Genomic DNA, 121,896 nt, shown 5'->3' with positions numbered 1-121,896 from the left:
CATACATACATACATAATACATACATACATACATAACTTTTTCAAGCAGAAGAACATTCTTAGGTGTTCTTGGTGGAGAGAATTCATTCTGATCACCAGTGTAAAGGGACTTTTGTGAGTAGACTTATGCATATAAATTACTTAGAAATCTGGAATATCTGGAATTCTTTTTTCTTTCTTATGGAAGCAATAATCGATTCACATACAGATTGTCCCTGGTTTAGACAGTGGGTGGGTAGAAATCAGATTGTTTTGACTGTTTTCAGATGTATTTGGACATTTACAAATAAAGCATGTTTGCAAGCTTGCCGGCCTATAAAATTTGTGAAGAACAACCCAATCAGTTCTTGCCTATCTGAACACCAGCTGAGCACAAGGAACTGTAAATCAAGCAACATTGGCTTAAAAGGCCTGTAACTCTGTGCTTCTTCCTCCTTTTCACAAAAATAAAGATGACTATATTGCTGGTTCTTCCCCTTGTTTTTCATACTTCCTCTGAGAGGTCTTTGTAATTTGATATTTCTTGACTTCAGGAAGAGAATGGAGAACAATTGTGAGGAAGTGGTTGGATTAGCAGTAGAGACCCAACTTCTGGTCTACCCACAGCCACAGAAGTTGTCTGGGGGGACCTCACAGGGATAGTTGTGGGAAAATTAGGAGGAGGAAAGATTTTTGTTGCCCAGAGTTGCTTATAACAACAACAACAACAACAACAATAACAATAACAATAATAATAATAATAATAATAAAGATGAAATATAACTAACTACTATACTCTCTTAAGACTCTGTAAGAGAGGTGAGATATAAATGTAAAAAAAAAGTTTTTACTTTATAGGTTACTTGATTATTTATTGTTACACTGATTCCTGCAGTTGCTGCTGAACTTCTTTTAGAGTTGTTGGCTGAAGTAGTTTATACATTCATAAGTAAATCAATAATATACTCCCTTTTTACAACCCTGTAGTCCCTAAGTAAATCAATAATATGTACTATAATTGCTTTTAGCTGCAAGCCCGTGATCATGATGCCCTATGATCAGGAGGGGGAGCTTGTCTTGCAAGAATATAAGGCTGTGACTTGCCTGAAAGACCCCTCATATGCATTCTGATACATCTGAACAAGATCCTCTCTGAATTTCTTATATCTTACAAAACTATTTAGGTATTACCTTCAAGCCAATCTCTATGGTTGTTTTGTTTTGCTGTTTACATTTTCCCAGCTTGTGGTAAGCAAATAAAGTGATTCATTCACCACAAGCAGAAAGTGCCAATTCTGTACACCACACCCAAAACAAATGGAAGTGGTGCACATGCAAAAGCAGCCACTTTGTGGTGGCTCACATGACTTGATCCTTATGACACAAACATACTATACTTATTAGATTTAGGGGAAAGAATACAATATTCCCTAATCAAACCTTTTTGATAAGTGGGTCGGCTCTTTTTCCATGTCGTACTATACAGCTTAGGAACAGTATGTTAACAATATATTAAACAGCAAGCAGCTAAGAGCTGAAGTTGCCTCAGGTTGTCATGAATAAGTGAATTTACTAAAGGAAACCTAAAATTATAGGACTAAAAATCTTGCAATGCCAAGACAATATAAGTACATCAGTATATCAAGAGATTAAAGAACTGCAGGATTTATCTCCTTCATGAGTTTTTGATCATGTTTACAGACAATTTGTCATGGCCCCATCAGATCCTGGTTTGGAGGAACCAGAAATATCCTATGGGATGGCACAACTCCCCTCAGAGGAGGTCTTGCTTTTGAATAGTCCCAGAAATAGTTTTATCAAATAAAATTGCCTGTCTAAATCAGCTACTCAAACCACAAATCTAAATAAAATTGAAACATTAATTTGAACTGAATTACAAATTGAACTCAAATCAATAATTCAAATTGAATGAAAATCTGAATTGAGGGAGAGAGTATGCCCACAGATGGACAACAGAGGCATCACAAAGACAGTTTTAGAGATCTTGGACTTGATTCATATGCAAAACTTGGACCATGAGAAGAAGGAAAACACTAATCCAAAATTGAAGTGCATTTTCTCTGTAGTAAACTAAGGATGGGATGAAGGTGACATCCTGAGGACATGACCTATAAAGTAGAAACAGGTAAACCTCTTCTTTTTATAATTAGAAGAATATGGAGATGAGCCCACAAATTACTTCCATGTCGCCATTATTTTCAGTTCTTCAGAATTAATGTGAAGATTTTTTAAATTTTTGCTAACACATAAATATTGAACAAGGAGTTTTGAGTAGACTGAACTGAAGGTAGTAACTGATAGCTTAATTGATCAACCTATTTTTTTTATTACTTCGGACTCCTGAGAGGCAGATGCAAAGTAAATAAAATAGCATCCCACAGAAACTAGAATTACTGGATGCAGGGCTAGATAAGAATTCCTTCCAGTAAGAACCTGTTACAAACAATATATGCCACTGTTATTAAAATTATTAGTTCTGTTCCAATAATGACTTGTATTGGATATAATAAAATGTATATGTAGAAATACATATTCAGAGAACTTGAAGACCTGCCTACATTTCAACTGTTAGATTTAAGATAAAACAATTATTATAATCCGGTTATAATGGTCTCCAGAGATTTCAGCAATAAGACAGCAAGAAATGGATTGTGTTACAATTATTAATAAAAGAGAAGAGCTTCTGGGCAAGGGAAGGGACACTTCTAATTCATAGGTTCCCAGGACTTTTTCTTGGATGGTTATTTTCTTAGGCTTTCTGTGTCTGGTTGCTTAATTTTTGCTCTGGTTGGTCTGTGCTTAACTTGGTTTCAAATAAACTAGACTAAAGGCTTAATTTTGATTCATCTTCTTAATAATATTGAAGTATGAATTATTTAACAATGATCTGTTTTTCTTTTGCCTAACAGTCATTCAAACAGTGAGAAACATTATTTTAATAAAACAACCTGAAATTATTTGCAAATGATGAAAAACATGAAATTTGTGCCTAGGAGTCACTTGCACAAAGACGTCATGATGTGCGTGGTGTCACTGTAACTTCTAATGCCTAGAAAATGTAGTTTTGGGATACAAGATATTATGGCATAGATAAGTGTACCATGAAGTATCACAACATGAACATGTCTGTGACATTGCAAGTCTTCCCTGCAAGCACACAAAGATCTTCCAAGGTAGTGGAACTCTTGAGTAAGTACTGGCATCACTGAAATGTTTCATCACCCAGAACTGTGATGCCACATGAGTAACATTTCATAATCTGTACCACCCCAGAGCATGTGAATTTATGTGCTACTTAATTCAGAGTATTAAAGTTAAGTATTTTATTAATTTCTTGCTCATGAAATCATAACAGGAGGCATGTAGTCAAATAACAATACAGGAAAAAATTAAAACTACATCTGTTTATCCTAAGGATTTTTCTAATAATAGAAGGTGCTAGGAAACCACTGCTACAAAAATACAGCTCATTCTGTTGTGGGTTGGCTTTGTGCAGAATTAAAGGTTCTTTAATAACACGATTAGTATTGCCCTGTGGTGTAGGAATGTTCTAATGCAAAACTTGAATAAGTTTCAGTAAAACATAATCTTAATTCAATTTTTAAAGGGCCATATTGGCTCACCATAATAGCCTCTGGTAGATCATAACTACCTGGAACTGCTAAGAAACATATGTCCTTCTTTTGAGGGCCAAATACTACAGGTAATCTTCATTTAGCAAATGCTTTGTTAAGTGACCTTTCACAGTTGCAATAGTGATGAAAAAGTCATATTTTGATCAATCCTCATATTTACAACATTCATGACATAGCCAAGAAAAGTTGAAGTAAGTTATAAGCACAGTTCAGTTCCTCTTAGCTACCACTTCACTTAGCACCCCAATGGTTCATGCAAATGATGGTCACTAAATGAGGAGTGCCTATATTTGAATGTCAAATTATTTGCATGTTCCAGTATTATTTATATAATCAGGCTATCAGAGGCCAATATAATTGGTTTGAAGTATTCAAAACTTGAATATAATAATAAATAACTATAATACTGTAAATTTGATTGCTTACGGATCTCTGAAGTGGATCTTAACAGCTAGGGTCCTGATGACAATGGAAAGAGGGAGGGAGGGAAGGAGGGAAGGAGGGAAGGAGAAAGAACAGGAAAAAAAAGACCTGCCTTTGCTACTTTCTGAGATCGTTTTATTTATTTACTGTATTTAATTAATTAAATTTGTATGCCACCCACTGCCATGGGACCCTGGGCAGCTTGTTGTAGTCTGTTTTGAAGCTTAGTGATTTCTCATTCAAGTACTGATCAGACATAAGCCATTACCACTTGCTTAAAAGGGCATATGTGAAATTTTTGCATACCGATGTATACCATGATGTGCTATGAAAAACTATCTTGTGTTAAGGATCACACAATCCATTGGGCCTATGTTTAAAGGGACAGATGAAACTTTTTTTAAAAATCACAGGGCTGATCCCATCATTGGTCAGAAGGAAACAGATACTCCTGTAATGAATGCTGGAGTGGATCTGGAGAAGGTAGCAGCCAAGTGGAGCAGTGGAGAAAGAATAACATAATGTATAATGTCTACTCATCCCTTACTCCTGAAGCAAATTTGTTCTTTATTGTGGTAGACTAGATCTTCTCATTGAGGGATAAAATTCATTCAGGTAACTAGCATATTCCCTGAGTGACAGTAAGGACAAATTTATTTGCCATATAAGATGGTTTTCGCTGGTCCTATAGGAAGCATGTGTCTATATTTTTGTTTTTACACGTTCTCAGAAATGCTTATTGAGTGCCATAAGCTTATTGAAAAGAAAGTTGCAAGTGAGAGAAAAATGATATTCCAGTTCAAGAATTTTTAAAGTTTTTCACTCACAAAACCTTCTAGCTAATAATAATGATATATAGGTCCTTGGGAATAATTCAATAGGTGGATAAAAATGCCAAATCCAGCCTAAACATTTGGCTAACTGTACGATGAACCATAATAATAATAATATTTACTTGCAAGCAAGAACTGGTGGGACCAGAAAATAGATAAATAGAAAATCTAAAGTGTTCTGGGAATTCAAAACACCTGTCACATAACATGGTAGAGTTAACAATTATCAATAAGAAAGACAGAAAAAAATCTGGATAGAACTTGGGAGACAGTAGAAGAGAAGAGAAAGAGCTGGAGAAAATCACAAAATACAAAGACATGCAAATAAAAATAGAACAAAGATAGTACCAATAGTTCTAGGTGCCTTGGGTGCAGGCCCAAAACATCTGGAACACCATTTGAAGACTATTGGCATTGATGCAATCTCCATTAGTCAATTGCAAAAAGGCAGTTTTGCTTGTAATAGCTTACATTCTGTGGACAATATGTTTAACACCATTAAACTACATCTGTCTATCCAAGATTCTTGGGAAGGAGCTGATAGTTGGATAAAAAAATGTCAAATCCAGTGTAAATATTTGGCTGACTGTCCGACAAATCATAGTAATAATAATCCAGAATTCTTAATCAAGAGACAAAGTTTTAGAGAAAGAAAATTGGCTTTGTACATTTCCTTGAGTTCTTGCAGAAAATAGAAATATAACTAATGAAAGATGGAATAAAAATGCAACTAATAAATAAAATTTTAATCTAATGATTTAATTTAATAATAATAATTTAATATTATTAATAATATGTATTATTACACTGGATTTCCAAAGTTCAAGTGCAATACTGTAATGATAACACAGATTTTTTCCCTTGTGTGAAATTTTTAGTTTGTAAGCTCTAATAGCATTGCCCTGCCTTCTTGTGTTAGATGTGTGTCTTGCAGCCTATTGGGAGAAAGCTGGATAAACATAAATAACATAGCAAAAAATAGAAAATCATCACAAAGTAAAGTATAACATAACTCTATGTTAACCAATCAGTTGTCAAATTCTATTTCATGATACTTTGCAAATGTTGTAGGATCACAAATTATCACATTTACGTAAAAGAAAGACTTTCCCCCCCTGATTATTTACCTTCAGATAATAGGGTCAACTTACAATTGTAAGCTTGTGTTTACAATATAGTAATTCTTGGAAAATGTTTTCTGGCTAATCTTCCCTAGAGTAGCAACTTCTTTTAAAAGAGATTTTCCTTTTTGGTAAACACAATATTGCATGGCATTCCACTTGAATATTTATACTGCTGACAGAAGGTGGCAGTACCTACATCTTTAAAAGCTAATCAGGATTGGAGTAGACTAGTAACCTGAAGTGACAACTATGAAGTGACAAATCTCTGGGCTGCAGGCCAGACTTGGAAGATTTTTTAACTGAAAAAAGACAGTGGCAACCATTTCTATACCGCTGCCAAGAATTACCTTTTTACAAATTTCTGGAAGGGTCTTACCAAAAGCCCAGCTGGATGAGTAATACTCTCAGCATGGTTACAACTGAAGTGACATCAGAATTCCAGTGTAGATTAGATTACATTTCCAGAAATCCCAGGTGACCTGGACAGCAAGTAAAAGATTTAAGGAGAGAACCTTGACATTCTCTATCAATCTGGAATCCAAGATAATTGGGAAGCAACATGGCATTCTCCATCTCTTGAATGTCTTCTCTTTTTAGCAACATGAACATGAACATGGAGTCAGAGTCTGTCTCACTTTTGTAATTGATGTGAGTTGCTTTGGGAGGCAAAGTATCTGAAAATAGAGAATAAAATCTACAATAAATTAATAATAAATAAAATAGGCATCCTGACTGGAAATTCTTTACATGCACCAGATAAGGGAACATAGGTTTAGAAACTACAATATATAAAAATGCCACTGCCACTTTCCAGATTGCATTAGGATACAAAATATGTCAACACCTTGACTATTCCACAGGGTAAGTTCTCTTGTCCTGCTTTCCAGTCCTCAACTATAATAGGTTGTGCTAATTTTTCAAAAGAACAAATTATTCAGGTTTTTCAGTGTTGGTAGTTTGAAACAATTTAATTGGTTTTAATGCATTAGAGAAGGAATTTCAAAGCTCTTTCAACTAAACATTTGGTAAACTTTAATCCTGCTTTTAATTCTCCTTTCCCAAGAATAGCCAAATCGTTCATTTTCTCTGTCTCTTATCATCTTGTCCTATTGTAGAATAATTACTATTAAGAAATATAATAAGGAAAATGCCACAGTGGCACACTGGATTCTCAATTATGGCTTTTCTGAAACAGTTCTTCACTGAATTTTACAAGGACTGGTAAGTTTGCAGTCCACTGCCTATGAGAAGAAGCCATCAGAAAAATCATTTTTCTTATTTCATGTTCACTTTCTCCAAGTGAAGTTCTAATTTATCCTACTTAACCTTCTTCTTGAGTACTGTTGTTTGGAAGCAAATATATACAGAGGCCAACTAAAGTTATATGATAAATTATAGCAGCCATTATTTAAAACTTTTCTGAAGATCTGCAGTGAGAATCTAGGATGGTCACAATCATTCCAAAAGGAAAAGTGTGCTATGGTACTTCTTTGGGGGCTTTCCTGGACTCAGAGCAGGACTGAAGAAAAAGCAATATTATTTTCTTTAGGGAGAACTTCAGTTATGTTGCAGAAATTCTTCTAAAAGTTCATTTTCATGCCCCAGTTCTCCAAAGGACCTCACATTATGCTATTCATATTGCAAAAGCACATACTTTAGATGCAGTTCCAAATCTTGGGGGCTGCCCTGCTCACAGTGAAGTATCCAGAGGAATTGAGGACAAGGGTTAGTTCACAGCATAGGTACACAGTTGCGCAGGGTGAAATAAAAACTATGGCATACACTTGACAATTGCATTACTTCAAAAACAAACAAAAGATGGCACACAGACGCCTACATCGAAGACTACAGGTAATGATGGATTCATTTTTTAAAAATAATCAACATAATTATGTTTCCAAGAGAGATAAAATACAGAATAACCAAAAGGAAAAAATTGGGGAAGGGGAATAAAATGGGTTAAAAAAAGATTATTTTGTTGTATAATTTAAATGTTATTTTGATTATATATTTTTATATGATGTTTTTGTGATTTTGTTTTAATTTCAAGTAATAGGTACTTGAATATATTTTTATCTGTATTGAAGAAATTTAGAAATTAATTTATTTTCTTGTCACTTTTTAACTTTCCCCCAGTTTAGGAAGTGAAGGATTCATATAAATAATTCATATAAATATGAATTATTATTGGTAATTTTAACATTTATCCTGCTTTGGTGTATAATTTGATGTCTGATTGTGCAACTGTCCCTAGCAAAGTGCTTTCTAGATGTATTAAATTTACTAGCAGTGAATGATGTGACTTGTAGTAGTCCAGTATATTTGAAGTTCTGATTAAGGTGGTTATATTACTCTGTATTTTTTATTTGAGAGTATGTAATAATTTTCCTGTTTTTGTTGTCCTCCTCTCTCCTTTTTTTTTTTTGCTTTCATAAAAAAATAATATGAACCTCTAATGCAAGGTAAAAGCAAAAGTATACAACAAAAGCTAATCAACATAAAACAATTGCTTAACAATAATTTGAATATATCCAAGATTTTTAAAAGGGAAATAATATAAATTGGGTATATTTTGCTTTTCTCCACACCACTAATTAACGCTGAATATATTTCATCACGGACTTTGTGTCAGCTATCAAAATGTTTTTTGTATTTTTAATGTTTTCCTCTAACTCAGAGTTCCTCAATTTTTCTGACTTTGCAGACCAGCAGAGGGGATGGGTTGTGCACAAGCAATAGGCAGACACGTGCATGTACATAGCTCCATTTGCGTGAATGCACTCATTTGCCTCTTCTGCAGTCCAGTTCCGAGAGGCTCAAGGACCGGTACTCGGCTGCAGCCTGTGGGTTAGGAACCTCTGCTCTAACTTGCCTCAATAATTGTTGCAAAGCAAGTTATATTCACGCAAACATACACACACACACACACACACACACACACACAAATTGCCTTTTCATCTGGGAGGTTAAGGCAATTTATATTAATAACAGAAATAATAGATTTAGCAATTAAAAATATTGCTTTCAGAATAATTAAGAATAAAGGCAAAAAATGTAGCAGGTTATTAAGCTGATTCAATAGGAAAAACATTAAAAAAAATAAAAATCACAAGCTGACTACAATAGCATAATAAATCTTAATCATTGATGATGAAACCCTGTCCAATATTTTCCATATAGCCAAAGATACTGTTTTCCTAAATTCATATGGCAGTAACAATACTGAGAATAAAATGTTTCTTGCTTTCCTCCTCCAGCCACTGCAAAATTTCACCTTCTATGAAAAGAATTTGAAAAACACATCCTACTCTTAAGAAAATTACTAATCCCTTCACCATTGCAAATGTCAACATATCAGCTGTTTTATTGTCACATTTCGATCCAGTCCAGGATTTCTTTCCATCACTGTTGGCCTAAAGCCATATTTCTTGAGTGTATTTCCAAGAAAGCAATTGACAACCTTGGCACAGCTATTCCTGGAAATGTTCAATAGGTCATCTTCTGGAAAAGCGTGTTGACTGACAGATCAGAACAGATCTTGTTCCTCATTCCACCCAATGCTTACAACTTCTGTCTAAATTGTCCTGATTTAGAGACATAATAATCTTAAACTACAGATGATCTATAGCATTCGGCCTGTGCAGAAGAGTAAGCCTCAAGGTCTCCTTCCCTTTTGGCAGCACAGCAGCAGTAGCAACTTGCTTTGTTGTTGCCAACATACATTAAGTGAATTACCTAGAGCTAAGATCATAAACACATCTAGTAAATAATTGATGTTTAAGTTCAGAATACAATAATGTAAACGGCTGTATTTAGCAAGGAAGGAAGGATGGTTAAATTGAAAGCACATAAAGCTAATATCTTGGCCTGGTTTGTCAACTTTCCTCTCATGGTGTCATTCCGCTCATGGTTGACTCGCTATGCAGCCTCACTTGCAACCAGACAACTGTAACGGGAGGGGGGAGGGAAGGCATTGGAATATAAGGGAAGTTTGGGAGGGAAATTTGGAATGCAAGTGTGCCGACTGGAGGTCTGAGACAGAACCAACATCTCAAGGTTGCCAGCTGGGGAAGTCTGAGGCAGACAGATCATTCCCAAAACAAAGAGAGTGTAAAAGATTGGTGGACAAGGGACAATGGGAGGTCCAGGTGGAAAAATGAAAGTTTCCCTATGTTGTTACCCTTGGAATCTTATACTCCTGGTAAAAAAACATCTCCCAGGAGTTTATTTTGCTGTCTAACCTAGTCAGATGGTTGACACATGGCTAATTTGAGCATCTCCCATCTTTTTTTTTAAAAGGAAGTGAAATAAATACAGAAAGATGCCAGTACCAGAATAGTCTAGACGTTGCAGACAGACACTACAATGTTCATAAAACAGGCTACTTAATGCAGAAGTGGGTAGGTGAACTTGAATAGCTGCTGAGTAATCAGGTATTTTTCTCTAGAGGAAAGGATTGAAACTGAGAAATGTAGGAACTGAGAAACTGGCAAACAAGAACAAAAGTTCAACATACTTTTCTGCACACTGTGCTGTGGAAAACACTTTGTGACTACTATGAACGCTGTTGGAATAAGAGGAAAACACTTCTTTTATAGCTAGTGGTGCTACTTAAAGCTTACCAAGGATGAAGTAAGAAGAAAGTGGTGGAGCGAAGGGGGAAAAAGAATATTATTGTCAGAGTAGGATTGTGCCAAGTAAATTGCAAGAGGGAAACCATTTTTCAAATAGCCCTTCAAATATCCTCAATGCCTCTGTCACATCAATAGTGAGAACTTCTCAGCCTTTTCTCCACTGACCAATCAGAAGGCATAAAAATGGCATCAAGTCAATGTCTTGGCCATTTCCTTGTTCTTAGGAATTCAGTTTGTTTTTGCAGAAAATTTAAAATCTGGGCACCTGCTGGGTGGGGCATTTTAAAAATTGTCCTTCTGTTCATGACCAAAAGAACACTGAACGATCAGAAACCATGAGGCACGGTGAGAAGGGAACTTTACTAATGGGAAGTTGCCCTCAGTTAAATGCTGGAAATGCCACCAGATACCTGGGTCATATTACCATATGTGGTGGACTTGCCCAAAAGCAAAACAATACTGCACAAAAATAGATATGTGGTTGGAAAAAATGATAAAACAGCATAATGATTTAAAGCCAGAAATATTTCTATTGGGAGTTCTACCTGAAAAATACAGTAAGGCAAATGCATATTTAGTGATTCATATATTAACTGCCGCTAGAATTGTATTTGCATAAAGTTGGAAGAGTGAAGAGATACCTACAGATGAGAATGTGATTAGGAATATATTAGAATGTGCAGAAATGAATAGATTAATGTTGGCAATTAAGGAGAAAGAAAACTAAATATTATATGATCTATCTTATCAATGGTTAAATAACAAAAAAATGGAAGTTAGAAACAGGGAAACAAAATAAAGAAGATATGTTAAAAGAGATAAGTAAATATTATGACTATTACGTTGAATATTACTATTTTAATATTGTTGAATTAATATCAATGTAACGAATGATGTTGCAAATTTTTATTATTATTCAACAAAGATATTTACACCCAGACAACACACTGTTTAATTGAAGATGGAATTTTAGAAAACATTTAAATTATTAAAAAAGGAAGTAGCCCTCTCTGAAGTCCCAGCTGCCTTTTAATAATTTGTTCACAATGGAAGTTAATCATTTCAAAAACAATAGTATGAAAAGATAGGGGCCGATCCTGATATTAGGGTCTGAGGGGAAGAGTTCTGTAAAACAGCCCCCTGCTGCTTCACAGAAAAAAATAAATTTCTTGTATAATTTCCACCTTAACTTTATTATTTTATTATTTTTCTCTTTATTATTTTAATTTAGTTTATATGATTTTATATCCTTGTAAGCCACCTTGAGCTGCCATGTGCAAGTAGGTGACAATATAAATGTCCTACATAAAAAAATTTCCCATGTGGAATATATGTATCCCATCCTCTTATAGTGATTCTGTTTTATTGAGCCTGCAGGCTTATATATATTTGTTTGGAAGCAAATCTCTTTAAATGTGTACGTGTACATGGCATTGCTATAATAAGAGTATGTGAACTGTACTGCAAAGCATTCAACTTATTTCATACAAAAGTCTCCAGATAATAAATCTGTAATTGGTTATATGGTATCAAGTTGTGCACAATGATGCTGGCAAATGCTCACCATTTTAATTTATGTTTAGAAATAAGTTAAAGTTCATCCACGACATTTGGTGACCTATTTGATTCCAATCAACCATTTTGTCTACATATTTCTTCTACTTCCCCTTTTTCCCCCTAGTGCATCATATGTTTGTCTCAGATGAACATAGAGTAGTCCACGGGTATTAAATCAAGACCCAGTTTAGGCCAATTTTATATTTTTTAACATCTCCTCTCACCTCTCTCCTTTTCTTCATAACATGTTTGCTTTTTCAGATGTCTAGCAATATCTTATTGATTCAGATTCAGATTTAGGTTCTATGATGACCCGGGGCGTGGCACAAAGGCAACACACTCACATAAGTAAGAAGAGTCTCTTTAATACCTCCAACTTTCCCCCAATGTCTTTGGCTGGAGAAAAAAATTCTCCCAAGAACAGTCTTTAAATGGAGGAAATCCAGTCCAAAAACAAAGTACATACAAACTGTAAATAAAAAAAGCCACACAAACCACGCTGCGGTAATTAACTTGACAGGGCAGGATAAGGAACTGCAGACTTGAAAGGCCAACAAAGCACACACAGTTGGGAAGATGTCAGAACCCCAGATAAGCCTTGACAATACCAGATAACTCACAATTTGCTCTCGACAGTTGGTTGTGTGCAACTCCCCTTTTTAAACACTGTGTTCCCAACTGCAGCTAATGAAGGGAATCATCGTTGCTCCCTTCTCCATTCCTCCCTGCATGCCCTAGGATGAAGAGGGGTTGGCCTGAATCTTCCTCCGAATTCCCTCTGCCTTGCTCTACCTCTCTCCTGCTCTGCCCAGCTGGACTTTGCCCTTCCCCAGTTTCTTCCACAGCCAACGGACCCACACTCCCACTCCCTGTCAGCTGCTCAGCTCCCCATCGGAATCAAATTCCGATTGGGGCATGACAGGTTCTCTCCTTTCTTTGGATGCTTATTATATTGAAGTTTCTGAAGTTTTTTTTTAAGTGTGAGAGTGTTTTCAAATGTTTTTGCCTTAATCTAAATCTTAAATATAAAGTATAGGAAGCAGTTTAACCAAGGTTATCCCTGCTTCTATGTCTTTGCAGCTCCTCATGCTTTATTTTTGCTCTAATCCTGTGACTCTCCCCCTTGTATTGCACAAACACAATTTCTTGCAAATTCTAGAATATTTTCAGTATGAATAAGCATCTTCAATTATTGGGATCAAAAGGAATAAAAAAGGTAAATCCTTAATTTTCTTCTAATAGTCTAGCACTGACGATGTTACCTAGTTTGGGTAATGAAACATTTGTAAGAAAACAACCAAGCTCAGAGAGTACCAAGGACCTCCCCTCAACAGCAATAGCATTTAAACGTATATATCACTTCACAGTGCTTTACAGCCCTTTCTAAGCAGTTTACAGAGTCAGCATGTTGCCTCTAACAATCTGGGTCCTTATTTTACTGACCTTGGAAAGATGGAAGGCTGAATCAATCTTGAACCAGTGAGAATTGAACTGCCAAACTGCTGGCAAGCGGCAGTCAGCAGAAGTAGCCTGTAGTACTGCATTCTAACCACTGCACCACCATAGCTCCTATTTTCTATCTATGCTTAGTGCTTCCTTGTGGTCCCTAGATAACGAGGCAATGAAGAATTATGTGACTGCATCTTCAGTGCACAGCCCTTCTGATTTAATTTGAATATACTAGTTTTCTAACCCTATGCCATTGGACCAGTCTGAATAGCAGTTGCTTTTGGAACAGGTTTAGTAAGAATTAGTCCCTATACCCAAAGAAAAAATAGGTGTATCATACTGTTGTCCCATTCACTCTTTTTTCTTACTGATAAAACTATAGTCATGCATTTCCTGGAATGCCACCTCTTACATTAAAAATGTACACTAGAAGCCGACAGTCTAATAAAAATTAAAAAGCAAATTTCCAACATAAATGAATGCTGTTGAAACTGCTACTCTCAGAAATAGGCATTAGGAAAGCTGCTTTTGACCAGTGAACAACACATAGTCTAAAAAGTTCTTCAGAATGGTATCAATATGCCTTTTTACAATTAATGTTATAAATAGCAGTGATACCTTCATTCTTCTAAGCACTCACACTGAATACTAACTTAATGAATGATAATGAATGAATACTAATTCCTTCATTTAATTGCCTCTTTATTAGCATTCACTGAATTTTCAGCCATGCTGAGCTAAAAATAATTCTGTAAAACGATCTTCCACAACTTGATGCCTTCTAAATACACTGGAATTTCTGCCATGTTGCCATCTCTTATATCTCAGCATCAGTTGATATGTAACTACCAATATTAAAATAACACATTGGTTCAGAAATTGCCCTGTGTAGGTATATCAACATCTTCCTTTGGTTTTTGCAGCTGCTGCCTCATGTTTCAATCTTCAGTGCATGCAGCACCTCAAGAAACATTGACGCACATAGTGCACCAAAATATTCATACCATTCCCTGCTGTTCTAAGAATATAAACAAGGGAGAACAGATGCTTGACTTTACCAGCTCAGTTCACTGCCCATTTTGTGCAGTGACATTTTATCAAAACAGCAATGAGGAAATTAAAAGCTAATGCTAATTTTAGAGAAGCCTTCTCTTATTTTTTTTTTCTGGCTCCAGGACACATGATCTATACTTTGCATGGCAGCAATAACATTTGCATAACCTTCCCATTTGCACAACAGAAACCACAAGCTTTGGTAGCACCCAAAGGAAGTGGTCTACCGTCTACTCTTTCTTCCATTTCCCCAATAATCAGTGGTGGGTTTCAAATAAACCCACCACCAGTTCGCCAAAAATATGAGAGAGAGTGCATGCCCATGTGCACGATTTCCACACATGCACAGCTTTCACCCTGTGGCAAGGCTCAATAAAGCAGTGTTTCGGGGCCTGCTCTGCTCCATCTCTGCTCTCCGGCACTACAGCATAGACAGCACTACAGTACAGAGAAGCAGCAGCTATGTTGAATGCTGTTTCTCTCAGCTGCAGTGCTTTCCGAATGGGACTTAGAGGACTCAAAGTGGCGGCTGACAGCTGCTAAATTGCAGTCTGCTCTCACAGCAAGAGCAGCAGCAGAGAGAAGCAGCTGCCAACCTGGAGAGCACATGGAGCGTCTCCACGAGCGAAGCCTTGGCGGCAAGTGATGGGAGAAGTGGCTGCAAGATCTCCGCTGCAGTGCTTTCCAGATGGATCTTCTTAAAGGTAAGAAGAACCGTCCGGTCCATTCCCAAACTGCTTTGGCTCTCCTGCACCCATGTCACCCCCCCATAGCCCTTCGGCCTAGCACAAGCTGAATAAATTACTTTGGCCCATGGGGCCATAGTTTGAAGCCAGAGGTGGGGGGTAGGCATGCGAGCGGACGCCTGGGGCAAGTCTGGAGCCAGGGAATGGTGCATTCCCTGACCCAGCCAAGGCGAACAGCGAGCAGGTGGCATGCATTGCTTACCTTTGGTGAGCAGAGGCGGCGAGGCACGGAGGCGAGGCACAGAGATTAGCTGGGCCATGTGGCAAAGGCAAGATATATAGAGCAGGGCAGGGTGGAGTGAAATGGGCGGGGAAGGTTGGACAGGGCCAGTTGGTGTTGTGATTGGTTCTATGAGAGCGTGCTTTTTGGAGGTGCAGCGCAGCACTCAAAGACCGCCCTTGGTGTCAGTGCTGATGAGCTCAGCTGAGGCATGGCAATATGCTCTGCCGCGCAAATCACCTGAGCTAAAACAGAAGGGAATTTGGCCTTATTTAGGGCAGGAAAAGACAAGGGTGGGGGCAGGTGGGCAGGGGCCATGCAGAAGTGGTATAAATAATCAGAAAGTTAACACTGAAATGCAACATACCATAGCATGTTTTATAAAATGCAAGTACTTTGGCAAATGTTCATTGTGATAAACATGCCATAGAATCTAGTCATCACCATTATAGATACTAATGATGCAATCAATATTTGTACAGTAACTTGCTTTCTGATATTATTTCTTTGAATGAATTGCATTAAAATTCACTTCAAAGGAAAAACGTCATAAAAACCACACATTCATAGAATGGTATTATTCCAGCCTACCAATTCAATGTTGTTTTGAGCCTGCATAGTACTTTATAGTGTTTATTACAATCCTTTTATAGAAAGCTTATACAACGTCCCATATTTAATCTGCAAGTATGTATTAGTTTACAAATAGTTATCATGCAGATTTTAAAATGTTTTTCCTAGTTTTATATGCTGCCCACAGTCCACTGGAAATGGCCAACCCTCCCCTCCCCCCCGAATAAATACCCTTGTACCTCTGTTGTTGTACCTGAATGTTTTGAAGACAAGATTCCTTTAAAGAGTCCTTGCTCGTGTCCTTGTGACCTCTTATCTGGATTACTACAAAGTGTTCTGCATGGGGCTGTCCTTAAAAAGCATTCCAAAGTTTCAAAGAGTGTTGAATGCAATTGCACAAGTAGAAAAAGGGTATTGGGTATTTAGCATGTTAACGCATGCTTGGAGAGCTGCATTGGTTGCCAATATTTTCAGGAGTGATTCAAGGTGCTGGTTATCATCTTTAGAGCCCTTCCTATCTTGAAGCTGGGTTACCTAAGGGACCATCTTCTCAGAGTTGTTTCTACCTGTTCAATTTAGTCAGGCAGGTTGGGCACCTGCAGGCCTTGTCAACCAAGGAATGTCAGAACCAGAAGATGTGTCTTCTCTGCCCTAGTCCTTGCCCTCAGTGGTGGGCTGCAACCAGTTTAATAACTGCTTCTAAGAGCATGCGCTTCGCGTATGCATGCAGGACTCAAAATACAACAATTTCAAGTACTACAGATTACCTTCTAGGGCAGCTCCGGTAAGTAAAACAGCTGAGGCACGGGAATCCATTGTGCCACGTGAATCAACCGAGTTTTAAAAATGCGGAAATATAGGACAGGACAGGACAAGACAGGGTGGGACCAGCTGATTGTCGGAGCTACCGGTTCGCTAGAACTGGTCCAAACTGGCAGCATCCCACCACTCCTTGCCCTCTGAAATACTCACCTTCCAGATATCAGGACACCAACCCTTTTGCAAGCTGTGAAGACTTGGTTGTGTGCTCAAATCCCATTTCCTGACTGTATTAATGAACTGTTGTAAGTCAAGGACTACCTGTACTGCGTTTCTTCTGGAGTAGCAGTTCAACGTAAGAAGCAAATCACAAGTTTTAAGAGTGTATGGATTTGCTAATCTTGAAAAGGGCCTGGAAAGGACTGTCATTTACAGGAATCAGCACCTGAATCACCTCTTCAGAGGAAAATAAAGAAGGCAGGAAAGACAAACAGTATCGTAATGTAGAGATATGTAATGCACTATAGGTTTTTGAATTAAATAATTTATTGTAGGAACTATTTTGTATTAACTATTACTGAGCCATATATGGTTGAAGAACTCTCCAGAGGATGTGCAATAAAATGATGTAAAAAGAATGATGAAATATTGCATATTCATCGCAGAGTGAGGGGACAGAAGGGAAAGGTGCAATTGTTATTTTCGTAACTCTCACCTGCAAGGCTCCCACAAATCCTGCTTTGCTGCCTCATCATGGTGAGCAGGTGGGTTTTTTTGAAAAGATGAACCAAGGATGCTGGAGATGATGCTAAGGATATATAATTCTAAAATGGTCACTCAAAAGATGAAGATTAACTCAGGTGCCCTGTGCTGTCCAGACAGTATATAGGTAGTTGGGGACCTAGTGTTGCTGTGGAGAAAGGCTGAAATTGAAGATTGAACCTCAAGCTTTGCATGCTTTGCTTTGTTTGATGCTATATTATTGTTTACTGTTTATCTTGAAAGTCTGCTGCAGGGAAAAGGGCATCAATTTATTTATATTTATTCTCCATAGCATCTGAGGGTAGGACAAGAAGCACTAGGTGAAAGTTCATCTGGGAGAGATCCATAATAGAAAATGTAAAATTTTAAACATAGATTAAAATGGTTTTGTATAAAGGAAAAAAGTTCTTAAAATGAATGATTCAAACTTCTCCTTGAATGTGGAAGAGCTGATTGTTAGAGTTTGACGTACTAATTTAAAAGATTAAATAACTGGAGGGTTTTTTTTTCTTCCACAGAAATCAGCACAAGGCCAGGTTAGGTAATCAAAATCAGAAAATATCATACTGCTGTTCAAATGAAGTTTCTCAAACCTCAAAAATAACACTATTAAGGCAAATAAGATTGGCATAAAGTTTACCCTAATTTGAAGGCTAACTTATTGAACACTTACTTTTAACTTCCTTTTCTTTTTACAGAAGGGGAGTATGGCATCAGAGCATTTAAAAAAAAACAGTTTCCTTTTCCTTGTCTTTTTTGGCCCCACTATTGCAAATCTGTTCTTGATGATATTTGTGAAACATTGGTGAAATATCTTTTGGGATGAACGGATTCAAAACAGTTTTGAGGCATTGAAAGGGAACTGGGTTTCATACCCCTCTGTATTCTGAATAAATATTTTTCTAAATTATTAGACATAAAATCAAAGGGAGAGTGAAATGAGAGATTTTAAAATCTACCAAAATATAATAAATCTTCAAATCAGGTAAGAGTGGGATAGTCAGGATAGTAATGAACAATTAAAATTTACACAAATTATGATAAGAATCTTCCAGAAGGCAGAGGAAAAAAGTTACCTGATCAGATGATCCTTCGGTGGTAAATGATTTAAAGAGGTATGAAAGCTGACAGCAATCAAATATGAAAACTGGCTTTTAGGAATATCTACAAAGTTAAATCCAATAAATAGAAAACACTTGGCAATATTACTGAATCACAAATGAACATATCTGGAGGAACATGACACAAATAGGTTGGAAAGAGTATGCTTTTCGCCAATACTTGCCACGTGCAGGGGACCACAAATGAATGTCGGGTGATGGGACTCATGCTGGAACAAGACTCAGGAAGGCAAGCCAGCTGCAGTTGGTCAGAAGCCATCCGGGCCTGAAGAGTGCTTGCTGGACCTGGGCCACAAAAAGTACTTGCTGGAGCCAGCCGGGAGCAACCAGGAACAGGAGGGCAGAGCGTGCTGTGCCCATATAGCCAGCTGGCTAGCAGAGGCCAGCAATGCTGACTAGAAACATTTTTACTTGCGTTGTTCACCACGTGCCAAGCTGGGAGACTCTAGGAAGGAGACCTGTTCTGCTCACAGTGTGGCCTCTTCTTCTGCTGGCTTGGTTTGAAACCGTGACATCTTTATATACAAAGTATAGAATACAGAGTACGGCCACTCTAGTGCACACCATCAAGAATTAAGTAACTTACACAATAAGTACTCAGAATTCATATAACAAAATGTAGCCGCTTTGGACTGTTATTTTTTATGGTTGTAGTATGCATTCTTTAAAAATAAACAGGACATTATAACATTCCTAGACATTAACATTAAAAAAAGCAGAGTCACCAACTTGCTGGGTGTATAAACAAAAAGTAGTAACTCCAAGTACCTGTTATGTTTCCTTGCATCTCTAATAGTGAGACTGTTATCTTTGGTAGCTATTCAGTGATGACTGCCCTTTCCTTATGATTTGCTACTGGATCAACTTACTGCTATTAATAAAGGTTACTAAGGCCAAGAGAAGAGTCATTTGGAATTGCAGAAGGCTTGCACAGTATTGGTATGGCTGTCAACACTAATTTCTCATCCACATGATGGGATCTCATGCCATACCAAAATCTCCTCCACAGTATCTGATCTTAAAAGTGGCTTTGCCACTTTGCCATGAAGGCATGGCATCTGGAGACTCCAAAAAGAGAGAGAAAGGGGTTATCAACCCTCATTATGATGGCAATATACCTGCTGCAGCAATCAACATTGGCATGTTAAGGCCAATTGGTAAGCAATGTACCCAGAAAATACTGGGTGGTTGCTATAGTTGTGCCAAGATGTAGACTTTTCATAATTTCTGAGTGAGCACTGTGGGAAGAGAATATTGGATGGGCCTTTGGTTCTATTGAATCCAGTTGTGATGAGGTTTAGAAGCTAACTAAAACAGCTGCTGGATTACTGAAGGATCTACTTCTCCAAATTTCAAACCAGCGCACAGACTCTCTACAGTAGCTTTATTCCCCAAACGTTGCCTCCATAAAATGAAGGCACTCACAATCTGTGATTTTATATTGTATGGGTGGTTGACTTTACAACAGTAGATATCATTTTGGCTCAAGCCAAGAAACAATACAATGCACTCCCATTCAGGTCCAAGTCTCTGAGCAAGTTTGCTAATCTGTTGATCGGTCGGTGATTTCTTCAAAATCTTTTGTGGAAATCTGAGTAGCTGATCATCTAAAACAAAGAAAAGGAAAAAAGCTCAAATACGTTCTTCTGAAAAATGCAGCATTAGTTTCAGAAACAAAACTTAGATCGGTGCTTTATACCAATATAGACAAATTTCTTGTGTGCCTACTTACAATTGGCCAAATAAAGTATTCAAAATAATCATATTTATTATTTAGCATATGGTGAGAACATGACAGAAGAGAAGTAAACATATACACACAATCCACATAATTATATATGAAACTTCTACGGGGATATGGCAGTGGCCTCATAACTGGAGGTCCAATTTAGCTATCCAGGTGATCGCCTCTGGCATTGCTTTGAACAGATCTTCTAGGAAACCAGAAAATGCAGGTCACAGGCAATCTCGCACAATATGTTTACATATCAGCATCACAATCGCAACAAGGGGAATCTTTCCACCCCCGCATATACAGGGCAGAGCACTTCTTCCAATATCATACCTAATTCTGTTCAATTTCATCCAGACAGAGCGAGAGGCAGGTCAAAACCATATGGTTTTGATTCAATATAATGAAACAGGATAGCAACAGTCATAATTTCAATTAAATAATAAAAAGGTTAAAAAAACCTCTTTATATCTGTAATATAAAAGCCAGAACTGATTTGATGTCCAAATTCAATTTGATATGTTATTTCCCATCACATGCATTCTAAAATAGCAATTGTACTTTACAGCAAGGATTCCCAACTCCTAGGCTGTGGCCCACTACTGACAGATGAGTGTGCAAAGCTTCATTTGCTCATGTGCGGGATTTAGGTTGCGTGTGCAAAACCATTTTCCCCCACTGCTAAAACCACTGAAACCACTGCCGCCGGTCCACAAAACCCAAAAAAGTTGGGGACCCCCGCTGTATAGGATGGCTCAGGAAAACTTTTACTTATCAAACTTTACACTCATTCTCCGCTTTGCAGTTTGAGTGATATAGAATTTCTTTAAGGCAGGGTAAGCAATAGAATGCTACTATAGATATGTTGGATTATCTCTAATCAGCACAGTCACATATTATGGGAACAGTTATTAAAAATAACTGCAGAGCCAAAAGCATCCTGCCTCTATTTTACAGTTATTAAGCATCTAGGAAACTTCCAAAGGAAGTATGGTAACTGAAGATGGTTCTGTGAAAGCAGAGCTAACAAACACAGCAAAGACCAAGGAATCAGTAAGTAGAATGGTTCCTTGAACCTCTCTGGGTAAGGAGAGGATGGGAGATTGTTCACATGCCCACATATCCTGGACAGGTGATCCCTGCAAGGAGTTCACAGGACAGTGATTTTCCACAGGTGCTGCGAGACACTAGCCATCTTACTTTCAGATTAATATAGTTGGAAGGGACCTTGTAGGTCATCTAGTCCAACACCCTGCCCAAGCAGGAGACGCAAACATGCAGACGATTAAAGGCCAGTAAGTTCATAAACCTCACTTTCTTATCACTTGCACAAAATGCTCATTAAATAGTTCTAACCTATTCCTTCAACAAGTTTGAAACACTGAGTAAATCTGGCTTCAATCTTAAAGGAAATAAACTTTTAATCATAACCTTAAGAATTTAAAGAATCCAGAATAAACAGCAAAAAACTAAATAAGATTCTTGTCTTAGAAATGTATAAACAGATTAAGGGTCCAAGTAAAATTGAAATATTGAAACTTATTATAAAAGATTTTACAATTATAGGTAGTTCTCAATTTATGACCAAAATTGAGCCCAAAATTTCTGTTGCTAGTTGCTTGTTGAATGAATTTTAAGCGAATTTTAAACATTTGCTAAATGAGCTTTGCCCTATTTTATGATCTTTCTTGCCATAGTTGTTAAGTAAATCATTGCAGTTGTTAAGTGAATCTGGACTCCCCATTGACTTTGCTTGACACTGCAACTATAATAAATATGTGTCAGTTGCCAAGAATCCAAATTCTGATCATGTGACCATGGGGATGCTACAATGGTTGTAAGTTTGAAAAATGGTTATACATCCCTTTTTTCAGTACCAATTGTTGTAAGTCAAGGACTACCTGTAATTATAAAGAACAGCTTCTGGTGGAAAATAGATTCTGTTCTGGTTTTTACAAAATACAACAAAGATAAGCAATTTCATGACATGGACACTAGAGGGGATGAAGGCTTTTAGAAAGAGGAGATAACTCAAAGCCTGTAAAATATTGCAGAACGCTGTAATAATGAAAATAATGGAGACTTTTAAAGAATAGAATAAGAAAATAGTAGCTGTAACATCAATAATGATGTCTGCTTCCAGTGATAAACCATGTCCAAAATATGTTAGGGAAAACTTAACAGATGTAGAACAATTTTTATCTGACAATATAAAGGTATCAAAGTGGGTTTACAATTCATAAGCCAAGAGAATGAATTGGAAAAAAGATTTTTCACTGGATCTACAAAAGAAACTGGCCGAGGTTTTAAAATTTAAAAGGAAACTGCAAATAACAAACTAAAAAAGCGACTTCAATAATTTTGCCCTATTGGATCTATAAAAAAGACTTGTTAAAGCCTTGAAGAACTCTGTGCAAAGGAACAAAGAAATGAAATCAAATCCTGTAACATTTGAATGAGCTAACATAGTCTCAACATTTGAGACTGTTGGAAGTGATACAGAGGAATATAAAGATGGTTTATTTTAATTTCCAGATTTGCAGGCTGGTGGTGGTGGAGGAAAGAGGGGATAGTTCCTCTCTTGCCCACTGCTTCCATGGCCCGGTTCCGAATGGCTCAAGGCACGATAGTGGGCCGTAGCCCGGGGCTGGGAATCTCTGGATTATTTGATTAATGTTGAAACAAGATATTTCTGCGAACCATTTATGGACTTTCTGCTGACACCAGGACTGAAAAAAATGTTTCATAGTTTTGTTTATAGATAAGAAATGTATATGGGATGAAGTAATAAAAGTTTGTAACCTTAGAGGGAGTGTAGAGTCACTAAATTTGTTTATACTTGTGATGGTCAGAAGTTATTCCTTAGTATATTCTTTATTTAATTATTTGCTTACTTCTTTATTGTAGTCTTACTTCTCTTTTTTCTTCCTATTCTTTTATTTTTTAAAATGTAGTTTGTATTAGATTTTACTATTATAATCAAAATTCTTAAAAAGAAAGGTATTAAGCATCTCCAAAATATTCCATTTATCTTTTTCTTTATGGAATTGAGTAGCCATTGTTACTCTGTAAAAGTATTTCAAACAGCACAATACACACCATTCTCATAATGTTAAATGAAGCAAAATGTTTCTATATAAAACCTACCCAGAGCAGCAATGATCAAGTTATGACTCCTTAGAGAACACTCTTTAGAGAGCACTTTGTGACATATGTAAATAAAGCACAGTAGATAGACTACTGAGAACAGACTGGATATGACATTACACGTTGTTCCAAAAGAAACAACTCTTACTTTTATAAGTCATAGAAACACAGCTGAATCAGAGCACTAAAGTACAACCTCCTGCTCAGTAGAAGAATCCAAATTAAAGCGTATAGGTAGTTGTCTGGCACCCTCTTAAACACATCCAATGAAGGGAAATCTACCATTTCTCTGCACATCTCTATTAAGCTCTTCTTGTTGTTAAGAATTTCTTAAACATTCAACCAGGCTGTCTGTCCCAAAGGTGCTTCTTCAGGAGGCAACTGGACATTCTTGTTTTTTCTTTGAAGACGTTTTGCTTCTCATCCAAGAAGCTTCTTCAGTCTGACTGGCTGGTGGGGAATGGAACCTTTCTATGCTCAAAACTGCTGGGGGCTGGGGGTGAGCTGAAAAATAAATGCAGTTAAGTGGGTTATACAGCCTATGAAAAAAAATGGATGGAAACAGAACTGATAAACAGAGAACTAAGCAATAATGCTGAAAGGTGTTGAGATAGTTTGCTTGGCTCCATCTTCTATGCTTTATCTGGGCATTGATTTCTAATTTTGGTTGTGAAAGTAGCACCATCATAAGCCAGGCACATGAATAAAAAGGGAGACTGGTTGAAAAGAGGTTATGCTCACAATAGTAGCCACTATTGGTGCTAACGGAATACAGTGGGAATGTCTCAAATGATTCTTCATAGGCCGTATGTTCCTTGAAACATTGCAGCTATAGCAACCGTTCACCACTTGCTTAGTTTCCAGGAAAGCCCTGTTCTGTTTCTGCTCCCAGCAATTGGTGACATCATAAACTTAATATTGACATCAATGTCATGACTAGTTTCTCAGGGTGAGTACCACTTAAAAATTAACTGGAATTAGGCATGCTAACTGAACATCCTTGCTTTCTAACCTCTTTTAAAGTGGTTTTCAGATTTTCCAGACCAGATCCCTGAAAATTTTAGCTGTTTTGGCTAGCACAGAATAAATAGAAGACAAAAGCAGGGGAAAATATAACATAAATGTTTGCATTTATTTAGAAGATCCCCTTTACTGCATGAAGTTGTTAGCCTAATTATGGTGATAATAATATGCCATCAAGTCAATGACAACTGTTAGAAATGACATATATTTTCTTTTGGAGGAACTGCTCTTAGCCAATGGTCTACCTAATTAGTTGATTAAATGTTTTCCAAGCCTTTGGGAAGGAGAGTACCCATCTTTACCTCAAAATGTAAGCAATTGTCACAGGGACTGTTTGCATGTAATGCATTTATCATTAATGCCATCCATATGGATATATTCATTATATTAAAGCTTCCATCCCAGATATTTTAATGAAAGGCTTTGAATTTTAATCCTCATCTTACTTCTTTTTCTTTTATTTAAAGCCTCTCAAATGTATGAATGGAATATTTGCAAAAGCACAGCAGATCAAAAAGGACTTCTCATTGAGACTCTTTCTAAATAAGGAGATACAGCTTTAAAACACCTGAGGTCATGGACTTTGATTTCCTGTCACAGCTGCTCATTCTAGTAATAAAAATAATTGCCATTTAGTGGAGCTATATAATATATATAATGTAGTTAATCTCCCAGGATTTTGGTATCATAAATGGCAATGTCCCTTTGGGAATCTTTAGCAGAATGCAGATAACTTGTCTTATATTTGCCCCTGACAAAGTTGTCTCTCATATTGGTGTATTAGGCCTGAGCAGAAGAAAACCTTGTGTCATGAGGACTTAAGCCCTCAGTCTAGCAGAGACACATTATATCTTTAAATAAGCACTTTGCTGGTGCAGTATTGTTATTTTTTGTTTATCATCTTTAATTAATAGGAAAGAAATAAGAAGCAAGAGGAAAAATCTGTCTTTACCTTGATTTCTCCCCTCTTAATAGACATATTAACAGGGCCAAGCAGGGGGAAATTTGACCCATTCAAAGGGTAGCTACCTAGGCATACAACACCAGCATTTCCAGACCACAGCTATGCTACAGTATGTTGGGTATGCTCCAAGTTGTGAAATGCTGTCCAAGAAGTCTGTTGCTGACATTGCATAAGCTACCATTCAAAAGAATTTAAATGAATCAATTTATTAATTGGGAACAAGGAATGCCAATATCTACTCTGAATCAATTTTCAATGAAGCATTGGAAAATATCAATGCTGGTCTTAAAGTAAACAGTATTCAGATCAACAATTTAAGATATGCTGTTGACACAGTTCTGCTTGCCAGTATGAAGTATGAAGACCTTCAGTTCCATATCAACAGAGTCACAGAAATATCTGAAAAATGCAGCTTGAAGCTTACCACCTCAAAAACCAAGTTCATGGTTGTCAGCAAACAACCCATTAATTTACCATTGACAACTTCGTAAGGAATACCACTAGAAAAAGTTGAAAGGATCACGTACCTTGGTTCTAATTTACATGAAAGCTAGAACATGACCACTGAAATAAAAATGAGGATAGAGAAAAATTGAACAGCATTCTTCACGATAAAAAAAGGTCTTCTGCAATCACGACATAAGCCTAAGATGGAAAATTAGCCTTGTCAGATGTTACAACTTTCTATCCTGTTCTACGGAATGGAGAGTTGGTCTCTGACAGAAAGTCACTTGAAGAGATTAGAAGCATTTGAAATGTGAATTTACAGGCAGCTGTTACATATAAGTTGGGTTGACAAAATCAGAAATGAGGAGGTGATAAGCTGCCTGGGAAGGCCAAGGGAAATCATCAAAATCATTAAAAAGTGAGTTAGACTATTTTGGACATGTGCTGTGACATCTGGAAAAATACGGTATACTTCACTTAATCCTCCAAGGAAAGATTGAATGCAAACAAGGTCCAGGCAGACGAACAGCATCATGGCTTCAAAATCTAAGGGACTGGTTTGACAAAACTCAACAGCACTTTTTTTGCGGATTTTGATAAAAATAGGATTGCCAACATGATCGCCAAAGTCCAATGATGGATATGACTCAAGAAGAAGAAGAAAGAGAATGCCAAGATGCTATTCTGCTAACTGGAAAAAGACACAGATTTAACAGGATAAACAACACCTAACTGCTGCTCCCACATCTTAATAAATGCATTTATTTTTTCAAATGATTCTCTCAGTCTTCATAACGTTAATGCTTAGTTAAAAGTGGCACTGCTAGGCTATGTACTTCTGCCAAAGATGACACCCAGCTGATAATGGCACAACTCTCATAGCTGACCATCACTGTTTACAATAATTGTCAGGTGCTTTTGGGCTAAACCATTCAGTTCCATTCTTTCTTACATTTAATTGATGCTATTTTATATACTGTCTTTTCTCCTGCTCAGAATGACTGGGGCATAATGAGCCCCATGAAATTTCCTGGAAGCCACACACACTGCTTGCTAATGATGCATGTTCAAAGAGACTGAAATAAGTATGATGTCGTAAAAACAAAGGGCAGTCACGGACTCATGAGTTAGCCAATGAATATAAACATTCTACCAGTCCGAGAAGAAGGATTTGGTGAAAGTGTCACCACTGCAAGGCAGGTATTACTTTCTGATCAAGGATTAAAAATCAGCAAGCAAAGAAACTTACACTAAATTCTAATTACAAGATGATAAGATAGTACGGTGATCTTTTCTGAGGCATATACAAAGAAAAGAGTTAAATATTTGCTTTTTAATAAGGTCCTACAACATCCCATTGTCTAATTTACATACAGCTTGCTAACTATATCTTTTTTGTGGAGTTAAATAAAACATAGTAATCTAACATTGAAAGAAAAGAAATAATATTCGATACATTCAAAAAGAATCCTATGATTTGACCCGCTGGTGAATCCAAAACTTTATTGCCAATTCTACAATTACTGAATGCAATCAGGTTGAAAATGCATAGTAAAACTGGTTTAGCAATAGTTGAAATAAATAACTGCATAAATAAACAAATAACCAAGCTCCTGTCAAATAAAATGTGAGGATATGAATCCTCTAGTGATAGCTAAGACTGAGAAGACAAGAATTCAAATTAACATTTTAGAAGGAGTCAATCCTACTCTCTAGGCCAGGGCTGTCCAACTTGCAGCCCATGGGCCAGATGCATCATGTCCTAGCACGTCCACGCCCAGTTTAGCAAACGAGAAAAAAGTCAAGATATGTCATATGACACCGCCATGACAATGTGCATTTGACACCCTGCTCTAGCCAAATACAGTTTACAGGGGTATATCAATAGCAACTAAAGAAACCACATACATTGGCTTGAACACTGTGGGAAATATATGAATATAAGTGAATAGTAAATATGATTTATGTCTTTTCAGGATCCAATTCCCAATATGACTTTGAGGTCAAATCTTAATTATGACTGTAAATTTTAAAAAGTTTTTAAAATTCTTATAAAGAATGTCACATTACAGTAGCTTTGACATTTTTCTTAAAATTTTTACCATTGTCTCTATAGTCTTTCACTTTAATCTCCCAATTAAAGTATTATGCAGTTACTGATTAAATACATTTTTTTAAAAAAAAATAGCACTTCAATCATTTAACTGCTTTTAAACATAGTAAAATATCTTTTTAAAAGCTCCAAAGGAAGTATCAGAATTTTTTTCTGAACACAAGTGTTTCAGTATTCTGCAGCTCTCTGAATTTCTTGGAGATAGTATTCTAAGAAAAAGGAGGAGGGAACGAAGATATTTTTTTTACAACAGAAATTAACATAGGGATTTTGTAAACTAAAACAGGGGAGATTTGAAAACCATGTTCTCTTACTGTTTCCTGTCTTCCTGGAAAAATCTTACTGTTAAATCAGCTTGGATTACATAAAAGGACTAAGTGACGGTTGTGGGGAAAAAAAACTTTTTAGTAAAGCCACAATCTTTTTCTTTTTAAACATGTTTTGCTTGGACATACGGATATATTTCCATCTTGCACCTATATTATTTTTCTGGATATCTAAAAGATCTGTATTTATATTCCTTCTAATATTTAATAAAGAAAGGATGCACTAATATTGAATTCAAAAGCATATGTTACTCCCACTTATTAAATAGTAAAACAAAAATAAAGCAAATAAAAAAAAATCTACAAACAAGAAAACCAAAAACCATATTGTTAATCTGCCAGACCAAATGCAAGACACAAATGGAGATAAATTAAGCAAGAGGAACCCAGAAAAACGAACAATTAATTCAGCTCAAAAATCCAGGCTTTAGTTTTGCTATTCATAAATACTTTTTGAAAACATTTTGTTTCCTTCTATCATGTTGTCATCTGCTACTATACACTACATAAATGATACACCAATTTAAAAAATCAACATACCAGTAAGGTGTTTAAGTCTGGATGCCTCAATGAGACAGATTCTGCAATAATAAGGTGATATTATATAGGACATTTGCAGCACATGCTCCTCCTTAATGGAAGTGTCCATATTTCCTCATGCTCACGTGGAGAGTGAAGAAGGCTAATCTTGTCCTTTGCACATACTGGGGTCTTGATTCAAATGGGATTAGGGAAGCACAATTGATTTTAATTTAAATTCCAGCTATAATAGGTACTTTTTGTATTATCTTTAATTAGATGCTTAGAAATAGTTTGTAAATAAGCCATGTCACATCACTTATGCTGTTAAACTAAAATTTACCATTTGGAGTAGTAGAGATTAGCACGAAGATCTCAAAACCACTATTCCATGTAATTCTGAAGTATATCCCACAGCCTCAAAAATCTCCACCTGGAATACAGAGTGATAGACAGATATTTGTTTGTCAATCACAGTCTTTTTTTGTGTGTGCACATTTTATGAATTTAAAGCAGAAACGGGACAAAAAGTCAGTTGGGGACAACTTCCATGAATCTTGAATTGTACAATAATATTTCTTGGAAAAAGAGCCACATCATTCTTAGTAGGGATATATGCAGCACCTATCCTAGAATTTCACCATTACTTAAAAACTCTGAAGTTGCTTTTATTAAAACAATTTTCTGCTTCTTAAAAGCTTTATACTATCTTTTTTATCACAAAGCACAGAAATCACAAGTATAGTTTTATAGAATATCTTCTGTAAGTTTCAGTTTGTGTTTATAATGCTGGTAACATTTCAAAAATATTAGTAATGATGGCTATAATTTACAATGGAACAAAAAAGCAGCCTTATTTAACAGGTATTTTCTTCATTGTGATTCTTCGGTACATACTTAAGTACTGTTATTTGTTGATACTGTAAATCAGATGTTACTTAAAATTAAGATTATTTCTGTATTTGCTTCTTTTTTGAAATCTCTCTCTATCTCTGCATGTTTATAGATTAATGGAGAAATATTATATTGTTTTTGAGGAATTGTGTTTACCTCTGCCGTAGAGAATTAATTGCCAAAGTAATTATTTTAAGAATTTGCCAAAAAAAAAGTTTGTTTAAACTCTAGATATTAAGAATTAGATTCAAGAGATATGTAATTTATCCATTTCTGAAAATGCAAACTTTTCTATCTAGTTAAAAAATGCATTATATTTCTCTTTGCTATAATTTCATGCTTTATAGCAAAAAAGGATATGGTTATATTCTTCTCCCCCTTTTTCTTTTCTGTTTTGTTTCTTATTATTGGTATCTTTTTTTTCTTGCATTTTTGCATACTCTTTTTTGAAAGTTATAGGAACATATTTTTAAAGGTTAGTGTTATTTCCTAATGATGGTACATAATTCACTGAATTCTGTTGATAAAACACTTACTTGCTTTCTCTAGCACTGTTTGTCTAGCAACAAGCAAAATATGAGATGTAGTTGTTAGAAAGAAAATGAGAAAAATGCACGTGACAAAAACAAATAGCACATCATAAATATGGGATTTGACTGTGCATGGGTTTGAGTTATTTATAAAAGTTTTGCCATTTTCCCTCTGTTTAAAGTATATTAAACTATGTCCAGGATCTCCATTTTCATGAATATAAAGACTGAGTGTATTTGAAAAAAAGCTTATAGCAACTAATTTTGCATGATTATTGAGGGCCCATGTGAAAAATGTAGAATTTGTGATAGCAGAAAAGCAATTATGATTTATAAATTATATGATTTCCCACTCTTCTAGTATCAATGCTTTTTTATCAGTGTGTGATTAAAAATTCAATAAATTTAAACAAAATTGTTATAATTTTTTTCTAATTGCCTTCCAGTATTTCTGAGAATAAAATCAGAATTCAATATTATTTTTTAGTTTTACACTTCTCCAAGGACAGCAGTACATATGATGTTTAATTTGCAATATCAAAAAACAGAATAAATTAAAACTGCTACAAAGTGATGGCACAAAACCATAATGATAAGCACATTTCCTCATCAGTAACAATGGATTGTGTTCCCTTTTTTTAAACAGCTGTTGAAAATAGAGGAAATATGAGGTATGTATGTATGTATTTATTTAGATCCTTATATTAGATCCTTTGTTACTTTTACGAATAACTCAAGGCACTGAACATATAGAATAGAATAGAACACAACAGAATAGAATTCTTTATTGGCCAAGTGTGATTGGAAACACAAGGAATTTGTCTTGGAGCAAGTGCTCTCAGTGTACATAAAAGAAAAGATACATTTGTTTATCCAACACATTTTCTTCCTCCTATTTTCCCCACAACAACAAACCTGTGAGGTGGGTTGGGCTGAGAGGCAGTGACTAGCCCAAAGTCACCCAACTGGTTTTCATGTCCAAGGCTGGACTTGAAGTCAATGTCTCCTGCTTTCTAGCCTGGTGCCATAATCACAAAACCAAATTGAGTCTTATGTGTATATAAACAAATAATTTATAAACACCAGATTTTTACACTCTCCAAATCACATCTCAGGTTTAATTTGCATTAATATTGGAATATAAGGATCTTGAGATTACTTATTTGAAATTAGTATTTAAAAATTGTTTATGCAAGTTATTTATATAATAGAAAAAATATAAAAACATATTTAATGAGGCTAAAAGAGGATAACTAATGAACAATAAAAGTAAAAGACATGAAGAAAACTTTTCAAATTTTACAGAAATTAATTTCTGCCATTCAATTTACTGTTTCATTTTACAAATAGGGTCACAATTAAAATATAAGCTGCTTGAAGACTGAATATCTCCGTTCTTAGTAAAGAAAACTCTTATTATTCAGAATAATCCTTAAAAGCATTAAAAGTATAACAGAATTTGGAAGATAAAGCAATACAGTTGCATGAATTTGCCTAGAATGGTTTTGATTATATTTTCTTAGAAACATTTAAGGAATGTAATTGATACTTTCATTATAGAGTCATATTCTATGTGTGTTTTAGATCTAGAAACTATAATCATAAATTAAGAGTATTTTTGTTTTGTGATCATGTCTCTCCTACCTACCTACTATTTATTAACTAGAATTTTGACTTCCCAGGAGCTACACATACTGAATGTCTTCAAAGTAATTAACATTGTATTATCCTGGATAGTTAAATAAGGCATGAAGATCAGAAACTAGGAGATAATGAATTTTGTCCTGCCTTAGGCAATTGACCTTGGGCAAGTCACTTTAACCTGAGAAAGGCCTACATGAGGACCAAAAACATTGTAGAAAGTGAAATCATGCCTGAGGATTCTTTTTTGCAGGATGCCAGGCTCCCATTCATGTTTTTAAAACTGAAATAATATTTCAAAAATAACTAGAACAGGGAGAATGTTAGGCAACAGGGAATGAGTTGGTGAAAGCAATGGATAACACACTAGGGGCACAGGCAATAAAGATAGCAAAAACTGGGGTAATAGAGACAGCCTATCAATTAAACTCATTTAAAAAAATGAAAATTGCAAACAAAGAAAACTGTCTTCCTCAAGGCCAAATCAGCAATACGGCAGAATTAATTACCATAAAAGCTACTTTAAAAAGCTTTCCCACTCTAAAGCCACTAAAAGATAAATGAAAAAATAAAAAAATAAAATAAAAGAGTCCTTACTGCTCCAATGTTGTTGTTTTTCTTTTGAAAGAGTATGTGTGTGTGGGGGGGGTGAATTTCTCCTTAGCATCTTCAAAGTTGGGACTGACAACAGTGTTAGTAGCAGAGAAAGCCTCAAGTTTCTCTCCTGAATTAGCCTCCTTTTTTTTAGGAGGTTCAAGCTGTACCACAAAGGCTTCCCTTTCTCTTGAGGAAGATTCTTCTGTAACATGAAATTTAGCTTAATTCAAATGAATGATCTTTAGTTAAAGGCAAGTTTTAGAATCATTAACAAGATCCAGAAAGGTCAGAGACTGACAACATAAAGGGGGGAAGGACTGAAATCCTCTATTTATCCAAGTGAAAATGAAAGCAATTGAAAAAATATTTTTTTTCTCACTGTTTCAGAGTTTTGAAAAACAAAACAAAACAAAACAAAATCAGTTTTCATCTAAACACAGCAGGTAAACTAGAAAAGAAAGGTTGTAGAGAACTTCTCCAGAACAAGTAGAAAACAATTACATAAAAAGCTAATATTGCAGTCAAGAGGCAATGAAGAAATATATGGTTTTCCCTTGTAAGGGTGTGACAGGTCAGGATGTGTCATACTCCTCTTCAGCTGCTAAGGACTGAGTCTGTGTAAAAGGTTTATTAGCCTAGCTCCGTCCACTCTGGGTAACTCCTCCCCAGTTCTACTCAGTCCTTGGCTGAAGAAGGGTGTAAACAATTGCCTCTCCTGCCTTTGGAGTTCCTTCCCAAAGACAGACTTGTAAGGAAAACTTTTCTTTTTTCCTTTTTTCTTTAAAAAAAACATCAGACAGAGCCTTCCCCTTTAAAAGTCAGTGGCTCCGCTTCCCAGCAAGTTATGGGGCCACCAAACAGCTGAGGCTGTTTCAAGGACCCGGAGGGCTGCAGAGCCTTCCGGGGTGAAACGGCCAGACTGCCGTTTTTCTTCGAGGATCAAGGTTCGGCCTCTCCCAGGAGCTGCAGGGCTGTTTGGGGCATCCCGCGGTGAAGAAAAAGAAGCTGGACAGCTTTTTGGAAGAGTGGGGGTGGCGACCACACTCTAATTGTGCTTCGGGGCTTATCGAGCAGCCGAAAGGTTAGCGCTGCCTCTCTGAGCTGCCTCTGCCATGAAGAGCAGCGAAGCTGCAGGGAGCCATCTCTCTGGGCTAGAAGATCAAGCCTCGTGGCCAGAAGAGGCCAGATTGAATCAAGCCTCATGGCCAGAAGCAGCCATTTTGAGTCAAGCCTCGTGGCCAGAAACGGACATTTTGAATAGCCTTGTGAGCCAGTGGCCATCTTGAGATCACCAGTGGCCATTTTGAAGAGGCCTGCTTCTTCCCACCACTCCTATGCCTTGCTGTCTCCATCAAGCCCAGTTCTTGCTGCTGCTGAGTGAAGACATCGAAGGGTAGGCGCCTTTTTATTTAAATTTCTGGTGTGGGATTGGTTTCCCTATCCCGAAGTAGAGCCTTCGGGCTTCCAGCCATGCCTGGTCTATATTTAATTGCCCTATTAGGCCCAGGAGGGTATGAGTCCCAGTAGGAAGTGTTAAAACTTCCTACTGAAGTTGCATAGGGCAGAAGAGAGTGATGGTTGGTGTGGGGATGGAGAAGATTTCCCCTGAAGTCCCTTTATAAATCCCTTTGTGTGTTCTCTTCCTTGCACAGGACTTTCAGTCCAGAATAGGCCTTGCTGTTCCAGGATGGCTGAAGCCCCAAGGGAAACCAGAGCTTCCAAAGCTGCCAAGCCTCAAAAGGTGGCTCCTGAAGCTTCTACCAAAGGAAAGCAGCCTGTGAAGAATGCCTCAAAAGCGGAGGAGAAGGATACTTCCAGGCGCCATCAGGCCATAGAGAAGCAGATAGTCAAGGTGCATCAAGCCTCTACTCACTTAATGACTGCAAGAGCTACTTCTCCAGCATCACTCACCAGTGAAGTGGATTTCTTCTAGGCCCAGCATCCAGATTTGGTCCCTTGATGTGTCCAGGAGAGGCGCTTCTCCTATTCTCTCTGAAGGAGGCAGTCAACTTGATGAACTTCAGGGAGAAGCTGTACCTTGGGAAGAGCATGGGTGTAGTAGGCAGGGGATGGAATCCTCCTTTCCTTCTACTGCTGCTGGGACCAGACCAGCTGAACCTTCTGAATCGGATGTCCCTGTCAACTTACAAATTCTGATCAACAAGGCCTTCAGGAAGGGCATCTCAGAAGGCTTGCAGAGAGCAACCCGACATTCTTCTGCAGCTTTTGATTTATCAGAGAGACAATCCTGGATTCGAGAAGCTCTCTTGTCAAAAAGAGGTTCCTTTCTCCAGGATACTGTTTCTGTGTTGGTTGAGGACTATGCTCCTGCTCTCTCAGTGGCTCCATCCTTGGTGGGGGAACCTGACAAGCTGGAATCTGACATGTCCCATCTCCTCAACTGTTCCTGAAGGTTATTGGGAAACAGCTGGAATCTCCTGCCTCAGGACCCAGTCCCCTGGCTTCCAATTGCAGGTTTTTCACCATGAGGCCTGAGCTCACAAAAACACTCCAAGTTCCCACAGTGGATGCTCCTATGGCATCTTTGGCTTCCTCATCTTCTGCCCCATCTGATCCGGAGGAGATCCTCAAGTCAGAGGAAAAGCGTGTGGAACAATTGCTCCAGAGATCCCACCTGGCGGCTGCCTGGGTGGTCAAGGCATCTTCTGTAGCGTCATTCTTCACCAGGACATCGGTCAAGTGGCTGAAGCAGTTGAGAGATAGAATTCCTACATCAGATGTCCGAGCCCACCAGGACATCAATAATATGGCGGCCACGGAATTCACAGCTGATGCCACTCTGCATGGGACCATGTTTGCCAGGAAAGCCATTGCTTCCTCAGTGGCAGCCAGGCGCATGTATTGGCTGTGCAACTGGCAGGCAAATGGAAGGAGGAAGTGGAATTCAGCGTCTTCCCCCGTCCAAGGGGATAAGCTCTTTGGCGAAGTCATCGAGTCCTTTTTGAAGAAAAAACAGGATAAGCAGAAGATCCTTCCTTTGCTTCTCAAGAGGGCGGAGTATCGGATGGCTCCTTACTTCAAATGTCCTCAGTTTCGAGGGGAAACCAGTTCCAGCTTCCACTGGCCATCCGACCCCTTACCAATGCCAAGAACCTCCTCCAGATCATTCGGGCAAGGGCAGGCAGCAGTTTACAGCAAAACAGCCCTTTCGAGGAGGAGAAGTCGCCCGTACCGCCGCCAGCGCTAGTGCACAGTCTATTCCCATTGGTGGCTGATTATCTTGGTTTGCGGACCAATGGGAGGGAATTACTTCTGATGCCTGGGTTTTGTCCACAGTTAGATCGGGTCTTTCTCTGGAATTCTACCACACTCCTCCAAGGTACTTTATCTCTTGCCTAGTATCTAGGGTCACAGGGAGAAAGGACCACAGAATTGGCCATCCAGCATTTGTTGGACTTCAGGGCCATTCAGGAGGTCCCCCTTCACCAACAGGGAATCCAGGATTTTCGTTATCCCCAAGGCCTCGGGGGTGTGTGTGATGGAGGACAATTCTTGACCTAAAAAGGCTCAATAAATATGTTGTATACAAGTGTTTTAAGATGCACTCTCTTTCTTCTATTCTAGAGAGTGTTCGGCAGGGGGATTTCCTCACATCCATAGACTTGACGGAAGGTTATTTACATGTTCCCATCTGTTCCACAAAGGCAGTTTTTAAGATTTTGTTACCAGGGGCGGCATTATCAATACAGGGTTCTTCCCTTTGGGTTATCTTCTGCCCCTAGAGTGTTCACCAAAGTTCTGGCTCTCCTCATAGGGCACCTTTGTTCCTTTCCGGTGCGTCTGCTGTGTTATTTAGATGATATTTTAATCATGTCTGCTTCCTTTCAAAGGGCTCAGTGGGATCTGCAGGTCACGATGTCAGTTTTGCGGGACCTGGTGTTTTCCATTAATAGGAAAAAGAGCCATTTCACTCCTTCTACCCATCTTCTTCATTTGGGGGCCATTATTGACACTACAGTGTCACAGGTTTTCCTTTCATAGGAATAGCTGGACAGCCTGCAGGGGATGATTAGGGGCATTCGGAGTAAGCATTCTACCCCTTTAGCCCATTTATCTCAACTTTTGGGTAAAATGGTTTCCTGTATTGGCATTGTCCCTGGGCCAGGCTTCATGCTAGGTCTCTGCAGTGGTTCTTGTTACCTCATCAGAGGTCTGGGTCAAGCCATTCCTTTCGGAAGGTAAAGTTGATTAAGCACGTTTTACTTTACTTTCACTGGTAGCTATTTAGAGCTATGTCCAAGGGCCATTCCTTTAAGGTGGAGACTTGCCTTGTCCTCACGACGGATGCTTCCTTATCTGGTTGGGGGGCTCACCTGGATTCCCTCTGGGCCCAGGGCTTATGGTCTGTGGAGGAACAGGCTCATAGCATCAATTGGTTAGAGCTCAGAGCGGTCTGTTTGGCCCTGAGACAGTTTAGGAATCAGGTCTCCGGGTCGCATGTCCTGGTTATAATGGACAATGTTGCCACTAAAGCCCATATTAACAGACAGGGGGGTACCAGGACCTTATGACAGAAGCAGAAGCCCTGGGTAGATGGGCTGAGCACCATCTTCTATCTGAGCTGATCACATCTCGAGCTTGGATAATGTTCAGGCGGACTGGCTGAGCGGGACCTCAGTTGATCATTCTGAATGGAGTTTACATCCCTCTCTCTTTTGTCAAATTATGCACATATTTGGTCTGCCAGAGGTGGATTTGTTTGCCACCCCCCTTAATGCCCAATTGCCTAGCTTTTTCTCTAGATATTTTGCCCAAGGGGCAAAGGGACCAATGCCTTGCATTGTAGCTGGCCTCCCGGCTTGTTGTATGCCTTTCCTCCATTGCCTCTGCTCTCAGCCGTGATTCGCAAAATCTTATTGGAGAAAGCCAAGGTGATATTAGTGGCTCCCTATTGGCCTCGTAGGTCGTAGTTAGCTGATTTGATGGGTCTCGGCAGATTCCTGATAAGATGTCTCTCTTCTTCAGGGGTCCCTGATTCACCCAGAGGCTACATCTGGCAGTTTGGCGATTGAGTGGGGTGTCTTAAAAAGCTCCCACCTCTCCAACAAGGTGATCAAAACTATTCAGGCCTCCAGGAGACCCCCAACCATCCGTATTTATGAGGCTACATGGCAATCCTTTTCTACTTGGTGTAAAGGCTAACTTTTCACCTCTGCAAGCTTCAGTGGCTACTGTTTTGGAGTTCCTTCAGGCCAGCCTGGATAAGGGTCTTGCCCCCAACATGCTTCACAGGCAGGTGACGGCTATCTCTTCAGTGCTGACTTGTGGGAAATTAGAATCTTTGTCTCAACACCCTACTGTTCGTAGGTTCCTCAGAGGTGTGACCAACCTTTGTCCTCCTATGGTACATAGGTACCCTACTTGGGATTTACCTAAGGTCCTGAAGTCCCTTACCAGACCTCTGTTTGAACCTCTCAGACAGTCCAGCCTGCACCTTCTTACACTGAAAGTGGCATTCTTGGTGGTAGTTACTTCGGCGAGGAGGGTTTCTGAGTTGGTTGACCTCTCAGTTCGTCCTGATCTTTGTCTTTTCCATCCCCACTGGGAGGTTTTACGTTTGGACCCGGCCTTTATTCCTAAGGTAACACCTCCTTCCACAGAGCTCAGGAATTGGTTCTCCTGGATTTTTGTGTCCATCTGGTCCATGAGTTGGAGAAGGCTTGGCACACTTTGGATGTGTGCAGAGCCTTAAAGTTTTATATCAAAAGGACAGCTGAATTCTGCAGGACGGAATCTCTTTTTTGTTCCTTCCAGCCTTCGACATTGGGAGGAAAGGTGACTCCATCCACAGTAAGTAGATGGATCAAGGCATGCATAGCTCAAGCCTATTCCAGTCGGTCCCTTCCGATACCTAGGGGCATCACGGCGCACTCCACTCGCAGTGCTGTGACTACGTGGACGTCCCATTTGCCTTTCATCTGCGACTACAGGCTGGACTCCTTTGCTTCAGCGGATGTGGTGTTTGGAAGATGGGTTCTGCAACAGGTCGTTTCAGACTGTGAAGGCCAGGACCGATCTTAACCCTCCCGAGGACAACCCTGCTTTGGTACGTCCCATCCTGACCTGTCACAGCCTTACAAGGGAAAATGAGCATTGTTTACCTGAATGCCAGTTTTCCTTGTTAGGCAAGACAAGTCAGCCCCATCCTTTGGAGAATGGTCTGGCCAAATGGCCTATGGGGGGGCGTTTCTGATTACGTTCTTGTTCTTTTTCCCCTTTTCTTAGAGGCAATTCAGTCTGTCACAAAGTCTTCGCAGAACTGGGGAGGAGTTACCGCAAGTGGGCTGAGCTAGGCTAATAAGCCTTTTACATAGACTCAGTCCTTAGCAGCTGAAGAGGAGTAACACCTATCCTGATGTGTCTTGCCTAACAAGGAAAACTGGCGTTCAGGTAAACAACGCCCATGTTTGCCCCAGTCATCACTGAGGAAAAGATTTCAAACTATAAAAGAAATATTACTTTAGTATTATAGGTTTTAACAAAAGATTGACATTTCTGGGCAGGAAATCTATTTCTTTATTTTATCAAAAAAATTAACACCAAGGATATCTCTGGAATACATGCAATTGTAGTATAAAAACAATGCCCAAACTGCTGAATCTTACCTAAGTTTTATTTAGACTGTTAAAGAAAGTAGTTGGCATCATACTACAACTTTTATAATGCTGAGTATTCAACCATTTTCTGTAGTAATCCAGTGTGAGAGAACAAAAACAAAGAACTGGCAGCAAATAAGTATAAATCTCTTCCAATTTTCACCAAAAGGACAGCAGATGACTGTATGTCAAATTACATTTTGGCAAAAAATATATTGTTGTGTCTCCAACTGCTTGTGTAAAAACACTAGCAACAAGTGAAAGACAGAAAACCAATTGCAAAGAAAACTAGCATTTTATGGAAACATAGAAATCAAATAAATACAGTATGGAGGAATTAAAAACGTGTTCTTAACATTTTGAGAATGATTTTTATAGTTCTTGGCATAGGTAAAAAACCCTCCTATCTGATCAGACATCACTTGAATTCCAGATTAGAACTCCAGGAACTAAGCTAGTATACCCAGCACATCCCACAGTTGTAGAAACATTTCTACGTCATCCCTGATCCATGGAGGCCACTCAATTCAGAGTTCAAGGTTGGTGACAGCATGTTTGTGTGTGAAGGTTTGAACTTGTTATCAGGAAATACACCCTCTTCCTCAAACATACTCTACTATAAACACACACCCCCTCTCCTCCTCCTTTATATTGGCAGGTTATTATCAGTTCTTATTTTTTTGGCTTAATAATAGGCAGAGTCTTATGTTGCTGGGTTTTTAAAAATGTGATATTTTATATATTTAAATGAAATGTTTAACATATGAAAGGAAATAAGAACAGTCTTTGTTCTCAAAATGAGCTAATAATTTTCAGGTGATCAAACTATAAAAATATTAACTGTTACCATCTACTCTAGTCATTTAAGAAACTACAATAACTAAAATAGGTGATTTTGAAAAGGTTTTTTTAGATATATTTCTGAGGCTGCAATGCAATGCATTGACTTTAAATTCATCCAAAGGTTATGCAAATTAAGAAAATGGCAGGAATGTAGGACTTTGCTTCAGAATCTGCGTTCAAAAGTATAAAGAAATCTTTCAACAGAAACTCTGATTTAGCCTTCTTTCACTGTGCTAGATGGCATTTGGCAATCTATATTTTCAGCATTCCTGTCCAGGAAACTATCTCCTAATCCTAATGTACCACAAATAGGCACTGAAAAACAACTCCATCAACCCAAGATGATTAAAGGTGACAGCTGAGAGGAACAGAGTTATACTTAAAAAGAGGGCTTTAGTATGTGGTCATTATAACTTGCATTTATAGTAAAGCAAAATAATAATAATGCACAGCTCTGGTTCAAAGAGAAATAGGAGCTTCAATGTATGAGATGTGCAATTAGCACACACACACAGACACACAGAGGCTCAAAGAGACTAGCCTTTCACCCAGCACCTGTGCAATCCTTCTGGCATTCAAAAGGTCAAAATATAAAATGTGAAGCCATTTCTATAATCAGAAACTACAGGGAAAACAGTAGTCTCATTCTTTTCCCAGCCTTCCAGCTGAAAGGGTGTAGACTGCCAGCCTGGCATGGGGTTTGGCACTAGGCCATATTCACAACAATTAGATATTAACTTTATTATCTGGTGCATTATGAATCATATGCTCATTCAAATATGGCACAGCTCATGCTTTTGCCACCTAACTCTGAAGAGCAATATCCCAAATCCCCTGACACTAGCCATGCAGCTGTGATTGACAAGAGCAATACTGTAGTGACAAATCTGGAAGATACAAAGTTGCCCACTTCTGATTTAGGATTATCTGCCAAAAGATAAACTGTAAAAATCTGACTGAATACCCTTCACACAAAAATAGCTGCATGAATAAGCTAATCCAAAAATCACAAAACAGGGAAGAATGGGGTAAAACTGCTTTCCTACTCCTATTTTCCAACATGCAATTGATTGTGTATCAGTGTGTGTGTGTAATATGGTTAGTATTTAGGAGCAGAACAAAAGGAGGAAGGGAAGAAGGAGAGAAATAGAAAGAAAACATCCCACAGGAACCTTAACTTCACTCCATAGCACAGCTATCATTTTACAGAAACATACAGTGTGTTATTTTAACTTGCTATTCCTAGAAAGAATTAAACATTTCTGCCAACACCCACAACTTTTCTTAAAAACTGTAAACATTATGCAGAGCCTTTCAGACTATTCTGCCTTTGCCAGTATTCCTCCAAATAAATCCTCAGTTAGGAAGTCATCTTACCACCTGATTGGCTAAAAACTAGGCATGAAACTACTTTTTATAGTGACATGGTAAACATATCCACTAGATGGATCAAACACAGGTGAAATTGCTTAGAAATCTTCTTTTGTTGATAACTGGAGTCTTTCTGAATCTGAAACCTACTTGTTAACCTGAAATCCAGATATTTATGAGCATCACATGTTTTTTCTGCTGCTTTTCTTGTTTAACCAAGTATGCAATGCAGGGAACTACCCAATCTTCTATTTGAAATACTGATGTTTTAATTTACCTAGTTTGGATAATTTAAAGGAATTAAAGTGATTTTGGGGTCATAGGATATAGAAATATGTAACTACTCTTTATGTGTTTTAACAGTTATAATCCAAAAATAGAACAAAAGACAGCTTTAAAATATCTCTTGTGGGATTAAAAAGCTCTTATCTGTTGTGCATGTTCCAATTATTTGCTTACTGGTCCAGGTAGTTGGTGATTTATGACTGTTTGTTTAGTGATGATCTGGAATTATGACAGCCTCAGAAATTGTATCCATTTAAAGATAGGAAGGCTCTGTTCATTCTTATTCATACTCTTGAGACCTCCCATTTGGACTACTGCAATGCATTCTACATGTGGTTGAGGGCCATTCAGGAGCTTCAGCTGGTATAGATTGCAACTGCACAGGTTGTAAATGGTGTTGTCTATTTGATACATGTAACACCATAGTTGAACAAAGAATGAAGGTTACGGTTTTGATAACAGTCTATCATCAATGCTTAAGAAGAACTGATGAAAATGGGAAATGTGGAAACTTTCCTTTAAGTTTTTGAACAGCTCTAGGTCCCCCATGCCCATGCTTTCATTTTTCTCACTACATTGCAAACAAATTTGGTATCTTTTCAGATGCTTCAGCAGTGACTTATCTGAAAATTATTGATACATAAGTAATATACCTTGTAAGCTTGATTCTCAGTAACATAAAATGGGTGCATCCATCTGAAAACACTATTCCAAATTGGATTTGCAATGCTCAACAGAGAATATAGCTAATATGGAGCAATATGTAAATCCAATATAACATTGTAAAGATTTACACTGATCACTAAGTTGTACTGGTGTATATCTGCAACCAGCCAGAAGACTGTATGTATATGTAAGCAATAGGGTTGAATGCATCAGGAAGTGAATCTAACTACAATAGCGGCATTATGTTTCTGCTGAGCAGAATTCTACAAACCACACTTCAAGGTCAGAACATGCAGAACAATGAGCATAAATATAGACAGCATGGCTTATAAAGCCAGAATTCCCCCTACACTGTAAAAACTTAATTACCAAGGACATAAAACTTTTTAAATGTATGGAATCTGAATCTATACAAAAATCTGCCCTCAAGAGTCTCTCATCCTTAATATCTCACCACACTCTTTTATATGTTACTTAAAATGGTCAACTCTGTTATGATCTATTGAGCACCTCATAGTATTTCTTGATACTCTCTCCTAAATCATGAAGATATCCCTGCTTTTTTACCCTGCAGTTCTGTACCATACCTTGCACCTGCAATAACTTCTCTCAAACATAGAGAATCATTATCTACAGTAGAGCTCCTTAAACTTTTTGTGCTTTGAGACTCTGCTGAAACCTACAGACCCATTCTCAGAAAAACCTAACTAAAACAAAATACATCAACTATAGTTATTAGAAACCAATCATGGAAACAATGCTCAAATATAATCACCAAAATAAAAATATGTGAGGTTTTTTATTTAAGCCATGAAATCAATAATAAGATGAGCTAAATTAGTTTAAGCTTAATATTCATATTAAGCTTAAAATATTCTTTTCCCCATACAAGATTACAGATCCCTTGAAATCTCTATAGATTCCAAGTTAAAAACTTCTGTCCTACAATAAGAAGCCTCAAACCCTGGACTGCAGACCAGTAGTGGTCCACAGCCTATTAGGAACCAGGCCACACAAGTCAGCGAAGCTTCAGTTGCACGTGTGTGGAATCTAGATAGCACATGAAATCACCCTCCCCCCACCCAGTCTGTAGAAAAATTAATTTCCTGGAAACTGGTCCCTGGTACAAAAAAGGTTGGGACTGTCCTACAGCATCCATAGGACATCGATCAAGAGAAGAAGAAGGAAGGAATTCATAAATGTAGTCCCTGTATTAATTAATTAAATTAGTTTAATTTCCATTGAAGTAATTAATGGAAAATACATTTGAGAATGCATATGCAGAATCTGCATCACTAAAAAAAAAATCAAGGAATGCTGTTATTTCCTAACCATGTACAAAAATCATCAAGGTTGATGGCCAACAGTGATGCCAAACCACACAAGAGTGAACAAAATGTTGTTAGTATATCTAATCAGCACTATATTAAAATTTTATAGGCTGCAAATTTTCCTTGACAATATGACTATATTGGAGAAAATGTGGGAAACTAGTGTTAAATTAACATTATTTAATATAAATGATATACCAATGGTAAATAACACTGGCTAAACAGTCAAAAATGTATAAAGGGGTATCAAATTAGTGTAGGAAATTTCTTTACCATGCATTGTAAAGAAATTTTGGGTGCAAATTCCATCATAATAAAAAAGGTACTGCAAATTAATATTATAATCAAACCAGAATTATTATTGGATTTTATAAGTGCTGAACTAAAAAGAAATATGGGAAACTATATGATAACAGCAGCAATACAAACAGAGATGAAGAATAATAAAATAATCATAGAAGAAGATTGAATTATAAACTTGACTTAATTTTATAATCGCAAAAATGGCAAAAGTAATTAATTTGGTCAGGGGGAAAAATACTATTTTAAAAGACTAGAAGCCTTACATGGACTTTTTTCTGAAAGAAGAAACAATGGAACTAAAAGAAGAAAAGATAGAACTGATGACTGAGGAATTTGGAGATTAAAAGGATTAAACAGAACAGGGAAAGAGTAAGATGGGAATCACTGAATAGAAAAAACAGCGGAAGTCAAAATTCTGTGCTTTCTTTTTTCTTTTCATGTTTATACTTTTATTGTGTTATAAAATTCTAATTAAAATATTGTTTTAAAAAGCACTGTATTAATAATTTTACTTGTACATCACTATAATGGCAGAAGAAATATCACCACTAACATTTTATGGAAGATATCATTACAACTGTAGGCCTGATGGATCGAATCTCAAAGTATCTGATTGTTGTTGCCCACTGCATCCTGGTCTATGTGGTTGTCAAACACAGGTATGCTCAGCTCAGTTATGGTGTTTTGACTACCCCTTTGGATAAAGACATCATTATTATTAATTCAAAGCCTCTGATTCCTGTCTCTACTGATCCAGAATCTCCTAATATCTCCTGCTATACTTTTCACTCAGAAGACTGGAGTGAACTTAGCACCACTTGAGGGGTTTACTATCAAGGACCTGTACATCAACCAAGACAGATACCAACTCTCACCAACTCATTTTAAACCACCACAACTCTACTAGAAAAGATGTAAATAGCAGTCCACTCAACAGCAACATGAAAAATAAAGTAGATTCATGGCTCCTGAAATTCATCACTCAAACTATGTGCACTCAAGATGAAAATATTTGAAAAGCAGAACTTAAATAAATGACCATAAAACTCTTTTCAGGTCTATTACTGAAAGATGCATAGTTAATATGGATTAAACTAGTACATATTAGAAATATTCAAATTATTTGCATCCAAATCAGGAAAGAAACTTCATATTTGGTGTGGCTATGATCACTGTACCTGTCACAAGATCCTTAAATAAATTATGCACTTTTAAAAAAAACTATCTGTGAGTTCATATGGCATCTGTATGGTCCAAAAAAGTGCATATTTGAATTAAAGTTGCAATGTTACCATCATCTCTCTAACTCAACACACATATATTCCTAGGATCATGAAACTACCACGAGTGTACAAATGACGTGGTTTCTTTAAATAGTTATTGACAGGTACAGCTAACATGGTAATGTTGGATCTTAAGAACATTTTACCAGGAACAAGCTTCATTGCAGACCTGGAACATGTTTTTGGAGTAAGACCCCAGATATTAAATCAGCATTGTTGCTACTTGTGAAGTTTGTTTTAAAAATTAACCTGATATTAATTCTAATGCAATTGTTTTGATAATAAGCACTACATTCTACATTTTTAATAGTAAGAACTATATTCTCAAACTAATTATTTAAACAAATCTTACCTACAGAAGTCATTAGCATAACTTCATTGCGCTTTGATTCAAGTTTTTCTCTCACCCATGGAAACTCTTGTAAGGATTCTAGAAATGCTTCAAATGCCTTGGGGCCTCTTGTTGGGAGGATGTCAAGAAGTACCAAAGTTTTCCGTTGGTTAGTAACTTGGGCCTTTATTTCTTGCACATGATTGTCTGTTAGAATTTCTTCTTGATAAAGATATTGAATGATAAGACCCTCAACCAGCAGCTCTGCACACAGCTCCAGGCGCAAGGAGCGCAGAACCTGCTTGTCTCTGGCATCCATCCTGAGAAAGAAAAAAATATGTGAGTGGCCAACTTTGAAAACATCACTTTGGAACCCTATCAATGTGCATTTGTAAAATATGGCTAATTATTTTTATAAAGGTGATTATGATAAGATTTTTTATAATAGAACAGTTTCATGTTCCTATAGAAAAGATGCCACCAAAATGTGACATTTGTAGCCATATCTTTGGAGACTACAACTTCTACCATTAATGGTGTGTCACCTAGCTTGGATGTTTTTTGAACTGCAGGTTGTGTCCAGGGCATATTTTAAAAGACCCAGAAGACTCTTATTTAATATTTCATGACCATTGATATCTGTTGTAAAGACTAGGACAAATCTAAAATATAGACATCATTGATTATGGTTTATCATTTTAAGCTGGCATGATTTATTCAATTTACGTTAAATTTTAAACATATGTACAACATATACTCTTTCCTGAACCAAAGGAAAGTGACTAGGTTTACAAATTATAAAAAACATGTGGTTTGGTTCTATAATGCTGTACAAGCCTAGTTAATTGTAGTGTACTCAGCAAATAAGTTAAGCTAAATAGAGAAGAAGTTAAGTTAAATAGAGTTTGGCTGTCTGAGGAATTCTGGGAGTGGAAATGTACACATCTTAAAGTTGCTGAGGTTAAGAAACACTGAACTACAGGAATGATGGGAAGCAGTCATATCAGGTTGTTTCCTGATAGATGGCTCATTGGTCTGACCATGCCCATAGAATTATTTGTGGGAGGACCCTTAATATACACAGATTCCAAATGTGCCCATTTGCTCCAAAAGCTTGGGCAGCTTAAGACAGTGCGCAAACCCAATTATTATCTAATGCTCTTCTCTCTTAACCTGTATTGCAACAGGTTCAATATTTCTGAACACAATTTTATCTGAAAAACAGCTAGAAATTCAGCTGATTTAAAATACAACACTATTTTGACTGAAACTAGCTGAACAAGTTTCATCTTCTATTTTGTATGTAGCTTTGTTTTTAAATCCACAGACCAGATGGGTCCAACCTTTTGGCTCGCCTAAGTTGTAGTGAATGAAGAGAAATTGTCTTGGACAGCACATAAAATATATAATATAGCTAATGTATATAAATAGAAAACATCCTTTCTAAATACATTTTTTACAAAATCTTATTAATTACTAGCCATCCAAGGCCATGGATTAGACATGCTTGCTCTAGTTTAAATGTTTGGAATTGGGGAATTTGAAAAGACAATATATCCACATGTGCCTCAGTCTACCTAGATCTTTAGCAGATTCTGTTCAAAGTCCTTCACTGGCAGAAACCTCAATATGTCAACCACTATATTATTGTAGCAACAATCTTTAAAACTGTCTAACTGCGTCTGGAATACCTTATATATCCTAGTGTCTTCTAAGAAAGGTTGATATCTTTTTGGCTGTGACCCCTGATTTTCTCAAAACAGTCAGTTTAATGACACAATGTTAATATTATCCAATTCAGCTTTTTTTTTGCTTTTCCATAGATTGATGTGAACCACTTTAGGAAAACTATTCAAACAAAACCTGCATGATTGTAAAATAAAAGTAAATAGAAGCTCTAAGGGGGCCTTAGAACTACAACCAGAAACATAGCAAGCAATACAAAATATTACAAAAAAACAGCAATCAGAGAATAAATAGCATTTTTTTTCTCTGATTGCTGTTTGAAATGGTCTCGGTAATCGTATAAGTTCAACATGTTTACATTTCTTGTAACAGTTTTTGTTTCTAAATATGTATGTATACTGAATTTTATTTTTATTGAATTGGTTTCTGTTTTGAGCCACAGAGTCACTTAGATGACATGGGAGATCATGCAAATAGAATGAATAAATCATGATTTTATCTTTTTTCATGGACTCCAGAATAACATATAAGGATTTTCCGCACACACCCTTCTATTAATGAAGTGAGAAGAATTCCAGATTTCCTTATTTTGCCTTAAGTATATTTTTAGACCACTGTATCCAGAACCCAATTTAAGAACCAGCCACGCTCAAATCTTTATTTTGTACGGTTTAACTAGCTTTCAGACATTGCTATTCTTCTCTATTTAAAATTATGCATGCAGCAATAACAGTCAACTCACAACGGAAAGCCATTACTTGCAAAATGTAATTCTTTAAAGTAACATTTTTTAAAAAATAAGTAAAAATAGCATTATGTTGTCACAGAAAGAAAAACTGCAGAGAAATGAAGTTGCAGGTTTATATAAAGCCTGAGAAAATAAATCTGATTGCTCTGAAAACGCTCCGTTGGCATACTCAGCACAGTAAAAAGAACAAAAAAGGCTGTTCTTTTAAAGTACTTACAAAATGAAGCGAAAATGTTATTTATTAACTCCAGGCGTAATTGTGAACTGCTCCCTCTGCACCATTTTTCCTGGAGAGAAAATCGCGAAGCAGGAAGTGCTGCTTCCCCACATTTTTTACAAGCAACAGACCTCGATGAAAGGCGGGCGCTTGAACCAAACTTACGCGACGATTCGAGTCGGAAGTTCTTACATCCTTTTGCCGCCATTTTGCCCTTTGCTTACTAGTTTTAGGGGAAAGGGTGCAGCAATCTGAAACTGGAAACGTTGTTTCTGTGATTAGATGCGTGGGTTACTCGTAAAAACTGAAAAGGAACAGAAGTTTATTTCAAAACCATATTACGACCAAAAATGTGCTAAAAGCCTGGCATCTAAATATGTCGAAACTACAAGTCCCAGAATTCCGTTGACTATGCTACGAATTGTAGTTGCGTGATCCTCGGGGAAGCTACAAAATATTTCTATCTTTCTTCAAGTTGGAAGAAGAATCTATGCTTCCGAAATTCTGTACAATTACCATATATCTGAAATGAGCTGCATTTTAACTTTTTGGTATTTACTGATGAAATATACTATATTGCTGAATCAACATTAATATCTGAATAAATCAAAAACTTCGGAAGACTTTAGGGCTGAATAGGCTGCATATATCATTGCGCTGCAACAATTCGGATGACTACTAGATGGCAGTAAAGTGATTTTGCATGCTTTGTTGCCATCTAGTGATTCTCTGGAATTAGGCAGCACCAATATCAAGCCAGTAGTCACTACTAAGATGTGGCCATATCACACATTTGCTGTTTTTCATTAAATTATGTTTTCTTCTAACAGTTACTATAATGAAATGTGAGAAGTATTGTATTTGTGACTCAAAACTGAAGTTTTAGAAGTATTATTGAAGAGTTCTAAATCATTGTGGTTAGAAAGGCTATGAGAACCGAATGGATCATGTTTTGGCCAGGTTCTTAAAACAAGAAATTAACTTCATTGCTAAAGAAAACTCTTTTAAGAAATAAACTATTAATAGAGGATATGATTGTATGATTTATATATTAACAGTATTTTTGAATTGCCCATATCACTAATGTGCAAAAAAATAACATCACAATCCCCACCCGCCAGAATAAAAAGATATCCTTCCAACATATAAAAGACATTCAAGAAGAATCAGTGGCAGAATTAAAGTTTAAACGTTTGCCTACATCAAATAGTTTTCACATCATTGCAAAATACCATTGACAGGAGGTCAGGATCAGCTGTCAGGATAAGATGTTCCAAAGATCAGTGCTACGGAGAAAGTATATTTATGCATGAGGGAGTAGGGCTTTGAATATGGTCTTTCAAGATGTTCTGACATGATAACTGGAAACATTTTGAAGAAGGCACAGGAGGAAGCATTTGCCAACTTGAAGTAGCAAGACAGCATAGATGTTTCTCGAGATGACACTGCTCAATGATGCCCAATTTAAGTGGGCCCAAAGTTTTGAGTCTGCTAGAGAAGATCAGACAAGCTGAAGAACATCAAACCAGACTGAGTACATTTTCTTGATGAGATCAGGAGAGGATTGAATGAGAGATCTGTGGGGGAATCAGGGGAATTTGGCAGGCAGATGAATACTATTATCTGGAAGGTTCCGGGAAAGGAAGGAGTGTGGATTGGATTTGTCAATTGAGGGGCTGTTCTGTAAGTTGTGGAAATAACTGGCCTATTGAAAGGTGTTCAGTAAGTAGCTGAATGAATCTGGGCCACAGAAATGGCTTGCGCATGGTGGCAAAGACTGGTGAAGTATGTGATGGTTGGAACTACTATTGGCCTCTGGAGAAAATGTGAGGGCTCAGTTTAGCACCATGGTGAGGAAGGGAAGCAGAGTGTGGGCAGTATTGGATAGGTATTGCAAAAGATAGTAGGCCTGCATTATTGGTATAGACCAGGTATGTCCAAGCTGCAGCCCATGGACTGCATGCAGCCCCATAAGATCATAAAAAATAAAACTTGATATTTATATACATTATTATATTATATATTTTATATGTGGCCCAAGATAATTCATCTTCACTCAATGTGGCCCAGGCAAGTCAAAAGGTTGGATACCCATAGTATAGACCAGGGGACCCCAAACTTGGCAACTTTAAGACTTGTGGACTTTAACTTCCAGAATTCACCAGCCAGCAGAGCTGGCTGGAGAATTCTGGGGTTTGAAGTCTACAAGTCTTAAAGTTGCCAAGTTTGGAGACCTCTGGTATAGATCCTATTTCTAAGCCATTGACCCAACCCTGGGTATAGGTGGCCAATTTGTTAGGCATTTTGGCTTTCTGGTTTCTAATAAAGCCATGCCTGTGAGCAATAAGACTGCATCAATCTCTGGTTTGGTAGTAGATGAGCATGCACATCTGACACATGGGCAACAGAGAGAAAGCAGAACTGCTTAACTCATTCTTTGCCCCTGTCTTCACGCAAGAAGAAACTATAGTTCAACCCACCAAAAACATAACTGTAAAAGACAGACCAGAAATAAAAGTTAAAACAAGAAAAAAAATAGTTAGAGAACACCTGTCTGATCTTAATGAAAACAAATCACCGGGGTCTGATGGATTACATCCCAGAGTTTTAAAAGAGCTGGCAAAGGTCATCTCAGAACCACTGCACCATATCTTTCGTTAACCCTGGAGCACCGGGGAACTACCAGAGGACTGGAAAAGAGCTGTTCCCATCTTCAAAAAAGGAAAAAAAAACAGACCCAGGAAACTATAGACCAATCAGCCTAACATCAATACCCAGGAAGATACTGGAAAAGATAATAAAAAAACAGATCTGCCAACATCGAGAAACAAGTAAAATAATAACTAGCAGTCAGCACGGGTTTGCTAAAAACAGATCATGGCAAACCAATCTTATTTCATTCTTCAACACAGTGACTAAATTAGTAGACCAGCAAAATACTGTGGACATAATATATTTAGATTTCAGCAAGGCATTCAATATAGTAGATCACAATCTACTTCTTAGTAAGCTAGAAAAAAGTGGAATAGATAGCACCACCACTAGATGATATGCAACTGGCTGGCAAACCATACTCAATGAGTAGTTCTTAATGGGTCTAAGTCTACATGGAGGGAAGTAAGCAGTGGGGTACCACAAGGTTCCATCTTAGGTCCAGTACTCTTCAATATCTTCATTAACGACTTAGATGAGGGAATAGAAGGGGAACTTACCAAATTTGCGGATGATACTAAGCTGGCAGGAATAACTAACACCCAAAAAGATAGCTCAAGATCCAAATGGATCTTGACAGACTAGAACATTGGGCCATATCTAGCAAAATGAAATTCAATGTCAAGAAAAGTAAAGTCCTACACTTAGGCAAGAAAAACCAGAGGTACACATATAGACTGGGTGAAACCAGGCTCAACAGCAGTAACTGTGAGAGGGATCTTGGAGTCTTAGTGGACAACCAGCTAAATATGAGCCAGCAGTGTGCAGCCGCCGCCAAAAAAGCTAATGCAATCCTAAGTTGCATTAACAGAGGGATACAGTCAAGATCAAAGGAAGTACTAATACCACTCTATAAAGCCTTAGTAAGACCACACCTAGAGTACTGCATCCAGTTTTGGTCACCACATTATAAAAAAGATGTTGAGACTCTAGAAAAAGTACAGAGAAGAGCAACCAGGATGATTAGGGGACTGGAGACTAAAACATACAACGAACGGTTGCAGGAACTGGGCTTGGCTAGTCTAGTAAAGAGAAGGACCAGGGGAGACATGATAGCGGTCTTCCAATATTTGAGGGGCTGCCACAGGGAGGAAGGGGTTAAGCTACAAGGAATAATGGATGGAAACTGAACAAGGAGAGATTTAACCTGGAAACAAGGAGAAACTTTCTGACAGTGAGAACAATCAACCAATTGAACAACTTGCCCTTGGAAGTTGTGGGAGCGCCATTACTTGAGACTTTCAAGAAGAGATTGGACTGCCATTTGCCAGAAATGGTATAGGGTCTCCCGCTTGAGCGGGGGTGGGTGGGTGGACTAGATGACCTACAAGGTCCCTTCCCACTCTGATTATCTGTATGACATGGCTGAGCTGTAACTGGAGGGAAGCCCAAGTGAATATATAAGCATTTCAAGTCCTGCAGCAGGGATGGCAAGGCCAAAGAGAACGGATTGCCATGGATATGTACGATACTCTAGCAATGGTGAAAACTGCTTCAGAGGTAACTGTATGAATGTCTTTGCATGGAACTGTTTTACAGAAGCAAGCTAAGGTTGTTGGTTGTACTGTATAGCAGTATTCTTATAGCTCCTGGATGCTGTTAGAGTATCCAGGACCTCAATCTCCATGCCCTGGAGGATGGAACTGCAGTAATTTTTATGAGTAAATGGCCATTGTAGGTTTGTTGCAATTAATTGTGATCCTGTGTATCTAAATAGGTACATGCCACACTACTTGTTACTTCAGAGGAGATGAGACATTTTCTGAAAATGGAAGATCTTTCCTTTGGCTTGGTAAAATCATTGTTGCATATAAATCATGGATGTCTGGACCTCTCCATGGGTAATAGTCTCTAGAATTTTCCAACCCTAGAACCCACTGGATCCAGAAGTTCCAGAGGGTATTTGCTATTTTTTTTTAGTTAGTAGGTATGTTTTGTCTGATTTGATTTATTACAATGATGATTACAAATAATCATACAATGATTATTTCTTGAAGGGATTAATAGAATGCAGGTAACACAGCCAGCTGAGAGTTCAAACACCCCTTTAATGCCAAGTTCCTCCCAAATGCTCCCACCTTCTTGGCAAGCCCCAAAGCAAAGTGTTCTCTCTCTCTCTCTCTCTCTCTCTCTCACACACACACACACACACAGCAGCAGCAGCAGCAGCAGCAGCAGCAGCAGCAGCAGCAGCAGCAGCAGCAGCAGCAGCAGCAGCAGCTCTGGCTTAGAGCAGTCCAGCAAAGCATAGGAACAGGGAAATGAACCCATGAAGCAAGCTAAGACACTGAGTACATGTAGCAAGGAAGAAGGAATGAGTCCATGGAGCAAGGAACAAGGCACTGAGTCCATGAAGCAGGGAACAAGGCACTGAGTCCACAATTCAGCATTTGTTCCTGACAAATGCCCCTCCTCACAGCATCTCCTGAAATCTCAGTCCCCAGGTGTGCCTTGTGAAGAGAAGCAGAACGCTCTCCCCCTGAGTCAGGCCTGTGCTGTTTGCGCTTTCTTTCCTCTCTCCGTGCACAGGGATCAGGAGGGGGAGGTCCTTGTTCATCGTCTGAGCTCTGTTGCTCCTCATTTCTACTGCTTGCCCTCTCTCTGTCATCCTGCCTCTATCCTTCCCTACTAGCAAGCCATCCCAATCCTGAAGGGCCCTGGGCTGCCTCCTCCCTACATTTCTCTGAAGCCAACAAAGCCTTCCTCTTGATCTCCATCAGCTCCAGCTCCGGCTTGTCCTCCTCTGCAGATTCAGTCTCTGACAGGGGCATGACAGGTTGTCAATCCTAGGTAGCAACTTGAAATGTGCCCCCTTTTCCTATTAGATTTTTTGACAGTATTCAGAATCATTGAATGTAGTACCTTCTGGACTGTCTGCCAAGTTGGGAGTTGAAGGCACTCTTCTATAATGAGTGGAACTACTCCTGTATAAGGAGCCAATTCCTGTCAGTAGTTCTAGGACGGCAGCACTCAAGTTAATAGCAAGTCCTTTGTTGTTTAACATCTGTATGAAACTGTTTGGAGAAGTCACCCTTCCGTTGGAGTGAGGAATCAGTATGCCAGCAGCATTCAGCTAAAGATTGCCATCTCAATCCAAGCTAGAAATATTATGGAAACCTGAACCCGTATCTAGAGGTTATATGAGATGAAATGAGATTAAATTAAATCCCAAAAATTAAATTATGGATTTCCTAGTCATTAATAAGCATCTGGACAATAGATTCACATCGGCAAATTCTCTGGATAATATCATGCTTCCTTAAAAGGACTTAGCTTGCAAATTGGGAATCCTTCTGGACTCCTGTTTAAACAATAGATAGAGGCCATGGCTAGTGGAATCAGGTATGAGCCTACTTAGACCAAATGCTCTCAAGATTTGATCACTACAGATTCTTACCCTACAACCACAATTGAGCCCAAAATTTATGTTGTTAAGCGAGAAATTTATTAAGTGAGTTTTGACCCATTTTACGACTTTTCTCACCACACTTGTTAAGTGAATGACTGCAGTTGTTAAATTAATAACATGGTTGTTAAGTGAATCTGGTTTCCCCATTGACTTTGCTTGTCAGAAGGTTGCAAAAGGTAATCACCTGACCCCAGGACACTGCAACCATCATAAATGTCAGTCAGTTGTCAAGCATCCATATGTAAATCATGTGACCATAGAGAAGCTACAACGGTCATAAAATGGTTATAAGTCACTCTTTCCCAGTGCTGTTGTAACTCTGAACAGGCACTAAATGAACTGTTATAAGTCAAGGACTACCCATATATGGCTGGATCTAGACTACTACAGGACACATTATGTGGAGCTGTGCTAGAGGTAACTTGGATCCTGGAAGTAGTCCTAATTATGGCAATCAAAATGCTGATACACAACTCCACCAGTGCAGAATGAACCTATTGTTAAGATTCGATAAATCTGTCATTCTGCTATGAACATGTAAAGATAGTGTGTTAAGCATCTCATCCCTCCTACAAAGAATACTGGGATATGGTTGAGATACCAGGTTTCTTGTCTAGAAAGCTCCATGATTTGGAATATGCCTCCTCAACAGATATATTTGATCTCCTCCCATCTTTTATTTTCTAAAGCTATAAAAGCAGTACATGCTCTGGGTTCTACTTAGTTCTTACTGTTTTTTTAAGAATTATTTTCTTTTTGTTTTATTTGTACTTTTAAAATTGATTGGGGCATTCTGTAAATAATATAAATACCTCCCAGCAGTTTGTCTGCTACATTCTGTACCAGCTGTAGCTTCCCAGTGATCTTCAAAGGCAGCCTTGCACAGAGCTGTACACTTCAATATGTTAAGAATCAACAATACTGTACAGTTAAACTTCCTATTTGAAAAGTAATGATTTATCTTGTTTGCAAATAATCCCTTAAAGAATGCTGTTGATTCACTAAGAACATGGCTTTAAAGGGTTCTTCTTGTCATTTTAAAATAAATGGCAGGTGATATCAGGATGTCAAAAAGTCTTCAGTATTAGCAGGAAAAGGGAGAAGGCAAGAACCAAAGGAGTGAAGCAAGGTGAGAATTCTACTTAGGGAAACCCATTCCAAATCTGAAGAGTCATTGCTGCAGAAGTATCTCTGTAGCTATTCCTTTTGCACTGCTGTGGAGTTCTTTGCATCCTTCCACAAGGTGGAGAGGTGCAAAGATTGTATATGGAGAGCCCTTTCAGTAAGGAATTAAGTTTTGTAGTTTGTTTTGGTTAAATAGTTCTTTAAAGTACAGCAGACATTCCCAAACCTAATCTTTCAGTGATTATTTTGAATATTATTAAAAGTGGCTTATTACAATTCCTTGAAAGAATAAAGCTGAAATCCTAAATGTAATTATCATAGAATGGTTACACACATACATTGCACATATGACTATGATTTGATGAATACACACTGGTTGGTGGCTATTCCAACACACTAAGCCAAAACATATGACAGCTTCAACAATGGATGAATCTAGCTGCTAAGTCTGACACAAGCTTCAGGGGTCTACTTTCAAATAAATATGAAGACTCTTAAAATACTCTAGCCATCTCCCAATTACAAGAGGAAAGAAAATACTGAAAAACTTCAAATACTCAGCCTATCTTGTGATAATTCACCAAGCGCTACCAAATTGGCTAAAAGCCCTTTTTTATGTAAATGAACGTGTGCAGCTGTATCTAGGTCATGCAGATTGCTCTCAGCTATAGCTAAATCTGATCCATCTATCGACTGATAGTATAAAATCAAGAGTCTAATTTTTTTCTAATCAATGTAAAGCTACATTATCTTCTGCTGAATACTGATACATATGCTGCCACCTGGACTGCATTTTGTTACCTTAGTGAAAACAACTCTTGTAGATAGAAGTACTATTGAACTCTATCTCTTTAGATGCAGTTTTCTATGTAAAATACAGAAAAACTGCACACCGTTCATTGTAAGATAGGTGGCTATATAAATGTTTTAAATAAACAAACATACAGAGTAGAAATACATATTATATAAATGTCAGCATTAAGTAATCTATAATTAAAAATCATATACAGTATATCTATATTTCAAAACATGTAAATTTCTGGCCTTATATATTTCTTAAAATAAATTAAAATTTATGCACCTGAAAAAAACTTTAGGGTCTACCAATATGGAAGTACTTAATGTATGTTTTATGTACTCTTTAAAATGAGTAAGAGTACAATATTTTTATTTTCTAGACAAGAACCAAAATTAGACTTGGTAGCAAACCGCTGTTGCTAAGTTGCTAAGAATAAAATAATATATCTTTCACATTTGTATCAAAAGTGTTTTAATATGGTACTTTATATAACAGAACAGGTAAAAGCATTTTTCACAAGAAGTACAGCAATTGAACTAATCAGTATTTATGCATTAACTTGAAATATGTAAAAGTTGATTGAACAATAAGATATATTGCTTCCTGCAATTAAATATAATAATTTTCAGGACACTTTTAATGTAGTTACATTAATAACTAACATTAATGGATATTTACTGAATATCTTAGAATTTAAATAAAATAGATCGAATTCAATGTCGCACTGAGTCACAAGGTAAATTATGTTTTTTGTAATCATAACCATAGTTAAACAAAACCATATTTTAGTGTAATACATGAAGAGATTTATAGATTGATTTTATATATATTGTATGGGAATACATTTTATGGCAGTGAATTATATTTGCTTCATCAGTACATATTTAGAGTTGTTCCCTCAAGTTGGAGGAAAAGTTCTACTGTAACTAATCTATTATCAAAAGATAGTTTAACTATTGGGAATGCCAAAATATTTAATGGTGATCATCTTTAATGTTTCAAATCCTTTTTATTTGATAAAGAAATTATAGTACTAAGCATCCTGAATTCTTTAGATTATAACATAAACTAAATTATGTTGATGCTTAATTTTCAAAAAATATGTACACTAGCATGATCTGTTAGAGCTAAATTTAGATTGCAATTGACATCCATTCACAATTTCAGGCTAAAGGTGACAAAAAAGTGAAGCCATGTTGTCTCTTTAGAAACACATCTAACTTATCCAACACCTTTCAATAGAATCTCTCAATGGTAGTAAAATAAAGATAGTTTCAACGTAATGACACCAAGCTAGTATGGAAATAACCTTAGATACAAATATGAAGCCAGGATAGTTTAAAACACTATTTAATCAGCAGTCTAATCTACATATTGAGCAGGGCTACACATTTTAGTACACCAAAAGCAATCACTTGATTATCATGGCATGACAGTCAGCCCCATGTGTTGGAGTTCACAGTACCTTTGAGTAGCTATTACCAAAGTAAGACTAGAAAATATCTCATCCTAGCATTATAGAAACCAAGGAAGAATATGAGGTGTTATATTCTTCCACTTGTAATTCAACATGCAGTTGAAAAGATTAGGAACAGGAGACTTTTCAATAATGAAATATACATTGCTATATCAATGGACAATCTGAGGCCAGTTGCAATATCCCAGCATCCCATTTGCTATTTCCAGAGGTCCACTGCAGTTCACTGAACCAAATCAAAATGTTTTGATGGGTGGTCCAGAGATGACATGTGTGCTATAGAGACCAACTTCATCTCTCAACTTCTACCTCTCTTCTTCCCTCCCTCTCTTTCTTTCCCTCCCTCTCTCTCAATGGACTAATTTATTTTATTTAGATTCTTTAAGTCTTTGTAAGAAAAAAGGGGGTGAAGAAATTGGTCCCACATTCAGTGTAATAACATCTTAATCCTCCAACATCCACCTACAAGCAACATATAACATGCAGCAACACATGGAATAATTTTAGCATATTTGTTCTGAATATACCAAAAAGGCAATGAGAACAAAGTGGATGTAAAAGAAACATTTTACTGGATACCTCAATTTTTGTTGTTCCCACAGCAACAAATGTATCTATACAACATAATTTTGCAAGTAATCATGTGAACATGGCCTCAATTTCTAGACATGAATATCAGTGTATCTCTAGCCTAAATTTAGCTCCTAATGTGCACCTGGCTCTTTGCATCCCCAGATGGGTTTTTGAATAAACAGAATACCAACTTTAAAATTAAACTTCAAAAAGTTTCTATGACTGCATCCACCAACTGTTGAGAACTTATCTATCTAAAACATAAAGAAAGTGGATATTTTTCTGCCCATATGATTAAAATTCAAGTCCTTCAGGACAGAATAAATGAAATCTTTTTGCACGATGAATTATTATATGGGATTAAGAATAAGATGTTGAGGCTATTAGCTTGAATAGTATTAAGAGTGTTGAAGCCATGTGTAGGAGAGGAATTTTAGAGCTATTTTATTAGTTATCACTAAACTAAATGTCAGTATGAATACACTTGGTGCCATAATTTTTTTTCTTCTGGAAATGACATAAAGTCATAGACAAATATTTCTTGTGTAATTCTGAAAAGTCCATTTGAACACAGAAACACATTATGAGCATAAGGGCACTACAATTTGATTTACTGAGCACTGTCTGAAATAGGAGAGGTATATATGAATAATATTTTTTAAAAGCAAAATTACTTGCATTTCAAGGAAATAAGAACACTAATAAAATTCTACATTGTAGAAGTTAGTCATATTTACTATTGTTTTGGATGGAAACAACTCAAGACTGCAGTCTAGATGTTTATAAAGCCTCATTCAAGGGACCTATTACTGTTATGGATCTAGAAAGAAAACTCTGTGCTAACACATATAATGGTACATTACCTCAATTTATCCAGAGTCCCTGTAAGAGGAATAATATGACCTTTGCTTTGGAATAAGATTTTAATTACATTGCCTTAAATTAGGAATAATTGATTTCACACATCTCTCTCCCACACACCTACTTCATGGACTGTTTCTGGTCTGACATGGTTACTTTCCACATATACCATATTTCTCTTTCTCTTAGATGAAAGTTATCATTTAGGGAGGCTTTGTGGAGACTATACTGAAGGCTTGGGATGGTGTGCCTGCCTGCCATCTTATCTAGAAATCCAGTCCCATTTTGACTGTTCAAATAGACCTTTGCTATAATGCTAAACTTACATTCTGAGTAAAAATGAGGAAAACTATAGCTTTTATAATAGCACCAGAATGATGTAGTGGTTAAGGCATAAGGCTAGAAATCAGGAGATTATAAGTTCTAGTCCCATCTTAGGCAAGAAACCAACTGGTGATCTTCAGTCAGTCTCTCTTTTTCCCAGCTTTAGGAAGCAGACAATGGCAAACTATTTCCCAAAAAATTTGCCAAGAAAACTGCAGGACTTGTCTAAGGTAATTGAGAAGAGTCAACATGGATTTGAAAGCATCTCTCCCCCACCCCCCAAAATATTCATATATTCATAATCAGGAAGAACTGCTAGGTAAGTTTTTAGTGAGAAAACACTCAAGTGCTATAATATTAGAAAATAAAAGCTTGCCATTTGTTAATATGTAAATTATAATTAAGAATGTGCAAAATACAAAATCAGGAGCATTAGACTGATCTAAACTGAGACAGTGAATCTCACCAGCCAGTCTTTTATGCTAGCTGGAAATTTATTGCCCAAAATGTATGTTCCCTTTGTAACTTCACAAAAAGTTTACAGTGACCTAATTGCAGAGTTGTAAGTCATTTGCTACTAAAATCCAGATGCCTATCCTCCCCTTAGCCCTTCTGATATGAGGGGAGCATTCAACTGTAAATGGTCACTAGGAATCTTTCCTAATCTTTCAAAATAGCGATGAATGCAATAGGCTCTCAGAATGAGGACCATAGATTATTTTAAGGTAGCCATGGTATCATTGACTGGTCCATATTATTCAGAAGTTATTTTGAAGGGCAGCCATATCATTTGGATTTGGATTTAGTAATATTTTATAAGATGGGTTTCTTACAAAATGCCTCATTTATTGTAAGAACGAAGTTAGTGCATAGGTATCAAAGAGCAATGAACCATTCTTTTTTAGGCACTTGTTCCCAATGAAACACTTTCCCCCTCAGCTTGTAATTCTAATAGCATCAGGAAGTTTACTGAGCACCAAAGTTTTAAATGCTAAATCCAAGTCCTCTATTAAAGTCCACAAACATACACAATAACATACTATTTTCACAGTGACCTACGCAATACGTTCATGCAGCTGGAGATTTTGATTTCTCACAAATCATATTCAGGACCTGTTTTCTTAAAATGAGGCTGAGTACATGCTTATACCCGATATCGATATTCCTGTAAGAATTCCTTCAATCTTGTTGGTAATGGAAGTTCCTGGATTTTACTTGTGTATCTGTTTATTGCTACTCTACACTGATGCTGTAGAGACAGTGTTGAATGATAGAGAGGTTTATTCAAATAAAGATGGACTGTTCCATTGGAAGGTATTTCGGAGACCATTCTTCTGTCCTTGCACATAAGGACATAATATTCAATTAGGTGAACCACACTGTCAAATTGCTGGAGCCTTGATCGGATGCAGATAACAGAATCCAGACGGAATTTACCACCTTGAAATTCTATTCGTAAATTGGTAGGACCTACTGAGGTTTTGACTGAAATAGTAAGTAAATACTCTGAGTGAGAGCTGTCTCTGACCAAGAAAGTCCCTTCAGATGCATCTTGTAATCTTTCCTTTGCTTCTGCAACACTCATGCTTCCCCAATACCATCCTAATAGAAGAGAAAGCAAAATTAGTTAAGAATCTTCATCATAGTTTTAGACAGAATACCATTGGAAGCAAAGGACAATCCAGTGCCAATAACTATCTGCACTGGAGAATTTTGATAAAAATAAACATAATTGTGCATAAAATCCAACGATTCAAACCCCTTAACATTCTAATACTACTTCCTAAGTGTCCTTGAATAACTAATGCAGTTTCTCACTTTTACTTTCTGCTTTGTGAAACATGAATATGGCCAGAAAACTTTGCAAACAGAATCTGACATGTATTTATTTAATAATAAATACCATTATACTTAATAGGGCTGATAGAGTTGTATTGCAAAAGTGCTGTACGAATATCAATAGGATTTAAGATTGCCCATTTTTCAATAGCCTTATTTTATTAACAGCTCTGCTAAGCAAACAAAACCCATAACACTTCTTTCATCAAATACAGTGCAGATATGTGAAAGATTATATGAGATTAGAACAAGGCAAATTTTAGACCCTAAAGAACTTAAAATCAATACTTTCTCTTAACCCTAAAAAATAATGAGAGAAAATACCTTTCATGTGATAATTGAAGTAGCCTGTCTAACATGGTTGTCCCTCCATGCATTAAAATATAACTCCTAGGATCTCCTGGCAGGATTGGAATCATTTTTTTGCTATCTATAATGCAGTAGTAACAGCTAGAAGTAATAACCTTTGCAGTGTATCCAATTTATTCTCAGAACTAAATACAAGACCAAATAGGAAAACTGTAGTGAAACGACATCTTTTAAAAAAAGTATAATATAAAAATTTAAAATAAAATAAGAATAAGGCTAACAGATTTTACAAAGAAATCTTATTAAAATTTCTGCTCACTATTCTAAACAAATTGATCTTTTTTTATTAACACAGAGATGTTTTCCTAGAAGTCTTATGTAACTCTGGATTTACTCCTAGTTCTGCCCAGCATTTTATTAGTCTCTTAATTCTGAGGTGCTACTACTATAGTGGAAACAAGTTCAGGATTATATAATGTATTTGATAATGTACACCTAATTGTGTTGGCTAATCTGAAATGTGGAAATCCAAGATGAATTGAAGTAATCTGAAATGTGGAAATCCAAGATGAATTGAAGTTGCAGTACAGTGCTCCAACATACAAGTCTGAGAAACAGCAGAACTTGTCTTGTTCCTTCCTTCTTATTCCCCAGATCTTAAGCTATTATTGTATTCCATCAGAGAGGATTTTCTGCCTGCTACCTGAGAGTTACTCAGAATGATCATTAAAGAAAAGTTGAAAACCCACCGCAGTTTCCCAACTCAATAAAGGAACGCGGACTTAAAACTTGCAACATAAAACCCAACTGTAGAAAAGTACCTAGCTAACCCTGCGAAGGTTTCCAGGCAGGTAAACACATTAGTTTGGTGGAATAATTTCGGTTCAACTCATCATCTTTCCACCCTCGAAGCTTTTTCCTCCACTTAAGAGATTCTGCGGGGCGCCTGTTTTTGGGGCTCCACCTCTCAGGAGCTTAATGGCGGGAGTCTTTTTTCAACTCATAACCCACCAGCGTTGGGGATGCTACACAACAGAATTACGAACCCTGCATGCATTTCCACCCCTCCACGGCTCAATCGAACGCCGGGTGCCCACTCCCACGTTCCCCACGCTTGCCTTACCCGCGCATCTCAACTCCCTCATGGCAGAGTCCAGGCGCTCCCCTTCAGCAGGTTCCGCCGAAGCTCCTCCAGCTTCCCACTGGGGCCCAGCCCTGTCGGTGCCATCCGAAGATTCGGCCGAGCGCAGGGTCATTTGGGGGCAGAGACCACGACGTGAGGAGGAAAGTAAGGAACAATGGGTCCTTACCAGACCTCCCGGCGGCTGCCCCAGGCCATCTGACCGCCGCCCGCAGGGACCTGCAGCTCAGCAGGAGAGGAGAACCAGGGCCCGGCGAGAGGCTCCGGCGATATCGGCCGCTCGAATCTTCACTTTCGCAGCATCCCTCGGAAAGGCGATCCGTTCGTCGCTGGGGTGGGCGAAGGGCGCCCGCTTTTCTCTGCCTCCTTCCTATTGTCCTGACTTCCCCACTGCACACGAAGGGCACCGGCACCCGCCGGGAAAGCGCCTCTCCCAGCCGCCACCTGGACGGGGATTTCGAGGATGGCTTACCGGCTGTTTTCAAGGTGCACGCCTTTCTCCTCCTTTCCTTTGCAGCGAGTCTGGCTGCTGTCTAGGAAATAATCGGTGGGCAGCCCCGGGGCGAAGAGTCGTGTGCACTCGGCCAAACTCTTACCTTCGGCCTCGCCAGCAAATGCGGCAAAACCCAGAAGGGCGGGATGCTGGTCTCTTTAGCGCGGCGCTTTTTAAAAGGAGAGGCCGTTGGGAGGCTCGCCACGGCGACCAGCCTTGCTTTTGTTTCAAAAGGAGCAAAAGAGAAAGAGTCCCGCAATATTAGCTGAGAGAGAGGGGGGCGGGCGAGTAGCCGCCGGGCCGGCCAGTTCAGGTTATGCTCTGCAAGAGCTTCTCCTACAACCCGGGGCAGGAAATATTCATGTGACGCGTGGAAGGCAAGTAAACAGGAGCGAGGAGCCGCGGCCGGCGGGCGAGATTTGCTGCCTGGTGCGCGCCGATACCGAAACAACTCAGAAAGTGGGGTGACGCGGTTGCATGTCATGACTGGGATTAATAATGGCGAGGCGAGCGTTGCCCCCGTCTTTCCTCCTGTGCCATTTCAGATAGGCTGAGCTCGGTGCGAGGTTGGGGGGGGGGATTGGAAGAGGCAGGTTTCTTGTGCTTACAGTATGTGGAGCGCCTCCCCTCCCTTATCCACCCCCCCCCGCCGGGTACATTGCAAGCGATCTCGAGGCAACTTCGGGGTGCCTCGCCTGGTGTCCGGCCGTTTTCTCTTCCCGCAGTTATTTTGCTTTGTGTTTTTACCAGCGGAACGATTAAAAATGCAAAGGCCGCTTTCCAAGAACTTTCCAGGAATCGCATCACATGACCACCGGCTCCCGCGCCTCCGCTTGAAATGGAGCTGCCGTGTTGCAGCCGCTCCTTCCTTCCTTCCTCCCTCCCTGCCTTCGCCCACCTCTTTCTTCGCCGCAGGGGGTGGGGGTGGGGTAGCCGGGCTGTGGGCACAAACAAACGGCCGTCGTCCTGGCCGGCCGTCTTCGTCGCCGGAAAACATGGAAAGCAGCCTCCGCCGAGCTCCTTTAACGGAGCGAAGGTGCTGGGTGTACGGACGGCTCCTGCTGCTTTACGGGGCTGCTGAGGAAAGGTCGCTCGGGATCTGTGAGGCTTAAATCCTCCGGGATAGAGAACGTGAGAAGGGCGTGTGCCGCTTCTGGGGTGGGCACAAGAGGGACAAGGGGACCTCTCTTGATAAGTGCCGCCCTACCGTCAGTGCCTGGGAACGGTTTACTGCCTACATCCTCAGCCGCTTCCGGGCCACCTACAATTAATATGTGACCCCGCATTGCTTCTAAGCAAAATATTAGGCCTGAAATAGCCTTGAAGATTGGTCGAACCGAAAATTTAATGTGTCCATGTTTCCAGTAATTCAACATTTAGGCTGAGGTGTAGCTGTGCAACTGGCTTTTTCAGGATTGAATTTGATGCTGACTGGAGACCCTGGCTATTCTTGACCAGAGAAGAGGGTTCATGCATATTGTTATGATAAGGGATTGAAATGGGCAGCATTTTAAATGCTCTCTGTGTTGGATTACTCAATACATATAACATTTTGTTTGGGGGCAAAATTCAAGGTTCTTATTTTTATATAGTAATTCTCTGTTTAAAGAAAAATCACAATCTTCAATAGGGCTGATTGTAATGTATGATTAGTATTGAACATTTAAGGACCTTTATAAAGTGCACTGCAGATATTTACAGGAACCTCTTTCACTTTGTGTAAACATACCTGGTTTTTATGATCTGGCACACATCAACAGTTGTGTGGTTGTCTTGAAGACATGGTTCTTGGAGGCAAATGCCAATTGAGGCTTACCAGATCCGGGTCTGTGGCTCTTTTAAGACATTGAATACTTGTTTATTTAGATACACTTTTTGCGGTAAGCATTTAGTTTTATTGGCTGCTATATTTATCTTTTTGTCTCCAATAATTTTACTAATGTTTTCAACTATATTTTTATGTTATTTTTGTCCTTTGGTGTAAGAATGGTTAATAAGAGGGCAAGCTGTATATTTTCTAAATAAACTATTTTAAAAATATTTCTCAGTAATTTTTTCAATTATTCTGAGAATTTGTTCTGAATTTGAATTTCTATATTCCTGTTAGAAGTTATTGTATTTAAATTCTCTAGCGTGAGATTGTTTAGCTTTAATTATTCCTTCTGCTTTATCCTGGAAAAATAGTAATATTTGATAATATTAAATTGTCCTTATTGAGTATTTGTACATGTGAATGTCTTAGTAAATATTTAGGATGCAGATTTTGTTTGCTCTTACATATATATTTCTCAGAATCCTTTCTTTGACTTTGTTGAAATAAATATTTTCAGCTAGCTGTTGCAGATGTTTATTATTTATTATATTTATATCCAGTTGCAGTCCAATTAAGGACTTCAAATGCTTGAAAGATTTTTTTTCTTTCATTTAATTGTGTCCAATTTTTAGAGACTGCCTGGACTATTCCCATCAGTTTTCTTTGCAAGGTTTTCAGAAGTGGTTTACCATTGCTTTCTTCCTAGAGCTGAGAGAAAGTGGGTGATCCATGGTGATTCATCTGGCTTTGAAGTCACCTGGATTAAACTTCTTTGTCAGTGCATGTGTCATTTGGAAACAGTTGCGTAGATGTTGCATTTATAGGTTTGTGAATGTTTGTTCTAGTTAGGGGTCACTTAAATAGCAAAGCACAAAACAAAGTTGGATCAATCCACATGCACAATTCGCAGTTGGGATTTGGGAGATGTGTATATCAGTTCATCTGTAGCCATCTGCAACCTGCACCTATCCACAAACCCCTTCACACCACAGATATGTGGCAGCGCAGTTGCAGACAACTCTAAATCAAGCTTTAGGCAGAACCAGAGTTCATGGTCTCTTGGTTTGTAGCTTTATATCTTAACCACTACACCAAACAGAACGGACTCTCATTCACAGATTTTATACACATATAAAATCAAAATGACTAATTAAAATAAAACACAATGGAAAAACTATCAAGTAAATGGTATCAATAAGAAATGTTCTACAAAACAGTTCTGTTTTAAACTGCAGAAGGAGCAATGGTGGGAACTAGTCTAATTTCAGCTGGAAAATCTCAAAGGGCCAAAAATATCACTGAGAAGCAGCACTCATTTCCTGGCCTTAGTCACCCACATCTAAAAGTTGTTTCTACACTTCCCTCTGCCCCCCCCCCCCCATTCTATTTATTGGGCCAATTCTAGTTAGAGAATGTGATTCTGAAAGTAACCTGGTGCGAAGTCATAGAAGACTTTATAGATTAAAAGAAGCACTTTAAATTGTACCTGGACAGTTAATGGAAGCCAGTGCACAGCTGTCATGTACTCCCAGTCCCAGTGCCAGGAATTAATGAGCACACAGGCTGTTGCATGCTGGATTATTTTGCAGCTTCTGAGTAGTCCTTAAATACACATTATGGTAGCGAAAATGGGTAGTGACAATAGTAGGAAGATGAGATATTGCAAGAATTTCAAAGCCCTTGACCTGTCAAGGTAAAACTTATACTGAAGGCAGTGAGAAATCCAGATCCCGACAAAGGTAATCTAGAGTGTCTCTTTGTCCCATGCTGGGCCTGAAACATGCCTGAAAAACTTCATAAAATCAATTTTCTCTACAAAGCTTCATTCTTTGTTCCCTACCTCTATCGTTCCTAAAAAGGGAATATTGGAAACAGTAGTAGTTATTTAATAGCTCTGTGTCCAAAGAAGGCCTCCTAAGGAGGAGGCACATCTCACCCTCTTTTAAGGTGCTGATAGTACCCTTTTGCAGTACTGTAAGGTAGTGGTCGCCAACCAGTGGGCTGGGAACCACTGGTGGTCCATGAGAAAATTTTGCTGGTCCGCAGAGAAATGTCACCCCGAAAGCACCCCCAAAGCAATCCAGGCTGCGTGGGAACACAAGGCTTGTGTTGCTTGCATTGTGAACAACATGAAGTAGTGAGGGGAGGGGGGAAGGGCAGAGGGCGGGAACTTGCCCCACATGCCCCACGTGCCTTGCCTGGCCACTGGGTTGCTTCTTTCCACTTCTGCTTTTGGCTGCACGCAAGGAAAGCAGCAAAGGTCTTTCTTTCTCTCCCCCAAACTCCACCAGAAATGAGTCTTTGGGACCCTGCAAGGCATCCTGCTCCAAGAGGTTGCGCCAGCAAAGAGTCATTTCTGGCAGAGTTTGGGGGAGAGAAAGAAAGACTTCTGCTGCTTCTTCTGCTTTCCTTGTACGGAGCCAAAAGTTTCTTTCTCTCTCTCCCTGAGAACAGAGCTGGAGACGGTATTTTGCAATCCCAAATAAAGAATGATTGATCGGTAGGAAAACGGGATGGGGAATTTCCCTGCAACTTTTGGGGGGATTTTCCCAGGGTCTTTGGTCCGCGGGATTTAAAATTATGAGTTTGGTGGTCCCTGAGGTCCAAAAGGTTGGCCACTCCTGCTGTAAGATATTGACTACTTCTTGGATCCAGGTAATTATCTCCCTCTTTCGATGTACACGAGCCAGAAAGGACAAAGATCCAACCCACAAATGGCAGAGGATAGCAGGAAATACCAGCCAAAGGAGTCCCAGATAATACTAGTATGTCAAGAATGCCCCAGTTACTAGCCTACATCCTGGCCATATTAAGTCAATTACTGAGCAAATCTTATTGTAGTGTTATAAAAGGATTCCGAAAGAATTATTTTAAGGTGGCAAGCCATATTTTACTCAAAGTTGTAAGAGAATTGCTATTCCTTGTATTTAATTGTAAAATTATAATGCATCATAATGTTGGATCATTTTGCAACATAATTACATTACACCAATTATAGGGTTAAGCAATGTAAGATAGAGAAAAACAGTGTTACTCCAATATAAATAATTACTGGAAAATCCAGTTCTTGATACTTTGATATACTGAGATTGTGTCAGTTCTGTAAATGTGATCCAGTTTTGTGCAGTTTTACAATTTTAATCTCTCAAACCTTCAGAATTTGATCTTCTGTCTTCTTGTATTGTTATAAACATAGACTCTTCAACAGTAAAGACCTTCTGTTCCATTGGTATGAGTTAATATCACTGACGTCAATTTTTTTGTATTTGGTTCTGAAAGAATAGTAATTCCTCTATTAACTTGAATTTTCCTAAACTAAGTGGTGTCTACAAGCTTTAATGAGCATTATGCTAAATATGTAGCCAACAATTTCATATTGTTGTTGTTAGTTGCAAAGTTGTGTCCGACACATCGCTACCCCATGGACAATAATTCCTCCAGGCCTTCCTATCCTCTACCATCTTCTGGAGTCCATTTAAGCTCACGCCTACTGCTTCAGTGACTCCATCCAGCCACCTCATTCTCTGTTGTTCCCTTCTTCTATTGCCCTCAGTCTTTCCCAGCATTAGGCTCTTTTCCAGAGTCCTTCCTTCTCATTCGGTGGCCAAAATATTCATTTTGGGGATTATATCCCAATATTGCTTTTCCTACTCTTTTATTGACTATGAAGACTACTCCATTTCATCTGAGGAATTCTTGCCCGCAGTAGTATACCTGATGGTCATCTGAATTAAATTCACCGATTCCTGTCCATTTTAGTTCACTGATTCCTAAGATGTCGATGTTCAGTCTTGTCATCTCTTGTTGGACTACATCCAGCTTGCCTTGATTCATGGATCTTACATTCCAGGTTCCTATGGAGAATAGATCTTTACAGCATTGGACTTTATGTTCACTACCAGCTGCATCCACAGCTGAGCGCCCTTTTAGCTTTGGACCAGTCGCTTCACTCTTTCTGGCGTTACTAGTACTAGCCCTCTGCTCTTCCCCAGTAGCAATATATAATTGCTACTATATATATATATATATATATATATATATATATATATATATATATATATATATATATATATATATATATATATATATCTTAATATAAGCCTGCTTCAGTTCAGACCTTACAATCTAGCTCCATACAATCTCATATTAAAGAAAGTAGATATTTTCCTGCCAGCAGGTGATATTGGCAGGAGTGGAAGGAAACATAGTGAGGGGAGTTCATTCTTCATTTTTTTAAAACAAAACTCCAGATGAATACTTTTTACCAGGAGGGGGATATTAAACTCTTGTGCTCTTATTCAGTTATTATTCTAACTGCTGTTATTTATATTTTTAAAAAACAAAATATGAATGTTGAAAACAAATCTGCATTTTATATTTTCTACTTTGGTCATAAGTCTGTCTTATAATTTAATGAATACATGCCAATTACCTTATCTGAAATCCTGTTAAACAACAGTGCATGGGATTTAAACTAGGACTATCTACAAACTGAATATCTGTGTTAGCACTAAACCCTTTAACTGTGCTGAGATGGAGGAAGCATGGGTGTTGGAACAGTTTATGCAGTGCTTGTTCAAGCTGGTTCAATGCCTTCTAAAAAGGAAGTGTGGGATGACACTATTTTCTCAAACAGTACTCAAATTGGTACTTTTCTCAAACACGTGACTGGTACCTGAAAGATTGAGACTGAGATTCATTTCCGTTTTCTCAAACAGGTGATTGGTACTTGCAGGTCCAATTAAAGTTACTTTAGGCAAGAGAAAGACTACCTGTAAACTATGAACGTTCTTGGAGTGATATTAGAAATTTAATGTACTTATTTTGTTATGAAGGTGAAAGAAACTTTGGCTAACAGTTGTGCAAATGTTGTGGATCTTAAATATCTTTATTTATTTGCATCTGGAAATAATTCTAAATATGAACAAGTTACAAAATCAATTGAAACCTCCCAATTTAAAGTCTAATATGTAATATTTGGATAAATTAATGAGTTACTTTTATATTTGCTTTGGTATATATTTCCATAAGGGTTTTATGCATATCTGACAAGTAGATGGAACTTCTTATTTTTTTTTTTTAAAAAAAAATTAGTAATTCTAAGAATTCAGGCAGAAATTGAGCAATTCTGAGAATTCAGGATGTGTATTGCACGCCACTCCCTCCCCATATGAGCCAACATAGTTCTTGAGATCCAAGTTTTACATAATGGCACCCATGCAGTTTGGAATTAGTTTTTATGCTAATTTAAAATATTACAGTGAAGTTGGGTAAGTTAGAAGGAAGACTCCTGATCACCTTGTGAATTCACTGATTTTAGAAATAGATTACAGTAGTAGCAACTAGAAATTTTTCATAAGTAGACCTAAGAGGGGTTGTTTTTTTTAATCTTTTCAGGGATTTTTCCAACCAGAAGGGAATATAAATCAAGTCAGTAGCTGAAATATTTAGCAAATGAAAACTTCAAGAAACTTTGGAAAGTGTTGGGTTTTGCTGATCTTTTTCCCCTAATCCCTTTTATTTTGCATTACGATTTTGCAGTTCTGAACTTATCAGAGTAATAAATGATACTGATGGTGAAAGACACGGGGAAAGAGCCATACTTTGCAATGAGAAAACAAATTCATCCTACCTGAGACATGCACATATCCATGTAATCTTCTTGGTTGTAATGGAAAATGTTTGCCATGGCTTTTTTCCAGGATGCTTTTTGGTTTTGCTTATTTGTTTTTGCCCTCTTAATCTAGCTCTGAGATTACCTAACAGTCGCCAGTTCAAATACTACACTAAGATCTGATTTTGCCTTTTTTGTGGTGGTGGGGGAATAGGACTCAGTGAAGATTAGTGTTGCAATATCACCCAATGATCCGCATCAGATTAGCTATGTACTGCTACCAATTCAGCCATACTGAAGAACTTGTGCAAGCACAATTGGATAAAAGTTCGCAATTCTATTTCAAACAAATGCATACATGGTCTTCAACTAATTATTGTTCACAAATCATTTTGAAAAGCAGCCCTTCACTAGACACATTTTAGTAATCTAATATGTAAATTGTAGCTTATGGTACACCAGCCTACAGTAGCAACTGGCACTTTATGCCTAAGAACAACCTACACATCCTGTGTAATCTTATTTTTTCAGGGAGAATGTAGCACAATCTCTATTGTGTGTTCAGATGAATTATAATACCTGCCAATGGTCCTTGTGGATGTAGTGGTCTGAGTTTCTGATGATTTTTATTTAATCCATGAATAGATTCCATATAGACATACAAATAATGTATAATTGTATCAAGAACTGCATTACTATGTCCAATTCTTCCTAGCTGCTAATTACAGCATAGAAATGATTTCATCTTATTTACATCTTGTCCTCTTCTTAGAATAAACAGTCCTTCCTCTGAATTGAGAAACAGGAAAAACAGGTTTAAGCTTCTTGCAAATTATGGCAAACAATTGTAGATTTGCATCAGAAAATGGAACTGAGAAGGAGATTTGCTAAGCCTTTTACATATTTGTATGCACTCTGGTGTTTGAAGGAAGGCTACTGTTTGTTTCATTTATCTTTGTAATTATTTAATTTGAAAAAAGCTAGTATTTTGGTGCATTCTTAAAAAACCCTTTGATGCCTGTATTATTTCCCCTACTAAAAGACAGAATCCAATTTTATATTTGATTTCTTAAAAAGGAAAGATGGATGAATCAGTGCAATTGGCTCCCAGATAAGTACATAGGAGATTAAAAGTTTTTTTGACCAATCTGCTTCAGGCTTTATCACTTACTGTACATCAATTCAAATAGGAACAAGAGGAGTGAAGCAATTAGACTGCAGCATGGATTGCAGGAAGTTCACACATGCTACTAATAATTATATGCAGGGGTGGGATTCAAAATTTTTAACAACCGCTTCTGTGGGCATGGCCAGGTGAGCATGGCCATGTGACTGGGTGGGTGTGGCTTTTTTTGCAGCACCCTTTTTTTGCCTCCTGGGCCTCAGGAGAGCCTTCTGTGGGTGCGTTTTTGCTCCTAGAAGGCTTCCCTGGGGTCCAGGAAGGCAAAAAAATGGAGCGCAGGGGAGAAGCAGTAAGACAGCGAGGGGGATCCCAGCACAGTTGATCATTGGAACAGCTGATCATCGGAACAGCTGATCATCGGGAGGGAAAAAAATACCTTAAGGAGTGACTGGACGGGAGAGAATGCAGTCAGTGATGTTGCACATGCACGATAAGGATTGACTGGGTGGGGAGGGGAGGGGCGGGCGGATAGGGGCAGGGACAGCCAGGGGCACGATTGTCAGTTCTCTGAACTGCACAGAATCATAATAACCAATTCTATAGAACTGGTCCAAATCAGTAAAATCCCACCCAATTATATACTTAAGCAATGAGTATGTTCATGTAATACATTCTGGTTTAGCAGAATGAGAAAAAACAACCATTGAATAGCCGTGGTTCTTCAGCATTTCGGAGGGATTCTTTCTCATCTCTCATCAGGGGCTACTCTTGGCATCTCTGTTGCATTCAATTACACTCTCTGCCATTGAAGTATGTTTTTAATAACTCCAGCTGCATGGGTTTAGATTTCTCATATTTTCCAGGAAAACCTGTACTAAAGAGTTAGGGTTTTTTCCACAGGGTTTTTTTTTTTTTGTGGCTCACAAAATCAGATTATTCAAAAGCGTCTTCCTGTGTTAGTATAAGAGAGTGCAAATAGCTTTTGGACAGAAAGAGGTTAGCAAAATGTATTTCTTGTGGGTGATGGATGTTCTGCATCCATGACTTTAGCATTTTGTTTTTCTGGCTTTGCTCTCGTTTCCCTGTTGGCACAGGTGTTATGCAAGGATCATCTCTTGTGTTTTGACAAGTTGTTTAGTGTATAAGCTACTTCGAGACCATGGTATCAAATCAGGAGTTAAGAGACAGTCAAGTAAGAAGTTACATAACTGTCTCCCTATATTTTTGCTTAATGAAAAACAGATGTTGGATTGAAAGGTACTTTACTCTTTTCTCACCCTCTTCTTGCTCAGTCACGCTTATAATCAGAGCTTCTTTTCACATGATTCTGTATGATCATGTCAGTAATTCAGTTTTGACTAAGCACATTAGTTTAACCGTTTGTGAGCCTTTTTGAATATGATCTAAAATGACCTGTTCTCATAAATGAACTATTATAATGATTTTGAAGCATTTGCTTACTGTAATTGGGACTCATGTAAAGAACAGATCATGTGTTAGGTAGTATTTATACAGAAATCTTGAAAATTCAAAAGGATTTACAATCTTTTAAGCACCACCATATGTGGTTTGTGAACCATGATTTAATTCTGGAATTTACAACATGACTCTCTGCATGAACTTTCTATATTTTTAATTTTTCTAAAAAGTGGATGTGACATACTGCAAAGTTCATCCCCAATCACTATCATCACCTTTACTTTCAAGAATATCCGAGCCCAAAATCAGCTCATGAGCTTGACTGGAAAGTAAAAATTGATTGCTGCAAGCCAATTTTTGGTTTAGAAATATAAAAACTGCTCTGGAAAAGTCAACTTTGAACTCATGTTATAGATAAAATTACTGCTAGCTGAGGCATTTTAATCAGAATGCTCCTTGTACTCTTTGGATATTCCTGGTATAGTAAATGTCTATGGAGATTCTTAGTCATCCAGATCATGGTTATCCCAAAGGTGCTTTTCAGAAGGCAACTGGACTTTCTTGGGATTTTTTTTTTTTTGCTTTCCCAAGAAGCTTGTTCAGTCCTGGTATAGTATCACATTCACAATCAAAGCGGGAACAGTTGAAATTGGGAGTGGGATCCAGAGTTGTGCACAGCCTTCTTTCATATGAAAATAGATGTCTACCCCAAAGCAAGCTGCAGCAAATTTAATGGAGCAGATGTTTGGATAAGTAGTCCAGAGATCCTGAATTGTGTTTGAAAGTCAGACAATTTCTTTCTCAGAACTAGTTTTGTGATTTCTCCTGCCACCAGATTTCTGGCACTTCTTCCCTACAGACATGAGAAATGCTTGCAAGGCCACTGGAGTTCATGAGTTGTTTGAAGGACGAACATCTCTCTTGCAATTTTCTGTACAAGTAGCCCTCAATTTACAGCAGTTTGTTTAGTGACTGTTCAAAATTACAACTGCTCTGAAAAAAGTGACCATTTTTCACACTTATGACTGTTGCACCATCCTTATGGTCAGTGATCAAAACTGGATGCTTGGCAACTAGTTCACATTTATGATGGTTGCAATGTCCCAGGGTTATGTGATCTTTTGACAAACAAAGTCAATGGGGAAGCCAGATTTACTTAATAAATGTCTTGTTTAGCAATGGAAATTTTGGGCTCAATTGTGGTTACCTGTACATTTAAGGAGCAGCTTTTGGGGCATTTCACATTTTCATAGTATGCTGACACTATGCTGAGCTTAGAAATAAACATGAGCTAAACATCCTAATTCCTCCCAAATAAATCTGCATAGCTGATCTCAAGCTTCTGTGGTTTTACAATCACTAAAACAGTTTGCAGGCCAGTTCCATATAAAAGCAATATAACGCTTTCTCTTTTTCCTTTCCAAAATACATTTATCCAATTCTTGTTAAAAACTACAAAGCTAATACCATTGTTTCCTATGCTTCTAATGTAGTATTTTTAATTCTTTCACCTGACTTTTAGATTGGGTTTATCTCATTTATCCATAGTTTTATTAATTATGGAATAAGCTACAGTTAGGCTCAAATACATTTTCAACTATTAGAAATCTTTATATTAATGATTTTGACAGCATGCAGTGAGTTTCCCTTCAATCCTTAGCAAAAGAAAGTTTTAACTACTAATTTGAGAACTTTAAAAAAATTTTTTAAAAAAATAAGCAGGAAAATGATTAAAATTTGATTTTAGAAAGTTACAAATGGACTAAAGATCCAGATGAATTTGAAATAAGACTTTGGAATTATAAAGAAGTCTTTCTGCAGAAAAATGCCTAATTTTTTAAAAAATAGAGTTAAGATTTTAAAAATTGGACACAAGGGAACTCAAAGAGCTAAGGTGGCACAGTGGTTAGAATGCAGTACTGCAGGCTACTTCTGCTGCCTGCTGGCTGCCTGCAATTTGGCAGATTGAATCTCACCAGGCTAAAGGTTAACTCAGCCTTCCATCCTTCCAAGGTGGGTAAAATGCAGATTGTTTGGGACAATATGCTGACTCTATAAACTGCTTAGTGAGGGTTGTAAAACACTGTGAAGTGGTGTATACAGTACGTTTATGTGCTATTGCTATTATAATGAAGACAAGAAAACATGAACTTGACTATAGAATTACAGAATGGAACAAAATATTCTAACATTGGACATATTGAAGGTATTTTTTGAAAAAAGGATTCTGATGTTAATACTGTCAACAGAGACATCTGCCTCTGTGGAGAGACTGAACCTAAAACATGTTATGAAAGAGGAACAAGTTCTGCCTGACAGAGTTGAAAGTGGATTTATAAATGATGGGGTACAAGAACAACATTTTAAAAGATATTACATTAGACATAAAAGAAACCAGCTGTATAATAGTTATTAAAAGGATATAAAACAATAAACCAAAATAGAAACAATAAACCAATATAGGTAATTTTCCTATATTAAATTTACAAGAGAGAGTTGTTAAAAGTTTTGAAGAATCTCTTTTGAAGGGACAAAAATGGACTTTTGCTAATACCAAGAGTGTAATGATAGTGCTTTATAGATTTGTATGTAAATAAGGATTGGGATATAGAAAGAGATCATTTGTATTTTAAGGGATAATAAGTTTGCAAATTGTTTACACTTGTGATGTCATTTTATTTATTTTTTATTTTTGTATTTTCCCCTTTTCTTTCTTTTCTGCACTTCTACTTTCTATTTTTTTAATTTGTATTAGATTTTACAATGAACAAAATCCTATGCTCATAGCAGACTAAAATTATACTCAATATTTGTTTTTCCGTCATTCTGATTCTGACAATCTTACTGAAGTTTTTGGAATAGAAAATCTGGTCATTATTTTTATAGAGATACAAAATAATTTTCAATTGGGTAAAAAGGTACTTTTTTATAAAGTTTATTATTTGGTTTTTATTTCTGGTTTTGGCTGCAAATTGTTAACATATTCTTCCACATGCCCGCACCCACAGATCTCCCCCTTCCCAAAAAAGTATAGTAAAACTGAATTCTTGTATAGTAGTGCCCTCTGGTGGTTCACATATACCAGTTCAACTTAGTTAGCAATATTTGGGAATGAAACTTCTATTTTGCATATCCTTAGATTTTACAAATTATCTGGAGAAATTGATAAGGATTTAGTTAGAAATGAATACTCCATCTACAGAAAGTTGTTTTCCATGATGATAAAGACAAAATGTAATTTCATCGGTCTTTGGGAGTATTGGTTTTCTTGCGTCTAGTGTGATACCTAAATGAAAAAAAATCCAAAAGATTATATTAAGCTAGTGCCTCAGACACCAAATAATTTCAGGACTTGTTTTTAAAGAGACTAGGAGTGTTATTAATAGTTACATTTGAAAATGTTATCTTTATAAAGGAAAACTGTTAAGACATATTAATCCTATAATTAAACAATTTTTCTGCAGTTCTGCAAATTAAACAATTTTTCTGTAATTGTAACAAATCTTCTATTGTTTGGCTGAAGGGCAAAAGTAAGTTGTAGAAGGATTCCAAATGTTTTTAAAATCTGAACCCTGCTTGGAATATTCATAGGAGTTTACCAAAGCATACCCAGCACTATTCCCACTTTCACTGAAATGTCTGGTGGGAAAAAAGAAACAAGATTTTCTGGAAATCTGTTACCTGTCCTTCTGGTTATGTTGCTAAAGTTAGAATTCCATGTCAATACTGAATTATTTCTTTAAAAAAAAACTGGGAGTCTGGGACCAAATTCAAAAGGAATTGTGGTGGATTTTACCTATCCAGTCTTTCCTATAAGGAAGAGTATGCATTCCAGAGGAGTAAGAGACAACTCAGTTCAGATAATTTGTGTGAGAGAAAGAGAGTGAAGAGAGCCCCTCCCTAATAGTTCCCAAGTATAGGCTTGTATAGTACAGTGCTTTAGTTTGGCAAGATTCTGTCTAGAGGTAGCGAAAAATAAAGAAATCCGCTTGATGAATTACCATGTCTTTCTTAATTCTGAGGGCTTGACAGGAACCTTGCTCATTCTAAGCATAAAAGTACAATATGAGTACATCCAATTCAGTACCTTCTTGAGCTTTCTTGACCATAATAGAAATCAATGACACACCTGAAACTTCCTCAAACTCTCTCTCCTCCAAAACTGTATATTCCTTTAAGAGCAGATGATTGACACCAAAACATTTAGAATGCATCTCATGTGCACATCAACTGGGCTAAAGGCATATCAACTTCCCAAAGAGGTACAGGCCACAATCATGATACTTTTTCACTACTTCCACCGGGAAGCAATTTCACTGAAAGGTATTTATTGGCCAAGTGGTTTATGGAGTAAAATGGTCCACTAAGCAATAAAACAAAAATATTTGTTCTTAGTTTCGGTCTTGAAAAATAGAGATGTAAAACTAAACATACTCCAGAATATATTTCTCACAAAATTTGCTAGTGAAGCCATTCCTAGGCAAGCGAACTCTTAGGAAGAAAAGAAGAACTGCACATTTTCTATGACAGCGGTTGCCCACTAGTGAATGAATGAATCTGTGATTCTGTGAGCAACTCCATCTGCCTGCCTGCTTTGCCTGATTTTGGGTAAAAGTTGCTCTTTTTTATAAAAAAAATCAATATTTATATAAATATTTATAATATTTACGTATAAGCCATGCCCAGCCAGTCACATGACCACCAAGCCATACCCACAAAACCGGTTAGTGGTCCCTGGGATCTAAAATTGTGAGTTTGGTGGTCCCTGAGGTCCAAATGGTTGGCGACCCCTGTTCTATGAGGTTATTACATTCCTAAGAGTTCCAAGATATGAAAAAAATAAATAAAAAGCAAAGTATTTGCACAACACAGTACTCCTACATTTTAGAAAATGCAGAACAATAGCCAGATTTTCTGAATTTAAAAAAACTGCTTTAGTAAAGTCAAATAATTTTGTACCTTAAAAAAAATCCTTCGAGTTAGAAGAAAGAACAATTGATATGGTTTAACTTCTAAAAATAGTTAATTAACTCTTGAATCTAAATGTTAGAAGTACTGCTGATATCAGTGTCTACTCAGCATAACATGTTCCCAAATTTTTCCAGCATTTAGATATTTTCACCCAAGATGCATATGCAGTTATTTTCAGTTTTGGTGCAGTGGTTAAGGTACTGGTCTAAGACCATAGAAATAGTTCAGATTTACTCTCAGCTGTGGAAACTCATCCAACCTCCTTAATCTACCTATAGGGTAATCAGAAGGATAGAAATGTGAGGAACTATGAGTGTATGAATGCTGTGGGTGTTTCAGGCTTACACAGAAAAAAATAAATAAAAAAACTGGCTATCTTAATGAGTAACAGAAATGCTCTGCTCTTGCAAATTCCAAGCACCACTTCTCTATTATTTCCAGAGAATGTATGAACCTAAGGGTTGAATCCTTGAACCCTAATCAGTCAATAAATGCAGACCAAACCTGTGACACATATTCAACTGAGTTATGCACCAGGAAAGAACTTGAAGTATTGTAATTCCATTCCATTTTAATTTTACAATTGATACCTTCAGATATACTTACTGTCCTACAGGATACCAGCGATGTTTGGTTGTGTAAAACATTTTACTAAGTGTCTCAAATGTAGGCTCATTCTCGTAGACTTCCTTTTCATCTAATTTAGATTTCAGGACTTGATCGTGTGTTTCTTCTTTATAGGTCACTGGGTCTAGTTGTGGAATGGGCTGTCAAAGTATATGTCATCCAAATTAAGAAATACAACAAAAGTCTATTTCTCCAAAGAGATTCCATTTGCTAACACTACACATCCAAATGTGCTGGTACTATTTGACCATAGTAAAGCTAAGAGGTGCTAGGAATACAAGACAGCAGAACTCTTAATACTAATATACACCAGGGAAAGTTTTATAAAAAGCCTTTCTAATAAGACCTTATTACAAAGGCTTTTTACAAGGCTTTTCTTAATGTGTATAGTTAGCCTAGCATCCTATTTCCAACAATGGGCAGCCGTATTTCTCCTGGAAGTTTACCTGCAAAGCATACAGACCGTGCTGACTTTCTTACTGTTTCCTTCCTAACCACATATATCCAGCAATATGCTCCCTTTTAAATTTGGAAGACTTGTTTATCCTCTCTGCCTACTCCCTTTAATCTACAAGAGTCAATAATTACATATTTTGTGGCACTGAATTCATATAATTGTGTGTGAAATAAAAGTATTATTCTCTAAATGTTACTCCAATCGATATTAGAATCACTGACTCAAAACTTTAGAGAGGGAGCCAAGTCCCTCTACAGCTTATCATTTATAACTGTACTCAAGATAATCCATACTCAATGAAAGCATTTATACCTTTTAAAATGATCCTGAACAATATTTAAGATTAAAGCCAATATTGTACTTCTTTTAATAGTACTGAGATTATCAGGACACCATTTTCGCACTATATGACCTGAATCTATATCATCTATTTGAAAGTAGCTCAAAGTATCTGAGGTAATTAATGTAATTTTGCTACCTCCCATATTTACCTTTTATGATCTTACCTTGTAAATCACATTCATGGGATAAACACCCAGCACCATATATATGAAGATTACCTAGGACTAATAACAATTTTCAGTAACTTACTTTGGTGTGCTCATATGGGATGTCCACTGAAGGGTGATAGCAAACAATTGTCTTTCCATCTGATGTCATAGCAAGTTCAACTTTGCTAGAAAATGAAATAGACATCAACATTCCTGCCATTTTAAAAAGATGGCATTGGAGATAGTGCTTTAATTAAAACTTACAAAAAAATATACTAAACATAATTATTTTGAATAAGTTATAAAATATTTAACGAAAAAACAGTAACAAGATTAAACGTTGCCAAAATATATTTAATAACAAAGTATTTTAATAAACATAAAAAAACAAACAAGCAAACATGCAATGCATAGGAGCTGAAGGTGGTATTTGTAATCTAAACACAAGAAAATTTTAAACACCCACATTCAATGTGGGTGGGATGGATGAACTGCCTGCATGAAGACATGATAGCCGTGGGCGTATGCCCCGCCAATGCTGCATACCGGCAAAGTGGTGGGTGAAATGCAAAATTGTGTACCCCGCAGTATGATGAAAATAACGCAAAGAACAAGAAGATGATTCAATATTTCTGTTGAAAACTATTAATGAAAGTAACTATTTGGTACTTCTATAGTAATACAGCTAAAAAGGACATCAAACATGTATAAAACATTTGAAAGATTATTCAAGATTTTTTGGCACTCGTGTCAGTTTTCTAGTCAAATTTCCTAGAATTCTGAGTTGTCTCAGAACAATATATATTTCAGTTCAGGAGATATGATAATAATATGCTAACTTACAAACTGGACCATACTGGCTCTATCGGGCCTGCTTATTATTTTGCCCCTAATATATAAACTTGCAGAAAGGCTAGACAATTCTTTTGTGAAACAACTTTTAGAAACCCTGCATATAGCACCTCTCTTCATAATTAAAGAACAATATAAATGCAGAAACAACTGGAAGCAGTTTACAGAATCAAAAAAAACACAAGTGCTTTGTATACTCTTCCACATATTGGAAATAATTCTTCTGCAGGATTTGCTGTCCTAGTGATAGTTATTTCACAGTTTAAATAATCTTTATGAAAAAACTGCTATTATCTGTTTAGAAATTAAAATAATATATATTAATTAATAAAACCTAATCAATGTATCAGGCTGGTTAGTTTAAAACAAAGGCACACACCAGTTTTTGCATCTGTCTTCAACCCACATATAAGACAAGGGAGTTGCAGTGTACTGGGGATATTGTGGTGGCACACTGTATGAAATTCAGTTACCAGCCCATTCAGTACAAATTTAACAGTCTTTGTAAATTAATAGTGATAACATGTGGAATAGTTAATACTTGCCAGTTATAGTCATCAGGAAGTGGTGAATAGGTAGATTTGGGACAGGCACGAAATACGGCTGCATCTACAAATACAGGAGCAAAATAGTATTAATAACAGAATACACACTGGACTGTCAGTCTCTAAACATTGTGGGAATGAAAATAACACCAAGGTTATACCTTGTGGTGCTAATCTAGGGGTTGATGATAAGTTTAGGGATTTTAATTCTGGCATAAATCCAGTTGTTTCACTGTTCAAAACCTGTAAATCAAAGTGTAACTTTGAAAGAAAAAGATAAAGGACTTCTATATTTTATCCAACTTGCTTTTCTCCAGTATTTTGGATTGGAATTCTTATATCCTCAGCTTTGGTACCTTGGAATAATGGGAACTGGGAACCTCAAGCTGAGGAGGGCTGATTTAGAACATACAGAAAAGGGTGAAGTAGGGAAGGGATATTAATGTTCATGGACGTTTAAGGCAAGACTACATACATTGGGAATCCAAGTATATGCCATTCAATAGCACTCACTAGTACTGAGTTCTACATTTTTTTAAAAAAGGAAGACCAACAAGGTTCTTTTTCTGCTCATATGTCATACCTACAGTCGCCACTGAAGCTGCATTATTTGTTCCTCTTAACTGATGTAGTCTTGAGAATTTAGATTTATCACCCCAAATTCCATTATATTTCCTTATCCATGAATATACGGTAGGTAGTCCTCAATTTACAATCACAACCAAGACTGGAAATTCTGTTGCTAAGTAAAGTGGTTGCTAAATGAATCATACCCAATTTTATCTTTTTTAGCCTGTGGTCATTAAGGGAATTATGCAGTTGTTAAGCAAATTTGGCTTTCTCCTATGGATTTTACCTTTGGGAATCCCAGGGGAGAGTCGCAAATGGTAATCATGTAACCATGGGACACTGAAAGGCTCGTAAATATGTGCCAGCCCCAAATGTTGATGGTGTGACCACAGAGAGATTATGATGACACTAAGTGTGAGGATGGGTTGTACTTCTTTTAGTACAGCCATAATTTCAAACAGTTGTTAAATGAATGGTCATAAGTCAAGGATTACCTGTAAAGACATTGACAACTAAGCAAAAATCAGAAAAATAGAACTGTTTCTTCTCGTATAAACTAAATATTAGTACTGAATGAATAGAAAAGGGCTTAATCAATTTTACATTGAAGTCAAGTCTCTCTGTCCCTCCCAAGCCAAATAACATAGCTTTATGGTGACAACATCCTGGTCTCTTGAGCAAAAGAAGACCACCACATGGAGGATTAGCAGATGGCCAATATCTGACATAATGTTCATTTTTTCAGAAAGATTGGAATGGGCTATTGATTTCTAATGTAAGGTCACTACTCTCCTGGCCACAAAGAAGCAGTATTCTGGTCTCCAATACCCAGAGAATGCACAATGCTTACCAGTTAGCAAAGGCTTCCTGATGAAAGTTGCCAAATGCAAAATAGACTTCCTTGAGGCTGTGGCCATGGTAGCTGGTTAAAGAGTGGAACTTGGACAAATCAATTCAGGCTTCACTCCTGTTTGAAATTCAGCTCATTAGCTTAAATATGTTAAGTCAATAACAAGGTAATTACTCCAGTATTTTAACAGCTGTTCCATGCATTGCTAGAGAGCAATTAACAATACAAATTGCCTGAGAATTCATTATTTTAATTCCACAGATGGGAATTTCATCATATTCACAGTCATTGACTATGACTTCATTAGTCATAGTCCTCTAAACCAACGTTCAGGTATGTGGACTTCAGTTCCCAGAATTACCATCAAGGGCCATATCTATTGTGGAATTTTGGGTCTTGCCCATATATCTGGAAATTGCCATGGCTGAGAAACACTGTTTGAAAGTCACACATTTCCAAGGTAGAATTAGGATATTGCAAAAATAAGGAGAAACCAAGTCAAATAAACCATGCAGGACCTGTTTTCCCCCTTTATTTTAAACAGTTTTATTTAATCTTTTTGTAATGAACAGTCAAAAATTGTCTCTCATTTACTATAGCAGTATGTATATGCCTACCCTATAAATTTAACTTTTATTTATTAATAAATTTATATAGCTGCTCATCTCATGAAAAGTGATGCATACTAGAATCCAGTAAAACAGTAACTATATAAAACAATTATCTAAAACCATTACGTAATAATTATTAAAAAGCATTAAAACTATTTATTTATTTTTATTCTACCTTTATGTTTATAAATAACTCAAGATGGTGAACATAGCTAATACAGTATTCCTTCCTCCTCCTATTTCCCCACAACAAAGACCCTATGTGGTTCCACTTGGGCTGAGAAAGAATGACTAGTCTAAGGTCACCAAATCGGCTTTCAGGGCTAAAGTGGGACACTCTCTCCCTTTTCAAGGCCAGTATCTTAACTACTACACCAAACTATAGAAGAAAAGTTAAAGAAAATAATAGGCAGAAGATATTAATAATAAATCTGTTCTTTATCAAAATATTACTTGAATGCAATAGCTATTGCTGCCATGGGGTGGCTTTAAATGAGCGCTCAGGTCTCTAATCTTTCACAAGCCCCAAATCTAAGCAGAATTAACACAACTTGATTGCTTTTTAACTTATTCCCACCCCCACCACCTACACATTCATGCTTGTTCTTAGTCTGGAGACTAAAACATATGAAGAAAGGTTACAGGAACTGGGCTTGGCTAGTCTAGTAAAGAGAAGGACCAGGGGAGACATGATAGCGGTCTTCCAATATTTGAGGGGCTGCCACAGAGAGGAAGGGGTCAATTTATTTTCTAAAGGGCCTGTAGGCCAGACAAGGAATAATGGATGGAAACTGAACAAGAAGAGATTTAACCTGGAAATAAGGACAAACTTTCTGACAGTGAGAATAATCAACCAATGGAACACCTTGCCCTTGGAAGTTGTGGGAACACCATTACTTGAGACTTTCAAGAAGAGATTGGACTTCCATTTGTCAGAAATGGTGTAGTTTTCTGCTTGGGCGGGGGTTGGACTAGATGACCTACAAGGTCCCCTCCAACTCTGATTATCTGTTAGTATTTGTCCCAGTTATTTTCAGGATGCACTTGTTTTACATTGCGCTTGCCTAGTTCTTATCAATGCATGGTGTGACATGGGGTTTTATTTTTTAGCTAGCTTGTCATTGATAATTAGGCTGACAGGAGATGACTGGCCCAAAGTCATTCAGCTGGTTGCCATGCCTAGGGGAGGATTACAAGCAGCTGGACTGTTAACAGTCCAGCTGCACAACTGGCTCTTCTTGCATCTTTATTCCAATATGGCTTTTAAAGTGATTAAAAAAACTAATGTTATAAATATGAATAAACAAATAATAAAAGCTAAAATGCTACTTTAGTATTTTAAAATAGACATTAATTATTTTTAAAAAAAAGGATTTTAAGCCAACACTGAAAAGAGAAAGAAGCATCTTTAGGTAAGTATTTCAGGAAGATACAGTATCTCCATACAGTATCTCTGGGAAATGTAAAAATTCTGACTTTTAGTGGCATCCATTTAGTTTGGAGAGTAGTATTTGAAATTCTCAGTGAAAGATTTCAAGGCAGAAATGAGAAACCATTTCATTGTCATTCCAAATCTTGCTAACTGGTGGTCACAATGACTGGATCAACTAAATCTTATAAGTGAGCACTATCTGGAAAGCAGGAGGTTCATCAGTTTTGGAAGTTGGATAAATTTATACAGGAAAAAGCAGGCTCTAATACAGTTGTGTCTTGAGCTGTGAAATGAAACACAACGAATTGGTTTAGAATTAAACCATTAAATTCACAAACAGGTATAATATGAATTATAGGCTTGTAATGGTGTTATACTTAAAATATTTAAATTCAGTTTACAATAATAACCTACATATTGTAAATTCCTATGCAATTAGTCTTAAAATGTAATAAGTTGGCTTAAACAGTAGGGAAGGCAGAAATAACGAGATGTCTGCTAGGACTTATTACTCTCATTTTACTGATTTTATCTGACTCCGGTCAGTATTTATTAATCATTGTGGTAATAGAATAACCCCTAATTTAGCCACCAAATTTGGTGCTAACTAATAATTTAATTTATATGCCGCCCTACTCCCAGAGACTCTGAGTGGTAAACTGTGTTGGACGACAAGTGCCATCGAATGGGAGATTCAACTAGGATGAAAAGAGTGGAAGCTGCATTCTAACACGTGGAGAATATCAGACACCAGTTGTGCCCAACTACACGATTTAAACGGCATAAGCTAAAGTTTCTATATCAGAGCGCATCTTTTGCGAAAGGACAAGAGGACGTGATCAGACAGCCAAAAGTCTAATCCAGAGGGAAAAAAATAACTCAGAAATGCTTACCAAATAGAGGACATCGGATCTCTATCACATAGGGACGAATTTTCGGAACAACTTCCGGGAACATCTCAAGTTCAACCAAAGGACATTGGGAAATGTAGTTCGGATGAGAAGGCTATCCGAGTGTGTTATGATGGATCTTAGCGTAGATTCTTTCCGATTAGTTAGTTCCCTTTTCATAGTTTATCAGCACAAACTTTACTTTCTTTCCTCTGTCAGAAGCGTAGCCTATGTTTTTGCATGGCATGGTGTATGAAAATAGAAAAACAGTTCAATCTCGGGTGTCATCGGATAGAACTGGGAATGATTCCTACCTGAAACTCCGGACAACTTCAGAAAGAAAAGAATGCTGTGTCAATAAGTTTTTGGGTTAGTTCTAGTATACCGCCGAATTGTCTGATTTCCAGTTATTTGACAGTAATAGAAAATTATGATTATAGTAACATACTAATTCATGATAAAATTAACAGTAGTTTGCGGAATCCAATTTTTGGTATACATAACACACAGGCATATACTGTATATTAACCGTATAAATTAGAACAAGCTAGACTAAAATGGTAATGGCTAATTTGAGGTAATTGTATGTAAACTAGATCAACTATGATTTACTGAACCATTTAACACAGTGGTTAATGTGTGAAATCAACAAGGGATATTTTCCATCCAAATTCTCCTGTTGGAATGGGGGGGGGCACTTAATAATTGGGTCCTTAGAAACTAATTTTATGTGAGCTCAAGTCAATGATAATACAAAGCAATAACACATGCTTGTGTTCAGATCTAACTGTTCTTAATTCCAAGTAGATAATTCTATAACTGGTTTTGGCTGGAGGCTCTAACATAAACAAAAATGTATTTGGAGGTTTAAAGCCCTCCTATCCTGGTAAGTAAGTCAATTTCTTGACTTGTGTTTCTACATTTGAGGAAAGACTTGGTGCAATTGTAAAATATAGAAATGATAGGCATCTGCAAGAGCCATTCTTAGCATCTCCAAATTAGTTTGGGAAAACTTAGACAAAACCTGAAAATCAATGTAGGTAACATACTTTAACGTAAGTCTGTTTTGTGACCTGTTGGACCATAGGTGAACATCCTAGGACCCACAATGAAAAAGTCCTCCAAGTTCCAAATCGCTAATATTTTGTTCCTTAAAAATGTGCTGAGATGGTTGGCTGGTTTCATATTTATTTGCCAAAATACAGACTTAATATTCCAGTGCTGTCAGATATAAGAATGGAAGGATAACATTCAGAAATTGGTGTAGAAGGAAAAGAGAGAGGCATTACTAGATGGGAGGAGAGGAGAGGAGAAATAAGTTGGGAAGTGGCATATCCAGTATTTTGGATGAGCTTCCAAAAAGTGTCTTGCTCAGCACATCTCCCCACAGTGTCATTTTTGTATCCTAACAGAAGCCCAGAATAAAAGAACAATACTACAATAATATGTAAACATAGACCAAAAAAATCTTTAGCACAGTGAGGAAAGATATGGAGACAACCTGTTTTATAATTTAGAATAAATCAGAAATCATCTATAGTAGGCTAAAACAATAAAAAGAGGGTAACAGGATGTCTATAGGGATGGAGAAATAGTACCATAAAGAGAGAGTCAAACTATTCTCTAAAGCATCTGAAGGCGGGACAAGAAGCAATGGATGGAAACTAATCAAGGAGAGAAGCAACCTAGAACTAAGGAGAAATTTCCTGACAATGACAACAATTAATCAGTGGAGCAACATGCCTCCAGAACAGGGGTGGAATTCAACTGGAGTTACTACTGGTTCGTGACTACGAATCGTACTGTTTTTAGGTGAATCTGGCTTCCCCCATGGACTTTGCTTGTCAGAAGCCAGCTGGGAAGGTTACAAATGGTTATCACATAAATGCCAGTTGCCAAGTACCAAATTTTCATGATCTTGGAGATGCTATAGCAGTAGTATGAAAAATAGTCATAAATAACTTTTTCAGTGTTGTAACTTTGAATGATTGCTAAACAATGTAAGTCGAGGACTACCTGCATCAGTGGTGCGTTTCAAAATAATTTACCACCAGTTCAGTCGGCATGGCTTGGTGGGTGCGCTTTGTGCACACATTTGCACACGCACACATGCAAAATGTGCACTTTGCGCACATACAGAGGCTTTCCGACCCATTTCCTGCACTCTCCCTGTTGCTTCAGCAGCTGACGCGCAGAAATGTGCTGTGCTGTGCCGTGCAAGCAGCTGCGCTTCAAAAGCAGGGAATAAAGGTCAGTATGGGAGCCCAGGTGGCGGGTGAGCCCAACAGCAGCTCAGAGAGAACCAGTTTGGTCTCGGTGATCTTCGGCGCTACCGGTATGCCAGAACCGGTCCAAACTGATAGAATACCACCACTGACCTGTATTCTTCAAAACATTTTGCATTACCATCTTTTAGATTTTGACATCTTCCATTTATTGTTGCTGGCAATCCTATCTATCTATTTAACACAAGGCAGAACTGAGTCATTCAGCCAGAGAATTGCAGCATTGTGACCAATGCAATGGAAATATGGTATTGTAGAATGGAGGCACCACTTCTCCCAGTATTGCTAGAGATTGGTGGGTTTTTTCCCCCTTGGATATTACTTAGGTGATGGTGTCATAATATGGTTGCTTTAAATGCATATTACTTTCTTTAAGGGTAACATTGCTTTTAAGTAATGCCTGGTGGCTTTATGGACATGCCATTTTCTTGGCAACAGTACATAAATGATTTATTGCTTTCTTCTTCTGAGAGTTCTTTCTCCCTAGTCCAGTTTTTCCTGATGATCCAAATACTAATCAGGCCTGACCCCAATTAGTTTCTAAGGCCACATAAAATCAGCCAGATGCTGCTTTCTGCTGAGGTAAGGCATTGTTTACATGTCCTTCAGCAGGTATATGCCTTCCCCATCCTGGACTTTAATTAGATGCCAGAATTCTCAGTCCACGTGACTATTTACATTAAGTTTTTCTTCTGTAAATAAAATAGTTTAACACTGAACTGTCTAGAGAAAATGTAACATCTTCTCCAATTCAAGCTGCTGCTGGTGTCTTAACAGATATGTTCATATGGCCGTGTGGAAGTGGTTTGCTGCTGACATCTTCTAGAGTGTTTTTAAAATGTCACTGTAGTGTAAGAGATATTTTCAGGAGAGCTGAAGTAGGAAGGAGTGATTTGTAATTGTAAGAAAGGATCTGTAGCAGGGGTGTTAAACTCGTGGCCCGTGGGCTGGATGAGTTACAGGCTGGCCATGCCCATGCCCAGTTTAGCAAAGGAGAAAAAAGTCGTAATATGTCATGTGATGACACCATGACAACATGTCACATCCTGATCTATAGCAAAAGAAACACAGATCAGCAAATAAAAGATGTTTCACATTTTCTCAAAATAATTTTCTTTGAATTCAACTATAATTTTTAATATAGAATTGTGGCATGAAATATTAGTATCACAAAGCAAGCTTCCTGGATAAGTCCTTCATAATAATACCAGAATTTTACAGCCACTGGGGGAGCAGGGAAATAGGAAGTTATTTGTGAAGGACTCCATTTCTAAGAAGGCCTCATGATCAGATAGCTATCATTCCAGTCTTGGATTCAGAAGAGACACCCAAAATAGAGTTGCAATTGAAATATGAAGGTATGAAAGAATTTGTTTTCAGTGCAAATGCAATGTAAGAACAATATTAAATTACCAATAGGCATTATGAGACAGCTGCCTCAAGATGCAAGTTTAGGATGTAGTGGAATGGCAATATGGAATATGGAATATAATATGTACTGACTTTTACAACAAGAGCGATACAGTACTGATAGTTGAACAGATGTTTGATATGATCTGCCTTTATGTACAGGTATTACATTTTGATGGTTTCTAACGTCTACATGACCACTGAGGTATAATAAGGTTATCAGATACATGAAGAAGGGACGTGGAAAATTGGACAAATGGGTGGGTGGTGGGGAAACACACTGATTGTTTAACTTTCTCGGCATCCCCAGCAAAATTGGGGAAAAATTGGGGGAAATTAGTGAAAATAAAGTATTTAGACCTACATGTGCATGAAATTCCTTTTTCCAGCATCGGTTTTTTAATTGCAGAAATGTGCTGGAGCCAATTAGTAGGCAAAAGTCTTGTATGTAAACAGGGAAGCCTCACTCCCTTCTAGTACTGATCGTTACCTAGATGGGTAATGAAATGTCTGAAAGACGACAACCAAATTTAAGAGACTAGCAAGGAACTCCATAGTTCAACCCTGAACTACAAATATTCTTTTATTAGAAACAAAAGACTTCAACCTGTAGCTAATTAAGGTCTTATTAATTTCAGGCAACAGGGAAAGTTGTATTCACAACACGAATCTACAAATTTAAACCAACCTTGTTAACTTGCCATTAGCATTCATTAGGGAAGCATTACCTCAAAAGCTGCTCCGGAAGAAATACTCAAAAGGCTTGACAATATTTGATTTTAAGCCTGTGCTTGCTGAACGGAGGGCAGGAGGATAAAAAGATCATGTTTCCCTTTTGCCCAATCCTAGGTGCTTAAAGATATTGATCTACCTGTGTACTGAGGGAGAATGATGCAATATTATCTCGTTGGTAGATCTAGCGGAATTAAATGTGCTTAAGACTGTATTTGAGAGCGAGCATAATAGCTTAAAAAACACATTTAATATTTTCCCCCATGAGCCATATTAAAATGTTTACTTTTTTGATGATTATGTGATGGTCAGCGTAAAGGAAATTGGCAGGGCTAAACTTCACTGGTTTAAGTGTTTTGTTCTTTTAACTCAGTCAACTTTGATTCAGCAAGTAACAGTTAAGCAACCGTGGTTTAATCTTCAAACAACCCCCGCCCCTCCCCAACCCTCAGTGGGATGAGAATTTTGCCGTTTGCCTTAGGCAACAAAATGCAGAACGGTCTTTCTGGGGCGAAGAGAGACGCAACAATGGTTCTCATCTTTAAGGGGGACGAAGAGCCGCCTCACCCCCCCACCCACTCTGGAAACCATTGGGTTCATTCATCCTGTCTTGCTAGCAATTGACACTACGCTTCCCAGCTTGCCCGCGGAGGTGCTGCGATGACGTTACGGGAAGTGGATCACGGGCTTCTTCCGGTAGCGCGTAAGCCCCGAGCGGAGTCGAGGTCCAGTGGAGACTAAATCCTGATAAGACAAGATGGCCGGGTTGCCCCGCAGAATCATTAAGGTACCCGCTTTACTTCTCCTCTTGTCTGTTTCCTCTCCTCCCTTCCTCCCCCTGCGGCAGCTGGAGGCAGGCCCCGCGTCTAGCTCGTGGCCGGGAGAGCCTGGAGCAAATGCTTCGGGGGCGCGGCGTTTCCGGTGAGGGAGACAGGCAGTGGTGTCACTCTGCTTGCCCGCGCCGCTGCTGCAGGGGGGGGAGGAGGGGCGGCGAAGGACCGGCCCGCAGGAGCAGCCACCGCCATTCGAGGCGCGCGCGTATGTTGCAAAGGAGCGACGGCCGATGGGTGCGTGACGGATGCAAGGAGCGCCGCGGGCGAGGCCTCGGCACCTCAGCCTGCCAGGAATGAATGGGAATTTTAGGCGGGGAGGCTTGCACGAGCCCTCTCCGTCCGTCCCCTCTTCCGGACCTTTACCGCGCGAGCCACCCGCCCCTCAGCCCCTTCCCTTCCCTTCCCTTCCCTCTCCTCTCCCGCTTCTTCGTTTATTCTGCGGCCGGAGTGGGAGGTGTTTTGATGGGGCTAGACTAGGTGTATGACCTCGGGCCGGGCCGGCAGGCGGGTGGAAATGGCTCAGCTCAATTGCTTCCCCAGAGCTCTGATATGCAGTCTCTACATTCGCCGCCGAAATAATTCTGCTCTTTTCTTTCCGACAAACAGCTAATCCGGGGAGAAGTGAGCGTGCTCTCCCTTCCCACGAGGAGGAAGGAGATGGTCAGTTTAGCGATGACTCATGAGTCCCTCCTTAAGGAATTGTGCTTTTACCGCTTGCCAAATTGCCTTGCAGCTCCTTTCCCCATCTCCTGTGTTATTGAGTAAATCCAGATTTGCATAGAAGGCTAAAATACTTTCATTTGAATGCATGCATCTTATGGCGGATTCTTGATGCCTCTCTGTGTGGCATAATTTGTTTTCTGCAGAATTTAATGTATAGTTTTAAAACCATGAAGAAATGAAGGTGAATTAACTGTTAAGCGCTTGATTTAAAATAAATTCACTTACAAATTGTCAGTCTTCTATATGTTTTTTGTCATTTGTAGCATTTTGTTCTGTGTAGTTGAATATTTATGAAAATCTGTGCCAGTGTTATTAGAGCACTTATGACTTCTCTAGCTAAGTGGGGTATAGGTGATTCTGCTGAAGGAGATGCATTTCCATCAATGTATAGGGCCAGAATGGATTTCCCAGAGACTCAATTATGCTGAAGGAAGCAAGGCAGATGTATAAGAAGTTGCTTCCACCTTTGGCTGGTGGAAGTTGTTCACTTTTCTCTCCTCTTTGTGGCTCTTTGATAAATATAATTAGAAATTTAGTCATATAATTTTACTGGAAGTTACTAGGAGTTATAGAAACAATGCACACACATAATACACACATATAAATGATAATGTGCTTTGATAACTTATACTAAAATCCTTAACACATTGTAATCTTATGGCTTTCTTCAGGATGATACATGCAATTAATTGGTTTGTATTTTAGAATGACTTTTCTGGGAAGGATCAACTTTAGTGATGAAATATCTCTTCATTGGAGTAGAACACCAGTTAAAACTGCAACTGTTTATTAACAGTAAATTTCTTTTAACTGGTAACTTATAAAACTAGTTCACAATCTTCAATATTACTAAAGGAGCAACACCAAAACATGCCTGTTTGCTCTAATGTCCTTCCTGTAGCTTTCTTGTTGACCATTTTGGAAATTGAATGTTGAAATAAAAAGGCCTTTGATCTGATCAAGCAGGTAAATATCTCAATTATTATTACAATAATGAAACAACTTATAGTTCTAATCCAAACTGAGAAGAGCATCAGGGTTGATTTTTTTTTTGGGGGGGGGGTAGATTTGGCTTACTTGATCAAACTATTAATATACTTAGGTGTTATTTGGAATCACTACATTGGCATTTCAAAATTATATTTAGTTATTAGCCATTGTAGTTGATAATGGAAACCTGCAGCTAATTATGCATTATCTTAGATAAATCTTGGAAACAACTGGAGGAGAAAAATGTCTTTTCACAAAAGGAATGGATCTCTGAGCAACAGCCACCAATCATAAGTATGAATGATTTATTGCATTCTTTCCTAGATAATAGACAAACATATTTCCTTTAGCACCACCTGGCTCTATGATATCCTTTTTCCACTAAGGCTGAGCTCCCAAGTCTGTTACAATATTAGAGAATGATACTGATATGAATAACACTCATTTAATCCACAAATCCCTGGTACTCAGACCTGGTAAAATCTTTCACATTTTAGCAATCCAAGAGGATTCACCTGCCCAGAACCTAGTTGGTTAGTAGCCAAATGTATGGAAATTGAGTATGCATTTTGTTAACCTGTGGTACAATAGCAAAACTATCTAAGCCATCCTAGCATTCTAAAGAACTCTATTTTTGTATAGTAGTTGCTCATATAGCAAGCTATCTGCAGGCAGACTAAAAATAAAATCACCAATATCAGTCTCCATTTCCCAGATCCTGACCTTTCTATAAATTGGGATCTTGCATAAGTATCAGTCTTCCCTTTAGTCCTGTTACCAGGAAACACTGAACCTTTCTTGGCATCATCAAGAGATTCCTAAGTGGGAGGGATCCCTGTTAAGATTAACAGCTATCCAGAAGTATCTGTTGTGGGGCTTTCAGCTAGTATTTCAAGTCATAACCTAAGCCCTGATTGAACTCTTAATGTGAGTCAGCTTGGAACTCCCTGCATAAAGTAACATTCCTTAGTGCCATAACACTAAACATTGCTCTCTACCAAGAAAAAAATGTGTATTATCTAGCCAAACATCATCATCATCATCATCTCTGTCTAGACCAACTGGCAGTCCATGGGCCGGATGCATCACGCACAGGCCATGCCCATTCCACCTTCGTGAATGGGGAAAATGTCTGAAAATGTCATATGATGGCAATGTGATGCCGCGAGTTTGACACCTGTGGTCTAAACCAACTTTCATGACAACAGTGCTTTATCAGGGTCAGGAAAGTATATTTTCCTTTCATTCGAATTCTAGGTTTAGTTAAAGAGGCATCAGCACAAATTGGATACCAGATTAATAATCACAATTTAACTGAGCAGAATAGAGAGATTCAGAGTTTTAGATAGCCTTGCGTATTTTCTCAAATGTCCCATCTTGGCTATAATTCCTATCTTATCTTCATGATCTGCAGATGGATCAAGGATTGCATTTGACTAGTGTTCAAAAATCAGAACAATCTTTCCCAGGAGGAATTTCATCAGTCCACCCAAAACGCACCATTTCAATTCCCCTAGGCAGTAATGCTCCCTAGGAGATATAAAAAAGGTCTATTTTACAGTAGAAACAAGGCATTTAGCTAACCCTGGCGAAAGAAAGAAAAGGGAAAATATGAATGTATCATGGGCTTCAATATTTATATGTTCTTTAAACTGGCTCATGTTTGTTGCTACATTTCTCAAAATGTTTCTATTTTAATTCTCTTTCTGGCTTCACATTCCTAAAACTAAAAGTAGTGTCAAAATCTTTCATACCCTACATTGAGAATGAGGAGAAAGAGAGGATGGAATATTGTGTCTTTGTTGTAAAAAGTGATGTAAGCCAACAAATACATTAGATTTATGTTTTGATCTGGATAATTCAAGAGCAAAGTTTAAAGAAATTGGTTGGTGAACATCTTGAAAACTAAGCAGGCATAATGACCAGATGTTACAATAATTTTTCCAAGGGACTAGTCTTGCCAGATACCTCATTTTTTCTCTCTTCAGTAGATAATTGGAATGCTTTAGAATGACATCTTGCTTTCAGAAATTGACAAAATTTTGTCAAAATTCAGAAGAGGTAAATGTGGTGCTTTTCATTTAAGAAATAATAATCAAACACACAGTAGGGAAATATGTAGTCTGATCATTTGTGAAAAAGATCTTGGAATAATTATTAATTACAAATAATATTGGTGGGCAATTTGATGTCTACAAAAGGCAAATGCAATTTTAGTTGAATCAACAGAACTGTGGTCTTCAAATTACAGGAATAACAGTTCTCTTTATTCTGTATTGGTGGGATCTGCTTTGAGTACAGGTAGTCCTCAACAGTTCATTTAGTAACTGTTCGAAGTTAAAACGGCATTGAAAAAAGTGACTTATGACCATTTTTTACACTAATGACCATTGTAGCATCACCATGGTCATGAGATTTACATTTAGATGCTTCACAGCTGGTTGCAGTGTCCCAGGGTCATGGGATTCCCCCTTTTGCGACCACCTGACAAGCAAAGTCAATGGGGAGTCACTTAACAACCCTGTTACTAATTTAACAACTGCAGTGATTCATTTAACAAATCTGGAAAGAAAAGTCGAAAAATGGGGCACAACTGCTTTAATACATTTCTTATTTAACATAAACTTTGGGCTCAATTGTGCTTCTAAGTTGAGAACTACCTGTACTATGTGCTGTATTGTTTGCCATGCTGTAAGAAAGATTCAGAAAAAGTCGACCAGATTCAGAGGGCAACAGGAAGAATAATCAGAAGACTAGAACAAAGTTTTGTGAAAAGAGGTTGAAAAATATATTTCGTAATAGAAGATTAAGGTGGATTTGACAAAGAATAATGAATTAAACTACAGGATAGAAAATTCCCACTAAATATAGGAAAAATGGAGCTGTTTGGAACTAATTATACAAAGAAGGATTTGCCCTACATTCAGTATGTTCAAATATAATCTGTATAACTGATGGGACTTTTAGGAAGGTCCTGATCGCCACACTTCATATTGTATGATTATCTGATAATATGCTGTTTAAATTTTCTAGAACTCTTGCATATTTATAATGACAAACTTTTTTCTGATTTTTACTGCTATATTATACTCAGTGTGCCTGTGCAACGCAGTACAGTCATTTCTGGATCAGTAACAACTTGTACATTTGTTCTGTACCACTGGCGGAAATTTAATGTCTGCATTAATAAAGTAACAAAAGTGTATTTGAAAAACTGGTTCTATAAATATGATTCAGTATGTTAAATTCTTGGAAGTTTTAAAGAAGTGCTCTTCAAGTGTCTTTATCCTTTTTTAAATAATACAGTGTTTTTATCAATAGATATCTAGAATCTGGGTTAATTAATATAATTATCTGATATTATATTTTTAATTGATAGGCTATATTACAACTCCCATATATTATTTAACTGCAGTTTCTAACAAGCTCAGCTAGGATGGCCAATATTAAGAGAGAATGGGAACTTCACTAACATTTGGAGATAATAAACATTCCCTAATCTGTAGGTAGTTTGTTAATTTATTTTAAATTTCTGATCAGATTATCTGTTAAATAATTATGTATGAAATAATATAGATATGACAAAATAAGATTTAAGGTGCCTCAAACTTCACTATGCTACAATCAGAATAAGATAAAGATTGATATGTAACCACATATATTTCAATAAATAGAAAATATTATTTTCAGATACTATTCTGAATGAATTAGGAGAAACTCCAGTAACCGGAAGTGCTTCAATGACTCTAAAGATACGCAGAACAGACAGAATCAGACAGAATTAAAGGAGACGTAAAAAGAACTAACGATTGAGCAGGAAATAAGATTTGTAGCCGTGACTACCATGTATGCCAGTGTTTGATAATCAAGTTCTTGAGTCCTGACAGATCTAATAATAGCTCTTTTAAAAATTACAAAGAGGCATGGAAAGAAGAGATCAAGTGACAAATGTGGTGAGAAAGACTAAAGGATTATATTGGGCAGTTAAAAGATATTTTTGTCCATGGAGTTCTAACATAGATTGTTAATGTCAGATTCGGATATTAAATAAATATAGCATAATAATGGTAAAAGCCTTTATTAGGTATTACTTTGTGATAAGAGTGCAAAAAAAATATTTTCCCACTCTTATTGCATCTCCAGGGCTGGCAGCCTTTTCAAAATGACCTGATCTGTGTAAGGCATCTATCAGAGGCATCTATCACTTCAGTCTGCTCTGAGCTGAACTCTGGATATCAAGTGGTATGGAGTTGACTGAGGCATGATCTAGCTTGATTATCTGCAAAGAGTTCAGGCTTGTTGTCCTGAGAAAATAGACCAGGCCACAGTATATGCATGTTCCTCCCAGTTGGTTAAGGTCTCCTAGGAGACAGTATATAATTAGATCCAGGTAATGAAGAATCCATTTCTGTCCTCAGAAGGAAGGAGTCCTGCCAACTCTTCAAGAAGCAGTAGTCCTCTCCTTAATGAACCATTGCTGGTGTAATGGTCCTGGATAATTTTCATTCTGTCTATAATCTTCCTTTTATAGGGAAAGTGCGGAGAAAATGGCTAAAGACCTTGGCGAAAGCAAGTTAATCTTGCTTTTTGATAAAGATTCAGACCTGGATAACGAGTTAGATTTGATCACATTTGTTGCTGATTTTTTGAAAGACTGGAATGGAAAAATGCATCTATCTAGGTCTTCCTGGATCTCTCAATAGTTTTTGATACCATCAATTATATCTTCTGGACCTGTTTTAGTGGGGAGCATGTTACTGTGGCAGTTCTGCGCTAGTTTCAGTCAGCAGGGAGAGAAAAGTCTAGCTCTAGAACAGTGATTCCCAAACTTTTTCAGTCCACCGCCCCCTTGGTGCTACAAACTCATCCTCGGTGCCCCCCACCTAGGGGTGGGATTCAAATTTCTGTGGGCATGGCCTAATTTGAGGGTGTGGCTTGCTGGTCACATGACTGGGTGGGCGTTGCTTGCTGGTCATGTAACTGGGTGGGCGTAGCTTGCTGGTCACGTGACTGGCATGGCTTGCTGGCTGAGCATGGCTTGCTGGTCATATGACAGGGTGGGTGTGATTTGGTGGTCATGTGACTGGGTGGGCGTGGCCAGGTGACTGGCAAACCAAATACAAGTGGTCCTCACTTAATGGATGGTTGTTTAGCAAGTGTTTTAATTTATGACTGGCCTCCCCAGAGATACTTGACCCGTTTTTGGAGTTTTGAAAGCCATGCACACACACACCCTTTTAACCCTGCTGGAGTAGAATCGGCAAAGCATCTCTGATTAGATTCTAGCAATGAATAAAATCTAATCAGAGATGCTTTGCCAATTCTTGTTGATTTGTTTTATTTGTATTTCTTTATTTTGTGTTGCTGAATTGCATTGACATGTGTGTCCCTTCTTGTGCACAACCAGGAAGCTTTTGTGATTCTTTGCAGCAAAAATTACCAACCTCTGGCTTTGCTCTACTTTTCAAGCGTGCCAACACTGCCGCGTTCTAGGAGCTGGCCCCACAGGTCCACCCCATTGAGCCCACTGCACTGGAGGGATCTGCCCAAGCAAGTCAATGGGATGAGCCTGAGAGAGGGAAAGAGAGAGAAAGAAAAGAGAGAGAGAGAGAGAGAGAGAGAGAGAGAGAGAGAAGGAAGAAAACAAAGAGAAAAGGGAAAGAAAGAAAAAGGGACAAAGAAAGAGGGGAGGATGGAAGAAAGGAACAGAAAGAAAAAGAAAGGAGGGAGGGAGGGAGGAGAAAGATAATGAGATATCTATTCTAGTCCAATCACCTGCTCCAGCAGGGTTAGAAGGGAGTGTGTGTGTGTGCTCGTAATTTACCAGTACATTTTGGTTTTGCCTTCTACAGAATTGGCACTGTAATACATTGGGGAAAAGTAATTTTTTAGGGTGGAGATCTGGTTCAATGGATCCTGTTTAAAGCCTCAACAAAATGTGAGAGCTTCCTGATAGTCTTGACCATGTTTTGTCCACAAAACCTTTAATAAAAGCCAAAGATGTTTCAATGTGGAAAAGGGCCTCAGTCTAAACTAGGCCTCATTTCAATCTGATGCATCAGGTCTCTCTCTCTCTCTCTCTCTCTCCCTCTCCCTCTCCCTCCCAGACTGGCTTTGCTCTACTTTCCCAATGTGCCTGCAGGGCTGGCGCTTCGAACATGGATAGATGGATGGATAGAGAGAGAGAGACAGACAGACAGACAGAGCGAGACAGGTAGGTAGGTACGTAGGTAGATAGGTAGATAGGCAGGCAGGCAGACCTTTTGGATGAATGTATGGATAGGTAGGTAGATCTATATTGGTAGATAGGTAGGTAGGTAGGTAGACAGAAAGGCAGGCAGACAGACAGGCAGTCCTTTTGGATGGATGGATGGACGGATGGACACATAGAAAGAACAAATGCGACAGCAGTGGCACTTTGAGAAAGTAGAGCAAAGCCAGAGTGGGAATTGAAGTCCACACAAGTTGCCAAGGTTGAGAAACACAGGCTGAATATATCAACTCAGCCATTCTGGTTTAGAGTTTAGCGTGCTGTTTGATTCCGGCTTAGTCAATGAATAAACCATGGCTAAGATCTTCCTGCTCCTTAATGCAGCTGCCCCTCTGCCCCTTCTGCAGCCCCCTGCAGCTGCCCCTCTGCCCCTTCTCCAGCCCCCTTTGGCATCCAATTTTGCAATGCCAACCTCCCCGGGGCAGCGATGCAGCCGACCTCACCCTCTTTGCTTCAACCCAAGGTCCACTTCCATCGGGCCAAGCAAGGGGAGGTACTCTACACACGCTCAGAAACTCCCAATTTCAGTGAAGCGTTCCACCCATCTTTATGCTCTGCCTGGGAGGAGGAAGGCATGCGGAAGCAGCCCAGACCAGGGGAGGCGCAGGGAACAATCGCTTAGAAACTAAGCAAGCAAGCGCAGGGCTTGGTTGGAAGAACCGGGCTGCAGAGGGAGGCTAGGTTCTAGGTTCCAGACGGCTACGTAGAGCTGAACTGAACTGAGCCACGTGCCTTGGAGAGCTGCAGCTGCACCCACCCACATCCTGCCTGCAAACCTGGCTGGCTGGGCGGATGCTGTGCGCTCTCTTGTTCTCCTCCGGGGAAGGGGGCCCTAACGCCAGACCACCCACCCCTTCCACTGCGCGCCTTGGGAGGGTTTTGCTTTTGGGCCTTCTGGCGTGCCTCTGCCGCTTCCACCAGAGAGGGCAGCCTGCAAGCTAAGGCACTCTCTTTCCACCACCTCCCCCTCTCCCCCCTCAGGCTTGGCAAGGCTCACCGTGTGCGGGTTCCATATTCGAGGTGCCAGCTACGGAGTGATGAAGCAGTCAACAGGCTGCATGGCCGGCAGTCAGTGAGCCTGCAGGGCCGACACCTTGAACACCCCCCTGCCAGCCCCCTTGCCTCTTAGCGCCCCCCTAAGGCATCCCACTGGCCCCCAGGGGGCGGTACCGCCCACTTTGGGAACCACTGCTCTAGAATCTCTAGACCTGCGATGGCAAACCTATGCCACGCATGCTGGAAGTGGCATGCAGAGACATTTCCCCCGGCACGCAAGAGCTTGCCCGGAAGGGCCCCACTGCACATGCATGCGTACCGCTGCCGCCCGACAGCTGATTGTCGGGTATCTGGCGTGCATGGGTGGGGGGTGCGCGGGAGACACATGCGCATGCGCAGATGGATAGCATATGGGAGTGATTGCATGCACATGCGCAGATGCGTGGTGCGTGGAGGTGTGATTGCATATGCAGGTGCAGATGCATGGTACACAGCAAGGGGAATCGCATACGCAAGCGCAGACACGTGCGCAGCAAGGGGAATCGCATGTACAGGCACGCAGCAAGGAGGTGTTGGGGGGGCCCCAGCACACATTGCCTTCTGGGTGCTGGCATGTGAGCGTGCGCGCACGAGCATCAGCACGGGAGTCGAAAAAGGTTTGCCACCACTGCTCTAGACCCTATCCCCACTCCTATTTTACACCTACATCAAGCCACTGCTTAATCTCATTGGTCAGCATGGAAGTAGGTATCATCAATAATGATTATACTTAACTGGTCACGGTTCTCTCATGCTATCTGGGATATGAGGTTCTAGATGAGAAAAAAACGGATCCGTGTTGTAGGATCCCACCCCCTAATTTGAGAACATTCAACCTTTAGTTCTGAATGAGATAACAGTCCTTAGACCAGGGGTCCTCAAACTTTTTAAATGGAGGGCCAATTCATGGTCCCTTGGACTGTTGGGGGGGAGCTGGACTGGCTGGGTGGGCATGGCTAGATGGTCATGTGACTGGGTGGGCATGTCTAGGCATTGTGATTGGGTGGGTGTGGCCAATTTTGCAGTCCATTTTGCCAGTTTAGCAGTCCATTAAACAATACACACAAATTAAACTTTCATTTGTTTTGCTCCTGAGGATGTTGCTCTTTTGGTTGACTTTTCTTTTTACTAAATAGTTTTTTAAGTTGTTTGGTCGTCCACTTCAGGATACTTAGTTTTGCAGCAATTCTTACAATGAACAAGTCTCTCCCTCCCTATCATCCTATTTCTCCATCTCTCTCTGTCTCTGTCTCTGTCTGACTTTTTCTGTCTCTCTTTCCATATCTCACTCTCCTGGGGCATCTTCTGCAGGATGCCCTTCAATCCTGGCAGTGCCCTGGGATACCTCGTTGAATTCCATTCCATTCCATTTCCATTCCATTCCATCCTATTCCCACTCCCATTCCCACTCCATGTTATTGCTATTGCTATTTCATCCCATCTCATCCTGTTCCCATTCCCATTCCATTCTCTCCTATTTCCATTCCATTCACATTGCGGTGGTCACAATCAGCTTTTGGAATCTCGCTGACTGTCCTGGAGCTTCCTCTGCATGTGCCAAATGCATGCAACAGGCTCGATCCAGGACTCCGCATGTCTGGCAGGCAGGATCCGACCGGGCAGGTATCACTTGGAGCAGATCAGACGAGGAAGCCCCAAGGCAGGGGCTCAGCGGCCGCTGAGATGTGAGTGAGCTAGGCAGTGGGCACCGCAACAGCCGCCCCGCTGTCTTCCCCACTGTCGCCGCTTGGATGCCCTTCCTGTCTCCCTCTCCAGGAGCAGAGACACGTTCTCCTTCAGGGGCAGGCAGCCTCACCGGCCACCACTCTGGAACTGCTGAGTGGGAGAAGGACGGCCAGCCAAGTGGCAGCGGGAGGGTGGGGAAGAAGGTGGCGGGGCAGCTGTTGTGGCACCTGCTCCCTAGCTCACTCGCGTCTTGCCAGCTTCACTTCTCCACTGGCTGCCAAGCTCTCCTCGTGAGTGAAGGGCTGCACCTTTCGCCAGCCAAGAAAAGAACTCAAAGATTTGCCACCGTTGCTCTGCCGGGCGGGGCGTCCCAACGGGAGAGGCTGCACCTGCTGCGTAAGTAAGCATTGCTTCCAAGAGTTGCACTTAGTGCCAGGGTGGCGCTCTCCACAGAGGGCCATCCGCTTGCCCTCCCCCCACCTTGGACCCCACATCCAGCCTGTGACTGGGGGATCTGCTGCTTCTGGGCTAATCCAGCCGGCATGGGATAGCCCTGCGCTGGGCATGACATGCTCTCGGGCTTCCCACCCCTCTCTGCTTATGTTCTGCTTCACCCAGGATAAATGGAAAGCATGCAGGTACCTGATACTAAGCACGATTCTTGGAAGTGACGTGTAATTACACGGCAGGCGCAGCCTCTCCTGTTGGGACCCTTCATTTTTTCCCCCACAGAGGAGTGACAGTGGACTGAAGTCTCTGGCAAATCTTTGAGTTCTTTCCTCAGCTGGCAAAAGGTGCGGCCTGTTTTTGGCCTCTCCCATCCCTAGAAGCTTTCTGCCAGCCAAAAACAGGGCACGCAGATGCCTCCCTGGGCCTCTGCCCACACCTTTTTTGGCCTCCCCCATCCCCAGAAGCACTCTGCTGGCCAAAAACAGAGAGCGCGGATGCCTCCCGGGGCCTCTACCCCTTTTTTGGCCTCACCCATCCCTAGAAGCACTCTGCCGGCCAAAAACGGCATGCGGATACCTCCCAAGGCTTCCGCCTGCCCCTTTTTTGGCCTCCGCCCCCCAGAAGCACTCTACCAGCAAAAACATTGGTCTTACCTTCCAGTTCTAGCCCATGGGACTTGCAAAGGGAAGTCCTGCACTTGGCCAAAGGGTGGGGGCTGGCAGGTGGGTGGGACGATGTGGGCAGGGCAGCCTCATAGTCCCACGCAGGCTGGATTAATGGCTTCAGTGGGCCGTATCCGGTCCGTGGGCTGGAGTTTGAGAAAGCCTACACTAGACAACAAGTGCACAACCTGGGGTCCTTTGGGACTGTTTGGTTCCCCTTGTAGAACAGATAGCAGCTGTGATCAGGAGGTCCATTGCATAAATCCATTTTGTGCACCAGTTGTGCTGCCCAGAATCATCAGACACCTGGCATATAAAGTAAATAAATGTGTTTGGATTAATATCCATGGTCACTCGTGCCTTGGTGACCTTTCATTTGCATTCTTGCAATGTGCTGTTCATGGGTCTGTCTTTGAATACTATTTAGAAGCTACCACTGTTCCAGAATGTGGTAATGTAGACAGTTAGAGGCACATCATGGTATACTCATGTACCGTAACTTCACTTCTTTGCAAGCTGCACTGGCTTCCAGTAGGCTCCTGGGTACAATTTAGGGTTCTGGTTATAAAGCCCTTTTAGGCAAAGCAAAGGACCAGCTTATCCCCTTATCTTTGATTGTTTCTACTGTCACATAAAATCTAGATGTCAGCCCCAGATCCATCTTGATTCAGATTTGGGGCTACCACAAGGCAGGTTGAGTAATTGTGGGAATGAGAGTGAAGTGAGAAGGGAGGATAGCCACAACAACATTCTTTCGCCAGAGCTCAAGGTTGAGTCACTGGAGTTTGGAGGGGAGTGGCTGGACTTGGCGGGAGTTCAGAATGGAGGTGGATTGGAGAGTGTGACTTGAGGGTCATCAGTAAGGGGCTAGGTGTGAGTTTTACTGTAGCAGGGGAAAACGCAGGAATTCAGATTTGGGTTTTCCCCAGATGTGCCAATATGACTTCTCTTATAAATTCTTACTTGGATGGACTTTGTCTCTGAGTGCTGAATTTGGGGTGGAGAGTTTGGTTGGAATGCTGACACTAGAGATACTTTGTACGCTCTATGAAACAGCGCCATCTTACGGGACCCAGGAGACACACCTTTTCCTTCGCAGCTCCTACATTATAGAACATTCCCCACCCCCACCCCCAGATTTGAATTCCTTGACCATTTTGGCCTATTATTTGGCTTTGAAAACTTCCTTCTTCTTCAGGCATTGGACCAGGTCCAATAAGTCCATTCTGTAAGATATTGGCATATATTGGAATATAGGTTTTTAAATTAATTTTGTTTTGATCATTTGTCCTGATTCTACCCTAAATTAAGGGATTACAGGGTTGTAAAAAGAGACTTTGTTTTTTTAGTGTTTAGGTCTTTTCAAATGTGATGTTAACTGCCCAGAATCACTATCTCTGGATTGAATGGCCATAGATATATTAAATAAAAAACTAAAAGCTTGTATTTTGAACCGCATAGGACTGGACTTTCCTAGAGCATTATAATATTCATGCAGCCCAGGAAAATACACATTTTAGTTATGGGGGGCATATCTAGAACAAAACAGAACAGAATAGAATAGAATTCTTTATTGGCCAAGTGTGATTGGACACACAAGGAATTTGTCTTGGTGCAAATGTTCTCAGTGTACATAAAAGAAAAGAGTCAAGAATCATAAGGTAAAACACTTAATAATAATAGTCATAGGGTACAATCAAATCATACTAGGAAACAGTCGATATAAATCGTAAGGATACAAGCAACAAAGTTACAGTCATATAGTCAAAAGTGGGAAGGGAGGGTGATAAGGAGTGATGAGAAGATTAATAGTAATAGTAGTGCAGACTTTGTAAACAGTGTTGAGGGAATTATTTGTTTAGCAGAGTGATGGCGTTCGGGAAAAAACTCCTTGTGTCTAGTTGTTCTGGTGTGCAGTGCTCTATAGCATTGTTTTGAGGGTAGGAGTTGAAACAGTTTATGTCCGGGATGTGAGGGGTCTGTAAATATTTTCACAGGCCTCTTTTTGACTTGTGCAGTATATAGGTCCTCAAGTGAAGGCAGGTTGGTAGAAACTATTTTTTCTGCAGTCCTAATTACTGTCTGAAGTCTGTGTCTGTCTTGGGTTGCAGAACCAAACCAGACAGTTATAGAGGTACAGATGACAGACTCAGTAATTCTTCTTTAATGTAGAACTGTATCAGCAGCTCCTTGGGCAGTTTGAGCTTTCTGAATTGGTGCAGATCTGTCTCAGAGCATCTCGTCATATCATGTGACTAGCTCTATAATTTAAATGTGTTATTTCTATGGGATCATACAGTTACTCTGTAGGCACAGGAATAGATGCAGTTTCTTTAAGAAGGCATTGACAAATACATATATTCTAAAAAGTCTTTCCGAATCTAAATTATGCCATATTCCTATTAATGTATTTCTTTAAGAGGTTGAAATGTGTTACATATACTTAATATATTTGTAATGTGTAAACCTATAAATTGTGTAGCAAGTACATGTGCTGTATTCAACTAGTTGCTATGGTCAATGAGGCTGTAGACCTCTTTCCTCTGATATAAAAAACAAAACTGGATTCAGGTATTTTAAGATAAAATATCATTTGGTTTAAAATAAATACTCCTTCATTATTAGATGCAGATCTGTTTTTTCTAATGAAATTGGAGTGGAGAAACTAAAACAAACTTTTATAATAAAAGATTTTACTTTGCAAACTAAGAAATCATTTGTAAATCTCAGGGAACAGATGGAGTTCTTCCGGAGACCAGCATGGAAAAAATATAATACTGTAAATATGGTAGCATTATGCTTCATAACACTACCTATCTATATTTATCTATCTATATTTATCTATCTATATTTAGCCATATCTATCTATCTATCTATCTATCTATCTATCTAACTATCCACGATTAAATAAATAAGGAGTTTAAGCAGTTTTATTTATTTTGCTTAGCAAAATAAGTTTCTATGCTTTCTTAAAGTATATCAGAAAACTTATAAATATCAGCAAATGGAAACTATAAATTTAAATGTATTTTAAACTCTTATTAATTATTTTCAAATATATTTGTTTTTCAATAGATCTTGAAAGTACATAAGAAATTTGATGACACACTGATGCCGGATTTGTCAAGGAAACTAAATTTCTTGTTTTATGAAGCAGTTTTTATATTTAGCCATGCATGTTAAAATAGTTTTCTTAGTCCTGTATTAGAAGGTGGTTCTGATTATTTCTTCTGTTAATCAGGAGAGTAAGAGCAGGACAACCTCACTAGTGTTTTTCAATTTCATGTGTGATAGAAAACTCACTTCCAAAATAACAACAATGGATAGTGTGCAAACATGTTATTAATTCCAAGGCTTTCAGGTTTCAGTGAGTCACTGGTCTCATGCTCCCAGATGAACCCAGAGCAAAAGCTGCAAGGTTACATAGATCTTATATAGAATGTTGATCAAGGACTATTTGTGCAGGTGTTTACAGCAGCAGAAATTCTCAAACATAGAAAAAATCGTTATTCAATGCATAAGAAAAAAAGTTGGCCCCAAAGAAAGACAATAGCATTAATAAAAGCTTTGATAGATGAGTTGAGCCAAGACTTTAGTAGTTATTCTGACAGACTATCCTGCATTTACAATGGAAGAGGGAAGAGATAAGGAAGTGGCAGCATTTATGCTTGAATCATGTGTCATTTCAAGGCATGAACTCTTACCAACAACTGCTGTGTTGTTTTTTTCTCTTTCAGGAAACCCAGCGCTTGCTGGCAGAACCTGTTCCTGGCATAAAGGCAGAACCAGATGAAAGCAATGCACGTTATTTTCATGTGGTCATTGCAGGGCCACAGGATTCCCCCTTTGAGGGTGGGACATTTAAACTTGAACTATTCCTTCCAGAAGAATATCCAATGGCAGCTCCGAAAGTACGTTTCATGACCAAAATTTATCATCCTAATGTAGACAAATTGGGAAGAATATGTTTAGATATTTTGAAAGGTAAGCATTTTGGAATCATTATTACAATGAGCATTACAATCTTTTAGCAGACTGTGAAGATATTCAGAAATTATTTCAGTGATTTCCCAAGTTGGGAGGTGTGGGAGAAAGAGTGTCTTTATTAGAAATGCTGCTGTAGTACCTTCTCACTTGCTTCCTCAGATAAATGGTCTCCAGCTTTGCAGATCCGTACAGTTCTGCTATCAATCCAGGCTTTGTTAAGCGCACCCAACCCAGATGATCCATTAGCAAATGATGTAGCTGAGCAGTGGAAGACCAATGAAGTCCAAGCCATAGAAACAGGTGTTGTATCTTCATTCTAGGACTAGTTCCTCTCTTCAAGATACCTACCTACCCCCCACCCCCTTCTCTCTTCGTCTGTTTCTCTTTCTCTCATGTGGCTGATTTGGAGAGAGTAGGGCCCTTTCTTACATTTCATGTTGTTTTTCCTTTGCTTTTATTTTATAAACATATTTAGATAGATTATAGATATGCATGCAAGCAGTTAACTTTATACAATGAAGAATTAATATCTGGTTCAGCATAATTTCTGCCTACCCTCCCTTGCTGAAGTTTACTTCCCGGCTAGCTTGTTAAGGTTAATTGAATGAGCATATTGTATATTCCAGGAAAAAAAAAAATTAGATAGATAAATTACTCTTCCAAATGCTACTGCTTTAGTGTCACAAATGAGACGTGCGTGATCACAACTAATGATGATAAATGTTGCATAACAGATCGAAGTTATCACGTGCCTAATGTGAATATGGAAAAGTAACTATTAATTCATAAGAAAGGAAACTTATAGCAGAAATATAGATAGAAAATCTGTAACAGATTTTCAGCAAAATCATATAAGTGACTTACTGTTTGGACTAATACATCTTTTTTCCTTTCTTTTTACAGCCAGAGCATGGACTAGGCTATATGCCATGAATAATATTTAAAATGTGCTCTAAATTAGTGTGCATCACTTTTTCCTGTTCTGCCAAGACCTCTTCCTTTTTTTGTTTTCACATAATGGACAGAGTCTTAGAAAACTTTACAGAATAAAAACCCAGACATCAGTTCTTTGGTGATTTAAATGCACATTAGCAAATCTGTGTCTTGTCCTAATTCACTCCTGTTCTGCATGAGCAGAGGCTAGAAGTATCATCAGGATTGTTTGTGAAATTGTTTAAAAGCAGTAGCACATCTCTGCTTTTAATGATTTTTTTCCCATCATGAGTTAAGTGTAAGCACTGTGAATGAAAGTAGTCAGGGTTAGCTGCAGGGGTTTTTGTTCTAATTGTGTGGGCTCCTCCTCCCTTTTTTTATGGTGATGCTAATTGCATTGGTTAACGCAGCTAACCAGTTATATTCTAGCCAAGTCTAACTTAGCTGTAGCTGGACAAGCTTAGTTGTTTGAAAAAAATGGGAACATTAAACATCCACTCACTAATAATATTGTGATTCTGCTGTCAAGTGTAAAAATCTTCCTTTCAAAAAAAAAAAAGCTTGTGACCATTTTGTATGGCTTGTCTGGAAAATCTTCTGTAAATCTTATGTTTTAGTAAAATATTTTGTTATTCTACTTTGCCTTTGTACAGTTTGTTTTGATGTGTTCTTTTCCCCTTTTTCAATTGTGACAATCGCTTTTTAAAACAAACAAAGCTGGATTGAAACTGTTTGATTTCACCAACCTAAAAGTTGTAGTATAATCTTGGATTTTTTTTCGACTTGTATTCATGCCTTACTAGTGTTCATAATATTTTTTGGTTTTGTGTTTTTAAAAGCCTTTGATAATGTAGTAGCTTATCAGAGACTTAAATAGGTTAGACACATCATTGATGTTATGTACATGCAGTATTAAGTACCACTAAAGCAGGAAGCTAGCAAAACAAACAGCAATTTTGGGTGTGTATGTAACTTGTCTGTCTTGTGTTAAGTATTATTGGGTATCAGACTACACATTTAAAGATAATTTGCATTTTTTAAAATGATCCTGTGCATAGAATTAAAACCTACATTATGGTAAATTAAGATCTTTCCAGCTAGCTTTGTTAAATCTGGTTTTATTGGCAATACTTACACTACCATGGTTTTGCTCCATTTCTTAATTTGAAAAAAAAAAAGCCATCATGTTAAGATGTAAAAAAAACCCTATGGGGCATATTTTGACCACATTTCTCACCCCCACACTTTCTGAAAACTTCTTTTTCTTACCCTATGTCTTTGCCTTGACTATCTTTTAATCTTTGTGCATTCAATGTGGCCAATGTAATGCCAGTTGCCATGGATAATATCTGTCTTTTAGTTCAGGGGACAATATTGAGATCCATAATTTTCCCATCATACCTGTGCTAGTATCATCTGGGATTTCTATATAGAATATGGTGTATGTATTGTGCTCTTATGTAAGATAAATATCTATTAAAATCACATTTTCAACAGACAAATGCTTTTAGTGATGGTATTGTCCCCCGAGTTGATTGCATTATAGCATAATAAAAGCTTCATATATTTTAGCAAGAGAGATTATCTTAAAATGGTTTCTCTGAAAACTGGCATTAAAACCATCTTAAAGTTATTTGAGATTCTGTTTTAGATTATATCTGGTGTTTTAGTTGGTTCTTTCTGTATTATCAATGAATAGTACCATTGTTGTGAGACACACACACACACACACACACACACACACAAATCAGGAGGAATTTACATCTGTTAAGGTTGTAAGATATATTTCAACCTTTACAGATGTAAATTCTTCCAAAATTTTGTTGATAAACATAAGCAATACTTATTTGTAATATATTATAATTCTAAAACTATTAGTGATATCTAATTAGAACATATCTGATTTTGACAATGGCTACTATCTAATATATTTTTTTAGCTTGTAGTTGGATGATAAATATATAATACTTTTGTTTAGTTGGATATTCACATCGCATATGTCTTTGTATTGTGTATTTTGACATCCCCTTTGGCATTTTTCTGATATTCAAAATACTCCTGTGGATTTACACTGCTTTTTATTTATTTTAAGAACTCTTAATGGCTGAATGTTTGGTTATTAAATTACTTACGTTCTAAGATAGAACCACTAAACTATATTTATTGGAAAACAAAATGCTATAAATAAAATTTGTCTTAAAATCCCAGAAGCATTTTGACCTTAAATTAATTGTGAGAAGTGGTTAATCAGAATTTTTATTTTTCAAATGTATTGAATAATCCAGGCAGACTTATGGGTTTCATTTGAAACGTTTATTGACTGATATCAAACATTTGATTGCAGAAAGTGCCACTGAGGTCTTCTGTAAATGCATAGGCTCACTGATTTAAGTATATTCCGTTGAACTAAATGGGACTTAAAATACTTTGAATCCACACACCCCACCCGCTTTCTTGCATATAATGAAATGCTATATGTGTATTCAGGTAAGTGAATATATTTATATATACACTGCTCAAAAAAATAAAGGGAAGAGAAAAATAAGACAACCTAGATCTAAATGAATGAAATATTCTTATTAAATACTTTATTCATTACATAGTTGAATGTGCTGACAACAAAATCACAGAAAAATTACCAATGGAAATCAAATTTAGCAACCCATGGAGGTCTGGATTTGGAGTTACACTCAGAATTAAAGTGGAAAAAAACACTACAGGCTTATCCAACTTTGATGTAATGTCCTTAAAACAAGTCAAAATGAGGCTCAATAGTGTGTGTGGCCTCCACGTGCCTGTATGACCTTCCTACAATGCCTGGGCATGCTCCTGATAAGGTGGTGGATGGTCTGAGGGATCTCCTCCCACACCTGGACTAAAGCATTCCCCAACTCCTCGACAGTCTGTGGTGCAATGTGGCATTGGTGGATGGAATGAGGCATGATGTCCCAGATGCGCTTAATTGGATTCAGGTCTGGGGAACGGGCGGGCCAGTCCATAGCATCAATGCCTTCATCTTGCAGGAACTGCTGACACACTCCAGCCACATGAGGTCTAGCATTGTCGTGCATTAGGAGGAACCCAGGGCCAACCACACCAGCATATGGTCTCACAAGGGGTCTGAGGATCTCATCTCGGTACCTAATGGCAGTCAGGCTACCTCTGGCGAGCACATGGAGGGCTGTGTGGCCCCCTAAAGAAATGCCACCCCACACCATTACTGACCCACTGCCAAACCGGTCATGCTGGAGGATGTTGCAGGCAGCAGAACATTCTCCACGGCGTCTCCAGACACTGTCACGTCTGTCACATGTGCTCAGTGTGAACCTGCTTTCATCTGTGAAGAGCACAGGGCGCCAGTGGCGAATTTGCCAATCTTGGTGTTCTCTGACAAATGCCAAACATCCTGCACGGTGTTGGGCTGTAAGCACAACCCCCACCAGTGGATGTCGGGCCCTCATGCCACCCTCATGGAGTCTGTTTCTGACCGTTTGAGCAACCACATGCACATTTGTGGCCCGTTGGAGGTCATTTTGCAGGGCTCTGGCAGTGCTCCTCCTGTCCCTCCTTGCACAAAGGCGGAGGTAGCGGTCTTGATGCTGGGTTGTTGCCTTCCTACGGCCTCCACATCTCCTGATGTACTGGCCTGTCTCCTGGTAGCGCCTCCATTCTCTGGACACTACGCTGACAGACACAGCAAACCTTCTTGCCACAGTTCGCATTGATGTGCCATCCTGGATGAGCTGCACTACCTGAGACACTTGTGTGGGTTGTAGACTCTGTCTCATGCTACCACTACAGTGAAAGCACGGCCAGCATTCAAAAGTGACCAAACCATCAGCCAGAAAGCATAGGAACTGAGAAGTGGTCTGTGGTCACCACCTGCAGAACCACTCCTTTATTGGGGATGTCTTGCTAACTGCCCATGCTTTCCACCTGTTGTCTATGCCATTTGCACAACAGCATGTGAAATTGATTGTCAATCAGTGTTGCTACCTAAGTGGACAATTTGATTTCACAGAAGTGTGATTGACTTGGAGTTACATTGTGTTATTTAAGTGTTCCATTTATTTTTTTGAGCAGTGTATATATATATGTATATGTATGTACATATACATGTGTGTGTATGTGTGTGTATACATTGCCATCAAAATACAATGTAGAAATGTATATACACACATCCCTTTAAAATAGATGGTAAGACAGCTGCTTCAAAGTTTATGACTTGTAAGTTATATATTGAACTCAAACATTCTATAGGGACAACAGATACAATTTTCCCAAAAGCCTCTTGTGAATTCTACCTCTAAATGTTGACAAGTGAGGATTCAAAAAGCACAGATTTTTTTAATTTGAAATCTGAATCTCATTTTATATCATCAAATATTGCCAGGCATGAAAGACCAGGTCTACATATGAAGGTTCAAATGAACTGATTATTGCTAAAAACCTATGCACAGGAATTGTCTCAACTAATGGTCAGCACTTGGTTAGAGTTAAATAAGGGTCAACAGTACTCAAGGCGCGGGTGGATTTAATTTGCTTGTGGCTAAGTAGGAATTTTAGGCTGATCCTCCTTTTTGAATACTTTATTTGGCCAAGTGTGGTTAGACACACATGGAATTTGTGTCCAGTACAGAAGCATTCAGTGTACACTTGCAAAGCAACAGAGAGAACAATAACAGTAAGAACTTAGACTTAGAATAACTTTATTGTCACTTTGAATTTATACTAATTGTCAGACATTAAAATGAAATTTCGTTGCATACAACTCTCAAAGGGTCTCTACCTCCAATATATAAACACAAATAAATAAATAAACACAACATTATACATATACCCATATATATTTTATGACACAGAGAAATAAATTAACAACAAACAAAAATAAGAATATATAGGAAGATGCTACTTTAACAGGTCTTAGGTCTTGATTAGGACTTAAACTGTTAAGTTTTACTAGTCCCAAACTGTGAATCGAATTAAAGGTTAAATCTATAATAATAACTAACAATATTAATAATATTAATAGTAATAATTGATTGTACTCCACTAGAATCTGATAACTTGTAATGAAAGACAAGAAAACTAATGACAGTTTACCATGCTGTGCACCCAAAAAGTGATATTGATAGATTGCACTTGCCCAGATCTCAGAGTGGCAGAGAACTCTTACAGGTGAAACAAATGATGGAAGTGGAAAAACATGGCTGAAATGACTACATAAAAAAGCAAAAAGAGCCTTTGCTGAAGGAGGCGAATAAGGAAAACCTCTTGTAAACAGCGAGATTGAAAGTAGAATATCAAAAAGTAACAACTGATCATCAAGTTTCTAACTGGAAAAAGAAGTCTATGGAGAGTCAATATCTGAAGGCCATTGAAGGAAAGGTAGATACAAAACTAACATGGAGAAAGTTGAGATCAGTGGTGCTGAAGAAAGAGACTGAAAGCTTCATTTTGGCTGCCCAAGAACAAGCCCTGCAGTCCAATTCCATGAAAGCAAAAATTCAACATGTCAGTAACAACAGCAAATGCCACTTATGCAACAAGAAAGAATAAACACCTTATCAGTGGGTGCAGCAAAATCTAACAAACTGATTATCTACAACGTCATGGCTGAATTGCCAAAATCATACACTAGAAGCTTTGCCAGAAGCTTGGGTTCGAATGCAGCAAAACAGAAACAATTAGAAAAAAATGAAATACCGCGATTTGCAAATTGAAGTTGAGTGATTATGGAAGAAGAAAGCAATGGTTGTATCAATAGTAATATGAGCAATACCCAAAGGGTTGCCTAGATACATGGAAATTTTGAGCTTATCAGGCCTGTATATTCTAACTTTGCAAAAGACCACCTTAGTTGGAATTGCCTATACTCACATATTACCTGAACAGCTCTTAGGTTCTTGTTTAGAACTTGAACTGTTAAGTGTTTACCAGTCCTAGACTAAATCAAATTGAAGATTAAATCTTAAATAATAGTAGTAATAGTAGCGATGATGATGATGAGGAGGAGGAGGAGGAGGAAAGTAAAAACGATAATTTTCACCATGCCCAGGTTCTACCATTACTTCTCTTAACAAAAATCAAATCCACCCTTTTTTAAATCCGGAAATATACTGTAGTTGAAGGTATTTTAAATTTATCTCTGTACATTGATTAAATGAATGATATAATATCTCTTATCAAATCGTATTGTTTTTTTTCCTTTTTTAATCCAAATTTATGGAATTAACTTACTCTAGTCTAAACAGTCTCTGTAAATATGCAAAGTTCAGTTATTTAGTTAATAGTCTGGATATATCTGATCTGAGTTGTCTATTAGTGTTATGCTGATAAGAATGGTTTGATGATTCCATCCTCTACAAATAGGCCTTTGAAAAACTTAATGTTTGTTTTAAGACAGGGAATTTTAAGCAGAAAGTTTGGACCCTTCACTGAATTGAAGTAGATGTGTTCCATATTATTGTGGTTCTAAAAACAATATTTCTATTTAATCCAATAAACAAGAGTTTTTAATTATAAGATTAAATTAAAATTATTACCTTCTCTACTAAGACAGTTTCCGTATTTGCAACACTTGAGAAATGGAAATCCCTGGAGGCACAACACACACATACATATACACTTAGCATAAATAAACTTTTTAGCTGACAAACAATATTTTGACTATAAAATGTAGTTATGCCCTAAGGAAAATGAGGACTGGATGCTTTTAAAAGAAACTGATTTCTAGTCCATTATGGTTATAAATGGTCTGATTTAGTTAAATCATGGTTTATATGAATAATAGTTCATGTACATTCCTACCATTTTATGATTATTTTTAAATGCCTGATAGGGTCTGTTCAACATTTTTGCCTGTAATGTTATAACATTGAAATAAAAGGAAGAGTAATTATTCATTATACAGTGAGCTTTTCATTGGAGAATCCCCCTCTGAAAAATAAGGCTGGCATTATCCCACTGATTTTTGTTTGCTTTGCACAGATATTTAAAAATGTAGATTTCCCCTAACCAAGATAGCATTACTTCTTTAGGTAGACAGGCGGGAGCAAACAGTTGCAAATATGACAAATGCTGGACATGCCAAAGGAGCAGAGAGATTAATTTATTCACAACAGCCTCTTTAAACTGTCAAAAGCAGGGCTTTAAAATGAGTGTAACTTCTGATGCTTCTGTCACAGTACACTAAATAAAAGTGCTACTGCTAACATAGCTTCTCTTTTTATCTGGCAGTACACTGTCCAGCTAAAGAGAGAAGCTATGTTGGCGGTAGCAATTTACCACATGCCCTTTCCTTGTGCCCTTCCAAATAGGCAAATGTAGAATGCCAGCCCAGCCCCAAGTTTAAGCAGCAGGTTTTGATAGAAGCTGGCTCCTATGCTTTCTACTTGGCATTTCTCTTGGAAGAGATGGCTCAGTTCATAAGGAAAAATAGCTGTTTTAAGGTTGGGCCTCTTTATGAACAGTTGGTAGAGTTTGATAGTTTTTATGTAGCACTTCTTTTTGTGTTGCTTTCACCCTGTTATTGGCTTGCTTTCACTTTTTCCCTTGCCCTTGCTTTTCCCCGTTGAAACCTTTATGCTCATCCAGGTTAGTCTGAAAATATTATCTGGTGAGGCTTACTCCCAAGAAGGCTGGGGTTTTCCCTTCACATACCATATATGTTGAAGAAATATCAATCACCTTTTTAATCAGTTGAAGAATCATCTGTTTATAGCATAATTCACTGGGATTCATGTTTAATGATTATATTTACTTCTGTTCTTTTTGGGCAACATAAAATCCACTTGATTTGTTGGAAGCCACAATTTGATGCTGAAACACCAGTGTGATTTGTCATTATTACTCAGACTAGTTATATTTGAAATTGAAGTTTGTACATAGATCACTTTAAATCAAGGGTCTTCAAACTCGGCAAGTTTAAAACTTGTGGACTTCAGCTCCTAGAATTCTTGAACTAACATGACTAGAGGAATTCTTGGAGTTGAAGTCCTCCAGTTTCAAAGCTGTAAAGTTTGAAGACCCCTGCTTTAAATGATGATAAAGGATAGTAATTTGTGTGGTACTGTGATTGGATTTTCTACTGGATTCTGAAGCATTTAAGGTTTTGAAGACACTTGTGTAAATTCAGATACAGTGATCCCTCTTATCTTTTTGGTTTCAGTTTGAAAAAGAATTAAGGTTCAGCATGTTCTGTTACCATAGGATATGGGTGTCAAACTTGATCGCGTAACGTGATGTATCGCAATGTATTTTGCCTTTGTGGAGCCAGGGTGGGAGTGGCCTATGCATGACACACCTGGCCCATGGGCCATCAGTTTGACAGGCCTACAGGATGTCATCTTTATAAGGCCATCATATCATAGGGAAAGAGGATTGAGCAAAGCATGCTTAGGGGATTTGTGTGTTGTGCGAAATCCACTGGGTTTATTTGTAAAATGAAGAGTTTATATTCAGAAGTTGAATATGATAAAGGGAGTACATGGCTTGATGTCAGTACCATTTTCTTACCTTATTTTACTGCTTCATAAAGAAAAATAGAATTGACAATCATTAATCTTGATCCTAAAAATTAGAACAAGGAAGTTTATATCGCATATCTACCTATGTGTAGTAGTAATGGCCTCTATAGTATTCCTTGGTATCTTTATTCCTAAATGCTACAAATCTTTTTGATTTCTCTGGTACTCTAGGGGCCAGTTTGTCACCTGCATCCATCAATCAGTAGAGATGCTCTTGTCACGTGGATCAAAATTGCTTTTTAAAGTTTGCATTGTTAAGGCTAGAACACAGGTTGCCTTGGGGGTTGTTGTTTGGAGGATTAGTAAATTGTTAATTCCCTGGAGAAAAAAGGCGCTAAAAGCTGGATAAGGATTTCTTCCTTGATCTTGATTTATATTTCTTTTGGACTCTGCAATGATTTTTGATCCCTAAATTTGATCACCTTTAGTATCAGGGAATCACATCTTTTTTACATGAATTATTTGCATATAAGGTTTTGTGAAGTTGACCACTTCCCAGTATTTGAACCATAACCTTCAGCCTGTTTCTACATCTGAAGCTGGCTGTGGGTGAGGTTAAAGAATTTTGAAATGCTGGCTAGTTTGTTTTAGTCCCCTTTCAAGTGACTTGCCCCTACTGGTACGTCTTTGAATAAGGCTGAAGTCCAAAGGACTGAGATTTTATCATACTTGAGTTTGCTGTTGCCCTGCTGCCTGTGTTAAATCGAATTCTGAGTACCACTTGACTTGGTGACTACCTGAATCTGAGGAAGACCACGTCCAATACTTAGCTAACACCAATCTAGGTTTGTCTATCGTCAGCAGAACTTTTTTTTTTTCAAGGAGATTCAGCTCGCTGGAGAGAGCAAGTTCTTGGTTTGGCAGGATTCTGCTATTCTTTAATGACCAGATTAGTGAAGAATTTGGAAAAGGTTGTCAATTCAGAAGCAAATACTTTGAAGTTACTTAAGAGGTAACACAGTAATCATTGTGGCTGCCTTTTCAGCTTGACAACTAATGTCTTGGACAGTGGTATTGCTACGTTAAAAGAGACTATTCTGTGAGAAGTTGGTTGAAGATGCTTCTGATCTACACCCCCATCCTTGTTTAGATCCTATTAGTTCCTAAATGTCAGTTTCCAGAGAAAAGCTAAAAAATCAGGGGAAATCCAACTTCACCAAATATCTAGTTCTGAAATAAACTTCGCTCTTTTCCTTACAAGCCCAGAGGTTGAGGGAAACTTTTCTGATCACTGACCAAAGCAAATTAAATCTGTTGCTGAGGTTTTGTCCAATCCAGTTGTTATTGTAGAGATAGTTGCATGGTCTTTGTTGTTGCCTATTGTCCTGTCCCCTTTTGCATAGCGATTTTGACTTTTATACTTCCTCCTGCCATTTTGTGATGAGTGAATGAATATACTGGAAGTCCACAATGAGAGAAATCAGCAACATGAGGCAGATCTGAATGGGTCTTCCCCTTTGTGCTGATATGAGGCCAAGTTTTTTTTTAAAGACTCTTATGTCCTTTTGTCTTAAGTGCAGATTGTCAAATGCTTCTTTTGAGTCAAATTCCAAACATTGCCTCCTTACCCCTGTAGATTATTAATCAGCATAGCTCTCCAGATCAATCTCTCTATATATTTGATCAAATTGCAAGTGCTGTAGACTGAGCCTTGGACATTCTGTAAGCAATACAGAATATTAATGTGCTTTGGTACATAACTACAGTAGAAGCATAGGACTTTTTTTTAAAGTTAAAATGGCAATAACAAGGTTTTGGTATCTGGTTTGGTAATAAATTTTCTAACTCTGAATTAGAAAATGGCAGAGATGGACATTTTTTTTAAAGGAAGTGCAAACAAACGGAATAATTTTCAAAGGACAGAAAACGAAGAATGTTTTCTACATAACTCTTGTGTTTCCACACAACTACAAAGACTGTTATACTTTTAAGGGCATTTGGCAAGGTGAAGTGCAGCTCATGAAAACTTATGCCTTTTAATAAAACATGCCACAATCATTGAAAAAATGGTTACCAGGCATCTGATACTTTGTATGCAGAGACCATCTTGGCTCTCCCCCTACAAAGTACAATGAGAAGCACTTCCAGTAGATGAGAATTTGATTAGAACTTAATACGAATACATAGAGCCAGCTAACAATTGATTCTGCCTGTTGTGGCAGTATATTTGTGGATTTTAGATCTTGTGAGGCACTGCTTAATCATGACACTAAACTTTGTAAAAAGGAACAGCAGTTTTCAGTGTTTATTTTTTATTTGAGGTTTCTTTCAGATATAAAAAGTCAAAATTATTACATCAAGTCTTTAAAAGAAAGCCATGCTCAACTCAAAACGTTTACATCTTGAACTGTGTTTTCTCTGTGTGTATGTGTACACTTTCAGGAGCACATTGAACAATTGCTTCAAACATTTTAATAGCTTTGGTAGCTTGCAGTAAACATGAGATTTTAATTTTTTGTTTCTTGTTACCTCTTACACTGCTTGTAAGACATGTTCCCAACTATTTGTTCTCTATAACAAACTTTTGTACATGAAGATCCAAATCTATTTTCATTCTTCTCTGTGGGAGACCAAATGCATGTCACTAAAGAGCAAGTTTTGATCTACATCTTAATTCTACAAGAATATTCCAATACTTTGACAATTTACAGAAAACCATGTTCTTTATTAATCGTAAAAGGTTTTATTTTGGTGTCTTTCCTGTTATATCTGACATATCTGTTGCCCTGCCTATACCTGCAAATTAGTACAGTACAGCTAAGGGTTTCTTTGGATTCAGTTTAGAAGAGGTGCTTTGGAACACAAGCTGAACGCTTGTCCGGCAGCCATATATTTTTCCTGAACCAATTTCAAAGCACTGCACAGTCTGCAAATTATAGAATTAAAGAATGTTAAACTTTATTCAATGAACTTATAAATTAAAGAAATTGAACAATGGATATTTCTTATCCTGTGTATCACGTTGCAAGAGAGAGATTAGAAATCTGAGGAAGGTGTAATTATTTTAAATTGCATAGGCTAAAGAGATTTGTACATCAGTGTAACTATATGGCACAGCAGCCTGAAGTATTTATAAGCAATCACCTTTCATTTAGTTAGCATAAACTGTACATTTTTACACAGTATATATCGATAAAAAGCAAAATAACCATGCATTACTAATGTGCGGTTTCTATTATCTTAGATTATATTCCAAAAATGTTGAGATGAAGCTGTTAAGAACTACAGACTTGGTTTGCTGTTCATCACTATAATGGAGGCATTTTCTCACTTTTACAACCATATGGCGAACAAACTACTGAATGAATAAATAGAAATGTGGGCCTGAACAGCGAACATACTTATAACTAATCACTTCCCCATCCCAGTTAATACAAGGTTTTTGTATTAAGTCTGCATTCTCATTTTGACTTTACATAAGACTCTTTGAAACTGATTATCTAAGCTACTAAAGTTTCAAGGTTCTTACCTATAGCAGAACTTAGTATCAATTCTCTTATTACTACTATTTAGGGTCTTTTTAAATGAAAACTCACAACTTTTTTTACAGATGTTCCTTATTTAAATTCATCCATATGGCACATTATTATTTCCATCTTTCTAGAGGAAAAATTATGACACTTATTTTTAAAATTGCAATAGCAAGTGATCATTTCATAGCAGCATTAGTGTATAGTTCCCACCTGTTTTTATGATAACTGTTGTCCCTTTAACAGCTGTGTAATAAAAAACAGAAAACTCTGAAAATATATTAAAGAAATTGAGCTATTGAAATTCCTGTTTGTTATGTCACTACTAAGACATGAAAGTCATAGGTGGCCACCCAAATGGCTGAACAATAGTATTTACATTACATTTAACTTTCCACTTTACACTTTACATCTGTTGAATTATTTACAGTGAATGTATGTTACATAGAAAGAATGAGAAAAGAGAAATTTTTACAACAGAAGTGGTTGCTTACCTCAACCAATACTCTGTCTTTACAGAAAAATGGAAATTTAGTGTAGATGTTTTTTAAAAATCGTGAAATTACAACCCGTTACGGTTTAGAGAAAAAACATGCATGTTTTAGTGGCAGATATGAAAACATTTCAATGTTTTGATATGACCTGCTTGCCCCCTTTAGCCCCCCGAACAGTTATCTCCCAAATAATATGATTCACATAATCTATAAAACAACTGAAAAAGTTGGAATGGTCTCCAGTAATTAATTAAACCTGCTGGAACAGCAAATAAAGTGAATACTAATTCTGGCAATAAGTAAGAAAAGTGGGGAAAAATGGCATTTTGAGATATCTACCTATTTGGTCGAAATGTTTAACAAGAGCAATATGAAGAACTGATAAAAGTTTTTTAAAAAGCATTGATATGCTGATTTTTTAATAAACATTTTAAAGGAGGAAACTTAACACTGAAGGCACTTTGTTGGTTTCATTGCCTTAACTCCTCCAACTAATTTAATTTTGACCTTGGGAAACAACAATGAATGGGATAAAGCAATATAATTGAGGAAGCTTAAGAAATTGAATTAATTCAAATGTCAAGTTTCAAATTCACTTTTTAAATTAAGTACTATGTTTAAAAATGAAAAAGGACCATTTAAGGCATCTTTAAAAATCCCTGTATGGCTTTGATTTGCCAAAATACATTGCTAAAAAGAGAAAAAAAGTAAGACTGAACATAAAGTATTAATGGACTCAAGATTCTGATTACAATTACACACAGATCAGGATCACTAAAACATCCCCACTTGTGATGGAAGAACATGAAAAAGTAACTCAGAATTTATCTTATAGTAGATGGTAGCCCAGAGGTTTGTGCTGAAGTAACATAGAGAGAACTATTATCAGGGTGGGAAGAAACTACAGGATTTCCATTGGTAGATGGACACCCAAGTTTCAGTTTTTCCAAATACTCTGCATGTACAGGCTTGTGACACTGAAGGACCTTGATTGCATCCTCAACTTTAAACCATTCTCTCTTCCTTCCTGTGAGGATAGAAAGGTAATATTTTAAGGTTCAACTTGTTTGAAATGTAACATCACTAATATTTTAACTTGAGTCATTTAGGTGAGATGGGTGGTATAGAAATTCATTAAGTAAACAAATTTCTGAAAGTTCCTTAATTTCATTATTTAACAATGTTGTGTATAAAAATATGACTTAAAACACAGTTTGTTTAGTGAACAGTTATGACGACCATTTTTCACATTTAAGACTTGCAACTCCCTATGGTCACATGTTCAAAACTAATACGCTTGGCAACTGACTCATATTTATGACCAATGCAGTGTGTCAGGGTTATGTGATCACCTTTTGCAACTCCTAATAAGCAAAGTCAATGGGGAAGCCAGATTCACTTAACTGTTACTAACTTAAGAACTGCAATGATTCACTTAACTTTGCAAAGATTGTAAAATGGGACAATATTAACTTAAATGTCTTACATAGCAACAGAAATTTTGGGCTCAATTCTGGTCATAGGTTGAGGACTACCTGTATTCCACAGAACATGATGGCCAAAAAGAAAAAGAAAGC

The 121,896-nt window shown here is 38.1% G+C and overlaps 6 protein-coding genes and 1 long non-coding RNA gene across 23 annotated transcripts in view; 2 read left to right on the top strand and 5 right to left on the bottom strand.

The window, feature by feature from the left end:
- Positions 1-5,629: 5,629 nt before the first annotated feature.
- LOC148125610 (uncharacterized) lies at positions 5,630-17,193 on the bottom strand. The gene is made up of 2 exons (XR_015743844.1): positions 12,827-17,193; positions 5,630-6,689 (listed from the first exon to the last, which is right to left on the bottom strand). It is a non-coding gene; the product is annotated as an uncharacterized LOC148125610 (long non-coding RNA).
- A 2,299-nt stretch (positions 17,194-19,492) lies between these two features.
- Positions 19,493-48,627, bottom strand: CRADD (CARD and death domain containing adaptor protein). Of its 6 annotated transcripts, none has more exons than XR_015743842.1 (4): positions 48,504-48,627; positions 45,874-46,172; positions 29,504-29,593; positions 19,493-20,496 (listed from the first exon to the last, which is right to left on the bottom strand). XR_015743842.1 is itself a non-coding variant. In XM_087934595.1 (4 exons), the coding sequence occupies exons 2-3, from the start codon at positions 46,169-46,171 to the stop codon at positions 29,522-29,524; spliced, it is 366 nt and encodes a 121-aa protein (XP_087790721.1). In that variant the 5' UTR covers position 46,172; positions 48,504-48,627; the 3' UTR covers positions 19,493-20,496; positions 29,504-29,521. The 6 variants fall into 6 exon arrangements, 4 of the variants coding, with proteins under 4 accessions (XP_087790721.1, XP_026554437.1, XP_087790724.1 ...); XM_087934595.1 differs by having other exon boundaries at positions 45,878-46,172; XR_015743843.1 differs by lacking the exon at positions 19,493-20,496 and adding an exon at positions 24,056-24,272.
- On the top strand, positions 31,094-44,780 carry LOC148125609 (uncharacterized). 2 transcript variants are annotated; one of them, XM_087934594.1, is made up of 4 exons: positions 33,930-34,215; positions 34,475-38,889; positions 39,069-39,233; positions 39,873-44,780. In XM_087934594.1, exon 2 carries the CDS (start codon positions 35,308-35,310, stop codon positions 36,028-36,030), a length of 723 nt encoding a protein of 240 aa, XP_087790720.1. In that variant the 5' UTR covers positions 33,930-34,215; positions 34,475-35,307; the 3' UTR covers positions 36,031-38,889; positions 39,069-39,233; positions 39,873-44,780. The 2 variants fall into 2 exon arrangements, 1 of the variants encoding a protein (XP_087790720.1); XR_015743841.1 differs by lacking the exons at positions 33,930-34,215; positions 39,873-44,780 and adding an exon at positions 31,094-31,255 and having other exon boundaries at positions 38,774-38,889; positions 39,069-39,442.
- A 9,255-nt stretch (positions 48,628-57,882) lies between the features above and the next one.
- Positions 57,883-65,893, bottom strand: SOCS2 (suppressor of cytokine signaling 2). The gene is made up of 2 exons (XM_026698665.2): positions 63,055-65,893; positions 57,883-61,385 (listed from the first exon to the last, which is right to left on the bottom strand). Exons 1-2 carry the CDS (start codon positions 63,185-63,187, stop codon positions 60,928-60,930), a joined length of 591 nt encoding a protein of 196 aa, XP_026554450.1. The 5' UTR covers positions 63,188-65,893; the 3' UTR covers positions 57,883-60,927.
- A 10,560-nt stretch (positions 65,894-76,453) lies between these two features.
- MRPL42 (mitochondrial ribosomal protein L42) lies at positions 76,454-90,403 on the bottom strand. Of its 4 annotated transcripts, none has more exons than XM_087934591.1 (7): positions 90,254-90,403; positions 85,834-86,160; positions 82,898-83,014; positions 81,478-81,541; positions 80,181-80,265; positions 79,112-79,272; positions 76,454-76,820 (listed from the first exon to the last, which is right to left on the bottom strand). In XM_087934591.1, exons 3-7 carry the CDS (start codon positions 82,962-82,964, stop codon positions 76,775-76,777), a joined length of 423 nt encoding a protein of 140 aa, XP_087790717.1. In that variant the 5' UTR covers positions 82,965-83,014; positions 85,834-86,160; positions 90,254-90,403; the 3' UTR covers positions 76,454-76,774. The 4 variants fall into 4 exon arrangements, with proteins under 4 accessions (XP_087790717.1, XP_087790716.1, XP_087790718.1 ...); XM_087934590.1 differs by lacking the exon at positions 90,254-90,403 and adding an exon at positions 82,334-82,541 and having other exon boundaries at positions 85,834-85,866; XM_087934592.1 differs by lacking the exon at positions 90,254-90,403 and adding an exon at positions 84,985-85,223 and having other exon boundaries at positions 85,834-85,864.
- A 544-nt stretch (positions 90,404-90,947) lies between these two features.
- On the top strand, positions 90,948-108,464 carry UBE2N (ubiquitin conjugating enzyme E2 N). The gene is made up of 4 exons (XM_026698699.2): positions 90,948-91,044; positions 106,645-106,891; positions 107,054-107,194; positions 107,798-108,464. Exons 1-4 carry the CDS (start codon positions 91,015-91,017, stop codon positions 107,836-107,838), a joined length of 459 nt encoding a protein of 152 aa, XP_026554484.1. The 5' UTR covers positions 90,948-91,014; the 3' UTR covers positions 107,839-108,464.
- Positions 108,465-118,596: 10,132 nt separating this feature from the next.
- Positions 118,597-121,896, bottom strand: part of NUDT4 (nudix hydrolase 4) — a 20,038-nt gene continuing 16,738 nt past the window's right edge. For all 8 annotated transcript variants that reach the window (XM_087934585.1, XM_026698712.2, XM_026698721.2 and 5 more), the window contains one exon: positions 118,597-121,346. In XM_087934585.1, the coding sequence (XP_087790711.1) occupies positions 121,144-121,346 (203 nt within the window). In that variant the 3' untranslated portion in view covers positions 118,597-121,143. The remainder of the gene's footprint in view (positions 121,347-121,896) is intronic.

Source organism: Pseudonaja textilis, chromosome 5 (genome assembly GCF_049901715.1).
Source record: "Pseudonaja textilis isolate UNSWEBS1 chromosome 5, rPseTex1.2, whole genome shotgun sequence".
NCBI lineage: Eukaryota > Metazoa > Chordata > Lepidosauria > Squamata > Elapidae > Pseudonaja > Pseudonaja textilis.
This window is presented reverse-complemented; position numbering and strand designations above follow the sequence as displayed.

What these genes read in the sequence shown, in the direction of transcription:
- LOC148125609 (XM_087934594.1), top strand. Translation starts at nt 35,308, where the DNA reads ATGAGGCCTGAGCTCACAAAAACACTCCAAGTTCCCACAGTGGATGCT.
- CRADD (XM_026698652.2), bottom strand. Translation starts at nt 46,171, where the DNA reads ATGGATGCCAGAGACAAGCAGGTTCTGCGCTCCTTGCGCCTGGAGCTG. An exon ending in TATGCTAATGACTTCTGTAG is followed by an intron (nt 20,497 to 45,873) that starts GTAAGATTTGTT and finishes TCTTTGTTTTAG; the next exon opens with ATGATCAGCTACTCAGATTT.
- SOCS2 (XM_026698665.2), bottom strand. Translation starts at nt 63,187, where the DNA reads ATGACCCTGCGCTCGGCCGAATCTTCGGATGGCACCGACAGGGCTGGG. An exon ending in GAGGGAGTTGAGATGCGCGG is followed by an intron (nt 61,386 to 63,054) that starts GTAAGGCAAGCG and finishes CTCTTCTATTAG; the next exon opens with GATGGTATTGGGGAAGCATG.
- MRPL42 (XM_087934590.1), bottom strand. Translation starts at nt 82,496, where the DNA reads ATGGCTGTACTAAAAGAAGTACAACCCATCCTCACACTTAGTGTCATC. An exon ending in CTTCCTGATGACTATAACTG is followed by an intron (nt 80,266 to 81,477) that starts GCAAGTATTAAC and finishes TTCATTTTCTAG; the next exon opens with CAAAGTTGAACTTGCTATGA. An exon ending in CGCTGGTATCCTGTAGGACA is followed by an intron (nt 76,821 to 79,111) that starts GTAAGTATATCT and finishes TTTTTCATTTAG; the next exon opens with GTATCACACTAGACGCAAGA.
- UBE2N (XM_026698699.2), top strand. Translation starts at nt 91,015, where the DNA reads ATGGCCGGGTTGCCCCGCAGAATCATTAAG. An exon ending in ATGTTTAGATATTTTGAAAG is followed by an intron (nt 106,892 to 107,053) that starts GTAAGCATTTTG and finishes TTGCTTCCTCAG; the next exon opens with ATAAATGGTCTCCAGCTTTG. An exon ending in AGTCCAAGCCATAGAAACAG is followed by an intron (nt 107,195 to 107,797) that starts GTGTTGTATCTT and finishes TTCTTTTTACAG; the next exon opens with CCAGAGCATGGACTAGGCTA.